At 40.3% G+C, this 121,896-nt stretch overlaps 1 protein-coding gene across 3 annotated transcripts; it reads right to left on the reverse strand.

The window, feature by feature from the left end:
* Window positions 1-2,644: 2,644 nt before the first annotated feature.
* AIG1 (androgen induced 1) lies at window positions 2,645-121,482 on the reverse strand. Of its 3 annotated transcripts, XM_051613849.1 has the most exons (6): window positions 121,132-121,471; window positions 87,955-88,110; window positions 80,169-80,270; window positions 17,482-17,597; window positions 6,464-6,627; window positions 2,645-3,320 (listed from the first exon to the last, which is right to left on the reverse strand). In XM_051613849.1, exons 1-6 carry the CDS (start codon window positions 121,270-121,272, stop codon window positions 3,283-3,285), a joined length of 717 nt encoding a protein of 238 aa, XP_051469809.1. In that variant the 5' UTR covers window positions 121,273-121,471; the 3' UTR covers window positions 2,645-3,282. The 3 variants fall into 3 exon arrangements, with proteins under 3 accessions (XP_051469809.1, XP_051469810.1, XP_051469811.1); XM_051613850.1 differs by lacking the exon at window positions 80,169-80,270 and having other exon boundaries at window positions 121,132-121,473; XM_051613851.1 differs by lacking the exons at window positions 2,645-3,320; window positions 6,464-6,627 and adding an exon at window positions 32,689-32,723 and having other exon boundaries at window positions 17,488-17,597; window positions 121,132-121,482.
* Window positions 121,483-121,896: the final 414 nt, after the last annotated feature.

The following is a 121,896-nucleotide window of genomic DNA, read 5'->3' on the forward strand; positions in this document are numbered from 1 at the left end:
AGTTGGGGTCCCCATTCTGGTGTGTGTCTTGAGTAGTCAGGCCTGGAGAACATCAGCAGATCAGGGACAGTAGGGAAAATCCTGTTCAGCCACAGTATGGATCATTCCCAGAACTGATAAACACTTTGGAAAATTACCTGTGCACTACAGGGAAGTGCAGGTATATTTTTTCTAAAACTTGGACAAATAGATTTTCCCCATAAATTCAGAAGTATTACTAACATAAACACTGTCCTTCTTCCAAAGACCCAGTTCTACAGCAACAGAGAAGTAGAGAAAAGTTTTCCAGACATTACTATTTTTTTTTCACAGACTTGCACTTTGAAATAGATGACTTGTTCTGACAAAAAGTTTTCCACCCAAAAAATACTTTCCCCAAGAGAAATACCTTTCAGGGACAATTTCAGTCAAGATGGTTGAAATTTGGCAAGCTTACAAGTGACTTTTACTTTAGTCATCATTCATCCATCATCGTTCTTAAGAATGATGGATTGTGTAATTCTAAAGGGAATGAACACAGTCTAGGAGAGCGCGCTCTGGGTACACAGGCCTGTAAGTTATTTATATCATGGTTCATACATCATAGGCTGGATTTAATGCTCTAAAATGTTTTTGACTTTAAAATCCGTGATTCAGAGCTCATAGGAGTTGAAGAACTTTTTGATATCTGAAAAGACAAACTGAGTTCAAACCTTCTTGGAATACTATAAATTTCCTCAAACCAAATTAAACTGAACACATTGTGTGTCACATATATTGCCTCTGGCCAACACTGTCAGCCTCAGAGGCTTAACTGAGATCTAAGCTTGGTGATTTTATTATTTTAAGGTGCTGAATAGTCACAAATTCACAGATATGAGGGATGTATTTTTAAGTGTCCCTAAACTCTACCTCTGAAAGGGATTATTTCACTTGGACACATATGTATGGATTCAGGCACACAATCTTCATCTCTGATGTCTCTCTTCTCTTCATATTGTTGCTAGTTTTCCAGTATCACCTAAAATGACATGATATTAGAAGAAAAACTTACCGTAAGCAGGAGCAAAACTTACTGAGAAAGAGGAATCTTTCCAGCAACATCCAGGTTTTGAGGTCTCAGCCATTCAGTGGTGCAATAAATACAGCAGAAATGTCCAGAGTGTGCTCTAGCAGAATGTACACAGCTGGGTGACATTTTGGCATTTCTTATTTTTATTTAACACATTATTTCCATCATAATTAATTATTGAATTCAGTGAAGGAAATAATCCTCATGAAATTAAAGAAAAGCAGAAATGTCCTAGTCTTACTGGCAGAGCATAAGTTGTGCAAGTTCTTAAAATGACAAGTCAACAGGGTTTGTGCTTTGGGCTTCCCACCCTAAGCTGCAGTTGATAATCTCTCACAATGTTTGTCACTGCTGCTGCTGCTGTTGCTGGAAAGTACAACCAAATTCTTTAGCATATTCATTGTCCACCAGTACTTCCATGCGCTACCAGAGCTTTCAGAAGCAGTGACTTTAAGCAGTTCCTAGTTCACTAAACGTGTTTCCTTTCCTTCCTGTACCTTGAAAGCCTGTTGCGAACAACAAACATCGTATCGGGCCCATTATCAAACACCTATCACAACAAAGCACTCGTTATCTGTGGTAGAGTAACCATGTTGCAGTATTAACTGTGCATATGTAATGTACAGCTCAGATCCAGCACACAAGGCCACTTCGCTACAGCTAATTTGCTTCCAGTTCTGCTGGTTTTGTGTGTCCTGTCCTCTTCCTCTGTGGGACCATCAGAGGAGCCCCTTCTTTATCGGCCACTTTTTTTCCAGGTACTTTCTAGTAACTTGCCTAGCTTTGAGATCTTTGCAACTCTGATCAACAAGTTATAAATTAATGAGAGGACAGTCAGTCACAAAGACAGCATAATCACAGAAGCCTTATTTTTGAAGCAAATCAACCCTAAAGCACATTGCTGAACTTGTGCAGTGTTTCCTATGACACATTAAAAAAATACTTTGGAAGTATGTGATGAATTGTAGGAGATAAGTTTCCCCCAGAACTGTTTCAGAGTAGAAACATGGTTAAGTCATAATAAAACTCTGCAGAATAAAAATTACACTTTAAATTATACATCGTTGAAGTGCTCTGCACGTGTTAAACTAAATACATATAAATACACTAATGAATAAATATGTGATGAGCATACCAAGACACTGAGATCTTAAAGTTACTTTTTTATAAATAATTTCTAGCTGAAAATTATTTCATTCCTTTTAATTCTATACGAATTTTCTGCCTACTATTGTTCCTTCTTGATTGTCTGATAATTAAACAGAATCCTGTCGAATTTAAATTATCACTAGTATTTTGCAACTGAATTCCTAATACAAACAGGCATATGTTTAATCTTAACATCTGCTTACGTGCCTTCCTGGAGTAAGGTTTAAATGCTCTCTCTGGTACAACACTAATGGCTCAGCCCATCTATCGAGAACTTACAACTTGAAAATGCAGGATCAGATCTTGTACTAGAAAATTAAGTAGAAAAATCCTCATGTAGAAATAATATCATCTGCAGTTGAGGGTGGAAAATCCAAAAATGTATCATTCAAATGCCATCAGTCTATCTAGAGTTTCAAGAATCAGCATGAAGAAACAGAAACGCAAGGATAATCAGATCTTTATTTAGGCCCGCTTAAGAAAAGTTGCATCATATTTAGATAGTCTAACACTGTAAATAAGATTTAACTGGACTGATGAAATTATTAACATCACTGACGTAAGGCAGCTGTTACACTGTGTTACATTAATATTTCAGTCAGATTGAATTCTTCAGATACATTCATGCAATTAACTCCTACTGTATTTTTATATTGTACTTTGAAATTTATTGGAATGTTTTGTTTCCCCGTATTAGTCCTACCTGGCTAAGTTTTTCCCAAACAATACAGAGAATTCACTTACTTTTCTTGGTGGAAGTGAAAAGATTTAATGACTTAATGATTTAATGACATACGATGCAAGAAATCCATGTGGACAGTGTTGTGGAGATAAATATACATATTAAATGTGTATGTCACATGCAAGCATGGAGAAATAGGAATGGAGGTTGAAACATTATTATTATTCTTAACTGAAATAATTTTCCCTCCATATAAAACCCCAAAATATCCTTGCACCGAGCAAAGGGCCCAATAAACTAACTTCCTCCTTTCCAAAACATTCCTCTTCTTGTCAGCCTCTGTTAGAGATGAGAAATCTTCCATTGAACACTAAACAATCCTCCATGTTGCCTCTATTGTTCAGTCCAGTTTTGGCTTGTCTTTTCCTTCTTCAAGACCTGAAAACATATGGAGAACAGCTTCTAAAAATCCCTGAATGATCAAAAATTAAGAGTTTACTTAGAGAGGTTCTTCTTATGCATTAATCTTTCCTTTCCCTCAATTGCTCATTTCTCCCTTGCTGCTCACATGCTCTTGAACATGTTACTTCATCTGCCGTGAACAAAAAGAGCATCTGCTCACCTGATGGCAGCGGTTGTCCAGTACTGGAATGTACAACCCCCTCTTCTTCTAGGCCATTTTCAAATCAGCCTAACCCCCTCAGCAGCCTTTGACTGCTGAACAGCTCTGGGATCAGCTAGTTCCCTCACCTCCTCTGCCCACCTACAAGCAAATTAGATATTACAACTGCTGAAGCTAAGCAGGTGACTTTATTTGAAAGTTTTTAAAATTGTGACTCAGAATTCAATAAATGTACACATCCCTCCCCATTTCAACACTGGATTTTTAAATATTTGCAAGTATGTCTCCCTTTTCTGAGAGTACAAGAACGAAGAATCGATTACTTCTGATAGTAATGGGTGATGTAGTAAGTAATGTTGATAGGGTGTCTCTCTCTACTCTTCAGTAGTATCAGGAGGGCCAAGTTGAATGTAGGGCTCCTTAAAGAACTTATCCTCGCTGCAGGATTTGTCTCTTTTCTATGCTGAGCAAAGCCTGGGCTGGGCAGCAGATTGTGTTTTTTCTGGCAATGAAAACATTCAGCTATTTCATATGCCTGTTCTTGGACAATGAATTACTAGTGGTATCCGACAAAAGTATTGTTCTTCTGACTAAGCCCTCTCTGCCAGACATCTCAAATACAAATATTTCTTTTGGAGGCTTTCAGGCCTGCTGCATGCTGGAAAATAAAGACTTCTGAGGACTGAAGGCAGAAGAGAAGCAATTTTTGAGAATGCTGAGAGGAAAACCCAGTCACAAGTAAGATCACCTGCGAATTCAATATATGCCTAGATGACAGTCACTTAAAAAAAAATGGTTAATTAATTCCAATCTGGGAAACAATAAGACCCATCTGCAGTTAGAAAGCATAACTGCAGAGCTGCTTTGCTGAAAGAAGCAACACAGAAACAAATGGGTCTGTTCATTGCCAGCTGCCCCAGTACAATGGCCCTGGGTGTTGCTGGCAAACCAATGTAATGGAAGAGCCACAGTTAAGGTTTAACAACCAAAACGAGGCTGAGTCCAAGAGATTACAGTGGGTTACAAGGCTGCTCCAGAGCCAATCTTGAGACTTCTGCTTTATGCTGGAAGGAACTTTCCCAATAGTTTTAAATGAGCTGTTTAATTTGTCTTTTTAAAAGAGCCTCTTTCCTTTCTTCTGAAGCACTGTACTGCAGATGCATCAAATAGTTTGGCAGGAATGCAGATACCCTCAAAACTGTGGACAGACACTGGCTTGTACAAAGGGCAAATTTTTCCTTGCCTACCATGTTTGTGGTTTCACTTGGAAAAACTAACTGCAAATCATTTTGTCAGTAGTGAGGTTTTATTTAATGCATGTCCAGAGGAAAAGGAAAAAACTTCCAAATCCAAACAACCCCCTCTTACCCCAGAAACCTTCTCAAGGCAGACTGCTTTCACTTGCAAACCTACTGCTCAAAGCGCCTTTTAAATGTACAGTTTTCAAATAATATTTTCCCAAGTCTTACACGGTGCCAAACTGGCATCATTTGGCATCTCTGCTGTTTGTGCCATGCCTGCCATTTGCTTCCGGTTAGGTTTACGCAAAGTGCTTCCAGCTCAGCAAAGCAGCAGGTGATTCATGGCATTTCAAGGGCTTGAGCCACAGAGCACTTTGGATCAATACTCTTTAACCAAATCAAGGAGATGATGGAGAGGTTAGTAAGGCCATGGTGAACCTTGGAAGAGCTTGAAGAATGACCCTACTGACATTAGCTCCTCTAGGCAGAGGGCCACAAGCAGCAGGGATTTTGTTACGCATATCGTAGAATAGCGAGGGAGATTTTCCACCATTTCCTTATTCATGGACTTGGTAAGAACATGTGACACTTCACCACATTATTATTCTTCATACAGGACTTAGGCCAAGTGAAATGATTCCCTGCAGCTGCCTTTTTTAGAAACTTCATTCCTGAGCAAAATAAGTTAAATAGATGTGAATGTGACATCAAACTGAGGACTGAAAACCAGACTTGAACACTCTGACCAATGATTGCTGGTTCTAGAGCAAGAACAAGAAGACACTTGATACCTGCCTGTTAATACCAGCAAATGACAAGTAAAAATATTTTGAGCTTCTGGCATTAGGTTCTACCTAGTACTGGAGGACTTGTTAAAAGAGATTTGTGTGCACAGTAAACCACCATGTGAATTAATGTTGTATTGATCAGCACAAACAAAGTTTCCCAAAAGGGGAAGAAGGCTGTTCAGTCCCAACGTGTTATAGACCCAACAACTGTAATGCCAAATTTCCATGGATCATGGATTTCACTTCACTTGTGATTTGCCACTGCAGTGATTACGAATGTTGTTTATTTCAGACAATTTGATAAATGAAAACATCTTTCCTAGATTAAAGGAACCTACTTTTAATCTTGTTTTTGTCTGAATTTCCTTTTTCCTCTACTCAGCAATGGGTGGCCTGGACAGGACAGACGATGGAAGAGTCTACCCAGTTATGTTTCCCCTGCACTAAGATGATCTTTCATACCTATTATTTTACTGGCATAAACAAATTAATTTTCCTTCAGTAAATTTATAAGCAGAAAGCACTATATCTGAACATACTAAAAGAATATGTATTTTTTTCTAAGTCTAAGCTTATTATTAACAGCATTCCCACAGAACTATACTTTATTCTAGCTGCACTGAGTGGGTTCATCAGCTAACAAGTGGGCTGAAAACTAAGTGGGTTGTAAACCTCTCAGGTAATTGCAAACAGCTTTTAAATTAGTATTGGAAGCTATAACAAAGAATGCATATTCATAGCTTATCACGCTCTTCAGCAGCTACCCTACTTATCTGGCTGCTCTTAAGAGCAAGAGAGCAAGACATTTCAGTGGAACTTCTGTCATTCTCTTTTGTTTTAGCCAGCTTAAAACCCTCTCAACTTTCAGGGGAGTATACTCAAGTCCCTGTGGTGTACTTAATGAGTTAATATTCCTAAAATAATACTCACATTTTTGGGTATCCCAGATGTAGTTGTTCAGGGCCTCTCCCACCAAGTAGAATATGTTAATTATTACAGTAGCAGCAGCAAAAAAGATTATTTTGACACCTGCGCTGAGGTGCTCAAGAAGTGGGTACACCCACACTCCTGCAACGTGGTGAATCCAGCACATCCTGAAAGAAAACAAAAACAAGTACTGACTCTTACAGCCCTGTTTTTCAAAAGTAGTTTAGGCTACAGGCTTAGCTACCGTAACCTGAAAAGCAATTATTTGAAAGGGCTGCAAGTTGCAACTGAACTGGAGTACCTGGATGACATCCACCCAGAACAGACATGCCGAACGATGAAACGATGACTGATTTCCCACACTCTTACTGCTTTGTTTTAAACTTAGTAAGAGCAGTTGTTCCATTTTCATTTCTGATGTAGGCAGGTGTTTCCTTGCTGCACCTATATTTATGAGGAACACACACTCCTGTTTTGTGCAGCGGTGTGGAACCTGCAGCACCCTCTGTTTCAAGAAGGTTCTTATCCAAAGAGCATTCACAGTTCTCCAGGCTCTTCTACACAGACAAACTCTCTGTTTTCTGCAGCATCCCTCTTTCATTTTTAACTTGTGTTTCTGCTGCTTCTTCTCACTATACCTGGCAAGTGCATCAGCTTCTGGGTTTGCCAGAAACACAGACAAGGGGTAATGAGCACAAGTTGCTCCTGGGGAGATTCCGATTGGACACAAGAGGTAACTTTTTCACCATGAGGACACTCAAACATTGGAATAGTCTCCCAGGGGAAGTGGTAGATTCCTCCACACTGGACAGTTCTAAGTGTCAGTTTGACAGGGTGCTGAGCCATCTCATATAAATTATAGTAGCACCTGGAAAGGTTGGACCAGATGATCCTTGAGGTCCCTTCCAACCTGGCATTCTATGATTCTGTGATATGGTTTGTTGGTGACAGAGAAGTTTTTAGCATTCAGCCACAGTGGAGATTGTTGGTACACTAACTCAAGAGACAGGGTACCACATTTACTGCAATGCAGTCTGAGGAAGCACTCCAGGTATGTGGTTTTGCTGTGTGTCACTGCAATGGATACCTGTACCCTCTGAAAGGATAGATTTTGTGTTGAGATCTGACATGGTGAGTGCTCAAGTCAGAGGGAGCAGAACGAGTCCATAAATTCCAGTAGGTGGAATTTGAGAAAGGAAAACATTGCCAAACTTCAACAAGGTCAATCAGGCCAAGTGCAAGATCCTGCACATGGGTCAGGGCCATCTCAAGCACAAATACCAGCTGGGCAGAGAATGGATTGAGTACAGGTCTCAGGAGAAGGACTTGGGGGTGTTGGTTGATTAGCTGGCAATATGTGCTTGCAGCCCATGTCCTGGGCTGAATCCCCAGCAGTGTGGCCAGCAGGTCAAAGGAGGTGATTGTCCCCCTCTACTCTGATGTCATGAGGCCCCACCATGAGTACTGTGTCCAGTTCTGGAGTGCCCAACATAAGAAGGACATGGAGCTGTTGGAGAGTCCAAAGAGCCACAAAGATGATCAGAGACCTGGAGCACCTCTGCTATGAAGACAGGTTGAGAGAGCTGGGGTTGTTCAGCCTGGAGAAGAGAAGGTCTCTGGGGAGACCTCATAGCAGCCTGTATCTGAAGGGGGCCTTCAGATACTCAGTAGCTGAAGGGGGCCTACAGGAAAGCTGGGGAGGGACTTTTTACAAGGGCATGGAGCAATAGGATGAGGGGGAATGGCTTTAAACTGAAAGGGCACAGATTTAGATTAGAGATTAGGAAGAAATTCTTTAGTGTGAGGGTGGTGAGACACTGAAACAGGTTTTCCAGGGAAGTTGCGGTTGCTCCATTCCTGGAATCGTTCAAGGCCAGGCTGGATGGGGCTCTGAGCAACCTGATCTAGTGGGAGGTGTCCTTGCCCATGGCAGGGAGGTTGGAACTAGATGATCTTTAAGGTCCCTTCCAATACAAACCACTCCACTATGAAACAACTGAGCAAACATCACAGAGGCTAAATGGGAAAAGTGCTCAGTGGAGACAGGCCTGTGAGCAGCTGGGCTCTCTTCAAGAAAATTAATCTCTTCTGACCTGCAATTTGAGAGAGGAGTTCACAGTGAAGCATAGCTAGAGAAGACTCAGCAGCTGCACAGACTATTATTGATGGGGATTTCCATGTCCGTATCATTTGCTTAACTTGCCAATACTTCTGTATGCTTAAGGAAGACTTTTGATCACTAGATGAACAGTCAGACTCCTGAAGGGCAGAGACACAGAAATCCACCCAAAACTGTTACCATAAATGCCTGGCACATAGAGAGTTTATAATACTTGTTTAATGAGTCTCCATCATCCTGGAAATGTACATGGTTGTCATAGCTTCCCTCCTCCTTAGCAATGTTTTTATTACAGTCAAACCCTTAACAGAAGGACACTTCATGTAGGAATTTACATGTGTCAGTAAATTAATCTGCACAATCTAAATGTAGATTAAAACCCCTTAACCCAAATCACTTTACATATGGAAAATTATCTCTGTACTTTGCAGTTACTTTCCACAACATCAATCTGTGCCAGAATCAACCTGACAAGATAAAGGTATCTGTGAAAGAATAAAGTCAAAGAAAAAGATGGGACAGTTGGGCAGAAGGTAACGGGATGTCCCTCTACTCCCAGGTTGGCTTAGCAGGGAGTGTCTATTACTGCTTGAAGCTTTCCAGTTTCATTTGCTTTTGTTTTATGATAATTCTGTGAAAAACAAGCTATAAGGAAAAAGCTTGAAAAATCAGCCAGGGTTGCTTTTTCACTTGTTTTCTTTGGTGTGATAAAACCGTTCAGCACTATAAAGCACCTCTACAGAGGGACTTTTCAAGGGACCTCCCAACTGCACACAGGTAGTCAACTTCATGAACAAAGCAAAAGTGGCACTTAATAGAATGCATTTATGCTGGAAAGAGGAAATATTTTTTAATCCAACTAATGAGTCACTGAGGAGCTCCTGGCTACAGGCGATCTCTGGTTAGCTCAGAGTCTTTGAGTACAGCTCATGCACTCTGCTCCCTGCTGCTCACCACAGGAGCCCATTCATTGCTTGGGGATGCTGCTTGTGCATTCAGTGTAGCTGCTGTACATCTGGACCTGGTGCAGTGTCACTGCAGGAACTCATGCTTTGAGCACAAGAGGTACCAAGCACCATACAATGGTCACAAACCCACCTGAGGAGCCATCCTGATCTTCCTTAAAATGAGCTGCTCACTACACTAGGAGGGAGTAATATTAGGCTTCTCTGCACTGAGCAGTGAGACACTGAGTGTCCCTGCATGGCCTATATCACAAACAGGAGCAGCAAAGGGACAACTGCTGCCATGGAAACCTCACCTGATGGCCCTTCTTAAAGAGTTTTTTCCTGCTTGAATACAAGCCACCTTGATGCCACACAATAAAGGGGTGATCAACCATAGGCATAAAGCTTCCACACAAATTTGCTGATTACTAATGTTAATGAATGCCTTCAACATTGCAATTCTAGTAGTCATTATTCCTGTCCAGCCTCATTATTAGATAAGCACAAGGGAGCAGGCATTAAGATTTACTTAGGAGTGCAAATCTAGATCCAATTTAAGATCCTGTTATTGAACAGGTGTAAAAAATGGGTCATTTATGTAAGAATAAACTGCGGAGAAAAAGTCTGAGCTAAAACTGGACTGGCTACTTTTGAGAAGATAAAATTAATTTGAACCTCCTTGTGTTTTGGTTCTGTGGCAGCCCATGTAGATATAACTGCATGGTTTCAAAGATGAATGTGTTACTTACAGGTCATCAAGCTCATTTAGTAATTTGTTTGGATCAGTAAGAAAAGAAGGAATGGAAATATTCATATACTGTATTCAAATTAAAATGTCTGTTAAAAAAGGTGGTGATTTTTTGGCAGTTTTGAACCAGCTGGTGTAGAAATCAGAAAAAGCTATTTGAAAACACACAATATTGCTTCTTTTTAACAAATCTGTAAAATTTTTACTTGTTAGCTGTTTTTCACTTCTAGTATACAGTAGATGTTGTATATCTCCCCTGTCAAAGTAATCAAGAGAAAATTAAAACTATGCAGAGAAGATACATTTACATTTATTCTTTGGCTATAGATCTTTTATTAATAAGGAAAAGTTAACTACAGAAAAATTGCTGAAACTTCTGGTTTTTGTGTGCTCTATCTGTCTCTTTGAGTAATGCAGCTGTTACAATGGTGTGTGTAAAACCTGGTCCTGGTAGAAAAAAGCTCAACACGTCCATACAACAGCAGATAACCATGACACCCAAAAGATTTTGCAACAGGAGATGTTGCAGAAAATGGTTGCTCCTTCACAATGGCTGCTGTCAGCTACCAGAGTTTGAATATATTTGCACAGACATCACAGCTTGGCAGCACACTGTGGTCTGAACTCTGAGTCTCCACCCTTTTCCTACCCAAGTTGAGTCCTTCAGTGAAGTCTGCAGCTCAACAACAATCAGTACTACTAACAGCTCTGGAAACAGAAACAGTTGGGTGAGGAGCTGTGGAACTTTTCAAGAGCAGTGAATGAGAGGACAGAGAATAATAATGCCATGAAATGGCTGAAGAGATCCTAAGACTCTTCCTCATAACAGAAGAAGCACTTCAAGTCTGATAATGGAAATATCTTTCTGAATGGTACCTAATTAACCTCTGGAATGCTCTACCCTGTCTTTCAGTGATACATCACTGCAATTAAGATATTAAAGTTTTGAAGTATTCAAGTTTGGAAGTACTGTAGTCCACTCTCCTTCCCTAGGCCATACCATGCAACTCTAGCAAGCTTCTGAGTCAGAAGACTGAACGAGCAGTAAGAACGTGTACAGTTATGCTTAAATTCAAAGAGAGTATAAGATATATAAACCATCAAGACTGAAGGATCCAAATATCTACTTTTTGACATAGGTTTTGGACGAAAACTTCTCTTACAAGCTGGTTATTCCAAAATGGCCTCCTAAAACTTCTGAAGTATCTGACATTACCTACAGCTACAGCCCGGATACATGACTTCTCTGATCTACTGTGGCTGCTCCTTTCCAGTCACTTCTTGCAGAAGCAAATCCTCTCCCACATCCTCTGTGCTCTTCAAGTTTCCAGTGACTGGCAGAAAGGAAGGCTGAATCTTTGGTTCCAAACAAATCCTAGGCCAGCTCCCATTCTGACTACTCCTTACCAATCACCAGAACACAGGCATTTTCTGTGCTTTTATTGAATGATCTTCCCTAGCATCACTCTCTTCCTTTACCACAGAAAGTGAGAACTTTATCCAGAACTATTATATCACGGAATGTCTCCCAAAGGAGGTGATAGGCTTACAACAGCTAAGTCACTCAAAACTTCAATGAACAAATCATTTGTGGTTACAGAGTAGGGACCAACCCTGTGCTTTCAGAGGCAGGAGCACAATGACCCACACTAAATCTGTTCTACTTTTGGTTTCTAATGCTGACTGATGTGAGGCACATATCAATAAATCCTTATGATGTTTTTTCCCTTTCCCCCCACCCACTCCTAATGTCATAGGACAGCTTGTTTTGCATCAATCAGAACTGTTAAGACCTCAGCCATATTAAGATGCTGGGTTTCTTACACCTGCGAGCCAGGCCTAAGTCACCTACAGCAGGAACATACGTTGTTTAGAAATTCTGTAGACTAAAAATAAGTTCAATAAACAGTCATCAGTTAGGAAATAAAAGCAATCATCCTCTCTCGTTCCAGTTTCTTATGCTGAATTCTTCTCCATTGATCTGAGTGGTGCTGAACAATTCATGGGTCGTAAGACTGTGCTACTGGTATCAAGTGGTTTACGCAGTCAGAAGACAAGTCCTGGAACACTGCAGCTGCAAATGTCACATGCAAAACATACTTAGAATGACATGGTGCTGGCATCTTCTGGGATGGACTAAGCTTAGTAGAAGTTTGTATTTATGTACAGGTAGCTAGAATGACAGAAACTCTGCAAGGTGTTGTCATCTTTGGAAGTAATCGATTTTGATAAATAATCTTTCTTTTTAAATATAGTAGCGGTTGGTATGCCTTCTTGAGCTATATTTTAAGGAGCTGCACAAAAAAGTGAGAACGTATTATCCATGCATGTCATCTGCGATGGTACTGTTACTTTGACTGAAACATTTGAGGATGTGGAGGGGAGCCAGAATGTAACAGTCCATAATGGCTATGTCAGACTTAATAGGCTCCATGAAACCTTCTCTTGGTGGAAGCACTTCTGCTCTAACACCCTCCTTCTGGGTCACATACAGGGGACATTAATCTTTTCCTGGCCTATCTATTTCTGGTGTTTCTACTTCTTCCTACTCTTTCCTGTTCTGAGCAGCTCTAGCTGTAAGTCTTTTCTCCTCCTCTGCATTGTCTCATCTATCACCCACCTCTCCATCAGCCTTCCACTCTGATTTCAAAGCCTGTATTTCTCACCTCTTGCCAGCTTTTCCCACTTCCATGATTTTAACTTTCAAGCTTGTGACCTGTGAGCTGCACATCTCCCGACCCATTTCTCTTTTAATCCATGCTTCTAGTTCCTCTCTTTGACTTGCCTCAAGGACTTTTCATTTGTTTTTTCCCCAACCACTGTCTCCTCTGATCTCTATTGAACTTCTGTCCACACTGCTCACTTCCAAAAGCATTCATGACCCACTCCCTACATACAGACTCTCAGCACACTCTAGCATGCCATGCTGTGTGTGTCCTGCTCCATTGGCACCAGCCACCTCAGAAATCCCTTAGGTTTCTCAGTCCTGCCTTTTTTTATCAATATGGCTGTCAATTCCCACCAAGCTTTATGCTCTGACTCTCCACCCCTCTGTTCTGAATGTCAAGGTTTGTCCTAGAAGTCCGCTCCCTTATCCCTTTGTCAACATCTGCTTTTTCTGATCTTCTCCTTCTATGGAGAATCACTAGTAGAAATCCTACAGCAAGGCTGACAGCATCAATCTCAAATTCATTCCAAATTCTCAGTGTACATTCCTTTCTTCAATTTGTTCAAGAACAAGAATTCAGCAAATTATCTAAACACTCTCCCTTGGCAAATCTACAGAACTCTCCTAAAGTCACTTCAAGAGAAACTCTATTTTCAACTCAAAGTTTAAAGGTACCTGAGCTCTTTAAATAGATTTATCAGAGAATGAAAGAATGGATCAAGTCCAAGCTTGGCACATGAGAAGGCAGTTCCTCATGGATTTGAGATAGCAACAAGCAATCAGATCAAGTTTTAGCTCCCAAACACGTAGCCCAGCATGACTAGAGGAGTGGAGTCAGGTTCTTAGGGTCTCTTTTTTTGGCATCCTTGAGTGCTCAAAAGCAGAGGGAACAAGAAAACCATTTAAAATAAACGTAGTTGTCTCAGTTTATTTTAGGGACATATTAGGCTCTGATATTAGTTACCATGAGGTCATTCTTATTACAAGGAGCAACACATTTCTGGCTCTTTTCTGTTCCTTGACAACCAACTCCATACACCCATTGGCAGTATTCTCTGGTAGGACTGGCAAGCTCTTGGGTTTTCTTAACACTGTCTAGATTCAACAATTCAATACAAACTGTGACCTTTTCAAGCCACACTAAATAAAGCCAATCGGCCTTTCCCATCTTATCCCATGGCCTTGATCCTGAAAGTCCATGTATGGTCTGCAACAGGCAATGCAAGTCCCTGAATGCCGTGCCTGGGCACAGTTCCTTAAGAGCAAGGGAGAGCTTCCCCTCACAGGGAGAGCATGAGCTAAGTGTGCCTACTCAAATACTCTCTGACTGAAGGGAGAGAAAGCAAAAAAAAAAAGAAGAAAAGATAGAAAAAGGCTTTACTCTTCAAGAAAGGATGTTTCACAGATAATATGTCTCTGAATAGTGATCAGGGGATATCAAGTTATTTAGCCATGTTCTTCCAACTTCAGTAATTCTATTTAGAATTGTATGCCTGTTTTCTCATTTATCAAATATATATATAATAAAAGCTTGCTATTCCACTATCTCTTTCATATGTGAGAGATTCAGTCACATATAAATGAAACAGAAGTTCTTCTCTAGTTGGAGTTGAAAAAAAATGCATTAACAGGATCAGACCTAAACCCTATCCTCCAGTACGGTCCTTTACAGTACAAAATGAGGCATGATAGATAAATTATGTAGAATGGTAAGAAAGTTTTAGCTGATGTGGGGATAGAGTTCAAAATTCAAGGGCAAAACATAAGAACATGTGATAAGCAACTGTCTTCACTTCATACTGAGAGAGTTGCGGTGAAAACACTTTTGCTGAGGGAAAAATTATGTAGGGAGAAGGACAAAGTGTCAAGCGGCAAATCTCTGACTTCTAGGTGAAAAACCATAAACCAAGAACTAAGCCCCAGCAGGGCACCATGGACAACAAAGCAATAGGGAAAGGAAGTTCCACCAGGTTGCAAGTAACTAGGTTACTTCATAGAATCACACAGAATCGTTTTGGTTGGAAAAGACCTTTAAGATAATGAATTCCAACCATTAATCTAAACCACTGCTAACTCCACCACTAAACCACGTCCCTAAGCACCACATCTACATGTCTTTAAAACACCTCCAGGGATGGTGACTCAACCACTTCCCTGGGCAGCCTGTTCCAGTGCCTGACAACCCTTTCAGTAAAGAAATCTTTCCTAATATCCAATCTAAACCTCCCCTGACACAAATTGAGCCCATTTCCCCTTATTTCTATAACTTGCTATTTGGGAGAAGAGACCAACCCCCACCTGGCTACAGCTTCCTTTCGGGTAGCTGTAGAGAGCAATAAGGTTTCCCCTCAGCCTCCTTTTTTTCTAGGCTAAACAGATCCAAAACTGAACACAGTGCTTGAGGTGTGGCCTCACCAGTGCTGAGTACAAGGGGAAAACTTTTGCAGGTGTAGTCTCATTTTAATGCACTGTGCTAACCTTGAGGTAATTAACAGTACACCAACAAGAGTAGAAAATCCAAAAGAAGTCATTCCAAACCCTCTAAGTACTCAAGGTCTCTACCTCAATCTGATCACTTAGCAGCAGGAAGACAGTGGACCTCAGCTGTGAAAGGCAGGCACGCTATGAGTGAGAGGGATGAAAAATAACTCACTTTTCATATTTTATGGTATATTTTCTCAACCTGTGAACATGAGATACATTGTATTGATATCACCAAGCCAAGATTTGATTTGCAGCCTCAATCAAATCTTGGATAGAGGCTTCAGTAACACTTGCAGGCTGAGGACATGCAGAACTTGCAGATAATACAGTCTAACTTTGTCTTCTTTCAGCCTTCACCAAAGACCTTCTTCCAAAAGAGTATGAGAAATGGGCTGTAAGACCAGAATTTAGCAGGATGTCCTATATGCTGGATAAGCAATTGTCTCAGACCATCTTAAGAGAAATCACAACTTGGAAGAAAGTGAGTCACTTGAGAGTACTGTTTTCGAAATAACGTACGTGTAGTCAAAACCAATAAACAGCAGAAGCAAAGGGAGGTGATCATAGGTTTTAACTGGGTATCCACTTAATAATTTCTTACTGTGGGATCTTCTTCCTGTGCTTTTCTTGTCCTACAATTTCTTTTTGCCTTGTACTAGTAGCTGTAGGATGTAGATGCACTGTAGCAGGCAGGATCAAGCCATAGAAATATCAGTGATACTGTAACAGATTCTTAGAAGACTTTAATACACCCCTGTTTTTATTTCCTCTGCAGAACTGGATTGTTTCAATTTTCTAATCCTATTGAATAGTATTGTATGTACCTTCTCAGATGATTTTGAGAAAACAGGAGTTGCCATAGGAGGCCAGATCACACGTGCAGTAACTCTGCTAACCTGCCTCTGGGTATTCATTAGAGAAATATCACGGCTACCCATTATTATATAGGGGTTAAAAAAAATTACTTTCTCCTGAAGGAATCATTACATTGCCTTTTTGCATGAGGCTGTTCTTTTCTTACAATTACCAATATTACTCTTTTTTAAGAAAGACATGTATGTTTATAAAAGCAAATGGCAGAATGTGGTTTTTGTCCTGGTACACAACATCCTACTTCAGCTGGATTACTAGCATTTTATGATCACTCAGTATATGTGGATGTGTATGAATAATGGCCCCCCTTTCACTGGACTGAAGAGGAAAGTTGCGTATTTGAAGCAGTGCTGCCTTGAGCCTATGTTTCTCTCTCATTAGTTTGATCTCATTTGGTGGAAAAAGTAGTACTATCCACAATTTTGGAAAATATCCTCTTAGCTGAGGGAACAGTGTTGTAAAGTGAGAAGAAAGAATAGTAAACAGGAGGTCACAAAATGTTTGCAAAAAAGGATAAAGGGCATATGGTATCAAAGATACACTGTAAATAAGACAAAAATTTAGTGAAAAATAAAATGCTACAGTGCCCAAAATAAATTAACTCTGTCATGTAAGTCAAGTCCTTGAGTAGAAACTGCTCAAAGACTTAATTTAAAGTTGTGTAAGCAAGGTTTTTTCTGTTTTAGTTTTACTTTTCACAAACAATTGCATTTTTTAAAACAAACTTAGGAGTGTTTGGATTACTGACTTATTCTGTAATCAATTTTACAGAAAGAAGTTATGAACTAGTAAAGAAAAAAAACAGTGTCCTCTCTGTTGCTGCTTAAATACTGATGCAGGAAATCATTTGCCTATTCTCAATTTTATTTGATAGGACAAAACCCTAAGCAATAAAACTAAGGTCCAAGAAAAACATTCAGCTTGAAAAAAGGTTGAAAAATGTACCCTTGGAAAGACCACTGCTTACATGGGATTGTTCAACAAATTCCTGTTGTGTGAGGTTTGGCATATACTTTCTAAAAATATAAGCATCTGGGGAAACCAGACAAAGCCCAGGTCTTGGACCAAACGAGGCATGCAGTGTGAATCTGTTAGCGATTATATCCATAATGAAATATGTGCCCAAATTTAGAGTACAAAAGCCCCAATACAATATGAAAACCCAGCGTGTACAGCTCTTACCATAAAATATAGCCAACAGCGAAGGTGGACACTGCAGCCAGTCCACAGCTCCTGCTGGGATACTGATGATGTGTTGTTCTCATCTCGATTAATACAAAGGGCAAAACTGTTGTATGCTGAAAAAAACCAAAACAACAGCGGAAAACCAGGTGATACAAATGATTGTCACGGCATTTCCATGCTAGTTCTACAATAGGAACCACAAAAACCTGAAGACAATTTCTTGATGGTTAGACAAGGTAAAATTACTCTATCAAGTTGATTAATAACCCAAACAATATTCTTGCTATAACATCCAATTGTTCGAGAAAGCAGAGGAAAACTGACTGAGCAGAATTTGCTTTCCCTTTTGTCCAGGAATCCAAGGCAGAGTGAGTTAAAAGGTGATACAGCATGAGGGCACATGGGTCCCAGTCCCAGTCTGGCCTTGCAGTTGCTCTGTGACCTTTGCCACATCACTTTGATTATTTGGATCATTCAAGTTAGGAAGCAACCCATCTGATTTTCAGAGACTCTAAGCACAAGCAATGCCAAATTAATGAATATAAATTGAGGTATTTAATGCTTCTGAGAATAAGGTTTAAGTGTGTATCAATCTGGAGACTTGAAAACAGGGGACATACTTTCAGATCCTAGCCTCAATATCTCTGTTCCTCCATCTGTAAGGCAGGAGCAATTATCTTCTTTGGAAAGGTGTTGTGAATCTTAATTTGGTAGTTGTTGTGCAAAATGGTTTTAGATTCCCAAACAAAACATATGAAAGGCAAAGCTGTAAAAACCATTTTCAGCCACTTGTCTTTATTTAGCTGTGGAACTCCTTATTTTGTCATTTTTCCATACACGTTTCCTACACTGCCCCTTCTGAGAAGGTCTGTTCAGCCAATTAACATCAGCAGCATGAAAAATTGCACCTAGTCTGCCCCCAGCACTCGGTGTCCAGATCTCAGAGTGCTGGCAGGCATGAAAATATACATAAGCAAAGCACAAATGTGCCAGGAAATAAACCCCATTTCTAAAGACACATTTCACCTAGGATCAGCATTGTGTCAACTCCAGGAACACAGCCCACCTTGCCACCAGCAGACCAAGTTATTGCTGGTATATAAAATAATTACTTCTGTTGAGAGCTTGGCTCTGGGGCTTGGCATGACTGTGACTGTGAACTCTACTGCCCAGTCCTGCCTCCACAAGGAGGTCTGCAGGTGCAAGGATTGCAAGGGCAGCCTAAGCCCTAAACTAGGTTCATTCCTTCCCCAGGCACGTGATCACCAACTGAAAAAGAAGACTGTGGATTACACTGGCCATGTTCTGCCATGAGATGCATACATGTACTTCTAGGGGCAGCAGGAGGGCTGGATTTGTAAATTTGTAATAATCTGATAACCCACACCAATTTTCACCAACAAGAAGGCAGGACAGACACGGGAGTAGAAATATCCTTGCATGGATAAGGGTCCAAAATGAGAGGAAACAGAGCAGAGTCTGAGGCTTTATCAACTGGGGAGAAGGAAGAATTGTTTGAAAGGGAAATGATAATGGAAATGCTCTGGCTCTGAGATGTAATGTAATGTGAATTGGGTTACTGCTCTGATTTTCAAGGCATTAGTAATTAACGAGCTGCATTTGGAGAAAGTCAGGTGGGTAATAAAGCAGTTAAGGGAGCTTTCAATTTCATCTTTTAACAACTCGTTCTGCCCCCATCCCTATAAACAGTATAAACCAGCATCAAGGGAATGCAAAGATGTTTTACATGTGCTCTGCAACAGAGGTGTCCACTAGTAGATTAGAGGTCTATAAACTGTGTAGGACCTTCCAAGTCCTTTAACAGGGACTGACAGCAAAGCAAGCCCTGGAGATTCACCTGTATGTCTTATATCTGTATGCAAAAGTTCTTCAGAGATCAGTACCTCACTCTGCACAGCCCCCAAAGCAGGGCAGAAGAATGTGCAAACATCTCCTGTCCTGCCTCCATAACTTCTTCAGAGAAAAAAGCAGAAGACAACAAAGAATTTTAAGTTCAAACTTCACCCTTGATATTTCTTGAATGACTTAAGCTTGTGATCCAGTCAGTCTTAACTCTTCGCTATATGGATAACTGTAACAGAGCTTGTGAGCTCCATTTCTCAATTGACATGTTTACTGCTTTAGATGCTGTGTGTTGATGTGTTCCTCATTGATGATATCAACTTAACAGCTTGCCAATTAAAAAATAGTTAAAACAATTTCAGCAATCAACCCTTCATCTCCAGTATTTTTCTTCTTTCCCACCATCTAGTTCCTGTGATTATATAAGAAAATAGGTCATTATTTTCCTAAATTCTTCCTTCTGCTCTTTTTCTAAAGGTAAGGGGGAAGAAAGAGAGGATAATGAGCTGCATCACTGAAGAGTTTATGTAAAAAATCCTGTCAAAAGTACAGTCCAATTAAAAGTGTAAGGAGAAAATCAGACGTGGATCTTTAATCTTCACCTGCTATAGCAAATGTTGATGCTACCTGCAAATGCTGCAGTTTTACAAATCCAGAGTACAAACTTTGGTTTAAAATGTTCTAGTGAAACTGCTATTCTAAAAAGCTATTTCAGATGCTTTACCCAAACTACAACCATGATAAAATTTCCCTTTCCTACATTTCAACCCCTCCAAAACCCTTAATTTAAAAAATATTAAAATGTTGTAGGCAGGGATACCTTCGGTCAAACAGTGCCAATTAAAACTCTGGAGCTATAAATACCACATTTGAATCAGACTGGCACCTGGTCTGAAGTCTGCTGAAGGTGAGCAGGGGTCATATGTGCTTAGAGTGGGATTCATCAGGGCTGGGAAAGTTGCAAGAGGCCACAAATTTAATACCCTCTAACATTTTTACCACCTGATTTTTGAATAGAATTGGGCCACTGGGAATCTGAAGCTGAGAGAGAAAATAACACTGATGCTTCCTTGACCGGTTTGTTAAAGATCATGCTGTGCCAATCAAAGATGTCCAATGGGTATCTCTAGGATTGATTCCTTTGACTTACTGGCAGGCTGGAGGACAGCACAACATTCCTTACCTTGTTTGTCGAAGTATCTTCTTGGGCTCACTTGAGAGAAGACTAAGGAATGAGGAAGTTCAAACAACAAGGAGGTTTAAATGGTGATGATGATGATTAGCTGCTGTAACCCAGTAGTTGCTAATTCACATTTTAAGAAAAGTGAAAATTTGTAATTGGACTATAATGACTGGGATAGTATTATAATAGTAGTAAACTGGACTAAGTTTTTACAAGCAAAGCTGATTTTTACCAGGTCAGCTTATTCTGCTCCCACTGAGACCAGCTGCTCCCGTGAGACAGTTTTACCTACTGTATGGCTGTGCTGACACTAGAGACCTGGGCTGCTCAATGCTGTGGGTACATCAGGGAGCACCCTCTCCATCAGCAGGAAGGCCACACTCTGCACATGCACCCTGGGGCGACCACAATCTCATGGTAGCCCCCTGGGCAGCAGTGATGGAGCTGATGAACCCCAGCCTTAGCAGGAGCTCTTAGTTTGGGCTCAGTAACTCTGTGTACACTGTTGTCTTTTCCTGCCACAAACATGGTGCTGCCTGCCAAGGTGCCCTCCTGGCTGCAAACTCCTTTTCTCTGAGTGCCGAGGCAGTGACCCTCAGACCTGTTTTTAATCCCTCTCTGAGGGGATCCATCTGCCAAGACTGCCTTGTGAGCCACACGTGATGGTAAACCCCCATTACTTGGCCAGAGCATGGTGCTGCTCAGACCCCTTGTGCCCCATCACTGCCTGTCCCTGCTGCTGGGAAGGCAGCTTTGGCAGAACTTCACGCTTGCTAGGCTTGCTAGCAAGTGCTGGTCTCCATAGAGCAACAAGCTGCCATTTCCTGCTAATTTTGTGTCCACCACATGGCACTACTTCCTGAGGTCCCATCACCTACAAATGGGGATGAAATGTAGCTTGCCACATCTTCAACTGCTGGTAATGATGCATGGAAACAGAGAAAACCAGCTCAATGCAGAGAGTCTGGGTGGAATTTGCAGTAAGGTTATCACATGGAGAATTCAATTCAGAAAAAACACTGGACACTGACTCCAAAGGAGCAACCTCTGAGAGCAACTGAATTAGCAAACACTGCAAAAAAAAAACAAAACTCCAAGAGCTGCAGGTGGATGAATTCCTAGAACCACTGCCACTGCATCCCAAGAGAAACTCTGCTCATTAATGACCCTTCAAAAGATAATACTAAAACGCATACCACTCCCATATACCAAACATGGGATATTTGTGCCCAATGACATTTGAGACTGGAAAATCACAGTACAAAGAGGTAGCACATGCATAGTGTTGGCTTGACAAGCTGAGCTTTGATAGAGGCTTGTGCTTCACCATTTTAGGTGTGTGCTGCAATGGGTAGTTGGAAAAAAATATTTTATGCAGATCAGGTACATTGAGAATGAGTTCTGTAATAGTCTCTAGGCAAACTCAGTGCTCATTCTTGAAGGCCCGATTATATACGTTATCTTCCAACCAGTATATGCTGCTTTTTTAAAGACTTTTCATCAATACCTTCCTTGGCATTTTGTCTTTCCTTCACTACGTTTGAAAAGGAATGTTAAAGTTTTTCAAAAGGGGCAAAATTGACAGGTTTATGTTTTGTTATCTTTTGCTTTTAGCACAAACATGGGCAGTGCTATCTCCCCAAGCCATAGAATCGTAAAATCATGGAATGTTAGGGCTGGACAGGACCTCTAGAGAGCACCTAGACCAACCCCCCTGCCAGAGCAGGACCACCTAGGGCAGGTCACATAGACAAGCACCCACGCAGGTTTTGGAAGTCTCGAGAGGAGACTTCATAGCCTCTCTGGGCAGCCTGTTCCAGTGCTCTGTCACCCACACAGTAAAGAAGTTTCTCCTCTTGTTGAGGTGGAACTTCCTGCATTCTAGCTTTTACTCACTGTTCCTTGTCCTATCACTGGGCACCACCGAAAAGAGACTGTCCCCTTCCTCTTGACACCCACCCCTCAGGTATTTATAGACATTAATAAGATCCCCTCTCAGCCTTGTCTTCTCAAGACTAAACAGCCCCAGGTGTCTCAGCCTTTCTTCATAGGAGGGATGTTCAAGTCCCTTAATCACCCTGGTAGCTCTCTGTGGACTCTCTCCAGTAGATCCCTGTCTCTCTTGAACTGGGAGCCCAAAACTGGATACAGTATTCCAGGTGTGGTCTTCTCAGGGCAGAGTAGAGGGGGAGGAGAACTTCCCTAGACCTGCTGGACACTTTTCTTAATGCACCCCAGGATACCACTGGCCCTTTCGGCCACAAGGGCACATTGCTGTCCCATGGATAACTTACTGTTCAGCAGAACTCCAAGCTCTTTCTCCATGGAGCTGCTTTCCAGCAGGATGACCTGTATTGGTGCCTGGTGTTATTCCTCCCCAGACACAGGACTCTACACTTATCCTTACTGAACTTCATGAGGTTCACCTTCACCCAGCTCCTAGCCTGTCTAGATCTCATTTTATGGCAGCACAGCCTTCTGGTGTGTCAGCACAATTTTTAGAGAAAGATCAGTAATAAAGCTGCCTTTTCCATATGCTCCTATCAGAGTAACAGGAAGAACCAGATCAGAAACTAGAAAAACAAGGGGCACAATTATGATTTACTTGTTGGGAAACTTCTGAAAAAGGAACAGCTGGGAAGAGAGTATTTATGTGTCATTTGAAGGATGATACCTTCCACCAAGGCAGCCTAATCTATAAAGAGAGCAGCAGGATATCAGAGCCGGGTGCATAATAAATTGCAAGCCTTGACTGATTCTGAGCCCTTCTGAGATTGAAAGTGCTGGTAGCACTTTTCATCTTACAAATGAGAAATTATGACTATTAACTGAGGCACACTGATGCACAGGATGCACTTCAAAGCAGCCACAGACAGCTTGTTAATTGTTATTGTAGGTTAGAGGGAGGAAGAAGTATTGCATGATCTAAACAAAGACCAATACTCTATAACACCACAGAACATAAGAGCCAGAGATAACCATTTTAAATCAATATAAGGGTGTAGAGTTCTTTGAAAAGAAAATTAACACTCTTTAATGTTACCCCATCTTTTCCTCTTTTCTGTAGTTAAATACATAGGACACAGCATATCTGACTTAACAGGCATTGTATCACTTTCTCCACACATACCTACTGTTGATGGATTTGTTCTTGTTTCTGACACATACAGTACATACTATATATTGAAATAGTAGCATCAATCTGGTCTCACCCCTGTATTAGTGTCAGGGAGGTTATATATAGGTGTTTATAGAATTTCCACAGTGCTGATCACTGAAGCATTTCAGCAACTCAAAAGCATTACTAAACATACCCTTGTAGCAGGCATGATCTGTAGGGTCAGGACATTCTATGCCCATTTTGCAGGAGGGCAAGATGGAGATGGCATGCCTCACTCGCAGTCACATAGGGTAGCTATGGAGGAATGGATGTATAGAGAAGTAACAAAAATGTGGTATGAAAGCAAATTTACTCCTTCAAGTTTATAGCTCTGAGACATCTTGGCTCTTCAGCATTTCTCAGTTGTTACCTTGTTTGACTCTCTGTCCTGGTTCCCTTCTGCTTTTGGAGGCTTCTTCAATTGCCTCCCTCTGAGCTGTCTGTTTCTCTCCCATCTCACCTGCTGCTGCTTCAAGCTGCTTCCTTGCAGCTCCCATCCTACCAGCCCAAGTGACCCCTCTGTGCCTTCCTGGCCCTGATTCTGCAGCTTCCAGGGTGACACATCCTCTTGGTCTTGGTCTCTTTCAGTCACCTGAGGCCTTCCCTTCACATCACCAGTACGTGCAGCAGGCACAGACAATGCCTTAACTTGATAGAAGAAAATCTTGGTCACTTGGACTTGAAACAGGACAGAAAACAACGTGGCACATCTGGTAGAGCAAAATTGTGCAAAAGAAGTGCCACCTTGCCAAACGGAACGGTACTGCTTCATGTTTAATTTTCTTTAACTTTGCATAATTCAATATAATTCTTTTAATGCATGCAGGTATCATTAAACACATGCAAAGTGCAATGCCACATAAGTCACCTCTCTCGTTTTGCTGGGATCCCTTAGCTAGGCTTTCTTCCTTCAGTGCTGTGCCCAAACTCCCCTGTCTGCTCCCAACATCAACAATGTGTGCTGCACTAATGTTGAAAGACTTTTAAAATACAAAAGAAGCAATTAAGTCCAGGCTCTGTACACTGAGCCACAGATGAGCAAACCTTGATAACTCCAATTTACTTTCATCCTCAACCTTATTCTTCCTACAAAATCAGCAGAAAAAACACACCACTAACAATTTGGAACATACACATATATATCCTGTGCAAGGATCACTCATTAATCACAATGTTATCTGAAGTAATTTTTCTATGTATTTTGTTCAGCTTATTTCCTCTTACTAGTTAAACTACTTGTCCTAGAACTTCTTAAACTATCATTTGTGACAAAAAAAGGTTTATCTAGGCAAAGAAATATATTCTTGTCTCTTACAATTACTGTTAAAATCAATGTTTATACACACACACACTTTAATGTATCATTGAGGTTTAATTTGCATGAATGATTGTTGAGTTTTCTTGCAGGTCTTGTTGAGAAAGTGCTAATAAAATCACTGAGCCTCATGTATTCCTAGCACAAATGAAGAACTAAAGAAAGCCTGGAGATGTATTTTAGCAATGGTTTAAAACAATTTTACTCATATAGAAAATAGTATTCCTCTCCCTCAATATGATGAGTCCAATTGCACAGGACTCAAAAAGAGAAAATAATTTCTGTCAATGTTTTCGAAATCTCTTTAACTGACTTGAAAAGTTTATCTGTACATAAAATGTGTCATGTTAAATTCTAGTATCTGGCAATCTCCCCTTGCTAGCACTAAGGCTTCGACAGAAGGACATTTTTGGATTAATGATAGCCAAAGTATCCTCTTTCTAACCCGAAGACACTGGACTTCGAATCTGTCACTAGTCCAGGACTGAATATTGCTTGTATTGGGCGTCAGGCCAATGTAATTTGGGGAAAGAAATTCCACATTTGGGAAAATCAAGAAACCATTATTTGGCAGGTTCTTTTTCAAATGGTGCCTCTTTGATACTCTGGAAATTTAAAATCTTGGAAGTGGTTACTGAGGAGGTGGATTTATTGGGTGTTGTGCAGGTGAGGTAGCCAAAGGTCAAATTCAGGTCTATCACATGGTGACTGCCAGTATCTGCAACTTGGCTGAAACAATTTGTCTTACACACACTGCCATTATCTTGATTCAATTATCTCTTTATATCATACACGCAAACTCCCTTAACAAATAACCCTAGAGAACATAACCTCCTAAACCTATTTGCTCTCACATTACAGAGAGCAGTAGCAGACTAACATGAAGACGGTCTCATTACTGCACCCAGGGATCTCTGCAACCACTTGTGCATGGCAAGCACTGCCCTGCATCTTCTAAACAGTGTGCAAGGCAGAAGTGCATGAGGGAAGAGCTTCTTAAGCAACAGTGCATGTGTCCCTGGCCAGAGCACTGCACTGGCATCAGCTCTGCCTTCCTGCAGCCTGTGCCAAGGCAGGGGTTGAGCTGTGCAGTGGCAGCTGGACACTGGCAGCTACTGCTGAGTGACCTGATGGCTAGTGACAAGCCATGGCCAGGCACCACTGCAGCTCTGTGCTTGGCTTGGCTGACATCACCTGGTCTTGCACTCTGTGCTGAGGATGCAGAAGCCAGGCAGGGTCCAGAGATACCAACAAAGGATTATGAAGACTAGGAGTGATGTGCTTTCACTAGGTAAGGCATTAGTATATCCTGGGATACAGGGAAGAGAGGGTATGTAGTGGGCACGCAGGAAAAGCAGGAGGCATGGCCTGGGGTCTCGCGCTTGTTGGGGGTCAGGTGGGGCAGCAGGTTTGGTTGAAAACCTTGTTGAGAGGGAAGATGAGTCTGTGCAGCAAGGAAGGGGAAGAAAGAGAGAGGTGCAGCCCTGCTCATGTGTCTCCTAAAGTTGCTTCTCCTCTGCAAAGAAGGGGGGAAACCAAAAAACACATTGATACTCCCTACTCATTTTATCTACTATATGACATACTTTGTTTAGGAGTATCATTCCACTTCAAAAGCAATTACTTCTAAATGCTATTGTTCATGTTAAAACAATAGTTATTTTGATTGATAATAAAAACCTACACACCACAGTAAAAGCAGTGATGTTGGACACAGAGACATTACAAAATCTATAACCTGACCCTTTAAAACCTGGCTCAAACCATCAGATTTGACTTATGAGACTAGTTACAATAGTGCTTCATGCAAAAAGCATCAGGTTAATGCTGGATCAGGCAAACTTGCCAAACACACCCTGGCATAATTAATCAAGAATAGTTCAGAAACAGATCGCCTCCAAGAGGTTATTGATTTCCTGTCACGACACATTTTCCTTATGAGGTGCTACAATGCTATGTATCTGAGATGTGCTGGCATGTATTTTCAGTGACTAAGCCTTGATCTATCTTCCTGGATCCCTGCCACTGGTACATTGACATCTGCAACTACTCATGTTTGACAGTCTCATGCATGAGCTATGTGGCTTCCAACTTGGATGGGATTAGAATAGGAGACTTTCTGAATACTTCAAATGTAATTGAAAGCAGATAAATACAAGGGTCTCAAGAGGGTGGCATACTTTTACATATGGTATCACATTAAATCACGTGTATACATGCTTAGACAGAGAAAGATCTCAGTATTAACCAGTATAGTTTGCAAGAAAGTGTTTGTCCTTGCTCTTAAATATGTATTAATTCTTATAATGTCACATTTTTCTAAAATCCAAATACACCGCATAGCTGAAGTCTGGTTTAGACAAGCATGAAAAGGTACATGTTTGGGGAGAAGGGTAAGGGAAGAGGAATGTATTCAGAGACTGGCAGGTGTTTTGTCTTTCATCTATGCTTGAAGTACGGCATTCATGTCTTCTGTGAACCATCCCTGCCAAGTGCTGAGAGCTGAAGACAAACTACACATCATGTAACTCAGGATTATACTGTTCTAATGTCAAATGACAGCAAACGAGAAATTATGTTTTCCTTTAGAGCAAAATCCAACCACATTCCTCACACAGAACACATCTCTATGTACCTGTTTTTCTCAGTAAATGTGGACATTGATATCGCAATCTGTAAATGTATTTCTGAACATATTTACTGAATACTGTAAAACAGAGGATGTAAATAAAACTGACGTTAACGTTGCTGTACAGAGTTTATCTTTCACATTTCCTTACTTTTTCAGACTTTGAACTCTGCAAACACAAGTAATCTTGCTTTAATGCAGATGATGCAGAGCTCAATAAATCTTTTAAAGGGAAATGGCCTGATACTTCCTGCTGTCAAATACCTATCTGAGGATTGCAGTGATGGGCAATAAATGGGCATCACAAGAGGGCTGTGATACTGAACATATGCAGTATCAAAGGGCTCCAAGGCAACCAGGTTGTAGCAAAGCTGTGATACCTGCAGTAATAAAGCTATGGGTTTCTCTAGGTTGTCTTCAAGAGTCTGGCCTGATCTTAACCTTGACATGCCTGTCTCTGTTTCCCTCACTAACAACTGTCCCCAGGCAAGCTGACCTCACTGAGCTATCAGTAACTTGTGTGGTTTTTCTATTTCATATGTGAAAAAGGAAGAATTGGAGATGAGATGTGATTCTTCTTCTTCTTATCACATGGTAGCATTTTTCCTACCGAAGAGGGGAGCAGAACTGCAGCATGTTTAAGGTCAGTGGTTCATGAGAGAGCAGCAAGTGAGCAGGAGGGTTGCAATGGGATGAGTGGTCTCATGTCTCATACTCTGGAAGAACCCTGGAGGAAGGAGGGGTTCTTACTCTGCCTGGTGTCGCATTCCTGTCATGGAATGCAGTCTTCAAGTACTTCTGCTCTAGTCTCCCAGCAACAGAAATCAGCTGAGGTAGGAAGCAGTAAATATAAGTTAGCCCTTGGTCTCCTTCCCATGACCCTGCTAAATGTGGTCTGAAAAGTTCAGCAGTTTGGTGATACTTGCAGCATCATAATACATTTTTCTGGTACTAGAAAATTTATCTGTATTCCTCTGTTGCCAGAGGGATTCAAGACAGCATCCCTTACAGCATCTGCTCACAAAGCTCTACTATCAGTTAGTTGTAAAGTTTTGCCAAGTAACTTTCAGCTGATCCGATCTCTTCTGTGCTGGTGGATGGATGCCAGTATTGGGACTGAGGTCACCCACACATAAGTGGTTCATGACAGTTTTTCTTTAAACATAGGAAATGCCTTTTTTCACTGGGAGGGTGATCAAACACTGGAAGTAGTTGCCTAGAGAGGTTCTGGAGTTTCCACTGTTGGTAATATTCAAAACCTGACTAGACACTGTCCTAGGCCACTGGCTCTGGCTGACCCTGCTTGAATAGGGGGGCTGGATAAGATGATCTCCAGAGGTGCCTCCCCACCTCGGCAGCTCTGTGATTCTATGACCCTATGTCCCTAATTGCCTGGCTGTTATAGTCACTGGCCTTTATATCCAGCCTTGTCAGTCCTCAGTCTTCTTCTTCCATTCCCCCTTCATGGCCAAGTCTGGGTCTGTACAAAGTTGCTGCACTTTGTACATGGTCTTTGATACCATCCCCTTGGTTCTCTGTGATGAGAGCAGAAAAGGAGAGCTGAACCACCCTGACCTGCAGTATTTCCGCCCTGTGCACTTCAGACGTTCTTGTTCAGACTCTCAGAGTATTTTCTAAATAACCGTGTCATTGTCACAATTTTGTAGCTGAGGATCAGAAAAACGACTGGAAAGCCCCAGTTTACTGTGCGGTTTCCTCACTGTGAATGATAGCATTGTGTGTGAATGGGTGTTTGAGGTGAAAGATTATGGAAATGCCTTTCAGGTGGGAATGGACTGGCCAGTCAATAGACACATTTCATAACGTTAGCTATAACATCGTTCTGTTACAACTGAAATACTCAAGAGTGAGTAAAAGTGCAAGAATTGCAGCATAAAGCCCTTGCAAACAAGGAAGATCACTACAGATGTGTCACTGAAGAGGAACAGCAGTGATTCTGAGCCGCCTCAGACTATCAGATTGACAGAGATCTTATACTGGAGAATAGCATCTGTTGGGAAGGGGAAATTTACATTTAATTAAGAGGACTCCAATTCCACAGCAGAGATATTTTCCACTAGGAGGGAGCAATAAGGACAACCTCATTGCTAAGAGAAAGACCAGAGAGCTGACCCAAGTGCACCTGGCTGGAGTGCAGGTGTGGGAGCCAGCATGGTGGGCTAGATGGACACAGGAAGGCAGGCAAGAGAAGGAGATGTCTTTGAAGCAGCAGGTTAGCTGAGAAAGGCTGGTTAGGGCATTCATCTCCAGAATCAGAGCTGCAGTCACCTCAGTTGTGCTGGCTGAAAGACACTTGCTCAGATTTGGGTATGCCCCAAGCCAGGACAAGAAGGTATGAGGAGCCCATGGTGGAGACAGCAAGGATGGTGGCCACTCTCCCAGGCCTGAGAAGGACAACTGAGTTAAGAGCATTACAAGGGCATGCCAGAAGGAGAAGAGACTTACCTAATAATGTTGACTTATTCACCACCATCTTCCTGATGCTACTCCTGCCTCCCCCTGCACTGATGAAGTGTCCAAGAGCAGTGGAACTACTACTACAAAAAGACTTGAACCTATATTATGGTTCTTAGATAAACCCTAAGCTTTACCAGATTATCTCTAGTATATTCTCCAGTATGTGACATTGCTTTATCATCTCAGGAATATCAGTTGCCATTTTGACATTTTACTGTAACAAAAGGGCAAACCAAAATCAAAACCCCAAACTTTTTTGCAAAGTGGGACAAAAAGCACATTAAGAGACCCTCAACAATACACAGTCACTATGGGATCAGCAGGGAGTACCAGAGTATAATTCCTTGTGATGGTGTTATATTGTTAGTAATAATTAAAATAATTTCTGACTGTTGGTATGCTTAAAAAAAAAAATCCACTTAAAACTTGTAACATTTTCGTGAGACGGGGACAAAATGAAAAGCACTTTATCAGTAAAGAAATGTATACAAAGAAAGAAAAACCATCTTGTCTAAACGAAGGCTATAAGCAATCAGTGACAGATTTTGTACTGCAATGTGGGTGTTGGTGATGCCTTTGACTGGGCTCAGCCCATGTCATCACACGACTTCCCTGTCAGGAGGTCAAAGTTGCAAGACTCCTAGGGGGAAGTCCACAGCTACTTAAGGGCTTTAATGCACTGACCTCAAACATTCATGGCAGTGGGAGAAGAAAATCACGTGGACATGACCGAGAATCACCCAATTCTAGGCACCCAATCAAAGCAGATTATTTAAAAACTTTTTTATTAAATGAGAACCCATCTGCCTCTCTAAATGTCAATGTAGACATGCTACAGGAAACACAAAATGGTCAGAAGAATACTTGGGCTGTTGCCTGTGAAATTTATTCTTGTTCTGACCCCTCTCTGCTGGTGAAAGCAGAGAGCAACTGGGGACTTAAAACTAATGGACTTCAGCTTCAGGGCAACTTTAGAAAGGGTCCATGAACGTGGGCCCAGGCTTAGCAGCATGCATTCCAGTGACTCATACAGTCAAGATTCAAGGATTCATGGCATGCCTTCAGCTAGGAGTATCTTGGGAAGCACAAAGGATGTAGTAGTAGGTTAGGGAGCCAGGGACAACCTGTTCCACTGTCTCACACCCTCACAGTGAAGAATATCTTTCTAATGTATAATCTAAATCTACCCAAATAAACAAATTGTTTACAGCTGGTTTTTTTTGAGGGGAAGAGTTAATACAAGAATCTTTTATTTTTGAGAAACAAAAGCAATGTGGTTTTAGGCTTTCCTTTTTTATCTTTAAAGAAAAAAACAATTCTAGTTTTTCCCCTTAAAAATAAAAAATAACTGAAGCATTTGATTCAATCTGAAAAGCCATTTTTCATTAAATAGAAGTCTGACTTTAATATATGACCAATTCTGGTGGTAAAAAGTGTCTCAGTGCCTACTAGAACAGATGCAACTGGTGGGACTGTAATGCAGTTGAAACAGGAGAAAATATTTGGAAGATCTTGCTAGAAGTAATTTTTCATCAAGGACATTAGCACTCTATTTGTCAAAGCATTCAGAAAGCTCATTAATACCGCTGGACTCATTGCTAATGCTGCTGCCTATGTTGGGACAGTAATAATCTCCCATTTAATAGGAAGCCACATTCTTTAATTTTGGGTGAGGATTTGCAAATGGCAGTCTATTCATTCATTTATCAATTCCAGATGCATTTCCAGACTGAAAGTAGGGAAACAAAAATTATATTAATTGTAATACGGCAACAGTCTTCAGTACATTATACCAGGCTTTCTGCTCTCTAAGGACTCCTAAATCACTTCAACTACAATTTTGGTGCCTTGGTTGTACTGTGAGGAGGGAAACCTCCAGCCCTGACTTCATTTGGGATGAATCACCATGACCTGAAGTGTTCTTTCTCTTCCTTCATCTTTCACCTGTCTTTTCTCCATAAAATTCCTCTTTCCCTTTCTGCTTCCAGCCTCACATTGCCTGGATCCTGCTCTGCTCCTCCATCCTCCCACCATTCGTGCTGCATGTGTGAACATGCATGTGGAATGGGTGTTAACAAGGGCTTCAAAATGGATGTCCCATCCAGCTTTTGGTAGCTTTCATTTTCATGCTCTATTCCAGTACCAGACACTGAGAAGCTACTGCTTCATTCATAGCCTCCACGAGAAGCAGGCTTTCTAAAGACAGTGGAGCTATGAAGTCCTCCAAGGAGGACAGCTCATGGAAGTTGGAGAAAAAGTAGTTTTGGTTAAGGATGCTCAAGTTTCAAATGTGGAGTGGGAGAAAAGTAAATTAACCACACAACTGGTATTTTTAACTCTGTGAAAGGCAGTAGTTTCCCAGTCTTGCAAGGACAGAAAAAAAAAGAAAAAGGAAGCAGTGGCATTTACCAAACCAACTGAGCACACAGAGCCCAGGAGACATAGAAGGGGGAGGCAAAGTGCAGAAGCCACTAGAGACAATACATGGTACATCACAAGTGCCACTTCTTGCTATTAATATGGCACAAAGTATTTATGTCTCCTGCTTACTTCTCAGGAAGAGATGGGCAACTTACCTTGCATCTCGAGCAGGCGTGTGCGAGGCAAAAGCCTAGAGACAGACATAACAGAGCAGATGGAGAACATATGAGTCAAAGCACACTCTGTAAACAGACGTTACTGAAGAAGATGGGTGGAAGAAGACTATTTTTTATTAAGTGCTCTAAGCATTTCCTTAGGAACTTTTTCCTTCAGCATAAGGAAACAGTTCTTCTAAGGAACTGAAAAATACCTGTTTTACTGATGGCTTTGGTAGAGATGCAAGTTTTGGGAATCCAAAATATAAGGTGAAAGCTCAGCACTGATAATGATATTTCAGTAGGATGTATGTTACCTTAGCCTGGAGGCTGAAAAAGGCTGAATATGTAACATATAAGCTATATCTTTTAAAGAGAAGATATACAGCTTTCCAGCATTTTCTCTTTTCTGTTTCAGTTATTCATTCTTTCTTAATCTCTTTTTAGAAAGAATGAAAGATGAAGAAAGTCTCTGGATATTACTGTTTGCATTTGTTGACATAAAAAGGGACAATTATGGGGAGATGAATAAAACAGGAGGAAGAAAACCCATAATGGTAAAAATTCAAACCACTTATGTTTAAGTTTTGATGAAAAACCATATTTAAACAATTATGAAAAAAGGTTCTAGCTAAAAACAAAGGTTTATTTTTTTGTTGGAAATAGCTTTTAATAATTCTGTTCAGCTTTTGATACCTTCCAACTATAAAGTGCTAATCAGTACAAAATTTTAAAATTCATCACATTATATAATACAATTTAATTGTGTTTAATATCATCCATGCACAGATACATAAGTATATCTTGTATATATAAAACTACCATTTTAAACCTAAGATATCTGCAATCTTAAAATGTTATGCACCTGCAAAATAAGACATGTTTTTCTTTTCGCCATAAGCATGTATGTATAAAGGCTACATTGATCTTCTTTGGAGCCTCATAAAGAACATCACCTCTGAAAAGAAACCTGCTGTAAGTTTTTCTAAAGCCTACATGTGACCACCCAGTAAATATATGTGTCTCCTGGCAGGTCAATTATTCTCAAGGTTTCCCCCCAGAGATGAAGTCCTCTAAGATTCACTGTCCTTTCCTTCCTCTCTCCTTGTTGTTTTTACATTCTGACGTTTGCCTGTTGAATGGATGTGTTAACTCAAGAGGCAATGTTGCTAATATTATACCTGCCTAAAGAGCGGCCAGCAAGAAGGGCCTGTTTTACCTCCCTCAAAGCTGTGTTGCTACAATATAGTATTGCATTTGATACAGTCAAATGACTCTTAAGAGACCATATTCAAATGGAAATTGTGTTCCAAATTCTGTGTCTCAAATAATCTTTTTCACAATGACTGGATTACCTAAAACCACTTAGATAACCTTGGTTCAGTTTAGATATGCAAGAGAATTTAGCATAACCAGTGTTTTTTGCCAAATGTTATTTTTTAACACTTCCTCCTATGAATCCTAAACCACTTTTTGTTTTTCATCTCGCTAACCATTCATGGATGAATGGCAATTGCTGAATGTCTTAGAAACAACACGTTGAAAATGTCATTCAAATCAATTTTTCAACAGCATGAGAAGCTAGGAGGTAATTCACACTTCTTTTTTAATAAAATTCTTTAAGAGGTACTGTAGTCATCTGCCTTCCCACCACCCCCTGAATTTATAAATTCACTCTGATTTATTGCAGCCAAATGTACCAGGGAGAGAAAAACACTGCAGACAGACTATGCTATTAAGACTGGTAAATTATGAGAAAAACCACCTCCATTATTGCCCCCAAACTAACCTGTTCCCCTCCAGCTCTGGAAAAGCAAGGGAGAAGAATTCTGCAGGTCTGAATTTTCATTCTTTGAAGAGCAATTTATCTATGGCTAGTAGCTCCAGAAGCATCCTAGTCCAGCATCTGGAACATTGCTTCTCTCTAACGAGAGGAGTCCAGAACCCCACTTGGGTTTCCTAACTATCAGCTACTAATTAAGACCCTTAGGGTCCTTCTTCCTAAAGTGGCATTTACATCATAAGAGTTTACTGAACCTCTCCTGATCCTCAGACATGAAGATAGCATTATTCCATCATATGCTCATATTCAACTCTGTCCTGACTCTAGAATCAGCAGCAACTTAAGCCCCAAAGCTGGGACAAAGGGACTAGAGAACCAACAGCTAAAATACTGTTCAACGCTTTCAAGCAGCAAGTGGTGAATGAGAAGATAGCACCTAAGAAGTTCATGCCACAAGATCCACCCCCATCTGACGCCTGAGATCAGTTTCTGGTGTTGGCATCATGTCTCCAAAGCACCCTAAATGAAAGCAACAGCAAATTTGAACCATGTCTGAGGAACGAATGAAGCAACCAAATCCAAACCATCTCTTTTCAAAGTCTTGCTGCCTTACTGACAGCATGTGTAAAAAAGCACCAGCACTGCTTTTACTAGGCTAATGTCCATGAGATACTCCATATACACTGACTAAGCTTAAGCCAAAATAATAAATACATAAAAAAAAAAAAAAAGATGGAGAATTATTGCCTCTTTCCTCTAATCAGACATGCAGACCAGGCATCTTCCTGTAAGTCAGTTCCTTTCAGACAAAATCTCTGATAAATCTTACTGCTAAGGGAGAACCCACTTTTAGAAGACATTTTAACCTAAGCTTATTGCTTCTTGGTGACTTCATATGAAGGACGATGGCAACACACAGCCAAGGACACTGTAGTTCAAACTCTCAAAGGTGGATGCTGTATAATCTCTCTCTCATTTGATGTACAGAACTGCATGTACTTGCCATGACCCTTACAGGGCTGGTGGGAAGGCTGCAAATATTCTGCCATATTTAGCTTTCCTGGTCAGAACAGTTTAATGCTGTTAGTCTGACCAGTGCCTCACATAGGGAAAGACTCCTCTACTCTTCACTCTACTCACGCATGGAAGCAACAAAGCTGGCTTGCAGGCCAAAAAAATATTCCCAACTTCTTCCAGTCCTACTGTTTTTCAATATGTTCCTGGACAATTCCCCAGTCTCCATGATGGGGCTGAGGATCTCATTTCATGCTCACCTGGTAAGACACCCTCTTTCCCACAGCTCCTCAGCAAGCACTGCTGAGCATGACTACTGCTCTGTGTAACACCTCCCACATGCTGGAAGACGTACCCTGAGAGAGAAGGGGAACTTCTACAGTACCCAGTTTCTGGGCTGCTTCAGGGTTAAACAGGTTCCTCAGGTAGGTCAGGGGAGCTTCGGAGACTGCCCATACTGTCTGCACATATGATGTATCAGGAATAATTTTTAATGCTAATTCCTCATGTTGTTTACAGGTCTAGACCTTCCTATTTTTAAAGCAGTTGAAGATTTACAACCCTCCATGGTGCTCCCTAGCAGCACTGAAGCTATTGAGCTGCTCACGCGTTGTCTGTCTGTCCCATCGGAGAACATTTCCTGTTAAAAGAATTTTTGGCATGGCTGCTTCATTCTGCACAGAGAGCAGAAAGTCAGTGTGCAGATTAGCAATCGATTTTCTAAGAAGTACCCCACAAATTAGGTCTCCTCTCTCTGTTTGCTTTCACATGTATGCTGGAGCCTCTATAATTAATTTAAACAGATACAAGCACTTCTCCTCCTCTCCTTTTTGATGCGAGCTGTTCCAACAGACTGTGCAGCGAAGCTGCAGCAATTTCAAAGGCTTCCGCTCCCTGTGCAGAAGGGAGCAGCTGCAGCAATAGCTCTTTGAAGAGGAAATGGCACCCAATGGGACTGCCAGGCAGCTCCGAGCTGAGCTCAAACAGTCCCCAAAGTCCCTGGGAGCATCTGAGGACATCAGAAGAGGAAAGATATAGGCTTGGGAGAAGCCTGAAGAATTAATTTTAAAGACTTCCCTCCCATCCCTGGAGCTTTCTTCTGTGTAAGCAGCAGGGTCTGCAAGGAAGAGTCTTCCTCATATTTGGCTGTGATGATCCTACTCATATTGACAGGATCCTGGAAATAAGGGCTGAACACAAGGGGTGGTTGAATTTCTGGTTTATGTATTAAACTGTAAGCATATAAATACATATACGAACACAAATACATCTATAAAACATTTGTATTCCTGTATATCATTAAGATGCTGTTGTACCTCTATTAATATAAACAACCATTCTGACATATTTCAAAGTGAACATCAACCACTCACAGTGTTTCATCCATGTTTAATTGGTTAATTGATGGACTCACTGACTAGTGAAGCTGGTTTTTATGATTATTGGCAAATATATTCCTCTTTTATTTACAACATAGCACACACTTTCCTACTATCCTGCTTAAAAGATTTATAGCAAATTCAATAGATGAAATAAAGAAATCTTGATTTTGTACCCTCTCTGCCCACAAAGTACGTAACATCAGCAACTTTATAATTGATGCAAATTTCTAGTGCTGATTTAACAGGCCCACAACTACAATATTAGACCGAATGCATTTCGTTCTTCTCTGAAAGCTGCGTGCTTCCTTAGTTACTTATGTATAAATAGATGCCATTTCACTACATTCTGCCACAGCACGTAACCAACTTATTGTCTGGAAAAAGAACTGACAAAACACATCCTGCAAATGCCTCTCCTTTGTCAGATTGGTCTAATTATATACCCAGCACACCAAACTTCTCTGTCTTTGTCCTCCTAACTGGCAAACTCTGCTTTTTCTCATCAATTTCACACAGCTCTTCTCTCTTCACTTATAATTTTGCTTTTGGAAGAATTTAAGTCCATGGGCATACAAGCCCAAGTTAAGGGGCTACACAGACCTACTGTGAGTCCTTATTTATGCCCACACTTCTGCACATCCACTGGCAGGGATGTGGAGAGCCTTTTTTTCTGAGACCATGCTGAGTTCGGCAGGTCAAACCCACATCCTGGCAGGAACTGCCCACAAACAGTTTTGTTCTATAAACAGTTGTGCTTTACTATTAATGTTACGTCCCGTTGTTCTAATATCCCCAACAAATTATGAAAAAACATTATATTGTGACTATTTTATTATACATTGCAATGAATGGCCTAATGAACTTCATTAAAACCACTTTACTTTTCCTAAGCATATAGGCTACATAACTGAGTTACTACATGATCTGGAAAAATGATGTAGGTAACTAAGATGAGATCAATTATATAATTCTCATTTGCACTTTTCTCTGAGGTGCAAGATTTGCTGATATTCCTTGACACTTCTATTTGATGTTGGGGTCAGCTGTTGAGAGACAAAAGCTCCACAGCCAGTCGTTTATACTTCCGGCAGCAATATTAAAATGCAGAGCAGGAAATAAGCTGAAATGGTCTCTTACTTGAATGGAATATAAACACTCTGCTTAATTAGGTCACTCAGCATATATTTGTTTACTTCAGTATTTTCTCTTTAGCAGTTCATGTCTGGGTAACACAACTCCCTTGCTGCAGATAGTGGAATTCCCATGGCAGGTAACATGAAATCAGTAATTTTGAGGCCAGAAAATTGTTTATCAGCACTATTTCAAGTATCTCATAATGAAGAGAGCTAGAGTACATGAGCAATACATGGCTCGCTGACTTCTGTGTCAGCTTGGTCTCCACACAAAGAATAGTAGAGCCGTTAGGGAGTTTATTATAGCTCTCTGAATTTCTGCCTGTCCCTGATTTACCTTCTTAGTTGATTTTAATGCAGAGAGGGGTGTAAGCGCTAGCGATGTCTATTCCATATATGTGGAAAATCTTCCCACGTTGCAAACCAAGAGGCACAAGCAATATTGCCACCTACATTCATCTCAATCACCATGTAATTTTTTTTTGGAAGGGCTGGGGAAGAGAAGCTGCAAGTCTTGTGCTGTTCCACAAAAGCTGACCAGTGAATTAGAAAACAATTACAGCTCTCTAAGGATTCAGTGCAGTTGATCTGAAGAGAAATAGCACCACCAGTCTGGAGTATTGGTCTGAGTTCAGAGTGACCATCTCCCTAAAGATGGCTGAAAGCAAATTGAGCTCTTGATTTTATTTCAGCTGAACAAACTCTGATCAGTCCACTGTACCCTGAAGGCATGAAAGCCACTCTCAGCTTCTCACTGTTGGCACACGAGCCTAGAAATCCCTTTATCAGTTGTACACAAGTTATCTAAAACAGAGCGTGTATTTTAAGAGGCGAAGAAGACCAGTTACAAAAAGAGCTGAAGAAGCACATTTACAACCACAATTCACAGCCATTTGCTACTGTTGAGGCTGAGGAAGGAAATGCTGAATCCTGGGATTCACAGAAATATCCACAGGCCCAGAAACCCTATGCTTGACCCCTTCTACCTTTCATCTTGTCCTTATTCTGTTGATAGGTTTCAATCCTTACCTCGTTTTTGGGTGTCTGTCACAGACTTCTCTATCTGCTGCCATTTTCTTCCTTGCTGTGTTCCCAGATGCCCATGCCAGCCTTTACCTCCCCAGTCAACTCACATGGGAGTCTAGATCCATCACTTAATGATCTCCTGTGCTGCAACCACATACATCTGCTTCTATGTGGTTGTTTCTTTCCTGTCCCACGCACTCACTGGGCATCACCCAGGAAAAGGTAAGGTCACAGAAGAGCAAGTTTTACAACAACTCAGGCACCATACCCGGCCACATGTCCATCTCTAGAAGTCTTATATTTTAGGTCCTATGCTTAAGTCTGGCCTTCCCAAGGTACATGGGATCAACACTCTGTCATGGCTCAGTGCCGCAAAGGCATGAAGTTATCTGAGCCCTGTCTAGGAAGGGTTGCCTTTTGCACAAGGTTCACAAGGAAGTCATTTGAGCTTGAATGTTGGTATTTCATTTGTCCTAGGCAAAGAACCTGACTGCCTGTGCAGCTGAATTTGCATGTTGCAACAAACTCGGAAATTATTTTTGTAGAATAGCAGGGTTGTTATTTTTTAAATTCTGTAGATGAATTTGATCTCTGCTGTTCTGAGATGCTACCAGGAAAACTGATAGTGGGGATAAAAAGGAAAAGAAAAGGGACCGTTAACTCAAGAATACCACTGGTCACCTTGTGAAGAAGAAAAGATGACAAATCCATGTTGCTTAATACAAGACCTTGAGGGAAATTACTGAAGGGCACGCCTGTACAGACCCATTCAATACTTGCAGTTCCTGTACGACCACAGAAATCCTGAGCAAGTCATCAAAAGTCATCCTTGCCCTTCCCGCTCCAGGCAGAAATGTGTTCAGTCCTTCCAATGCTGCAGTACACGTGCAGCTAACTAGGTCCTCACCACTAGGCTGGTGTAGCAATACCTCCATGGTACTGATGGAACCAGTTGCTCACTTCCAACAAGTCTCCACAGAGTCTGGGGCAACTTCAGAAGTTTACAGGTTAGCCAAATCTTGGTAGACTGAAAAGGAAAGAGCAGCAAAGATGCATCTCTGCACCACACTGTCTCTTTTCCAGAACTCAATCCTTTGTTCTAAGGTGTTGGAATATGATTTCTCATCATCCAGTTTTTACACATGGCTGATCTGTGGTTTCTGAAGTTCCCACCTAAAAACAAGGAGGTGGAAATGTAACTCCTCACCTGGAAAATTTCAGGCCATGCTTTTTATTTTGGCAAAGCTAGAAGTAATGAAAACTGTTAGACAAACTTAACTATAACCATTTTTACGCATAAAATCTACTTTTACAAGAAAATGCATTGAGCTGCATTTCTCTTGCATTGATTTTGCCCATATCCCATCTTCTCTAACATCTATCTATGCATATTTTTCTTGTTTGTTTTAAGAGCACAGGCTGCTTGGAACACATACATAGCCTTCATGTCTTCAGAGGTCCAAGGACACTTCTGGTAGTACATTAAAAAAACCCAACAATTTCCATTTATGTTTGCATTACAGGTCCAAACTGCAACGAAACTCCAGGAAGACCTTCTGAGATGGTCACAGTACAGAAAAGACAGCACAGACACTGTGGAGACAGCAGATGCCCTCGCCACCACAGACTCCTCCTTTTATGGGCCTGTGCTGAAAGTGGGATGCGACTTTCAGAAAACAGCGTCCGATGTTCCCCCCCAGATCCCAGTTCCAGGACACAGCTTTAAGGGCAAGCATGTTTTTCACAAATAGCTGGTATTTTCTGGACGGAGTACCTCTGCAGTTGTTCCTTTGCTATCAGTCTCATGTCATCCCCTGGGATGAGTTACTTCTGATTTCTCAATACAGATTACTTGCACCTGGATGAGAACAGGGTGTTGGCAGAGACACAGAGCAGTCGAGAGGAGAGAAACCTTGCCAGCCTTTGTGTGTGCAACTGCTGAGTCAGTCCAACAGCCTCAGATATCCCTGCCCCCACAAACACAGGTGCAGATCTCCATATAAAAGTAATCTTAATTTGGCTGCTGCCCAAATTCCACATTTCTCTTGGCTCCACTGGACCTGTTTTCCCACATGACCTCATCTCCCATGCCCCCATGGCAGATAGCCAGGCAGGCAACGCACAGTTGATTCTCCAAACATCCAGGAGTTGTTGTGGAAGTGGGAAGGAGATGGGAGTCTGATAGGGGAGAGAGGAAGAGCAAATCGGCATGCCTGGGTCTGGGCCTTTGACCCTTAGACTTCCCCCACACCCACTGATGTCTGTGAGCCAGATCCTCAGAGCTACTGGGATGCCTTTGTGTCCTTCCGCTCCAGCAATCACACTCGGGCTGCAGGAGATTCCTTCCTGCAAAGGATTCTGCTGGTACAAAGCTACTCTTCCCAGAGCCTGGCAGTCCCCAATCTGTCCCCCTCTAGGACAGATTAGAGGCTGCTTGGGCTACCAGGATGCTCCTGTAGGAGACTCAAACCTGCTGCAAGCCAGCTGCAGCTGCTGCAGGACCCAGGCAGGCCCCTGCCCTTTCCACACCCAGCTCCAGGTAGATGAGGACTGAGATGCAGCTACATGAACAACTTCAGTGATATCTTGAGGCCTGAGGGCTAATTCCTGCACCCATCTCAACACATGAGTTAATACTGAGTACAGCTACAGCATACGAAGCTCAGAGTTGTATCCAAATACAACCACTGAAGATTAAGAAAGTTAACTTTAATCTGTGCAACCCTTAACTATGCTCTTTACTACTATACAAAGTTTTCCTACAATGACTACACTCATCAGTCTACAAAATTAGAATACATCTTTTATTTTAACCTCAGAATAACAATCAGCAAATCCACACGTTCATCGTTTGCCAGGGAGACCAGTGAACCAAAAGCCAGTGGCAGTGAAATGCATGACCAAGGGCTGTTTCAATGCTGTGCTTCAGATTCCAAAATGAAGTCACTTTGCCTGCCCAGCTAATGAACCTTGTAATTTGCCTAATTTGGTTTTGGGGCACTCTTATTTTCCCCCTTTTCACAGATTTTTCAAAGAAAAGTGAAAAAAATAATTTGTTGGTTTTGATTACTGTAAAGCAGACACAAAACTCGGGGTACTTCAGATAGCAAGAGTTTCAGGAATTCACAAACAGTTTGAATCAGGAAAGTGTACTAGAAACCATGACACAGCTTCACTGTAAGGACCACTGCTTCAGCTGCTGTGATTTGCTAAAGGAAAATCAAAATCTGCTGCACTCATATTTCATGACACTTATCTAGGAACCACCCTTTCCCTTGTCTTGTGTTTAGCATATCCCACGTGTTAGGGCAAAAAATAAAAACTGGAGCAGTAGGCACAAGAATGATGGGACCCTCCTGCTGTTGGAGGCTTTATAGAGAGGAACTTTGACTTTCAGCTTGGCTGAACTTCAGATTTGCCCTAAATATGGTGCAACTGGCTGAGAAGAGCTGGAATGACAGGGTGAGAAAGCCTGCCACCAGAGAACGATCAACATAAGCATTACCTTTCTTTTTGCTGGGATCTCACACAGACTCATCATAAAGGAAATGCTAACAAATTCTACTAAGTGTTAGGTATCGTGCATGCCAAGCTCAAGCAAGGTTGCTAAAGCAGAGCAGGGGCTGTGACCTCATGGACTGGGGCAGAGGCACAGAGCAGCACACAGCTGTCTGCACAGGCACCATGGAGCTCACGGTGGGAAGGAAAAAATGAATTGCAAGAGGAATTCCATTTTTAACAAGTTGCTAAGAGGCAGTCTGTGCCTATTTAAATCTGATATGTGTAAGCAGTGAAAACAGAAAGAGAAGAGTGGGCAAGGCTAGGATTGCTCATTAAATTTCCTGGATTGGCTGGGAAGGAATCCTGTTTGGCATCCAAGTACGCTGCAGGAAGCACTCTTGACGTCGTGTCTACACCTTAACCTTCCTTTCGGGCTATGATCACATGTCAGAGACCACCATGGTTTCCAGGAAGCTGCTTTGCAATCGTTGTTGGCTCCTAGGGAGAAATGCTGAGGGGGAAGCTTTACTCTTTTTGTCAACCTGGAGCGTGGTCATCGTAGCTTCCCATGGTTCCAAACTGCATCCAAAAGTTCTACCAATGTCCTCTTGCACATGAGGTCTGTGCTAGGCTTTAGTTTGAAATCATGCTGGGAACTTGGGATATGGGAGGTGTGTGGGAAGGAAAAAACGAGAACAGAAAGGAAGAACACTGCAAGAGCCAACAGCAGGATGGAGAAACAGAGATACACTGGAAACTTGTCCTTACCAGAAATGCAGAACAGAAAGCTATTGACATGGCACCCTACGTGAAACAGAGCTACACAAAATACTATTAGCAGCTTTGGGGGTGTGCAGGATCAAAGTAGCAGGAGAGAAGAAAAATCCTGAATCTCAATCACTACCTGTCCCTGAAACAGACAGCTAAAAAATTTTTGGTTTTACAAGTTGGAAGAGATCACAGATCATTTGAGCATGTCTCAGCATGACTGAAAACAAGTAAGGAAAAACCTAGCTTACAAGTACCAGCAAGCCATGTTCGGGATGGTTTGTTTTCATTAGAATTTTTCTAGAAAGAGCATTTATAAAAATCCAAATATAGATTTGTGGCTCCATACGTACGGTAAGTAGAACATTTGGTTGCACTGTGGTTATCTCAGTGGTATTAACCTGCAGCCTCATGATTCATTATTTAGACCTTCAATTGCTTTATGAAGTACCAGGTCACAACCATCATAAATTCCAGATACTTCATGTCAGTACTAAAATTTTGATAAGTCTTTAAGAGTGAAAAAGAAGGAGAAATTAAGTCACCCAAATAGACAGGATCGTTAGATTTTGTGGGAAAACACAACAGGACAAGTAAATCATAGCAACAAAAAATTCAGCTCTAATATGTTGAAGTGCGAATAGAAGCTTTTGTGTCATGATTGACATAAGACCACAGGCAACAACTTGGCCATGTGAACAATTACACAGCCTTCTGTGAACCTGCAAACAGAAAAGTAATTCCAGAAGTAGAACTGCATTACTGATCTCAGCTAGTAACATTCAGCTTTGCTCCCACTTCTACAAGTTGTAGCAGTCCAAACTCTCTCATTAGACAGCAAGAATATGGGGCAAGGATCACCTCTGCTATGTTCTTTGTACAGTGCCAGGCACGAGGGGGTGGAGGACTTTAGCTGTCACACAATGTAAATAATAGTGACTCATTCTCCTGATGCCCCACTATTAATTTGATTACCTGGCTTGATTCCCTTGAGGTCTGTATTGGCTCCCATGGGCTGTCAGGAACTTTATTTCCTTGAGCTGTTTATATTGGTGAAAAAATACACAACACACCTGAGGATGGGTTTGAGGCAGAACACAACACAGCCTCTGCTCTCCATGCCAGCAAACACGTTTGCCTAAACTGCTCTTGAGGTGATAAGGAAGGGTAGGAATCCAGGCTCTGTATCTGCAGCCAAGAGCAGCTTATCTGTAGCTGAGGTTAGAGTCATGTTTTGGATGAAACATATGCTCCATATTGTGCTACTCCTTCCCACCCCTGCAAGGGACTGGAGGTTCCTTCGTTCTCTGAGTGCACCGGGCACGTGCAGGAATCAGGTCTTGGTGCCCTCACTCTGATCTAAACTGTGTCCTTGGCTCACTTGTTGGTGCAGCAATTATTTGGGAAGCAGATATTTATTCCTTTTAATAAAACCTTGTCTGTTAATTCATCCTGTCCACATTCTCATCAAGACCCAGACTCTCACTCTCAGACTCCAAATGTCTGGGACATTTGGAAAAGATGTAATGCCTTGTCACTCCAGCCATACTTATCTCTAATTTGTTTTTACAATGACTCGTGCCATCTCTTTGGTTTCTTTAAAAGCCCGTGTCACAGCCTCATCAACCCACTACCTATTTCTACCTGCCATCTCCTTATCTGGGTTTAGATATTGTGCTTTTACCTGTACTGGACTATGATTCAGCAATTTTCATCTTATCCAGGGCTACAGTCTTTTCAGGTTTATTCTTTTAGGCTACAGTTTATCCATGTGGTTATCCAACATGATCCCCTGCAGCTATTACTCCCAAAGGCTGATGACTGCACTGAGACCAGCACCCTTAATCTCAGAATATTGCTCTTGTCAGTGGAAAGAACAGATCGGTGAGGAAAAGCTAAAACTAACAAAAAGTAAGATTTTTTAAAAGTCTTCATGCCTGCCTCTTCTACCTAAATGCTAACAAACTCTCTATCAACTTCTGCAAGCCTAAGCTTTGAAACACTTTTTTTTCAATAACCAATCTGATTTTGCTGAACTCCTCCACCCCAAAAAGGATTCCCTTCTAATTCCTGTATCTCTTCAGTGCATGCTTTTCCCTTCATCCCTTCCTGGCACTGTCCTTCAACCATGCTTGTGAAAAAATATTTGTGGAAAAATCACACCTCTCTTTGGCCTCTGCTATTTCCGTTCTCTTCCACCCAAGACACATGAGCAAACCCCTCCTAATCATCAAGAAGGTTCAAAACGGTACAAATAACCAAAGAAAGGCAGAAGCACCTTCTCAAGTACACCACAAAATTAAATCCTGTTTTCTACAGCAGCCACAGGCACAGTATCCACCTCAACTGAACTGAGCTGTTCAATGGCTTCTTCCAAGCACCCAGCTAAAGTAGGTAAAAGTCTTCCAAATTAAACTCTTGCAATTTCTGAAAGCAATGTCACATTTCTCTTCCTTTTTGTGCAAGTAATCTCACTGGTGAAGTCTGGTCAGTCACAGCTTGAACTGCACCTACAAAGACCTGCTAAAAATTCCCAGCATGAGGCAGACAGGTTACATAGTACATTCTTGCAGAGGAAAGACCATAAATCTCTCTTGTGTAGCCAGTGAGAAGCAATTGCCTGTCACCAGACACAAAAGAGGAGATATGAAGTTAACTTTTCCCTGTGTTGCAGCAGCCTCTGAAGGCTGGAAATCTCTCCAGAGTGGCCATTACAATGATGGGTCTGCATCTTGTGCTTGAAGTGACATTTCATCATCTGCCTATTAGAGATGCTGAATCAATGGTTAAGTATTTTACAGTTTTCCAAGGGCACACAGGGCCAGCAACGCATGCTGCTACCACATCTGCTAAAGCTTTTGTGCTGCCCACTCACACATTATTAGAGATTTTCCCTGGTGCTTGTAATGGACGCATCTTGACACCTCTGCCAGACGTAACTTTGCAACCTACCCCGATGCTGCAGAACCTCTGCTCAAATAATCTTAGGTTAGCAAATGCACATCTTGGCTTCTTCCTTTCCTGGACTTGCAACAATGGTTGATACTCAGCACTCTTCTGCTTCATATTAGAAAGGAGCAAAAACCCAAAGGACAGCATTTTAGGTCATATGCAGCTAAGCAAAGGTCACCTTGGCTCAGGACTGATGTTAGCTACTGCTCTGTTCCATGGTCTCCAGAAAGATTCACTTCCTAAGTCACCAAGCATGGGATAGACTTTTCCAAAGCTATCTCTGTAACTAGAGCCCACATTCTACTTCCAAGTGAGGGAGGTGCTTATGAGCCTAAGACCCACCCATGTTTGAAAAGGTGACTGAAATTAGACAATCAAGAAGTTCACTGACGTGGGAAGGAATCTCTGGAGATTGTCCAGTCCAAACTGCTCAGAGAAGATTTAACTAAAACAGGTTGCCCAGGGCAGTGTCCAACTGCATTCTGAGTACTCCAAGGATGGGGACTCCACAGCTTCTGTGGGCAACCTGATTCAGTGTTCAGGACAAAACCATTGCAGATTCGATGTTAAAGACAGCCTGCCTCACAGCAGTTACTTTTTTTCTCCCTCTTTGCCAGCTCCCTGTTACCAATGCCGATGAAGTGTAAGGGCAGAAGAAGATTCAGCAGAGCTTTACTCTTCATTGCACTACAGGACACTGATGATGCCATCTGCCTCTGAGGTTCATGAGCAGGATTATAACAATGCCATTATTGCATCCATCCCCTCATACCTAATGTTCAATCTAAGGACCTCATACAGAACCTATGCTCGAGGAGTTACTCCTTTTTACAATAGTTAGATACCCATTATTGGCCCCAGTTATGTTTCAAATTGGGTAAAAAAACATATGAAAAAAAGAAGCGGGAAATAAATCCCTTGAAGTTATAAGGCAAAACTCCCAGGTATGTACAAGAATATTGCTGAAGAACCAACCGACATGATCTCTATACAGGTGGGGTTGTTCAGTAAGAATCCATTTCAGTTTTATCACCTGTGGTTCCAGTATTCTCTGTCCTCTAAAAAATACCTGATTACAAAACAAGCATAGGAAATGATGGGCTGACATAAACCTAACCAACTTCCAAGCTGTAATTATATTCATGCTGCAAGATAGTCTGTGGCCAAGGAGGGAATTATGGGGGTGTTTTTTGTAAAACTGAGAAGTAGATGTGTCACAGCAGGTATCCAGCACAGCAGAAATGAGACAGCTTCCAAAGTAAACACAAAGTGTAACAGATGTACTAGGTTATTGACTGCAAGCATTTGAGACATCTGGGCCAAGGCAAGCTTATTTTCCTTGAATTTTTATACTGCAAAAGAATTCAGCTGAAGTTGGCCTTGTCTGTACCACAAAATTATTGTTTATTAATACCTATAAAATAACTCAACATTAAAAGATTAGGGTAGACAAAGATAACTACATTTAAAGGACTTGATGATAAATGGAACAACAGACGATGATATGAAGTTAAGGATGACAGTGCTACATGCCACATCAAATTTAGCTCATGTAAACTAACATGATAGTTAAAGAATGTTCAAGTACAGCTTCCAGATGGAAGAGGGAAAAAGAAAGTCAGAAAAATCTTGCTTAATGATGACTTTCTTAATATAAGGACATAACCAGCCACTTGAGACTATGGTAGAAAGATAATCTAGCATCTTGCAGGAATTTCATCCCACAAAACAAGCCAATCTATCTCTACGTATACGCACAGAACTGATGGCAGATACTGTGACAGAATAAATGTGGATACAGAAAGTCACTTCACATTATTATCACTTTCAAAAATTCTGGAAAACACAACTAATAGACGAACTTAACAGAAATAAAGGAAAATTCACAAATTTCTCAATCCAAATAGCAATAGTTCTTGACTTCATGTGCTCTTTCACTGTTTACTATTGCTTTTTAGCTAAGATTATACCCCATATTGCTTTTTAGCTACAAATTCCAAAAGCTTCTGGTTGCAATAGATACATTAATATTGTAAAGCAGTAAAACCTAAATGGTATATATGAAAATAACTAGCAGTAAGATATTAAAGTACAAATTTCTGAATTAAAGCAGAATACATGTTAATAAAAAGATACACACTTTCATTATGAACAATTTATTATATTTATGTCTAAATCTTTAAGTGGAATTTATTAGACTGCTCCATCAATTGACAGACAGTAACACTGCCGTCAAACACACTATAAATTAAAATACAGATACTAGAAACAGTCTCACTGTCACAATATCAACTAGAGAATTCACTCCATAAGCAGGACAAAGTGGTCTTTAAGCACTTCAAGAACTAGTAATGGGTATTAGGTATATAATTTCTATTTTGGAGAATGGATATTAATTGCTTTTAGATCACAGCTTTCCACTGATAAATAGAAACTGTACTGCCACCCTCATTAAAAAGCAGGAACATAAAGGGAGGGCAGGACCTATATAGGACAGGAAAGCAGAAATACTGGATTGCTACATTATGATGCCTGACCTTCTCCCAGGCAGCTAGACTGAAAATGAGAGCAAGACTGCTGTACTGAATTTGCAGGCACTAGTTAACAGCTCAGTCTCCATCATGCTCCACTTCTAGTCAGCATAAACATAGAGCAGGAGCTGGCATGCAAACATACAAACCCTTCACCTTTTGCACCATGTGGTCCTAACTAGAGCCACTGGCGTCAGGCTCCCAAAATGTAACATAGACCAAGAGATGTATCTCCGCACATACTGTACTAAGCCCTAACTCTGCTTTGGGGGTTTATGTTGGCTGAAATGTCCTTGACCAAAGTACACTACAATGACAAAAATATTTTTGTAAGTATAACCACATCCACTTCAGTATAGAAAGGATGCATCATCAGACAACCTAAACCACCACTGCTACAGCAAGCTGGGGTTTCAAGGACAGCCAGCTTTCACATATGCTAGCTACCACAGCTTCTGCCACATTTCTTGTAAATCAGTCACAGACATAAACTGCAGCAAGGGGTTGGCAAATGGCAGCTGCAAGGAGAGAAAAAGCCTTTGCTACCCTCTGCCATGAGATGCTTCCTTGCTGCAGGAGGAATGCTCCAACAGCCTTGTCCACGTTCACCTTCTCTGACTATCTGGCCACTACAGCTGCAACATGAGATCAAAATGGAGAATGCAACTTACACTCTCTTCCCACTTTTTACTCAATAATCATCAGCTTGGGGCAGCAGGGAAAGCATAAGGGAAATTAACTAACACAATACACAATATACATACAGTATAAATATACAATAGTAACAGTAGCATTTTCTTTATTCAGAAGAAAGGGCAAAGAAAAAGAGCACCTGTTTTAGACTTTTCTGTTACGTTCCTTCACTGCACACTCCCAAACACAGGACAGAGCAGAACAATGAAAACAGCAAGCTCTGGTTTCCTTCCACATGCCACATGGACCCATACTGACCCACCTCAAAGTCCTGCACCTTACTGAACTGCACTGGGCCCAGGGAAGCAACATAAAGTCCTTAACTAGTAGTATAGGACATTATAAAGGCAATTGCTTTAAGCCATATATATCTATATATACACATACATGTATTTTTTTTTTCCCCAGAAGATACAGAAATGGCATATTATGATCTTTCCCTCTAGAATGCTAAATACTGATTTATTTCTCTTTTCCAGATTCTTACAGATTTTAAAAATTCACTAATGAAGTTTGTTTGAGGAAAAACTTGAAAAGTGACCTTTTTATCAATTACCAAGACAAACTGAGAGTTGCACAAAGGTTTTATTTTTTGTTCTTTTTGGGTTCTGGTTGTTTCTCTGTGCGTTTTTATTTTTAAACACAATGGAAAAGAAACCATGTGCTTCTATAACTGGCCAACGTTTCTCTATCAGATAAGAAAAGATTTTTGAAGCTTGGATAAAAAAAGAGTGACCAAATGTTTAAATACCTGTTTTTTTCCCCCCACCTCTTGGCAAAATTCCATGGATTTTTCTTAAGAAAACCTTTGTATATGCTGTTACTTTTAGAGATCTGGCAGAGGCTTGGCCACATATCTTCTATTTATATATATATATATATGTAAAAGATGTGGACAAACCTCATAATGCAATTCTCTGAAAATCTAAACCTTTGATGAAACAGAATGCTAAAATAAAGTAGTAATAATGTGGTTGACATTATCTTGAATACTTCAGTTATTTAAGCTTTATCTGACTCCATGCTTCCTGAATATGGATAGTTTGGTTTCTGGGATTATAGTAATTTGGATAGTTATTTTATTATTTCATCTCAATTGGGTTTTTGAGGAAATGTTAGTTGATTTGTGGGTATGTTGTTCTTATTTACCAATGAAATACTATATTCAAATACAGAAAACACTTTTTCCCATTTGTTTTATATAAAAATATTAGCAATTCAGTTGTATCCCTGGAGGATTTCAAGGGACAAAATCCTTCCAAGAGCTACTTTATCTTCCCTTTCTTTGTTCATGCTGCTAGTTTGTCAGCAACTGAATCAATAATTAACTTGGACTGTCATGTTTTCTGTAACATAAATAGAACATTTAAAATAACAACCCTGAAAAGCCCTATTCTCTTTAGGTTACACAACCGCTCAAAAAAAGCAGACGGCTGAAAACCACTACACAATTGATTTTAATGTTTGATTTCTGAGGGAAAGTCAGCTACAGGATACCCACATCTGTTTTTCAGAGGCTCAGGGTGAACGAAAAGTAAGCACTCCTCACAGGCTTTCTAAACAAGTGGATGACAGTGCTGTTTGCTTTTTCACTGCTTAAGAAAGGGACATGTTATTCCCCACCTTACCAACACCCTTCATCGGCATCAGTGTGGACCCACGGAAGAACCTGCTTTCTCAGGGGTTCATACCATACAAGCGTGCATTGCTTTGCAGGCAGCAGTCATCCAAGATGCCAATTCATACAACTGCTATTAGCAAAGGAAAATGGTTAATGTAAAAATTGGAAAAAAAAAAAAAAAAAGTCTCAATCATATCCCCTCCCTCCAAATCTCTCTAACTACAGTAGCTGTGTCACACTGTTTCTTGGAGAGATGGGACAGTGTATTTCTTATGATTTCAAAGCGATGGGAAAACCAGTGACATGACATGGATGGATATAAGTGCAGTTGCAACTAAGATTGTCAAAAACCTCTTGCCTTATGAAAACAGTCCTGCTTAGTTTCAAAAACATTGAATTATTATGCCTCATTACTCCCGATACATTTTTTTGGAGGGGGGGAGTAGTGCACTGAAAACAAGGAATCTGCCAGAAATACTGACTGCAGTGTAGTACATTTAAGTACGTGGTGAGGTGTGCTGTTATTTCTGGAGATATGCTGTACTATTTGGTCTAAAACCAACAATGGGCTGCTTTCAGAAAGACAATAGAATTTAATTACTGAGGAGGCTCTTTTGCAAAAGATAACAAAAAGACAATGTAAAAGCAGAAGAAAACTACTATTAGGCTTACAGCTTTGTCACTATGGACTATTCTATGCTGAAACAATTTACTATATTTTTTTCCTCCAGGATTTCTCAAAAAAGAGGGTTGAAATACTACTGAATCCATGTTTACTAGATTAAGAGATGAACAGCACACCATACTACACTTCACTAGTTCGCATACCAGTTTGGTTTTAATAGTTTAATAATCCTTTCCCCAGAGGAAAACTAACAAACACTGAAAAAGTACCAAAAAGGAAACAGCACTCTCATCAAGCTTGGGTTTAAGATTTTGGTCTTCATTTTGAACACAGGGGATCAGTTTAGGGAAAACACCTTTTATTAAGTAGCTGTTTAATAAACAGAAAGGAATGTTCCCTGCTGGAACTGCTTTTGCAAACATACACTTAAGACTTTATCATCTGCAATATGTTGTTCTCACTACTGGGGACCTGGCTGCCCTCTCCGCTCCTGCATTGTAAGCAGCAGCTAAGCAGCACAGTGATTTGATGAAGGTATTTCTCATGACATTCTGGAAAATGATTCAACTAATGGCTTGGTAGGCAAGTCCAATTTTTTTGCCTCATTGTCTATGTTCTGACTCCAACTCCCTATAATATTTTGGAGAAAGTTCGTCTTTTCTGTGCTGTGCCGAGTAAATATTTTGTCAGTTGTTAAGGATGAGCTACAGAGTAAGACCCGGCAACGTATCCAAATTCAGCAGCAAGACTTGGAACCATGTTAGAACTTTTTCCAGATTGTGATCTGTAATGTATTTCAGAAGCCAGCAGAAAACCAACCACTTGAACTATTACAGAAAGGCTGAATGAACCCTTTTCAGAGCAGTGAAAATGTTTTTCCCCACAGCTGTAAAAAAAATTAATTAAATACCATTAACGCCAGCAGAAAGGGCTGGGTGATGAAGGGGGAAGTTTACTCCCTGACCACTCCATGGTGTGGCATGTTCCCCAATGAAGAGCAGTATTTGCGCTGCATCAGAGAGAAAATCCTCACTGGGATGAGACAGAAAGACCAGTGCTAAAGCAAGGATGTGACACCAAACCACCCATTCAGAGACACATCCACATGACCTGCTGCTGAGGGGTAAGCAAAGAAAATGCAAATAGAAGCTACCCTCCACCATGTCTCCACAGTGGAGCTATAGAGAAGGAGGCACAAATGAAGACTAAACAAAGACGTTTCAGGAACATAATTATTTGATCTCTGCTGCAGCCAGGCAATTACTAGAAGTGATGATCACTAACACTGAATTCCACTACTTAAGCTAGAAAAACATTCAGCTTATAAATTACTAAATAAAGAGAATGAAAGTGAGCACAACTATGCAGTTCTGCATACATCTGTAACAATGTCATGGTAACCACTTGTTTGTACTTTTTATGTTATGTCTAACATAAAATCTCTAAAGTAATTTTCTGTGGAAAAAAGAAACAGTTAAAGCCATATATTTGCTGCTGTTGTTTGGACCAATGAAGTAAAAAAATAAAAAACACCTCCCTTTCCAATAAAATAGTATTAAAATAATGAGTACACTGAGATCAGTATGCCAGAGAGATTCTATCTTCCTTTTACTGTTATGATTGGGGACCAAAAAATAATTTTTACATTCTGCATGGCAAGGTACAAAAATTCTAAACTGCTGATGGATGAAAAGGGCCACCAGGAAAGCAGAGACAGAGAGAGAAGATAGAAACTGAAAAAATTATGCAGCTGTAGCCAGCTACTCAACAGTAATAAAAATGGCAAGCAGTTCAAGCAGTTTCATGGCATCCCCTTGCCTTGCCTTGCCTTGCCTTGCCCTGCCTGCCTTCCTGCCTGCTTTTCCTGCCTGCCTTCCTGCCTCCCTTTCTCCATTTCTTGATGTTTATTTTGAGGTGCAGGCTTTACATGAGAGATCCTAGTAGGTTTTTTCTACCAGAGGAGAGAGCATCATTTTCTCAACCAGGAAATTTTTTTGGACAGCATTTATAATCAAGCCTGGCTAATGGTTCTAGTCCTTGACTGACCTCTGCTACTTCTGGCATGCTCGAAGCACAGAAAGCCAGGCCTTGCAGGACTGCTGTGCCGAAAAGCTACGAGAGGGCCAGAAGGATTTAATTTTTGTTGCAGCTACACTTGGTTATTGGCAACAGAATCCAGAATGTCTCACTGAATCATGAGGCAATAAATTGTGGTATAAATTGATAAAACATACAAAATTCAATTTGCAAGGAGAGTAATTATTGATAAAATTTACAATTTGCACTGTGCAAAACATTTCCAGTTTTGTTTCATTAGTCTATTCATAAGCTTACCATCTTGCCCTCCCTTCAGCTTTGGGGACATCATGTCAGACAAACAAAAGCAAAGGTTACTTCTTCTCCAGACCAACATGTCATATGTACTGTTTTCCCCCAGAAGTCCTTTATGTGCCAACCACCCATCCCATCTGATTTCAGGACCTTCCTGCCACACTTCCTAGAGGGTCCTACAGTAAAATCACTCTTCCTCTCCTCTTCTGCTCGGATGGACACAGGCCCCCTTCTCAGCTCTCTCTTGCCATACCCTGATTTCTGGCTGCCCCTTCTCTGCCATTTCATAGCCCTTTCCTCCTCCTTCCCCTTCCCTGTGGCTTCCCACGCTCTTCTCCCTCCCTCTTGTTCCTTTTCTTTCCCTCTGGTGAACTGCTCATCTATCAGTCTTTTCTAATTCATTAGAAGCAAAGCAGAAGTGAGACAATCAGCTCAAGAAGCCACCGGCAAGGCATGTGGTTGTGCCCTGTGTTTCTGTTGCATCTACTGTATCAATGCCTGCCTGTGACTGGGGCTCTCCAGCATGGCCCAAGTGCAATCAGGCGACCAGAACACTGATCCAGAGCCACTGATCAGATATGGAGTCACAAGACCTACAGGTCTGTAGGTACTCATTGAGAAAACTGCTGGAGGAACAGAAAACTTTTGGGGCAAGTCTAGAGAAGAACAGTTGGGTGCTTCATCACATCGGATGGTTTCAGGTCTGAGAATGGCTCTTCAGTCACTTTTCAAAAGCAGTGAAAATTAAACATACAGAGAAAAATTTAAGATTCTGAACAGGCATTCCTGTTTTTTCCTCCTGTACTTTTCTGGCTCAGTTTTACAAGTCCACTACAGACTTACCAGAGACCAGAAAGTCAGTACTGACTGGAAGATCTGCCCAAGCTTCAGCTTGGGACACTTGCTAAATGCCACTGGGTTACTGCATGGAACAATGCAAAAAAAGAGGAAGATGAAGGGACACATTTTGGAAAATGCTAAAGCAATTAATTCCTGCATATTGAAGAAAAGGCATGAGGTGACACAAGGATTTCCAGCTGTTTTTAAAGGACTGCTGAAGTAGGTATGAAAATAAGCTCTTTTAAGATCATGATTTCTTCACATAAGCAAACACCACAACAAAGATGGCCCAAGGCATGAAATCTGCAATCTCCTTTTAACCCCATTTTCAACCCTTATAAATATCTACTGTCAACCTAACTTCGCCTACTTAGGGAGGTCCAGTCCTTCCCATGGGGCCATCTACATTCTCTCAACTGGTGGAATTTGGTACTACCACACAACAGGACGTTATTCTACAAATACAATTGACCAAAACCAGGTGGCCTTTATAATCTGTTATTTTTAACTTAGTGTTCTCTCAGGCAAATGTCAGTGTCAGTTCCTGAATGTAAAGAGAGTCTGCCCTAGGAGAAAACGGGTAAGGATCTCATTTCCATAGAATTCTGTAAAGAACGTCTTTCATACCCTGTGACTTCCTTAGTGGCCTTCTGCCAGCCTATGTAATGTCACGGCTACCAAGCTGAGCCACTGTTCAAGCGTTGTACTCGTCCGAAAACTCTACTGATAACAAGAGGCATGGCAATTTTGCAACTACTTCTTAAATTGTAAGTATGTGTTAATCTTGAGGAACCATATTAGCTCGTACATGATGAGAGAGGAAGCGACATAACACAAAAAAACCTGTCATTGATTCTTTCTGGTACACAGACAATATTTGGTGAGATTACAGGTGCATATCTTCTCAGCGTTTCAACAGCCAAAGTCCTTTTGTGTCAAAATTGTAACATCAAGAAGAAACATCACTGAGCTCCCAAGCCATTTGTGCATGTGTTTCTAATTACTTTCTTTCACCCTGTTATTAAAAATTGAAAATTACACTAGTATAAGAACACAGGTTTTCTCTGTCATGGTTTATCTTTTGATCTTCCTGCTGGATCACAGAATGAAGCAATAAGAATTCAGTTATATGTCCAGATTATAGCACACTTACCTATATTTATTTTCAGATAAAGCCAGTAACTCTCCTTAAAAACTAAGCACTGTCCAAACAAGTATTTTTATTAACAAAAAATAAAAGGTATTGCTTTCCTCAGTAGTCTTCCTCCATAAGTTGCTTCGTGCATTTACCAACTGTAAAACTTGACTGAGGTCAAATGAAGGAAGAGACAGTCAGTGACAGCAGGTAACAGATTCAGGAAATCAAGTATCAGCCAACACAAGATTCACTACAGAGGCCCAGTCCTTTGATCTGCTCCGTTTGTGAGCTGGTCCAGAAGAATGCACAGCATGTGTGCTCACTACCTATGTCCAGTTTCAGCTGTGCACATGCACTGCCTACCCCTACAGTTCTGCCACATGTCTGAAAATATGCTGCAGACATAATTTTTTGGGTACATGCACATTCAATTCACTTGCTTAGAAGAAATATACCATTTTGGGTATCTGGCAATTCAGACTGCAGCACTTTTTTAAGCCCAGTGACTGAAAGCAAGTTTCTGCAATTTTGTTTACTGCTGTGAAGAATTAACACTGTATCTTGACAGCACATAAGATGACATATGATGAGGAAAGAGTTTAATAACGAAGGCAAATATCAAAGAACAATTCAATACAACTTGAGAGAAACATTTACAAATTTTGCTTAGAAAGCTTTAATTATATGTATTTTTCAATCTGTGAATGTGCTTCTTAAAAAGCAAACCTTTGGGTAATTCCTCACTGCACTGAAAGCAATGGCCTAACTTGTACTTGAAGGGATAAGATTTCATTGTATATATATAAAAAAGACACTACACCACATTATAAAATTAAATAGTAACATGTTTAGCAGGGTTAGCAGAGTATGTTCACAGCATGGGAAGGGTAAAGACACAATATTTATTACATATCTTTCAGAGACAAGAACAAAATATGTGCATGTTTTGTGAGCTGTTCCTTATTATGTGCATTATCTAGCATTTTTAATGACTTCTATTTGGCCCCCCTGAGGAAAAAAATTAACTCAAGCTTTATTTCAAGAACAATCCAAGAGAACTAATGAAACTATCTTGGCTTCACCAAAAGGAAGACAATGTAGAAGATGTCCTTACTTGTATTTTTGTGCTTTTACACTATGCAAAAAGCAATTAAGCAGTGAAAAGGGGCTCCAGAAGCAACTGGAGAAAAGATCCCTTTGGCACAAGCTCCATGGGGACAGCTGCATGGCATCATGTACACCAAAGTAGAGATGTTTCTCACAGCATGACTGGAATGTCACATCTCACGCAGCCCAGTAGGTAGCCTATGTAATCACCGATTTAGGGAACAAAAATCACCACACAAGACTTTTCAGCCTATGGTGCAAGAAACATGTAGGAGGGCCTTAAGAGAGCCTGTCATCTCCATTGCTCCTTTGATCTCTGGGACATGAGTTGAAGATTTCAGAAGCTTAGTGTAGAAACCTGCAACAGCTCCAACATCTGTGAACTATGTATTTCTCCACATTGAAATTATAGTTAGCTTTTTCATATTGTCATGTTACCTTCCACGCAAAGACCCAGTCAAGCCATCTTCTCCTAATAATCCGGAAGGACAGGAGTGTTGTAATTCAGGCTTTAGCTACACCTCTCATTTTTATCTAGATGTGTTACTGATTTTGTTAGATTGCATTTGGGAGGGACGAGAAACCGAAATTAAGTTAACAGTGGGGTGGACTCTAAAATAATTACTTCTGTGGCTATTCTCTTGCCTTAACCTTGAAAACTGTAATGAACTATGTCTACGGAGGTAAACTTGACAATTTTTAAATCAATTTTTTCCTTTCAGAGTATAATTTATTACTGTTTCCAAAATTATCTTACACAGACTACTGCAACAACAAACACAAGTCCATGCTGATCAGAATATCATCCCACTGGCTGATCTAATCTCGCTGAGAAAAGGAGGCTTATAAAAAATGTTTCAAGACTAAACAGTACAACTAGTGCCAAGTTTCACTTGACTCACACTATATAGAAGCTGAGGTCCAAATAGCCAATGTTCTTGTCTGCCAGAGGCCCACGTTCTTAACTTCAAACACATTTTATATTTGCCAGTCATATCTCCAATAATCACCAAGTTCTACTAACGAAGACATTTAATAACTCACATGACACCATACACTATATTTAATTTTCTCTTTAAAATGCGCTAAGAAACATTTTGTAAAAAACAAATTTTTGATAAACAAAATATAATCATTATGGGTCAGAGTATCCAGATATCTGTGCGTGACAGAGATTTTGGAAAGTAAAGACTAATTCATCTTTTCTGAAAGGCCCTAGACTTTACAAGGTCAGATCAAGAACTTTCAAAGAAAGAAAAAGCTACAAATACACAGAAGGAACACACATCTATTATGCTGCAGTTGATACTGCAATCCAAAAGTAACACAAGGAAATGCATGCAAACAACATACCAGTTTTGGGGTTCTGGTGGGATTTTAGATAACCAGAAAATTTTTGGTTAAGAGCAAAGTAGAAAAAATGTGCTATGAAAACTCAGCATACTCCAGCTCTACCCTTCTGCTAGCTTATTTGCTCTGAAAAGGCTGCTGAGATTAAGACAGAAACCTCTGACATTTCTGATCCTCCTTCTAGAGGGAAGCAGAGAGTCCATCAGTCTTCCTTGTTCCAGTTCTGAGGCTGTGCAAGTGTGTATCAACATTTCAAGACAGAACGGGAACCTACCAAAGGCCAGAAAATCTCTTTCCATACATTATCGTAAACAAAGCAGAGCCATGGGACATAGGCTAGAGGAAGAAGTCTCAGGTGACAGCCAGTGGTTTGGAAATGAGCAACTGCAGTTCCCCAGAATGGTGACCATGACGATGTGGGCAGGGCAGGGCTGGGCTTTGCTCAATCTCACATAGAAGGAATCCTAGAAACTGTAATACTAGGACCTGCTGGGATTTGCAGACCTCCATAGAAAGGCATATTTGGAAGCAATGCAAGTTAGAAGGAGCCTCCTTTCTAAAAACTTTGGAAAGCCTGAAAGTAACTAGATACGATATTAGTCTCTCCTGTAAGCAGGATAAAAACCTCCTTGTTTGACTTTCAATGTCAAAGTTGAGGAGGCAGCCAGTAACTTAACCACAGCAACACCTGGGGCAGTTTCAAAATCTGTGAGCAGGGTTGTTTTGTTTTGTTTTGTTTTTCGTAATAAAAAGTGGTTTTAGTTGCTTATTTTTTATGTATCACCACTAGAGATCTGGGGAGAAATTTCTTCAGAAAGAAGCTGTATTGTTTGTTTATAAAATGATACACAAAGCCTGCAGGGAAGACTGCCCTGTAACATGCCACGAAAGCAAAGAGAGTGGTAATGGATTAAAACATTAATGCACAGTCACTGATGGAATTAATTAGGTTAATGAATGCCCTCAGCTAACTACCTACCCATCATTCAAATGTAACAGCATAGCTGCACCCCAGGTCTGGGTACAACCTTAAGAGGGATGATGAGAATCAAATACCACAAACTAGTGTGGGATGCAACACATGGGAGCACACGCAAGTTTTAACTGCATAACCCTGGGCAAGTGTACCTACACACATCTCCTGTTAGGCTGCAACACTAACACCTTGCAGATTGACTGACTTCAGGGCAGGAGAACCCTTGCCAATTGCCATTTGATCTCCCATGGGGCACAAGTTACAGAATTTTACTCTGCAATTGAAGGAAACCACTGGAGAAACAAAAGTGGAGAAATAACTGTGAAGCACCATAGGAAGATGCAGTTCAACTTCAACTAGATTAGAATGAATTATTTTACTTCCTAATTTAAAATGTTTGGAACACATACAAAAATAAGATATGCTGCTACAAAATAATTTAAAAAAATCACCACCAAAAAACCCCAGAATGAAACATAATTAATTTTTTTTTTTGCCTCCACTAGTGACATAAAGAGTAAATTGAATCTAAGGATATATGACAACCTGGTTAATAATGGCTACGCAGACTGCTGCATGTCTATATAGTAGTGGTGTGTTTGAGTCTGTCAGATGTGAGACCTTAGAAAGTCCTACCTGTGCTGCATTTATGAGTTCTATACAATGTATCTTCAGCAAGCTCGATACTTCTGTTCAAATAAGAGAGAAACAGAAACTGGCTTATTTGAGGCTGCACAGTAGATGCAAGAAGAATAAGGGATTGGGGGGGGTGGGGGCTTTAAAATGAGTCCGAGGACAGGGAACTGTAGACGGACTTAAAGAGACTTAAAGTGGCATTAACAAGTAAGGAGCTCACATCTAATAACACCATAAGTGGCTGAAGCATTACAGCAAGTCAGCTAGGTCAACCGCATGTCAGCAGTTTTTTGTATTCTGTGTATTTTTTCTGTCAGGCTTTTACTCCTGAAACAAGCAGCACTGTGTTCCAGAAAAGGTAGGTGGTGACCATCTCACCTTGTTTGTGTGCTGATTTACTAGGGATGATCAAAAATACTTGCAAGGGGATGCTGGACCATGGATTTGTGTAGATCACAGCACGTTGACAGCTCAGATGCCCCTGTTACTGGAACAGGGGCAAGAAGAGCCACTAGTGCTACTGGGAGACCACAGAACATCTCCTAAGATGACACTCTCAGGGGTTTTAACCTAAACTCAAAAACTCCAAAAGGAGACACTCACAAAATCACTCCCTGTTTGGAAAACAGTGATACAAAACAAGGAACAAAGGGCTTTTTAACGTAGCAATGGAAAGCATAACAAGCTGAAGTCAGACAAGTTAGAAAATTGGAAAAAAATTAGCAGTGACAATGAGTAATGACAGGAGCTGCTAAGAAAAACAGAATATTTTTTATCTCTTCAGATCATGATCAAATGCTGTTCTGGAAGATGAACTTCAATGAAACAAGAATTACTGTGCTCACTACAGGTGCAAATGATATGTTTTAGCCTGTGTTAAATAGGAGGTCAGAAAAAATGATCTAATATTCCTTTCAGACCTTAAATGCCATTCATGTCTGGGTTTGTCTGCATGGTATTTTGTTCGTAGGTGAACATTTACTCTATTTCTGAGTCTGGATGAATCCATGAAAACAAAGAACCAGGAGCTGTGCAGCTGTGGCTAGCACAATGCACAGTCTAACCTAGTAACTTGTTCCTGGCTTGGAGCTGGCTGCTGCCCAGCCAGCTCACAACACAGAATGAAGTTGCATCTGTCTGCAAATTACCATACAGACATAACTACCCCTACCCAACAAGTCAACCACCCTAGCACACTTTTGCAGATAAGGAGACAGGAGGCATGTCTGTGCCAAGTCCAGGAACACAGAACAGGGATTTCCCAGATAGAACCCATGGTGCTTACGCCAGAGCCAGCAGCAGTTGAGCCACCTCAGACCCATCGAAAAAGCCTGGCCAAGGGGCAAGGCCTGTTGCCTGGAACCCTGTACTAGCAAACCCAGCCATGCTGCCTTCAGGACCAAGTCAGGATGTTGGTACAAGAGCTGTACCACATGGTGCCAGGACACAGCCAGACATGATGCCTACTCCTACCACACGGTAGATGGGCATAAGATCCACTTGCTGCGTGTAGTACTCCAAGGCAAACTGTATAATGTATTGTCTTTTTCTGGAGCAAGAACTAGGGCTCAAGACATGCTCACTGGTCTTGGCTGGCAGTTAAATGCTCCAAAAGAACAACCTGCATTCCCTTCCATCAAACCTTCTGCACCTGCTCAGTAGTGATCTGTCTCTTTTTCTCAGCATACCTCTCACCAAAGCAATTCCAACTGCAAAAGGAGTGATGGGGTCACACTGTTTTCTGTGTTCACCATCTGAACAGTAGAATAATGAACAAGGTGGTAGGAACGTGCAATAGACATGAAAAGAAGGGCAAATAAAGTGCATGGTGGTAATATCATTGCCACCACATGGTTTGCCTTTACAGAAAGTAGAGTAAGCAACACACTGAAACCCTTAGTTTCTCAGAATAGAGCTCTACATGAACAAGAAAAGCACAGCTTGAGCTAAGAAGACAGAACATGGTCCCAAGAGAAGAATGTCTTGCAAAAGGGTTTATGCTACAGGATTGATTTAACGCTTAGAAATAGTATTGAAGGAAAAGTGCAATCCAAAAGCAAAATTCAGACATTTTCTCCACTTGCAACAATCTGATCCAAAATGGCATGTGCTGGGAAGGAGTTAATACGTGAGAAAGGATTAACCACTTCTCCAGAAACACAAATACAGAAGAACACTTTTGAAAGTCTCTTAAGATTCACAAGAAGTAGCAGAAATTTATAAAGATAACTCAATCAAAATAAGAAAGACTAAAAATAAACCAAGCAAAAACTCCTTCATAGCAGGCTGTACTTCCTCAGCCATCGTCTCTCTTGGAAATGGCTGACACCCTCCACCCCTTGCCCTTTTTTAAGGCATCAAATCCTCAAATTACATTATTAATTGATAATCTCAGCTTTTATTCAATAATAAAGTTGACCAATCCTTCATGATGTGAAGAAGGGCTTGAAACTGAGGCTCTAAGGATTAAACTACCAAGGCAAAACTACAAAACTTGTCTATTTCTGAGCCTGTGGTCTTTTTAATCCTGACCACTCATATATTAATGTTTGCAGGCTTACTCTCAAGACCACTGGTGAAGATCCCAAAAATACTGGCATCAGCATAGAATGTTCCGGATTTATCTCTATTTTGGAGATTATGTAAAGAAATACTCAATAAGAAGGACTGTTATAGGCCTAGCAGTAGTAGCCCACACAGCGCATTCCACAGGATAGCTCCTGAAAGTGTCCTGTGTCATTAGTTTCTGTGGGTAGATGGTTCCTTGAAATAGTAATGTCCAACTGAATGGACAGACTATTTGGGAAGTGGGATTTAAGCAGTGTTGCAGTTACTGCATATAAACTCTAAAACATGGTAAAAAATTCAAAAAAGTATATTAATTGCAAACCAGAAACATTTAGGATTATAACAATGCCCTTAAAGTTGAATTTTTATCTAATCATAAGACCTTAGATGTTGAAAATTCTTCTTCACTCCCTATTGTGAACCAGTATCATTCTTACAAACACATCACTTCAGTTGCTGTACTAGCAACAAAAACAGGATGGATATTAGACATTGGAAACTCTCCATTTGCCTTTACCACAAGGGTGGGTTTTTTTTCCCATGGATCATGAGAAGGGCAGACGGGCATTCCCTTGAGGCAGAGATGTTTTCAGAACATCATGCAACAGGAATACTCCCTGACAACATCTCTATAATAATATGTTCGAAGTACAACTTTCTGTACTGCACCTTAGGCTATCTGGTGGTGGACATATTTTTATGCCCATTCATTTTCCCTGAATTTGTGTAAGGACCAGTGCAACTAAACGTCAGCCTTTTAAAAGCAGGACATCTCATTTAGCCACACAGATGCTCCTAACAAGTCAACAGGTCCATAAGATGTTCTGAAAAAGGATCTGTGTATCATCATTACCCAGTTTCTCAATCAGCAAGGTGGAAAAGGTTATGTTGAATGATATGCACTTAGTCACGGAGTATCTGGCGAGCGCGCAGATTCCAGCCCACTCCTTCTCTCAGCATTTAGTTTCCTTACAGGGCCTCTGTGTGGCCGGAGTTTGATAAAGACATGAAAAGTGAGACAGTGACAAATGCCATCAAAGGCTTCCCTGTGAATAGACTCGCAAAAGAAAGGAAAGAAGATTCCGAGTTTGTTTCAGTCCCACGAGGTTTCACTCAACACACAGCTAATGTGTGTGTTCCCCAAGCACTAACAAGAGGTAAACATTGTTCCCTGGGTTGAGGTGTGTGCTAGAAAGCTCAGCTTGGTACTCCATGGATAGCTCACCAGCTCCTTCCCTGCACTTCTAGTAGGACACCAGGTTTGGCAAATGCCCTGCCATGAACGTAGCAGGAGGAAGAAGTTTTTTGGCTCTCTCATGGTCTCAAAGCAGCTGCCTTCTCTTTGGGTCTCTGTGAATCCCAGCTGCAGCGGCCCTCCTCACTGAGAAAAATATAATTTTTCTGTGCCGCTGATGGTCCTTTCTGTTTCACATCTGGAGATCGTTAACTGTTTCCCATGTGGTCTGAGTTTTAGCAGCAAACACACCGAACAAATTCTAGTAAAACTGATTTATATGTATTAACTGGACACTGGATACCCAGATAATACTGTATGGGGTGACTTTATTCTCCCTTCCTCTTCACATTGACATCTCACCTCGACCTATCCTCTGAAATAAATACTAGGGAAACCTCATGTTTAGTAGTTGGAAGTTCAGAACTGAAAAGGTCAAAAGCTGAAAATAATTTAAGCATGACATCTCCTCTGTTTAGGAGAGCTTAAGTATATGAGTGGTGGAAGTCTCAGCTAAAACTTAAAACTTCATGCGGTGAAGCTGCAACTTCTCCCTGGTTACCAACAGTTTACAGCAACCTCTGATTTCTGCAAAGTCATAATGTGCTGCCATGGGAAGAATTATATTAGCAGAAACCTAACACATTGATTCAAATCTTTGAGGGACAAAACACTGTAGAAGGGGAAAAGATATATATACTTGTATGTATATTTTGCACCTGCACAAAAGAAACTGGATAAATAAAGTAGGTGTGAGTGGAGCTGGGAAAATGGTTTTAAGTTGCTAACACGGAGAAAAAATTACCCATCTTGGAAAGTAAAATCCACTGCCTTTCCAAAAGGTGGCCTGTTAGGAATTTATTGATCAAAGCTGTATCTTTAGCATTCAAGCTACTATGAGGCGAAAGCAAAAAGGATAAATAAAATGTTCTTCAAAAGCAAACAACCACAAATAACTAAAGAAACCAAGATATCATAAAGATGTTTAATAAATAAAAGCCCACCACTAGCAGGGACAAGAACCAATTTAATAGTTGCAGAATGCTTTCTACTCTATTCAAGCAGAAAAAAAACCTTCCCGTGAGATCACCAGTGTGCCTAAACCATGTGGCAGAGAAATGATGTTTAAAACTGAGAATGTGAGAATGAGACATGCTGATTTACATCAGCCAAAAATTTTTCTGTTATTTTACTTTCCCAGTTTAATTTAGCTTTGAACCTACTGCTGCAAATTCACCAGCTACCAGAATTTTTTTCTGCCCATGGTGCTACATCGTGTTGCATGTAGTGGCAGAAGATGTTAACAAAGCCCAAGGCTGCAGCCTGAGGCTTGCTGCTGCTGCTGCTGCTGCTGTGTCAGAGGAGTGTGCTCTGATTCAGTGTATCTCATTTTGGGATTTATGTTCTGGATAAGGGTGGTGTAGTGCAGGATGTAGAGAAGCTGCACTTGGCCAGCTCCTACCTAATTTATGGACGGATGTATGTAGGCATGAAGTGTTGAGAGAATGCTGCAGACCACACGAGGCTCCAGCAGTGCTGAGGTGCAGCAAACTTACAGCAGCAAACAATAACTCTGTCCAAAGCAAGGACTGGCTCTTGGGGAAGGAGTTTATTGCCCAGCATTCATCATCAAGAAAATGAAAGAGAACAGGTTTTATTTCTGCTGTAAATCACACACAGCATCAAAACACTCCACTGCTGCCAGAAGAAAACCAAAGGTTTGCTGTGATCTCCTACAAAGAGGGACCATTTTTTTTTTTTTTAAACTAAGGCAAGTGGGAGCTTTTTGATAATGGAACCAAGTATAATTTTTGAGGAGTTTTGTATATAATTGTCCCTTAAACAATGTGAAAATCGTAAGATCATGGAGCAAGTTCTGTACTGTAAGAAAATATTTTTTAAGATTTTGAAAACACCACAACTGAGCCTTCCAGCTCGTAGACCAATGCAGGAAAGCTGATGCAAGAGCTCCGGCAGTGACAGGTCACTTGCCAAATTCCTACTAATTGGGGATAAGGACTGGCCTTGAGAGGAAAAATAAAAGCTTGAAACCTCAGACCAACTTCTTCAGGAACACAACTGCTTCTGAAGAGAGTAGCAGATCTGCACACATGGACAGATATAGGCGAATGCCTATAAATAGCTCCAAGCTGAGCGCTACGGCAGGAACAGAAGGCAGACTGTGGTAACAGACGGCTTTGCTATAGAAATGTTCATCTGACTGCTATCTTCCTTCTTGCTGTGGGAGATGCATTGAAAACAGGTCTGGATGGTATTATAAAACTCTAACATGCTTTCAACAAGGTTTCATAAGGTCACACCAGTGATTTTTAGATTTTATTTTAGAAATTCAGTTCAATCTTTATGCAACATCTATAAAATGCCTAGATTTCACTGTTTACATGAAAATGCCAAGGAACACAGCCTTTAAATACAAGTTTTATATTTAGTTCATGTCCTGGTTTGAGCCAGGATAGAACCAATTTTATTTTTTGTTACTTTACTTTTCAGTTAAGTCCCTTCTAAGTAGCTGCCATTGCAGAAATTAATGGCATGTTTTCCAGTTAGTGTGTGCTGCTAGGACTGATAGCGCTCAATGTTTGTAGTTACTGCTAGAGAACTGTATGTAGAACCAAGGCCACTGCTTGGTTCTGAAAAATCATCTTCACTCAGAAGAGAGTAAAGGGGTCACACCTGGGAACCTCCTTTGGGGAGGACAGGTGACCAAAACTACCAAAGTATTCCACTCCATACACATCATACTTGGTACAAATTTAAGGAGTTATGAGGGTCAAGTTCTCCTCATCCATTGCTGACATCCTGGGAGGATTCCATACATTTGTCTGTCTTTGATTCCGATCTGTGTGGTCCTGAATCCCCGTGTTTCTGTACCCAGCTCCCATCTGCTGCTGGCTCTACTAGTTGAGTCTGGGACTTTCCCATGGCCTGCCCTGCAGCCTCGGTGGTGATGTGAGCGTTACTGGAGGGGGCGGCCAATATTTTTTTTATATATATATACTTGTTTATATTTAATTATTTTCCTTTTCATTACTACTTTTTCATTAAAACTGTGTAGTTGTGTTTCCAACCTGTACATCTCTCTCTTACTTCCTTATTATAGAGAACAATCTGTCATTCAATTGCTGGCCCAGTGTTAAACTGTGACAGTCAGTAAGTTTTCTGCACAACAGTAGTAACAGCAATACAAATATTATACAGAAAGAGTTCAGATAACTGTAGCAGTTTAAAGAAGAAAATAGTCTTTATTACTTTTGCTCCTGTTGTTAATTTAAACTGAGATAGGTGATTTTATTCCTTCAGAATGAATGTCACACCTCTCAAGTAAAAAAAAGAATATATTAAACCTAGGTAAACTATATTCAATATTCTTGTAAAGTTTAATACCTTTGTTTGCAAAGTGATTTGAGGTCTCTGGAAAGATTAAGTACTATTTCCTTTTCTTAGCTAATGTTAGAATATGGCTGGGAATTCTGCTGCAGTAATGCTAAAGAGACTGATTTCCACAAATGTAACAAAAACATTAGATTCTCAAGTACATCACATCTGCTTTGAGTGCACTGAGTTATACAGAGAAAGTAAGGAGAGGAGTAAAACCATGGCACTTTTTCTATGCTTCTGACACTGTGGGGTTGCTGGGGCTCACATTTCCTGCAAAAGTAAACTAGAATAATTTGCTAATCTAACAGGTACTGACAAGAACTGCATGGTCTGTGTCACCTGTGAGGGGACCAAGCAGGAGCTAGTTCTATTTAAATGCTGTCCAGTTAAAACACTATCAGAGACTTTTTCATGCCAAGGAATTTTACATATTTCCATTTATATTTTGAAATCATAGAGTGTTCAGACTTGCCTTTCTCTGCCTATCAATGTATAGGTGGGATCTTCCATGTACAAGCCAATTTGACAGAATATGTTTTCACGTTCTCTGCAAAATATTCTTTACACTGTAAAACTCACCAAGAAGCTGCACAGTATTATATTACATGGTAATAGTATTTCCAGAAAAAAAAAAGAATTAGCCATGAAGAAGGCAATGAAAGTATGCAGGTAACCATGGCTACTGTTGTGAACTAAATAACATTTTTTATACAGCTGTGAATATTTGTATTATTGCCAGTTAAGCTGTGGAGTTCAGATTTGAGACACGGCTGGCAAACACTGAATTGTTGCCTGAAGAAAGGTACTTCCCAAAGTGGATGCAGGCCTCTCCATCGTGCCACTGCACATTCTGCTGTAATTTCATGTCTAGTAAACACATATCTTATTACCTTAACCAAAGAATCAAACTCTTTTGGGCCAGTATTTATACTATACTGTCCGTGACACGAGTTTGCACAAGCTATTTTCTGTCTTAAGGGTATTTTTATTTCCTCTTGACATGTACCTGCAACTGCAACTTTTGACATAGCTTTTGAAACAACTTTGGCTCCGTAACAGAGACTTTTGAAAGATCTTTAAAAAATTTGCAAGGAAAACCCTCAGATTTCCTGAATTTTCACTCATAACAACACCCCCTTCTTTTGTCCCAACAGCATTCCTGGATAACAAAACAAAAAACAATTCCAAATGACAGGGCAGATGAGAGGGACCTTTTCTCCTTTGACACCTTTCCAATTTTCAAGTTCATCCATCTTAAATCATCCTTCTGTTTACATGCCAGAGTCTCTCTTCTCAAATCAATCATCAGAGAAGGAATGGAAACCTAAGGGATTTTTCTCCTTACGGAGAAAAGGTACGCCCAAAATCAAATTATTGTAAGCTGACACTAGTTGCTATACTAAAAGAAAACACAAACACAAAAGCAGTTAGTGAGATGAACCTGTGCTTCCAGTAATATAAACAAAACAAAAATAATAAAACGCCTATTGTAACTAAGTGAAGCAGGACCTAGAGCAACATGTCTCTATTCAAAAATTGAGTCACTTCTTCCTTCCAATAGAGCATGAGTTTGAAACCCAAGCAAGTGCTTGTTTCTTCCCTGTGAATTTGTTGTCTTTGCCCGGTTTGGAGACAGAGGATAATTTCTTCATAAAAGCACTGGCTAATGAAGCGAACACAGATTCACTTTGTAATTCAATCTTTAACAAACTGCCTGTAGCCTCAGGCAACTACAAATTCCATGTTTTAAGACTTCTCCATAACACAAGGAAAACAGCAACTCTTCTGCCAGTCTTCACCTGTCCTGTTCATTTAGGCTGAAAGAAATTTGTGAACTAAACACTTACTACCTGAATCAACAGTTCCTGTCTTAAATAAAATTATATAAGATATTCTTTAAAATGGTACTTAGTGTGAATATAATTATTAATACATTAATAGTAAGGTACATATTATATATTAGTATATATATACTATATCTAGTTTGTATATACACACTATATATACTATACTATATGTATACACACTATACATATGCTGTATATATGCTATATATAGTAATCCTATCAAACTGAGGTCACGGAGAATAAAACTGCAGGAAGCATGGTAGCATCATGCTTGGGCAAACAACTGTGAGATCTAAAGATCCACATACTCTGGGGATATTAGAGGCAATGAGTGTACTAAGCTGGGTATTCTGACTTCTGCATACACAAAAAATACTGGAAAATCACTCTTCAAACAGTGATCCTGGACAGTGGTTACAGGAAACCAAACAAAGCCAAATTTCTGCATGTTGGCCTAGAACAGATTAAGGGTCACATTTTCAATACACAGTGGGTACTTCAAACTTCCCTTTCAAGCTTTTTCTCAGTGATGTACAGTACATGCAATTATCACTTCCATGTGCCATGGTTCTCTCCAACTGACTACTATTATCCCATTGTTACTTCAGTATTTTGTTTTGTCTACTTTGATTGCCATCTTCTCCTTAACAAGCTCTAAGGCTAACACTTTTTCTCTTAGCTTCTTATACAAGCTTTTCTTTCTCTTTCAAATTCCTTCTTTTTCATCTTTCACTCCTCTGCTTCAGGAACAAAGACCAAAATGCCATCCACCCTAGTCTCTGATCTAAGGATCATATATTTACCTCCTGAAATGATTCGCAGCTGTATGTGTTTTTAAACAATTTGCAGGCAACAAAATTCTGTTTGTGAATGGAAACATCAGTAAATCTGTTTATTAGTAAAAAGACATTGTAGTGGATGTTTCCTTTATAGAAAATGATATCATTACCCATTTTTTAGTTTTAAAGTGCTTTAAAATACAAAGTTCAGTAGACCAACACACATATTTCAACCTTCCTATAAATAGTTAGTTAGAAAATTCTACATTAAATACTGTATCTGCAAAAGAAGCATAAAACTGTGTATGGCAGTGACTCAGCAAGTTGGAACTCTGCATATATGGCTTATAGAAAGCTGGTAAAGCTCAAAGTAACAGAATAAAAAGCTAAATCTCTACTATGCAAATAAAATTGCTTCCTGTTGGAAACAAACTTACAGGTGTTATTTGAATATTACAACCATTTTTCATAAAGAAGAATTTCCTTTCTAAGTATATTTGAACTTCCTATAAGCATGCACCATGTCAGGCCAGAGTATTTTATGAAACATCAGAAGCACTAAATTTAGTATATAACCTTAAGTAATGTTATTGCTTGGAAGTGGAGGTCACTTCTGCTCTGCAGCAGAATGGACAACAATGTAATTTCTAACTTTTAGTTGCATCTGCATCCATGAACCTCAAAGAGATTTGGAAAAGGCAATTAGCCTCTTCACTGCAACTGAATGAACAGCATGCTGAGGTACATGAAAGGGAAATACCTCTGAGCACCCAGCAAGCCCCCAACACAGTGAAGAGCAGAGTGCAAGCACTGGCAGCCTGGCTTGGCACAGTAGCTGCCCTGCCTGGGGCACTTCATAACCAGAATCAGGCACAGTGTGACAAACTCAGTAAGAGCCAGCACTGGTTTTCTATCACCACAGAGCCCCACAAAATGCAGACATTAGCTAAATAAGACTTCTAAAAAATGTTTTCGATGAAACACTACATAATTTTTCTCAGATTTTTCAGTAAAATAGTGGCAGAAGTAGGAATAAAACAGATATTTAAAAACAGAATTTAAACAGCACTTTAAATATGCAGTGTTACTGGTTTTGAAGAGAAAGCAAGCTGTGAAGAGTTAAAGAATACCAGTTAATATTGCAAAAAACTATAAGAGCATATATTGGTCTGCCTTTGGCCATTCTGAGGTACCTCCACACCCTGTGATATTTCTCCATGGCTGGAGCTTTTTCCTGCTCAGGTAACTGTGGTGTCAGAGGGAGGAAAAGTGTCACTTTAGTCATCCTTATGGTCTCTCTGAGAAAAACAGACACCTCTGAAAGGTTTTCAGAGTATGGCAACAGGCTGGGCCGTTGGTGCTTTGGGTATGTGAACAAAGGTAAAAGGGATAAATGTGGCTTAGTGGTAATGGCCTGTACATCTGTCAAAAATCCGAATTTGAGTCTCTTGCATTTGAGGAGTCACTAAAAATGTACACTGTTTTTACTTATTTTTATCTAGATGTGAAAGTAAAAATATGGGGATTGAATTCAACAGCAGGACAGACAACAGGTTATGTCAATGCTCATAGCTCACCATGAGCAAAAGTAACTCCCAAGGTTGTCCCTGAATCCTTGATTTCTGCCAATCAGCATGTGTAAAATATTACTGCTGTAACTTCAACATATTCATCATCTGAGTATGAAATTATTTCTGCAGAAATGTCTGTTTCCAAATACAAAGACACATAAAAAGACAGCAATTAACAAAGAAAGAAGTTACCTTTTAAAAGTGGCAATTTGTTACAAAAACAATGTCAAAATATTTCCTTGAATTAGCAATCCTGTAGCAATAATGTTCCTGGGATACAGGGAGAAGTAATACTTTTTATTCCACCAACTTCAAGGGCTGGAAAAAACATATAAGCTTTTGGGCTCAGAGTCCCTTCACCAGGTCTGCTGATTCTCCTGGTATTGTGTCCGTGTGAAATAACCTACTTTCCGACAATGATAAATAGGTAAAAATCTGGTAACTGAGTTAGTGCATATGCCTTCAATTGAAGCAACAGCTGTCTGCCAAGCTTCAACCAAGTAGATCATAGGTCTGTGAAAAAAAAGAATCTAAAAGGATGGAATCCAGTTGCTATAGCGGCAAATTAAACAAATAAATGAGATACCATGGAATGCTGCAAAATATTTGTGGTTTGATTAAGTCATATTTGCCACGTCTGAATACTAACAGCACAGTTTAGTAAAGTGGGTACAACATAGTACAATCCCACTTTTATTGTATGTACATTCTAATTCTTATCTGAGTAACTACTAATGAATAGTAACCAGTGTGTCCAAGGGGACATAACACTCCATTTTACTGTAATTGTAAGGCAAAGCATAGACCTTTAGACACGTAAAGTTAGACAATAAGTGCTTATTAAACTATTATACCTTCAAAAAGATATCTGCATCCTTCCCTCTGTTTGCACAACCTCCTGAAGAGACAAAGTTTTCATAGTGATAGCCTCTAGGATGACTTGCATATAGAGTGCTTTAGAGTACATAACCTATTAGCTGGTTCTTCAACATAAGCAATACTCCCACCAATATATTATTTTTTTTCCAGTGAAATGTTCTCTTTTCGTAATAAAAGACACTGAATATGCTCATCATTAATCATAATAATGTATCAAGTACTGTTTGATTCTACATTCTATGTTCTCTGGGGAAAAAAACAACAAACCAACAAAAAAACCCAAACAAAAAAAACCACTCAGAACCCCCCCCCCCCAAATCTATTATGTCAAAAGATACAAGTATCTGATTTTAACTGAGAGAGAAGAGAGGAAGGCACATAGATTTTTATCAGAAACATGTGGCAGTTTTTAATGCATTTTGCACTGATTTTGAAGTTGAACATTTATTTGCATTTATAACCTGCAAACCATTTATCTGATAAATCGTGTATCAGCACCAGAGAGATGTACCAGCTTAAGCCCTACAAAAGAGTTGTGTGCAGCTCCAGCAGACACTACAGTGAGTAATGTGAGCTGCACAGAAAGTCAATGTTAAAGCAAAACCAGTGTTCCTAATATTGTGAGAATTATGGGAATGAACCAAATGTGTTTCCATCCCACACCGCAGGTTGTTTAACAAACAGACCTAGCAGTCCAGGGCCAAGTCCTGCTTCTAGGAAAACACAGCTCAGTATGTACTCCACACCCAGAGAAAGGCAGAAACTCTAAGGCTCCCTTTTAATGTAATTTTGGGGGTTTTCTTTGGCAATTTCTTTGTGCCCAGAGAAATTGCTTTACCAAACATTTGTATGAGTGACTTCAGCTGAAAATCTGGCTTTAAGGTTTCAAATCAGCATTATTATCATTAACATAATTATTACTTTCAGTGTTAGACCTTGCTTTGCCTGTTGAATCAGGGTGGTTTGAAACACAGACACTACATCTCCTTACTTCTTGTGCTTCAAATGTGTGATCTTCCAGCATGCCTGCAACCCTGAGCAAACTGCACATCTGTTTTTATATGCAATGCAAATCACACTTCACAGCTGGTAAGAAAGAATAAGGCACACTCTCAATAGGCTTGTTTTCACCAGCAGGACTGAAGTTTTGAGGGTCAAACACACAGCGGAGATCATGTATGGCATTGTCAGATTAAAAATGTAGACAGAAACACCAATGCAATTCTACAAATATCACACAGATAAAATTGACATGCACACAGGCCTCATACTGTTGCATGGTTGCAGGTGGTTACAAGCATTTGAATCTCCTGGCATGTCACTATCCCATTATTACTTCATCTACCCTGTAAACCTACATTCAACAGCAATAGAAGCAATTCCCCTCCCTTCACCACAGCATCAATAAGCCATCTCCTGGCTCTCAACTTCTCTAATGGACAGATCTCAGGCAAGTCTTCCCAGGGAAGCAATGGAAAGATATGGTAAAAAACCATACTCTTCCTCTTTCTTAATTTTCCTTATTTCCTTGCTACCCTCTTTCTCATCCTTCTCCTCCCACAGGTTCTCTTTACCATTTTGAGTCTCTTCCAACTTGTCTACATTATTGTGTGTCTCCAATATTCACGTGCCTAATCTGTTTTGGTGGGGTTTTTTGGTTTTGCTTTGGTTTCTTTTTTTTTTAGGTAGGAGTGGGAACAGCATCAGCACAAATACAGGCTGGGGGAAGAATGGCTGGAGAGCAGTCCTGAGAAGAAGGACTTGGGGGTGGTTGATGAGAAGCTCGACATGAGCCCTCATCCTCTGTGCTAACAGAATAAGGAACGTGACCTTGTCAAGAGAAGAAGGCAAAACTTAAGAACATCTCATATGGGGATTTCAGCTCTCAGGCTTTTCATTTGCAACGCTCACATCCAGAGTAGGACTCGCATGCTTAGCTGTTACTAAATACTCCAAGATATTTTAGAAAAGGTCCCTCGTTACTATGCATTGGGCTGGCTTCTGCCATGAGAAGCCTGTGTGCAAGTTTTCTCTAGATGACTGGAAACAGCAAATAATCAGAAACATTTGGCACCTGTGTTAAATTAGAAAGCCGTTTTAACCTTACCCTGACTAGCCTACTTCACAAAAATTGCTGTGCTGTTACATACTCTATTAGGTAGAGGAGTTTTTCTAATGCTCTCAGAGGATGCCATGCAGATCATTTGGTCTGCTTTACCTAGCATCCTCTACCAGTTTTCAGGTGCTGCATTATTACAGGTTTTGACACTCTACCAATTTCCAAGGCCTTCACATAAGTAACAGAAAATTAAAAAAAACAATTTTTAAGCTGCTGCTGTTTTTCCCCCCAGAGCAGCAGGATAATTGATACTACTGTATTCATGCTCCAGTGGTGGAATTGGCAGATAATGAGGAGAGATACCAGATGGAGCCATGTAACTGCAGCATGAAACTGCAAGAAGTGTACTAATCCAATAACATCATTTTCGTGGGTTTTGCAAATATTCTGAGTCCCCAGTCACCAAACTTCAATTGCTATTCTTTCCATCAAATAGATGTTTAAATAATAGCCAACCAGTCATGGGTATTCCACTGGAAACTACATTACAAACTTTCTCTGCTTTTTATCAGAAAACTTTGCATGTTATGTAACAAGTTGGAGCTCCTTCCTGGAGCACTGAAGATTTTATTCACCCTTAACACCAAAAAATATAGATAAATTTTAAAGAGCACTTGAGTTGGAATTTCCTTGAAAGCCTTAAACTGGATTTAGAAACAGATCTCAGAAAAGGGTAAGCATCTTCTAGACATAAGCACAAGGCATTACCAAGGTGCAGTACATTGTACAAAAATAGCCCATACAGGGGATGTTGCTGCATTAGGAAAGCATCCTCAGGAAGTATAATGCACTGCTTCAAGTGAGTCATTTCTGAGAAGGATTTTTAGGGCAACACATGAAATAGAAACACTTTGCTGAAAGAAAGGACATCTCCTTGTTTGTACATCAGAGCAAGCACTGTGCAGCAACTGACCCAACTAATGATGGAGAGATGGCTTTGTCTAAAACTCACCAGTTTCAGATCTTCCAGATATTTTTATGCCAGGTTATTATGAATTTTGATCTTTGCATGGCTTTTCTATTTTTCTACTTGTTGAATCATCAAGGAAAAAAGCTTTCCATCAGAAAAACAAAGAAATAAACAAGCCAAGGCCACTGGACCCAAGATAAGGCTGCCAAGAAGAACAACCATTGGAGAGACAACCAGAGACTGTTCCACTCTCCAGTGGCCTGAGCTTTTCAGCTGAGCAGCCAGCAATAAGAAAAGCAAGCCAAGCTGTGAAACAAGTAGAGGTGTGTGACTTGGATAGGCTTCTTCCTCCCCATAACTTGTCTTTTTCTGCTATTTGTCCATTTTTGTTCATTCTCTTGAACACAGGAACAGAGGGTATGTCTTTCTAGGAATGCCTCTGTTTCCTAAAAGCAGCATAAAAAGCACAGCACAGCACAGAAGTGGAAGAGATCATATAGACTGTAGTGGCACAGAACCCATACAATAATCAATCTGCAAACTCCACCAAGACAGGGCATATTCCCCTTCCCCCTTCTCTGACCTCTCCTCTAGAGGCTTCATATGAAGACAATTCTTTGTTTCTGACCTCCAAAACCATTAAAATCCTCAGTAAGTAATTTCTATCTCTGTACTTCACTTTCCTTGCCATAAACAAAAGATGATTCACATTCTTAAAAAGAATTTGGGACAGTGTCTGTGAAAAACAAAGAAGGATTCTCACTGAAATGGTATGCTAACTTGGACAGATAGTGCACACAGTCCTGCCATGTAACCTGGCCCAAAATCAGCAATGCTCAAGCTTAAATTAATTCAGTCTACAGATCTGTTTATATGGGCATCATTTAGAAGCGGGGCAACCTCTAGTTTTATAGTCTGTGCTAATATTGAAGAGAATATAACTTCTTGAAACAAAAGTTATCCATGTATTATCCCGTTCAGTCCCAACACAAAGGTACAATGAATCATCTGATAAAAGTCCTATTACTATGACACACTAGTTTTAAACCCTAAAGGTTAACTTTTAATTAAAAATTCCTAATAGTGATAGCAATCAGACAGACAACCATCAGAAAATGGGAAAGAATATTTCCCATGGAAAATATGCCTGTGGAATTAAGGGTTGATATGGTTCCAAAGTGCCGGACAGTCTCAAGAACATGAAAGACATCTCTGACGGACGAGTAAAATTGTAGCTGCAAATATAAACTCATCTGCATAACCAATAAATACAGGAAGCGAATCTGACACCTCGGAAACAGACCAAGGTTGAGGCATAGCCCTGCTCTCCAACAGATAGCTGTCTTTAGACAGGTAGTTATTTCTACTGACAGAAGCTTAGTCTCAGCTGCTCAGAAGTGCTCCTTCACATAATAAACAGGGATGAAATCCTTGTCCTGCTGAAGTCAACAACAACCCTGCCATTGATTTCCCCTCGTCATTCTCAAGTGATAGTGATACCATTGGTTATGGATGAATTGACTGACTGAGATGATGCCATATATCAGTTTTATGGTACAGTACAACTGGATTAGTGATGCCTTTCACAGGTGTATAAATCTATGTGTATGAGGTACCATCTGGTACCACAAAGCACCACCCACTAGACAGATTTTTCTGTAGACAGGAATTATATCTTTAACTATTACAGTACATATATATATATATATGTATATAGGGCTTGACACTATATGTAATTTTAGGGTAAACAGTTTGAGGCTTTTATCTTTGTGCACAATGAAGAGCCCCTCCCTGTTTTTATGAAACTTTGTAAACAATACTAAGATTGAATTGGCAATGGGATTGAATAGCTCTGAGGTTCATTTCCCTTATATTTTCCATTTCTAGAGAGAAATTTTTATATTTTTATAATTATTATTATTATTATATATTTTTATAATTAGGCATTTTTTAAGTGTTGAAAACATGTTGCTATGAAAGAGTGATATCCCTGAGTACTAGCAAGACATTACCAGGTATTCAAGAAAATAGGTTTTTTTAACTATAGACAATGTTGTAACTGCAAAGAAGTGATGGGAAAGGGGGAGAAGAGAAAGGGGAGTGAGAACTAATTACTCTAATGTAATAAAGCAGCAGACACTCCTGCCCAAACCATATCTCATTGGGCTAATGCACTAAATTGGACCAGCCCCTCAACCAAATTCTTAATGGAGCCTTCAAGACAGTCACCTTAAAATGCTTATAAAGTATGAACACTCTCAAATATTTTGATTCATGCCCACATTACTAATGGAAATATAACTGCTGTTATTACAGTCAGATTTCATGACTTTTCATTCCTTTTCTACATGTGGATTTTTCAGGCTGATGTTGACACTTAAGCAAGTTATTACAGCTGGTTATAATACATCTGTGAGAAACTTTTGAAAATTACATTTCAGTTAAATAAGGGAATATTTTTACTGTGGAAAAAGGCATTTTTTGGGTGGCTTTTTTGTTGATAAATATGTGGTTTTGAAACTGCTGTGCAAGAAACCTGGACAGAGAGTTCACAGGTAAAGTGACATTAGGGTTCAGATCCTTAGGAGCTGCACCGGGTGCTTTGGAAAAAGCTCACAGAGAGGAGGGACTCACCAGCAATGCTGCAGCAGCAAAAAGACCCACCTCTCACTGATGGAGTCAACTCTGCCAAGAGTGATGAATCTCCTGTGTAAGTTTTGTTGTACAAGGTTAGGCTCTAAAGCAGCCATCCTTGTGTTCAGAAAAATCATCACTGAATGTGTACAACTGCTGTCAAAATGTGCAGGAAAAGATGTGAATAAATGTTTATTTAATCAGAAAACAATAGCCAGTAATCTCAACTTTTCTAAAACTGTATTCCAAGAGGTTCTACCCTTTCACCAAGGGGGACTTCTATCATATTCTCTAAAATCTGCCATGTCAAAAATGTAACTACTAATCAGTGAGGAGCTAGCATTCTCAAGGTAGTTCAGGAACCCCTTCATATTATGATGGACAATGCATCAGAATTAATTAGTATGAGAGCTGGTGAGGATGAAATGATGGCTAAAACACGAGAAAGAATTAGACTGAAAGGTGGTGAAAAGCCCAACAACCATAAACTTTCTCTGTGGCTGAGCTAAAGAAACATTTGGATAAACAGACCAACAAAGCAAACAATTCCTTCACGGAACACTTTCAAAAATGCATTCTACAATATTTCAAGTTGAAAAAAGAAAGTCTAAGATGCTTGCACGCAGTTTATTTCAGCAAACTCTATTATGTGCAAAAATCTAAACAGAAGTCCTCTTAAAATATTTTCAGTAAGTATACATTTCTATGGAGCAACATGAGCTTGAATTGCCTTTTACTTATGACACAGAGGAGACTTCCTGAATACGTAGGGCCATTTGTTGTCAACTGCTTCACAATGTACATTCATGAAAAATGTTAAAGGTTAGGCACTTCCAGTGTCTGGAATGTTACCCGGAAGAAGTGTCATCAAAGCTGGCACCAGTATGGGGTGGGGAAAAAAATCAGGCTTGGCAGTGTTTGCAAGTGTTCAGATTGTAACCTCAAAACTCAAGGAGGACAGTCTGAAGAAACATAGCAGGAGTCATGAGACTCTTTCCTCAGCTCTAGATACACATAGTATCTCACTGTTCCTTTCAAAACATCATAAAACAGTACAGTATCTAGCAGAAGTTGATGCTCCACTTGTAAGTAGTAACTCTTATCTTATATTGCTCCTTTAGCACACAATTTAGGGAATAAACACACAGCAGTGCCATTTGCCCCACCCCACAAAGGACCAATTTATGAAGCTCAGCAGTTGTGGACAAATCTGGATCTGCTGTGGCAATACAGTACTCACAACACCCTGAAGGATGAGCTCTGCTGTCATCTACTGATGAACAGCAGTGCCAAATGGTTTGCCAGGCCTTGATATGGAAAATGAAGTAATAATGAAACACTTTGCACAGACGCAACTAGAGACAAACGTGACACTTTTCTGCTCCAAATGCTGCATAAGCAATAAGTACCTGATGGCTAAGTGTGGCTTTATCTTTCCCTTAGCATTTAAACATACTTGAGAGAAAGAATATCCAACTTGACACACTAGAAAGGGATGAAAAGTGAGATTCCTTTCCAAGAAACTACTTTTATGATTACCGATGCAGCAATTTTGAAAATGTGCATTGATGCATATAATTCCACATTCTTAAAAACACTCAAGATACAGGTTATGTTACACAAGCTTGGTGTACTTGAGAATGAATAGTTACTTCATTTTTTTCTAAAAAAGACACAAGTCCAAACACCATACTAGAGATTTTTTCAATGAGTATTTTAACCAAAACATTTTCAGCACAAATTACACTTTGGTAGAATGGTAGAGACCAATACAAACAAGTGTTTCTGTCATTTTCGTACAAGATTTGTCAAGGTCAGACCTTCTGCTTTGTGGAAGAGTCTCTTTTGATTAAATTGCCTCATGATCAGGGTGACATTGCTCTGGGAAAGGTACCTTAACTCAGAAAACAGCCAATCCCCACAACCAGCCTGGGATGCAGGACACACAAGTGCAAATCTCCACTATTACAACTTAACAAGGATTCAAATATGACTCAAGGAGTCAAAGATGGAAAGATGTTCCTTGATCACTGCAGAGGGGATTAACTTTAAGTGTATGCACAGTCATGCACAGGGAAATCAGTGTCCTACACTTTTTTTTATACAAGGAAGTGTTTGAAGTACTTCACTCACCATTCCATGATTTAGCCACGCTGGTATAAAATTATCGAGCAGCTTTGGGTAAACCAGTTCCCTGTCATAGATATAGATGCTCCAAAACATTGTCACAACAAACTAAGGAGAAAAAAAAGACAAGGCACTTTAAATATATGCTTCTGAACAATTAGCTACACATTTTAGATAGCAAAATGGGACATTTAGTAAATGATCTATGGACAGACACAGACATTACTATTCTTTGATCAAATCCTCCTTTAATCAACAGGGTAAATCTGGAATATTCTTTGCATTCACAGAAGTTTTAACTTTCTTCTTTTTTTTCTTGACTTTCAGACTGGAAAAAAAATATCATTTTTTGACTTATGCCTGTGGCCAAATCACAGCTGAGTACTATACTTTAGTAACAGATGTGGCAAATAATGTTTCACCACTAACAGGATAAAAAACAAATGGAATATCAGGTAAAATATCATTTGGAATTCATAGAACATATGAAACATTCACTCCTGAACAGAAGGGGAGCACTTTTTCATATCAGCCATCAAAACAGCACTGTTAAAAAAAATAATTAACCTTTAACTACTCTGCACACAATTAATGGACTGGGATTCACAGAAAAGAGGTCTGGTATGCTGCTCATTTATCAATATGAAATTTGGCTTGGTCCTTGTCAGAGACTATTTACCAGGAGCCAAGAAAAGGACCATTATTTCCTTTAGACTGAGAACAGGACAGATGGCTTAGATAAAGTTTTCACTAGGCTAAATTTTTGCCCAAGTGTGCACAAATTTTTAACGGATACTCTGAAAAGCCAAGACAATATAAAACTGAAAATTTACAGAAATAATAGTTTTAGCTTACTTTATCTGGGGAGAGAACAAAGTAATTAATATTTAATTTAAACACAATTGCTTTCTTATTTTAAAGTTGAGTAACAGTTTTTTAGTAATAAAAGGCTTATTGTTTACAGTAGCAAAACCCAATACCTGGGCCAGGAGCTTTTCAATGACCATTTTTATGGACACAGTAGCGACAAGTTCAAGTTTAAAGTTTGAGAGGCAACAGATAGGACTTTCATTGAGATCTGCAGGAAACTATTCAGTTACATCCAAAGTGATGTGGCCCATGATTTTACAGCAAATCTGGAGGGTCAGTAAAAGGAAGTGCAAGAAGTATGGGGTGAGCCCAGCAAGGTAAGAAAATGACTAGTGTGTGTGACAGCGTAGGCGTAAGTTGTTTCATAAGCTTCTGACTTTGGAAAGTTAAAACTGATGTTGCAGTTTATCAATGGCACCTTGTTCTAACCACAGACACTGGCCAGCCAGTTATGTGAATGACGTGAACCAGGACACTGTTCCCTCAGTGTGCATACAGTACATAGCTTCTTGGTTTCCAACACACTTGTCCATCTGTTACGATAGATATTGGTGCCTGCTCAGAATAAGCTTGGCCTATTCAACTAGTGCACTGAGGCCAAGAAGAAAAAAAAAAAAAAAAAAAAAAAAAAGAGGTTATGATGGACAGCTTGAAAAACATTGCAAGTGTAAAGTATCCCATAAGAAGTCTCTCTTCTGGGCCAGTCTTGGCATTGGCACAGCCTCGCTCTTTACGCACCTGCCGACACGTAAGTGCCAAGATATGAATAGCTGAACAGCAGGAAAAATGGAAGCAAAGTATCCTCTTCTCTACAGGCTTCCTAGAAGTCATGTATTATCACAGTGGGTCTCTGGGAACCTGCTAAGACCAACTGGGACATAGAAATATATTCTCAGGCACGTGAAGACCAAGTCTTTATAGCAAGAAAAATCACCCATGATTGAGCTGAACCTTATTACACACAATACAACAAAGCTGGCATGCTTTGACCCGTGATTTTTGTGTGGAGCAGAATGAAACAATAGACTTTGCCAAGGAGGTAAAGATAAGAAAGGAGGGGACATGCCATCTGTCTCTTAACCAAAGTCAGCCAGTGGATGGAACAGGATCAGCCTAGCTGGTTGCAGCCATCTGGAGCCACAGACGGCAAATGCTGCTTAGCAAACACTATCGCAAGGCAGACATAAGGTGAAGGAAGCGTGCAAAACCTAAGGTGTTGCAGAACTCACCTATCCTGGAGGACGACCCCACAGGAGACCAACACAACACCCTGGGGAAGATCCCTTCCAGCATCTGAATGGTTCACCTTACCTTTCCTTACAATTAGTCCATTTGGCTAAAACGAACTACAGAAGTGAGCTATCGCACTGTGAACTAAAATGAACTATAAAAAATGAACCATTTGGATAAAAAGAATAATAATGAAGGCTTGGTATTTGGCTGCTTCTGAATTTACTTTGATTGATGAGCAACTGTTGGTCTGGTACTTTTAAATCACCTCTATAATGCTTACACTTTGGTACTGGTACACTTTTATTTGGACCGGGCTTTGTCAGGATCACACTTGGTCATGCAGTGCCAGATCATCACACAACTGAGCTGCTTCTTTACACTGCCTATGCAAGGCTCCATCAGAACTGCAATTCTTATGCTCATGCTGCCTTCCTTCTGGCACAACTCCTCACTATTGCGGAGACAGTACTGGTACTACCCTCACATTCCCAGCTGAATGGGCTGCTCATATGCAGCAGACATCTTTCAGGGAGCCAAATAACTACCCTTTGTTCCCAAGGCAAAATGGCACAAATGTCACCCTTCCACTTCTTCTTTAGATAAACTCGAGGCCTGGAATTCAATGAAGAAAACAGGCACCAGCTTTTACACTTCTTTGCACAGGACCTCCTAAGTCTACCAGCTTTCTTAAAACAGTGATTACTTGGCTAAACATAAGGCTAAGCAACATATAAAAGAATAGAGGAGTCCTGCATTTGCTACTCATTCTATCTAGGCTCACTATAGGCCAAAGGGAACCCCAAATTTGTAGACCTTGGAAACTCTTTGAAAATATGGAGTACCTCACTTGCCACAGGAATCTGAAGTATTGCTAAACAAGTGAGAGCACCAGCAGGAAAAAAATAAGGCTGAAAACTAAACTGCTTTCCCACTTTAACAGATATTCCTTGAGTTTTTTTCCTCTATCTCTGAAGCTGTAGAGGAAACGAGAAGAGCCTATGGCACTGCCAAGGGAAAAACTTTTAAGGACAGGTTGGGAAGCAGTTGGCAGAAGTGTCTTTATCAAAATACCACAAATGGGAGCAAAGAGAAACTAAGAGAGGAAAGCCAGTGAAAATAATTGCACTATTTGCTGTTTTACATGAGCCCAACCAAGAAATGTTATGCAAACGAAGAATGAACCCAGTGGAACTTTATTTTCCTGAACTATGTGTTTGTGTTTTTGGCTGGGCTGCACTGTTCAGTTCACTCATTTCCTGCATGGCCTCACCACAAACTAAAAAAAACCCAACCCTTTGACCTTGACAAAATGTCTTCTAAATACAGTTAAAGGTAAGCTTTCTGACTATCTCCCAAGACATCTGTGGTTAACTGTGAGTATAAACACATTGTTTGTGAGCCTCTTTGAGGGTTAAAGGCATTAGACATAGAAGGAAAGTGTTACTAAAGGCAGACCACAGGAAACACAAATTGGCCTGGAACTGGCTTAAGGTGGGATCTAGGGCTAGCACAGCATCACACCTAAGTAATTTGAAAAGGGCCAGTGAAGAAAATCACAAGTTGTGGGAACTGAAAATCAGGAGAATAGGGTACAGGACCACTGCTCGCTCATGTTCCCATCATCTGCCACCATGTCACCACAGATGAGGGCAAAATCCAGAAGAGAGAGATTCAAGCATGGTTGAGTCAGTTATGCAAATATAAGTATTTCGTAGTCTGGTCAAATAATGAGGTAAGGAGCAGACTGCAGCAAATCTTTTCTTGGGATAAGATCTCAGATCAGCATTATTGATGCTGCAAGGAAGAAAGATCAGCTTTCCTTTTGACAGTACCAGTGCAGAGAAACAAGAGATAAAGCATGCTTGGCTTTCTCTCTTTTGCATCACAGGTTTTTAAAAGCATAAAAGTCTAATTTAAAGAATAGGAAATCTCTCTAGCCAGTTTAGACTCAGACCCAAACAGAGCTATTAAAGCTACAGGATATAAAATATCAATGGTAGAGTTCATGATTTTCTAGGCAGAAATCTCTCTTCTAATATGCAACAATATAAATTTTCTTTCTTCTTCCCATTTCTATCAGACACAGTCTGTAACAACTAGAAATGCCTGTTCTATCTCTTCTTCATCTTGTTTGGTACAAATTACAAGAAACATATTGATAAAACCATATACAGTTTACACAAAACACTAATTAACCACAGAAACTTGGCAACTTCATGATCTATGTCAAACAAATAGAAAAAAGTTGGGATAGTTAAACTACTGGTGTAGTCTTTGACTTTAAGCATGTCTCACACTTCCCTAGAAGTGCAAACTATTCCCATTGCAAATCTCCTTTACACTGATAAAGGGGTGTAAGTGCAGTATAGATGAGAATTGATAATGAACTTCTAAAATATCTGTGCAAGCATGGTTCTTCAGTGGATGCTTCCAGATCTTGTAGGCATTTGAATAGTACCGCAGGCTTATCATAAACTAAAAAAGGGCTAATAAGTGTTGCCCACAGATTTTTCGTGGATTAAGGTTTTATTGCATAGAAAATTGGTCTGTTGATTTCTAATTTCATTCTTTTAGGAGTTGTATTAAAAAGAGCAACATAAGGTCAACGTTAGTCATTAAGCCTTTCAAAGAATTTATTTCTTGATGGTCCTAAACAAAACGGTAGGTTGGCAATTCAGTTTTATCTTAGTCCCCAAAGATACACAATGCACAACACAACACTGGAGAGACGTGATTTGCTGCAAAGATTTTGCAAGGTTTGATTTGCTGCAAAGCCACCCAAGGAGACTGTTTGCCCTTGGGCTGGTTCTTTCCCCTCCTTTGGAAGGTGGGAGGAGATTGGTGGTCAGACTTCCCAGGTGGTTTGTATGTAATACTTTTTTAGGAAGTGGTAAAAATGAAATACTTTGTTACTTTGTTTTCACACATCATTGTTTGACTTGGGAGTGGAAACCCCTTTTCTCGTATGTTTTTCAGAACAAGTCATCTCAAGGGCTGTAGTAAGCAGGAAATACAGAAAAAATTGTGTTGAATTGCTCTCAAAAAAACACAGCTAGTGGGCTTTAAAATGTTCCCCTAGTATTTGCATTATTCCCTAAACACAGTCTGTGTAAAATGCTGAGCAATAAAAATAATTTAGATGTTAAGGTAACTGACAAGTACTTAAGCATGACCACTGCTGTTACATTAAAAACCCAACAAGGATTTTATTCACATCTGTCCGATTTTTATGTGTGACAGTTCCCTTGTGTCGCTACTGGAAAGCACTGAGAAGCTCCATGAAGAGCTAGGTAGGTGAGTCTCCAAGAAAGAAAGTTTGCATTTGAACCTCTTTTGTTCTTTTTTGAGTAAGGAAACTGTTAGAGAATATGGGAAAAGAGGGAACTATAACTTTTTCTTTCTGCAGACACTCTGGTGTTTAATAACTTCCTCCCAACAAACACCTCTGGCATACCAGAATTTCACTGGTTATTTTCTTACACATAAATAGCTCTTTAGGGAGCACAACCAGTATTAGACACTTGCTACCTTTGGGCCCTGAACTTTTCCTTCCTGTAATCCCAACAAGTAGAGCCTCCAGTGGCTGGCAGTCCCTCAGGCACTGGCCAAGACTTTAACAAGGGGCAGTTGCGGTGTGGTGGGCTCTGCTGGAGATCAGTGTCATAAAGTGCTGCTGGTACTCCCAGTAGCCAGGAGCAGAAACAACAATGAAAACTTTTTAGATTTGCTTTGTAAGAAGTAAAGTGAAACAATATGTGGTAATTAATTGCTCCCCCTCACCACAGAAAGGTCACCTTTGGAAATGGAGAACATCTGTCCAATGAGCATAGCCATTTCTTACTATTTTCTGGATTTTTGTTTGTTTGTTTAAGACATAAGTTGCTTCTGTATGAAACTCTTGGGAAAGCAGCCAGCTCCAGGTACGCAACACATCCCTGGGGAACTGCTAACTTGTAAATGTTGCAACAGTAATTTAGTGCAGGCAATGGTTAGCTGGGATTCCTAGCTTACTGGTGGAAAAAGAAACAAGCCCTGAAAGAAATGGGCAGAATTGCCAAGACAAAGTGATGCTGAAAATCTCCAAGATCTTGAGAAGTTTCAAGGTCAGGAACGCTGGATGGGTGAAGGAGCACACAGACAACAGTATGGAGCTATAAAAAGCAGCAGGAGAGAATACCTGAATCTTGAGTAGTGTGAGAGAGAGCCAAAAAGGGTGTGCTTTGATGCATGTAAAGGCTTGCTCTTACACTTCTACATTGAAAAAGGCACTTCAATCTTTAAACAAACACAAATAACGCGATATTGTTATCCTTCTTCACTCTACTACCAACACAGTAGGAAAAGCATCTGTTGCAAATCACCACCACAACTACTTCTAATTCTCAATCTCCCTTAAAATACAAATGTAACATATAAATCTCTGCACCCACAAAATTCATACTTGCAAGCCTGTTTATGCACAGATTTTTTTAAAACTGTATCAGCTGATCCAGTTTCTTCTACTGTGGCTGCAGAACTGCAGTTTGTTCCCCCAACATGAATCACAGCAGCTCCCAAGAGGCAAGCCAGTAAATATAGTAAGGGAAGGCTACCAACTGGGTTTTTATTAAATACCTGCACAGTGTTTCACATATAATTTGCCTTTTCTAACTTTGCAAAAACATTCTTTATTTCTTCGAGTATTGTGAAATTCCACATAAGTGTGAAATCACATTTTAATGAAGCATCTCTGAATACATCAAATTATAAATGATCAATTGATATGTTGCGTTAACTGCTGTTAATTGACAGTAAGTGACCAGCTTTTGTGCAACAGCACAACTTTAGAAACTTCATACAGTTTTCTACTAGTCCTACCGTAAAAAAAACCTGCTTCTAATGAATTTAAATTACTTTACACTGAAATAAAAAATTAGAATTAGAGACTGACCCTGAATTACAATAAAAGGAATACTTTAATGAAAGGTTCACACATTTTTATTTAATGTAACCCAAACTTAGAACTAGACTGACACAGGTCACACTACTATGTAAAACTCGTGGAATTCTGGATTTTCAGCTCCTTTCAGTGTGTGGTATGAGACACATGAAGACACCCAGGACCTTTTGCCACTGAAAGCAATCTGCAATGTCCAAGTGGAACAGGAGCTGATCCAAAAAACTGTCTTCTTTTCAAAAAGACATGTAAACTCCAGATTTTTCCACACCTTCTGTGTGCTTTTTTATGTTACTGACAAACCTCTTTTTTCCGTATCCTGTTTCTTCTGTCAGCTCTGAATACCCCATGAGATTAACAGAGAACAACCTGGACTTTCACTTCCCTTCTTGCCGGTGAAAAAACAGCTTAACAGCCCTAACTCGGGTCAGGTCACTACAGTGTGAAACATGCCAGTCAGCACTCTCACTGTTCTTAATTATGACACACAGTGTAGAAAAAGTACAAATGGCCTCTCAAGATGCTGCTTGTACAATTTACATTTGAAATTACTCGCACTATTAAGTTCCTATTGTAAATTACATGTTTTTTTTAATAATCAAAGATAATTTTAGCAACAAAGCTAGCTCTGTTTTTTCTCTTTCCACTTAGTCTGCTGTGTAGAGGTGGGAAGCCTTTCAGCCAGAAAACAATCAGTAAATAACACTGCTCACACAGTCTGTAAGGACATGTGCAGATCAACACTGTACTTACCACTCCGACAGGGAAAGCCAGAACAGCCATCATCCAGTCACGGAGGGAAATCAGCTTTTTCAGCTGCCTCTCTTGTTCTTGATTGTCATTTCCTTTAGTGAGAAGACTGGACAGGTCAGTCAAGACGCAGATCCCAAAGAATACAGCCTGGATAACCTGCACAGACAAGGGGACACACTCTTGAACACAGACAAGACCAGTCCAGACAGCAGATTGGATGAGTGGGAAACCATCAGTCCCATAAATACGGGTAGAGCTGGTTCACATAGAAGCCACTTGGGCTTCTAGGCTGCCCTGCATGCAGCATGTGTCCCAGGCTCCCACAAATCTATTACTACTTCATCTCAAGTAGCAAATGACAGAACAAACAAGCTGCAGAAGTTACTCAAGCCTTCTTCTGGTGATGGTGGACTGTCATTTACCCACCTGTTCCTTCATGTGTTTATGCATTTGTGTGCAATATCATAAGATTATGTGTTGTATTACACTGGTAATCACATGAGCACAATGATTTGGTTCAAACTTGAGTTGATCATAGTTAGATCACTGCATTTTTCTTCCTTAAGTACCTGAGTAAAATTGCAATAAGCTAGCTCAGGAATGCTATTGCCTGAGGACCTGCACATCCTTTCTAGCACAGTTCAGAGAAGGTGCATGCAGGTTGTTTACTGCCCGAGCTGGAAGCCCAGGTCACAAACCCACACACACCAGGTAATCTCAGGTAAGAAAGTAACCTACTACATGTTTCTCAAAGCAAGCATGGAGTAACAGTCTAGAAGTATTATCTGTACAACTAAGTGTTCCTCTGACTAGGAAACTAAGCATCCATAAGCAGTGCAATAAACCACCCTAGGCTAGGGGACACTGATCTGGAATACGGTGGGAAGGAGGAAAAGGATAGGGAGGAAGGCAGGAAAAGGAGGAAGGGCAGGGCTGAGCAGGGCAGGGAAGGGAAGAAGGGAAGAAAAGAAAGGAAGAAGGAAAGAAAGAAGGCAATAGATTATGGCTACTAGAAAGAAATACAGAAATGTGTAATGGTTAGATGGATTTATGTGCATTCTTCCTTCATATACCGAAATACTTGTAAACTGGCTGTAAAGCTGTGAATAACAGACGTTCAAATGGCCTCTGGATCTGGTTGCAATTCTTCTGCCATCACTCTCTCCTCTGAAGTTACACCCAATTTTCTTGATAAACAGATGAAGCAACATTATAGAACAGTCCCTGAAGCCATGAAACATGACAGACTTCTAGTGCTAGAGCTCTATATTGTGCTAGAAAAAGGTATTACTACTTCAAATGACTGCCTCGAAAAGTTACCTTCTCCTACACAATTTCTGTAAAAACATTTTACATAAAAGCTGTGGCTACTTGGAGCTATATCATCACACGAACTCCTAACGCACTTTTTTTATATTACTTGGTTGAAACAAGCACTTAGTTGGAAAAATTTTTTTCCCCATAGTCGGTCCCATTTTCCACCAAACAGATGGCCTATTTGGAGAGAAGGAATAGAAGAACTAATTATGCATTTGCTTGACTTAATAGGACATAATATACCATCTACTAGTGATTCAAAAGAATGCCAAAGAAGGAAAAAGATTTAAGACAGGATTGGGAAAAAAAGTATACCTAACAGTAATGAAATCAATCTGGGTGTTAAAGAGTTTAGGCTGAGTACCAGGAAATATTTCCTAACAGTGAACTCTGTCAGACCATGAAATAGTTTCTCAGAGGAAGTGGTGGAAGCCTCATGGCTTGAGTCACTCAAACCGATATTGGACAAAGCATTTCAATGTACTGCAGGGAACAGTATTACACTGCCAGGGCTTGGATGAGTGACTAATAGATTGTTTGCAGCTCTAACTACAGTTCCCTGAAATGGTTGCTCTCCAAAGAAACACAGACTCAAAACAATCACACACCCACTTTCCAAGGGAATTGAGATTGTACATTCACTAATCAATCACAACCTGAATAGCTTCTATCCCCATTATCTTGTTATGAACACACTGCTTCAAGGGAAAAGATAATGATATCATCGGGAATAACTGAAAACTCCTAAAGGGAAAGGAAGTACCCAAATATTTCAGAGAGTTGGTATGAAGTAAACTATTCTACAAAATTATTTACAAATAAAAATACACATAGGAGAGACAAAATTATATCTTTATTGAGAACATTCAGACCCAATGAAAAAATTATGTAGTGTTTGGGGAGGAATAGTTCCAGCATATTCCTTTCCTTTCTAGAATGTGCAAGAAAACTCTTCTGACACCTCTCAACATTTAGGATTTCACTGAAGACCTCCAGAGCTGCATGACTCTCAGTAGCATAAACTGAACAGCCACAGTCAGTAACAATTTATGTCTTTTGTGGGTCTGGCATAGGAAAAGCATAGCATGCAGCTATTGGTGGTTTATGGTATGAAATGAATTTTCAAAGTCCATGCTCCTTGGTGTGAATGCTGTCTAACAGATGTGAAAAGTTCACAGCAAGGGAGTAGAAACTCCCTGTAAAAAATAGTCTCCAAGGTGCTCTGGTGTTACCTCAATTTTAGGATCACATTTGCAAAATGAGGACCTTATTTTGAAAATCTGCAGGTGGTGTATCTATACTTGAAACATCTCCAAGAAGTTAAACAAACAGTTGACTTTTTTTTTTTTCCCCTTGGAAATGTAAGCAATAACACTTCAGAGGAAGTATCTTCCAATTTTGCCTCAAACCACAGTTTGAAGGAAAACAGTGAGTTAGAAAATGACATATAAATTTGACAGAAAATGGCCATACGTCCCGTATAACATGTAAGAGAGACAAGAGTCAGAAACTTGCAAGCAGAGTATGCAAAACCAACTTACTGCTGATCCCATTTTCTTCAGTGAAGCCTCAAGGGGGCCACTGCTACTCTAGTTGATATTACAGTACCCTTAAAATGTGATAACATGATGACAATTAATGGAAACAGCTACCCACAAGTATTTTAGGGATACAAAACTCTGAGCAAAAAAAAAACTTGTTAAGTTGCTGCAGGAGAAAACAACTATGAACAAAAGATGAACCAAGCAGACCAGAAACCTCAAACACTGAGATTTATCAGATTAAATAGCAGAAAATACAGTTTTTATTGTTCCTCACAAACAATTAGAATAAAGCAAACTAAAGTCTGTCTCCTACAAGAAAACTAAGACTTGCTTCAGTAGGACAGTTCTTCCACAATGTGCTCACTGCAGGGATAGTAGCTAATGTCTTCCTCGTACTCCCCCTTACTTGTCTTCTAAGAGTCTGACAGAAAATATACCCTTGCAAAACTTTCTTTAGGGTATGGAGACTCCTTTCTTCCCTCTACTTTGGGGCTCCACAGTGCAAACAAAGTATCTGCACAAATGAGGTCAATGGAAATTCTGTCACTATTCTTACCAAGGCATAAAACACCTATTAAATTCACTGACAACTACCTGAAAGGAGGTTGTACCGAGGTGGGAGCTGGTCTCTTCTCCCTAATAATAAGCAACAGGACAAGAGGAAATGGTTTCAAGTTGCATCAGGGGAGGTTTAGATGAGATAGTACTAGAAACTTCTTCACTGAAAGGGTTATCAAACACTGGAACAGACTGCCCAGGGAGCTAGTTGAGTCACCACCATCCCTGAAAGTGTTTAGAGACATGTAGATGTGGTGCTTAGGGACATAGCATCTGAGCAGGCTGACAAATAAACAATGCTTCCAGAACAAAACCTGGAGGTAACACTCACAAAATCAGCAAGTAATAACAAAAGACCATGGAAAATTAAGTAACTTTTACACATTTCAAAATGCCATGTTTGTTCATGAAGTGCATGAGTGTGTGTGTTTGTGAATACGTGCATGTGCCAGGTACTTGTACCTCATTCACCAGGTAAGCTTCCACTGTTTAAAGGTAAGACTGCATTTAAGAAAGAGACTTCAGAGACTTCAAATATAACCCATATTACAGAAAGACTAATTCACACTAGGGGGTCAGGGAGGCCAGACTGGTCCCCAGGAACTGGGAGTGGCAGGGCCAGCCAGGGCCCATCCCAGCCCCCGGCCAGGACAGCCAGGGGTACCATGGAGACCCAGCCCCAGGAATCAGGCATCTCTTCACGGTCACCAGGCCAAGGCTGGGAGGCACACATGACCTGTCTCATCAAAGCAACAATCTTGCTTAAAACAACCCATGACTTTCCACAGCAAGATGAACGTTTAGCTCTACCAGCAAAATCAAATTGCTGAAAATTGACATTTCTCATGTATTTCAGATTTTACAATCTGCCATTTACAAAATGTGATCTGATTTTCCTTTTCAAACAACAGGAATATGATTTATAACCTCAGAGTATCTGTTACTAGTCCTTGTCAATTTATGCCACTTCAGCTTTCATTCCTTCAGCCTCTAGACATTATTGATATACAGATGTACTATACCTCAGCAATTAAGAGTACTGTATTTCAAGAAACCCTGAAGTAACTTAAGACAGACTTTTAACTCTTTGCTCATTGTAAACACAACTGATTGGACTCTGCTTTGGGACCATGCCTGGTTGTAGCATAGCCTGCTACACTGCAACCCACAAGCAGGTATGTGTGGACAGTCTGTGTCCTGTAACAAGAGTTCAGTTATCTTCAGTTTCAATATACAGAGCAAGTCCAGGTTAAGCTAAGGATAACAAGGTATTTTTGATAGAAAATGCAGTGTGTTTACAGAATGAAGCCATGGGCTGTAGCAGGTTATTCAATCTGTTACTGCTCTTGAATGCATGAAGCTACTGATTCTTCTTGTCCATCACCATCCCTGTGTTACTCACAGGCACACTGCTTGTATTCTTGTCGCTTCTCCTCTTGCTGTATCTTTCCTAGTTACAAACACAAGCAGAAGCTGTGCAACACATAGTTAAGTGGTAAATCTTTGTACCAGAGAGGCTACTGACTTCAGATAAGGAAAAGGCAAATTTCTGTCTCTACAGACAAATGAAAGACTGACATAAAGAAATAAAAGCAAGAAGCAACCACATTTTAAATGCAAAAATACAAGTCAGTGTAATGTGTCTAACCACTAAATCCACAATTAATTCGAGTTGAAGTGCAAACACTGTGAAAAAGTACTGTGTGCTACTCAGAATCATCACTTTCATTCCAGGAATGGGGAAGAAGACTTGTATATTAAAGGCCAGAGGTAAAAGAGCAACATCAGCCCAGAAGATTAATCGATTGACATTAATTTGGGGCATGTAGTCAGAACCGTCATCACACCTCCCACACCAGCTGCAGTGCTACAGCTGTTTTAGTTTATTTGTTGAAGCAGGTTTCAACAACATCATAGGCTACTTCAACACAGAAAAGGAACAAAGCCACTGCCCATCACAAGCCAGTATAGCCTGAGAAACCAAATATACAACATACAGAAGAAAAGTTAAAGAATCGGGGAACAAAAATAAAGTCCAAAGAACACTTGATGAAAATTACATCTATTTTACTTTGCATTGCTTGTTGGGTAGGAATCTCCAGTTCCTCCTTTCTCTTTCACTTACACAAATTAGAACTTAAACTCCACTAGTAAAACGTGACATTTCTATCAGAAAAGCCATCAGAAATTCAGTAAGTGCCCAGATGCCTTATAAATATCTAGTACTCCCTTCATCCAAAACAATTACTCCTGTCTCCCTTTACAGCCTTCAGTGGAGGGATGGCTCCAGTAATCAGGATGTTACACATGAAGACTAATTCTTACTAGGAAATTTAACTTCATTTTCATGATTTAGTCATACAATATGAATCATCTTATAAAACACACCTAATCCCCTGCAATATGATGTAAGTTCAGAGACTCCTTTAAATATTGTCCTTTACTTTCTACATAATCTCCTGTAGTCTTTTGCTTTTTAAGCACACCAGTATTGTCCAAATGTAGCAAAGATGGGGTTTTTAATCAATGAGATTTTATAGATACACAAAAGAATAAAGTCTACTATGAAATTATTATGTATGGGAAAGAAATCCGTTTGACTTTTGAGTCTAGTTTTTGCAGGTCCTTTGCACATTGCTTAAGTCCACGTGCTTAAGCACCTACTATGGAGCTGTGAAAAGTGGACAAAGCTGTCTAAGCTCATGAGATCTTGTGTTTCTGAGAGGAGAGATGCATTTCAAAATTCTGCCTGTTGGAACGTAAGATGTGTTTTTATCTGGACAGACAGAAAAGCAGCTTTTGTGCAAACTAAGTAACTTCAGTACGAAATCAGAAAACTGAAACAGATGTGGGCCCCTAAAATGTAATGTTTATAGCACTGCTTTTCAGCATCTATTTCAAGTTATTATTTCCAGCACATGGAATAAAAAAATCTGATAAATAATATAACCATACTGTTAGCAACACTTGTTCTATCTCTCCATCTTTCCTCCAGTTAAACCAGGAAAATCCCTTACTATGTTACACTTACTAGAGAGGTTAAGTCTCATATTGTTCTGTCTTAACACGATTCTTGACTGTCTTGTAATGGTTTTCAAAAATATGCAACATAGTTCTTGGAAAGGTAACGTGGTTGTGCTAACACAGTTTTAAAAGCAGTTTTCTTAATATTTTTAGTACTTCTGTAAGGGAGAATAAATTATTTCCTACTACAACAAGCCATGCTAAAATTTGGTAAACAATCAAAAATATTTGGAAATGCTTTAACATGGAAAGGCAAAAAAAAGTATATTTATTTATTCGTTTTACATGAATAAAATATCCCCCCCGAAAAAAAAAAAACAAACAAAACAAAAAAGGGGGGAAATAAATCAATAAAATAAAATAAAAAACCAACACCAATAAAAAACAAGCAAACAAACAAACAAAAAACCAAACCAAACTGCTGAAGTGGACAACAATTTAGAAATTAAAGTGCTACTTTATCTCAACTGTGTTGCACAGATGACATTTCCAACATGATCTCAGCATTACAGAGTGCATGCCATCTGGGTCAGAAGTACTAACAGTATGGAATCCACTACCATATATCAGATGAAGAGATGGAAGGGACAAATACAGAATATACTAAAGCAATATGAACCAAAAATTGACCAGATGCTGAATAAGTGCAGCATTTTCTCAAATCTTTTGCACTCTTTTTAGCTGTGTCATTCCTCTACAATACCATGTCAACCCAGACTCCCATCTTCCTCTAAAAACTACAGGTATTTTCTGGACACTTTTGAGTTATAGCTGTCTGGATATCATACTTTTATCTTAGCTAATACACTTGAAGAAGCATTAAGCTCATTGTTGCAATATTTAAGAAATTATTATTCTATTTTTAGCTCTATATTTTTTATTTTAAATTGTTTTGACTAAAGTAATTTTCTAATAATCCCCATCTTCTTCCTTACTCTCTTGCACTGTGCATAAAAAAGCTGCCATTACTACTTACTGTATCCTGCTTGTAAGACAGTGTAATTTCATTAAACTTATATAATCCATTCAGAAAACATGTATAATACAGTTTATTCAGAATAGATTATTATTTTATTAGGTTATATCTTTTATGTTTTTCTTCACTAAAGCTTAATCTTATTAGGATTATACACAGCACAGAAGGTTATGTCATTATTTTGGCTTAAATGCTAATTTTACACATTTCAGCATGACTGGTATGCTCTCTGCAGCAGTGGCCTTGCAGTCAACCAGGCAGGAATGGCAGCTCTGTAGACAATATTTGGGATAGCTAGCTAAGAAGCTAAGACTTGTTCTGCAGCTGTCTGTGCTAAACTGAGCTTTAGGATAGGGTTTCTGATGGCTGGAAAGTCCCTAGCACTTTGTAAGATAATTACACCCAAAAGACATTACATATTATTAACTACAGAACTTTCTCAAATAAATGTCTTCCCTAAAACTTCAGAAACTTATGCACTGCCCCAGCTTTTCATGTTTAGAAATAAAGTTTGAAAACCACTAGAGGGAAGCAATTTTGACAAATCAAAATTGGAAAAAACCCAAATCTACATTGAAGTTTTTTGAAGTTAAGAGTTGCTGGCTTTGCTTTTTATTTCTTCCCTTTTTGATTATTAAGGTAACAGCTGCCTTCTAAACTGCTGGATTTAGAAAAGGCCGTGATTGTTACATCTCAGCAACATGGTGACAGAGCTGGAGAGGTATTAAAATCTTCTCAGACATAGCAACCTCTGTGCTGCCCTACCATGGCTGTAGGAAATAAAAGGTTTAAATTCCTGTTTCCTGAGCACTGTGAAAACAATAATTAGTAACTCCTCACACCAGTCCAACAAGGCAAACTATTAAGTGATATTGTCTTGATTATTGACAAGTGAATTGGGCAATTCTTCCTCTCTCCAGGGAAGGTAAAGGAAGCAAACAGAGCTTTGTCCCACCGCTTCTCCAGCCAGCCAGCCTACAAACAACACACAAACTACACCATGTGCAAACCCACACTGTTAAAAGTAGTTCAAGTTTCCAATCAGCGTCATCTTCAGCTTTTCCTTCAAGAAACTTCTCTTCCCTTGCTCACTGCTGCAGCAGCTGAAGGATAAGTTATGAGGGGCAAGTAAAGTATATTAAGAAATAAAATTATTACTAAAACAAGGATGTTCTGTAATTAGACCTCAGCCAAGGATGCTGATATTCAAGCTCTGCTTGAAAAAAAGGAGATAATTTTGTACATTAATTATAAAGCACGTAGTTTCAATGAAAGGTGATCTAAGATGTTCTGGTGTCCTTATAAACAAGACTATTCTTTACACAACATTTCAAGCAAAGTACTGTGTCTTGCAAAGAGTTGTATTTAGGAGAAAAAAAACAACATAAGTTTTCTCATTATCTTACATCTCTAAAGAAAACATGGGGAAAACCCTGATACAAGCTAAGTGCATTTAAATTAAATAATACACGGCGGGGTTAAGTGTTCACTAGGTGTGTGGCATTTCAACCCCAGATGATAATGCCTCTCCGCTTTCATCGTCTTTCTCATTAATACATCTCAGAGGAAATTAAAGATTTATTTCCTGACTGTTCTTGGTGAAAGCAAGGCAGGGAGAAGTGAGCTGGCCAAGGTCTGGCAGCAAGTCAGCAAGGGGACCCAGGGAATTAATTCAGGCACCCTGATCCCTAGGTGGTTCTCTAGGCATTAGATCAGGTTGTTTTTCAAGCATCTGCACTTGCTCTCACAGTGACAGCCATTTCCAGTGCTTACTAGTGAAACACTCCTGGCTTTCTCAAAGAGCATGGACCTTTTCACTCCCTCCAAATGCAGCCATACTACTGTTAGCATAAATCCAAATACTTTTCCTCTTATGCAGCCCATATTGATCAGAGTTTTCAAAGACCTTGACTGCTTTACTGTGTCTTTCAAAGTTTTCTAAGTTAGATACCGATACTGTCATTCTGACTAGCTTATCTATTTGTGCCAACCAAGTAGTCACCAAGGTCTCATATACAGTAACTTTGAAGAGCTTGTCCATTACACCATTCCCACCTTCATAGTTTTAAACCTTAGTTCATAACAGCAAATTATTATTTTGAGCAATACTAGCACTAAATAAATATTTTTATTTTTTCCATCACTTGTTCTGCTCTGTATGGGTGTAAGTTTGATGAGCTGCAGTTTCAGTGTGGTGCTCACTTGGCTTCCCAGCATCCGCACCGGACAGGGTGGAAGAAGCACAACTATCGATCCCATCATGTAATGTACAACCCAGAGGCTGTATTCAGAGGGAGTGTCCTGAAAAAGAAATGGCACAGAGCCCTGTCTTGCCTTATGTGCTCATGAAGGCACACACAGCTCAAACCTCTCTCACTTTCTTCCTCTAACATGTAACCTTTTCTTAAGTTTCCAAAGTTTTCAGATTCATCTTTTAGACATGACTGTTCACTTTATTTCTGTTCTGCTCACTACTTTTCACTTAACTCGCAAAAGGAAGAAAGAGATTAACTACTTATGATGGGAAACCACTTTATGTCAACTACCTGACATCACATCAGGTTCCAAACCTATCAGTTTTTGATGCTCTCCATCAGGCCATTGCACACTGACCAACAGTAAATATATTTTTGTAATCAGTAAATAGCACAAATTCAATAATAACCTGTCCTTTCTTCTCAAGCGACAAGAGGTTCAAACACCACCTGTTGTAGCAGTTAAGAATGCAGCATATGATTCCAGAAAAACAGACCTTTGCTACACTGTGGTACTGGTGACCAGTACTACTGACAGCGGTGTTTTGGATTCTCCATGGCAGGAAAAGCACTACAGAAGCAGTAGCTTGTAGATGTGGCAGCCCAGGACAAAAAAAACAGCAAACATCCGTGCCTATCAAGGGGCATAGCCCAGTGGGCAGCTGGTCAGATCACATCAGGAAACACCCAAGTATCAGCTGTCCTCTGCTAAACCTCGGTACTCCAACACTAACGTCTCCGTGCACCAAGTAGGTGCACGCACCTGCACTCTGAATTAACACTGCAGCTGTAATTGTGATACAAGGGCTGTGCCTCTGCACATGCTGGGCGAGCTGAGTCACCCCTAGGAACTCCCTGGGCAGTCCCGGGAACTCCCCAGATAGTTTCTGTCGAGATAATTGACTGATAGCTACAGGAACCCGCCCCGGGCAGTCCCGGCTCCACCAGAGGAGGGAGGGAGGGATCGATGAGAGAACTCCCCAGGCAGTTCCAGCCGTGTTAACGAGATAACCGGCTGCGTGAGGGGCCCGGGCAGGCAGGAGCTCCCTGCGAACACCCGGGCGGCTCCTGCTCCGCGCACGAAGTGAGCGCTGAACGACAGACACGGTCTGCTTAGATATGCCTATCAACGGACAGGGCAGGTTTTCCACATTGTTGAGATTATTTTAATTAGAAATTCATCATGCGTGCACCGGAGTGCTGACGCGGGACTGCAGGCTAGCTGGATTCTAAGAATTTACCAAATCACATCTGGGGAATCAGATCCCGACCACCTCAAAAGGCTGTTATGAGGATGTTTGAGATGGAATCTCCTGTCACCACCTGGCCAGAAACTGGCTGTACTGTCACAACTGTAACAAGAGAAACACAAGAGTGTCATCTCACGCAGAACCTCCAGATAAATCAATTTCTTTAGCTAACATTTGAACCAGTTAGTGTGTGTGTGTAACACGGACCAGAATGGTTTCTAAGAAAATGAGAGCCTACCACCACGTAAGGTGGCCATAACAAAACCACACTCAGATTTAAAACATTGCCCAAGTGTAAGGGCATTGGTGCATGTAAGTATATCTGATGATTGTCAGATTTTATATGAAGTACCTCTAATTCTGACTTGCAGAATACATACTCTTTTCCCAAAATACTTACTAAGTACATTCCAGTATTCTGGTTTGCTCCTCACAACACAAAAATGCTGGCTACACAAACATTGTTCATAAATGCTGGTGGCTTCTGGGCCGTGGCCATTTATTTATAATCTGGCTATAGTCCACTGCAGCACTAGGCACAGACACCACTGCACTGCAACAGGGATCTCTTCTGTCCAGACCATCTGTAACCATGCAACGTGAAACTTCACACCTGAGTCCTGGAGCAGAGCTGCTGATCAGCTCTGTTGGCATGCCTGTCCTGAGACATTCAGTTCTGGCTAAGAGTCAGAGCAGGTCGCATTCAACCTCTAGCTTTGGATCATCCAGAATCCTGGCTCAGAGATGTGTTACAAACTTGAAGTGACACAGCCTGAGCAGGGGTCTGGACACCTCTGTCCCCTTGTCATGAGAGCAGGGCCAAATACTCGACACGGAACTGAGAGGAGTCCAACCTGGATGCTACCTGGGACCACCAAATGTGGCTGTTCCTCATGCGTTCAGGAAAGCTTGATTTGGATTAGGCCTCTATCTACCAGGAGGTTGAGGTGTGACACTGCACAGTGTTTTTAGGCACTTGGTTCCCAAAGTGGAAGTCACAGTTCCCACAGAACAGGCAATTTCCAAGAAGCTGACCATAAACTAGAGTGATATTTAAGGAAAAAGTAACTGGGTATAGTAAACAAAGAAGTATGTCTGGAATCCCACCCCTCTCCTGCAAGGCTCATACATGCAGCACTGAAGTCACTTCAGTCAGTTCCTTGTGTGAGACTACTGGTGCTCACAGCATGAAGCTCTAAGAGGGGCTAGGTGCTTAGAAAGTCAGCCCTTACCTCTCAGGACTGCTTACTGTAACACACGGTGGAAGGAAAAGACAAATCCTTGGTATCAACTTTTATGTGATAGCAAAGTAAGTATATTACTTGCTGAAGGATTCACCATTTCAACCCAAAAGGAGCCTGAAGAATCATTCCTGTTTTCAAGGAGACATGTATTACTACTGACATTGCCAAAGGTTACGATGTCTACCACTCTAAAGTTGTGCTAGTGTAGGAGAGAGCCTCCTGATGTCTTTGGAAGCTTGTACTGAGGTTCCAGCCCTTTAACTAAATTTCACAAGGAAAGAGTACTTGCTAAAATACGTTATTTGAAGCAAGAAATAGGAACCAGAAACCAAGGCTACTTCCTTCTGACCCATTCTCCTTCACACAACATGCAAACCGGACAGCCATTCTCTTAATTACAGCTCTTTATAAATACTTGGTCTAATATTTTGCTTTTGAAAGACATTTTTTTTCTTGGTCAGAAAACCAATATATTTCACAGCTCTCACTGCAGAGCTCAGGTATATTACATTTCATCATGTATTATGAAACCTGAAGGTAAACACATGCCAGAGGTGTTTTCAAGTTCCACTTGACTCAATCAGTTTAGCGTTTTCTTCCCACTCCATCGGGAAGAGACACGTGTGAGCTCTGGGCGTATCTAAAGCTCTGTATTATGCTGCTGTCAAGATCAGACCATTTGACTTCTTCATTTCTATTTATAAATACAGTTAGGTATTACAAGAGCCAGACTATTTAACCATGAAGACTGTCAAAATAGATAATGTATTGTGTCTCACTGAATTACGAACTGGCTGGGTGCCTAGCCTTTTCACTGCAAAGGTCCACTCCATCATAACTCAAGCAATGTCTTCCATTTACTTCAAAAAAGTTCTGAAAACAGACAACTGTGAAATTATTACATATATAATGCAAATTATAGTAATTCTTCTATTGGTTAACTGCATTTAGTTACTAGATCTGATGTCAATTTAGAAAGAATAACACTTTAGTGGAAAATGTAGCCGATGACTTTCATTCTAATGAGACACCGCTCAGAAGTGACCTCTCATGGTATCCACACAGATGTGTGCTCAGATAAGTTAGGGTCTTAACTTACTCCCCTGGAACTAGTTCTCTGATAAATTGTTTTCCTTATCTAAGTAGGGAGCACATGTGCATCCACAGTATGATCAAAATTAGTATCACATTTCAAAGAACCAAGTACTTAGTGTGGTAGCAGTTACAAGACAGTAACTGTTTTTATGACGACCATGAAATTTTATTTGATTCAGTGAAAGCATTGCTTGTATCTGCTTCCAACATATCCAAGTTAAAAAAATAATAGCATTTAAGTGGCTTAATATTGGTTAATAAATACATTAAAGACCTGTAATAAAACATACAACCAGTATGGCAAGTCTAATACGAGTAGCAAAATATCCTATTTTGAGAGAACACTGAAACAAAACAATAAACCAGAAAATGCACAATGGCTCCAAGTTAAAATATCACCGCTTGTCTTTATATTAAATTGTATTAGCTAATCTTTTAGAGGAAAATACAAATTAAAAACTGCTTTGATTTACAAAATGCTTAATGTTCAATCATTAACCTGCACACATGGACTGATTAAAGTGTAAGCACATTCTGCTGTCCTAAGAAGGGACTTCTTTTAAGGAGGCAGCATTTATCCAGCTACGGATGTAGCCAAAACATAGATTTCATTTAAAAGCAAAATATGATACACTATCACAATACAGTATCATGAATATAAATCTATACATTTCAGGAATTTCCTGTCTATGGTTACATTTGAATCCATGCCAAGATAAGGTCAGAACATCAATACACAGTCCATTTGAAAAACAAGTGCAAAAAATCTACTGCAGAAATGAAGGTCACATATTTCAACCAAGCATTTACCAATCCCATATGCTAAAAGGTAGTATCATACCCTGATTTTCATAATCTAAGTGTCTTTAGCTTAGAAAAATCAATCAATCTGCCTCTCACAGTATTATTATAGCATTATAATTGTCTCCCTACAGACATTTTCCCACCCTTATTTTGTTTTTTGCTGTTCCTACTTCCCAGGTTTTCATACTGAATACGGAGAGAGTACTGGAGGGACCCCAACTCCCTAAACTACTCAAGAAATATCTCAGAAAATCAGAACAGGAATCCGAAAGGATCCCACATATTTCATTCTAGATTTACCTTCACTTTAGACAATTTTCATTTATTTTCCCAGTAGACGCAAAGACAGTCAGCTTCAGATGGCAAAATTCTCTTTTATATTATCATTATACAGAAGGTATTATTTGCCATCTTTTAGAGAAACCTGAAGCTGATAAGGGATGAAAGAGATTATCTGCTTGTTTCTTACCCATCTCTTATTTATATGATTCTAAATGTCACACAGGGAGTTTTACACAGAACTGTCATAAACCAGCATATTTAATGGTACTCTTGCTCATGACTTGGCAGTATAAATTGCTTGTATTCTGTAATATTTCTATCAAACTATATGGGTTTTTTTAACCAACAGAAAATAGTAATGCAGAGACTAATTGCTGACTATATTTAATAAAATCCAGCTCAGTACTCAAAAACAATCTGGTGTACTTCCCTGGTCTTAATTTTTTTATCCTTCTTAATGGTAACCTTTTTTAAAGCACTAATAAAAGAGATTTTCCTTATAGGCAAACATATTTATTCACATCAAAGAGAGGAGTAAGATTCACAACAGAGATGTTCCCTGTCAGTGCCCATTTCATAAGAAAGCAGAAAGCACATCTGTTAACTTTACTGTTGCATAATAGCACAGGAAGAGCAACCAAGAGCAAAGCAGGAAAATCCACAGCAATATACTGCTTTGTAACTCAAACCAGTGTTTCAAATTCAGCCTGAGAACAATACAGGAAATGCTACTGTAGCTGGACAGAAAAAAAAACAACAAACTATAATCTCTTTGTGGGAAGATATACTTAGTAAGAAGACTGCTATATTCTGCATGACTTCCCATTTTTGGATGAAGCCTCTGCTGAAGGAAACTGCAGAGAAATAAGGCCTAAGGCATTGCTGCCATGTGAGCACTGCAAAAACGTCACTCTGAATGCAACTGCCTAGTCAACCACAAACAGAAAAAAGTACTCTGTAGAATTCTGGAATGTAACCAGACTTGTAGGGGCCAAAACCCAGTAACAGAATGGCAAACACTTCCCATAAAGAAATGCATGGGTTTGGTTGTTGGGGTTTTTTGCTATACTCCTTATTTTTTCTTATACTAGAAAATATGAATAAAATGGTGCATTTATTTCTGATATATAATTATCATGGCTGGTGACAGGCTGAAATATGCTAAAACTTCTCCTAGTAGAATTTTGAACTGTTTTATCTAAACAAATGAACTTACTTTAAATCTGTGGCACATGTAGAAAGCTTAAAACAACACATAATGTATTTAAAACTGACACAGTGAACAAATGAAATGTTTTCTGTAGTAAGTAAAACCAGATTTATTGTTTCTTTTCACCATGCCCTACAAGATTTTAGAGGTAGTAGATCTTATCCTCCCTCACCTCATTTTTATTCACAGGTGAGGAGGAGGAAAACCAGCTTTCCTACTTTTTAACTCCCAGTGGTTTCTCAGTGATTTGATTTCTCTTCATTATGTGTGAATGAAATGGTTATTGAACTAATGAATAACAGGAAGAAATACTTTCTCTGCATCTGCAGAGACTAGTGTTGCCAAAAAAACAATTAATACTGAAGCAAACTCTAGCTCTGCTGTTTAACCACTACCTTCAGTAGCTCTGTGATGTGGCGCCTCTCAAAAATGTCAGTAACACATGCTCTAACTAGATGTAACAACAAGAACTACTGAAAAACCTGGATACATAGTCCATGCTGATAAAAGAATCACAAAATACACTGTATCTGGATATGGGATAGATTTTGACTGTTTTATATTGTCCCACATCCAGCAACAGGATTATCATCAGTGTGGTCCTTAGCAGACAATGAAATTGAGCACTCCTATAAAACAACAGAAAAAGACGGTGTAACAGTAGAAGAGTATTAACATGACAAAGACTAGAGCTTTTCAATCTATTAGTCAGGACATAGATGGACAAAGTCCTATGAAAACCAGACCAGTGCTGAACACGGTCTGAGCAAGGGGTTGGACTAAATGACCTCCTGAGTTACCCTCCAACCTGAGTGATCACAAGAAGTCTGGGGCTTCATGTAAGAGAAAGTGTTCAGTTTTGTCAAGGATAGTGACATTTCCTCCTGGTTCGCAAAACACAGATATGTCTAGAATTACTGATCACAAAATCTTAAAACACTTCTGAACTGTTTTCACAATTCACTGAAAGACTTTTCCTATAGTTGTTACAGGTTTAAGCTTCAAACAAGTATACTGGAGCAACAGTACTTGGGAACCCTGCTGGTGAGACTTCAAACATGTTGCTCAATGGGGGAAAAAAAGGAGTCAGGACAGACTAACTGAAGATTTGAACTTTGTAGAATAGACTGTCACTAATTAATATGTACTTGATAGCATCCGATTGCTATTTTGTATGTTTATATAGAAACAACAACAAAAAAACCCTATTTAGTTGTGTAATCCCTCTAAAACTGGAGATCATTCTTTGATTGCAATCTCTGCAAAGACTAGCTAGGCTCTACTCACCCATGGGAGTAAAGACAAGCTACTTGTGCACGTTTAGGCATGTATCTGGTACTGACTGAAAGAGTGAAGACAAGTAGCTGGTTATTTCATTGCCATTTGCTGCCTAAACAGGTCAGGAGGTTTAAACGTACACCCTTACATTCCAGTACTGCCTTTTAAAGCTGCTGTTTGATTTTTCAAATGTAATCACAGATTGGTCTTTCACCTCTCTAGTGACTGTTCAAAATCTGTTTCTATCTCCATGAAACCAAAAGACACTGAAACCAATAGTTTTGTCTTTTACATGAAAGTTTACAGTTCACTGTTTCCCAGTCATATAAAGAATTCTTACTCACATCCTCTGTTCTTGGTTCACATTAAAGTGATGCTATGCATTCTTTGGTGAGGTTCTCATAATTATCTTTTTTCCTGGATCTTTCCAAGTCCTGGTGTCAGCAGCAATTCAGCTTTTAACCAAGAGGCAAAATGTTGGTTAAAAACTGTCATGTATAAGGCATGTGATGTATTTTCTTGAAAAGGATTATTCAAGTTTTGCAGGTAGTCTTTTCAATGGCTAATAGTACATTATTAAAGGCCTTATCAACTGGGGGAGTATTTTAAGGACTTTAATTTCCATAGGTTATTGTTGGCATCTGTACAATGTAGAAAAGACACAAACTAGGATGATAATGTTTCATTTTAATATTGTGGAGCCTTCTGTCATTTAAAATGTAAGAGGCGAGACAGGGATGTAGATGCATAGTTGTTTTCTCCGTTGCTAGAAGAGGCTGCAATGAGAGCATCAATCTGTCTTGGGCTACTGGAAGTCTTCCAGTTTAACACCTTAGACATGAACAATTCAAAAACTGGCCCACCTCAAAAGGACTATACCATTCCTCCCCATTGTTCCTTAAAACTAGAAAAAAATCCCTGAATCTTAAAGCCCATTTATGGTACCATAATCACATCTACTGTGGTCTGCAGACATACATTCAGCTGGAAGAGAGAACAAGGAGACTGTGGTAGGAGGGACTGTTGCTACCCCTCCCCTTACAATAAATGCATGCCCTACATATCCTACACATGCTCCACAAAGAAAATTCAGCCATTCTCATTCCATGTCCTGTTATTTTTATTCTTTTGTTCGACCCTGCAGTACATTCTGGGTGGGATGCAAAGTTCTTCAAGCTTTTTTCTCCACTGATGCTGGTGGCTGCATAACTTTAACTGCAGCAAAATTTTTGAAAAATCTCACATTTTCCAACAATATGTGGCATGAAATGAATATGCAAAACCTATATGAAGGACTCTCAGATAAGTCATGCTGAAGGTCCATAACCAAGTCTTATATGCACTGTCAGGCTAAATTAGGGGGCTGTTGTTTTGGGTTTTTTTTATTTTTCCTTGACGGTCAGAACATTTGATAAATTATGTGGATGCTAGCTTCATATCCTACATACTAAGATGTGAAATATTCTCTAGTGCAGTTACAAAATATTGTATTACTGGTTTATTTGAAGTAACTGAGAAGAAAAGTTAAAGCTAGTAAGTATTACAGCAAAGTCTGTACAACACTTACGGCTAGGACTTAAAAAGAAACTGAAAAAGAAACCTACTTGAATTCATAGCCCCAGGTACAAAGCACCTGAAAATCCTATTTTATTATACCTCATTACATCATTCAGAGAAGCAATAGCTAATTTTATTGTCACATTGTATAGACAGATTGAAACACAGAGTTTACTAACTCCCCTGTGATGACATATTAAAGCTCAGGACATTCTGGAACAAGAAGACAGTCAAAACTCCTGACTGAATGAGAGTCACTAAAAATCCTTTTGCCCTTGATAGAAGACAGTTGGCAGAAATTCTTCAAGATTTGAATACCTCGCTCCCTTATAGACATCTTTGAAAGGTCATACTTAAATATAGATGTACACACTTCTAAATAAACACCATTTGCGTCTTCCTCTGCTGATATAGCTATGCCCATATGACAAGTCTATCATGGAAAAAAATAATTTTCAGTTGAGGACCCTAGCAACAAGGGAAGAAGTTGCACTATAAATGTAAGAGAGCGTTCACTGTACTTCAGTATTCCTATTTACCAGATTAAACATGTATTTCTAATTGGCATCTGCTATATGGCAGAAAGCCTTCATCCAGCCTTGGTATAATTTTCTAAGCCTGGAACCTTCAATCCCATCTACATGTACATACAAAGTGAAGATAAGAGGCTAGCAACATTAAACGGTATTGATGTGCCTTCATAATACCAAGATGTAAATGGCAACACAGGGTGCAAGCTAGAGGCCTTAAAACTGGATGAAGAAGCACAGAATTTCAAGCACTAACAAAACTCAATCTTCATTTGGAAGAGAGTAGAACAGCAATAAAACTAGCAAAATTTTCAAAGTAAAATTGTCAGAAGCAAATTTGGACTATGATTAATCAAGAATAAAAACACCTAAAATTCTTTTGCTGCCATGATTGTTTACTACTAATTAAGCAGATAATTTTTTCACACTCCATTTGCAGCAACATCTTCTGTTTGAAGTGTTGTAAAGATGTTGTGTTTGTCCAACACAGAAACAAACAGTTGTAAATTTCCCTTTTTGATGGTTATACACTTTGATCAATTCAGTTCATTCTATAACTTCAGGAAAACTGGCTTTTAGATATTTTTTCAATTGCCTGAGAACAAGCCATATGAAACGTCTGATGACCTCTGCCTTTGGCCCTTAACATTGTTCTGTGTCACAGCTAGACTGAGATAAAAATAAAGCTGTGGAAAAGTCCAATTAAGCATGAGTATCAATATTGCTTCCTTTGTTGCTGCAGTTCTTTATAAAATACTTGGATGTACTTGGCGAATGGAAAAGGTCCAAGTCATGGTTTCCTCACAGACACGCCAAAAAATGAAGAGGAAAGGAAGATAATGTTTATAATGGAAGTAGGTATGGCTATTGCAAACCCAAAGCTCAAATCAGATAAAACACTTAGGATGCAGATTATCAAATGATAGAAATTTGGAAGTTGCTGTCATGTGATTGCAGATTAAAATGGCAACTACTTTCAAAATTTGGTGTATCTGGAAGCTATCTATTACTACATTTAACTGGCGTTCTGTGGAAGCAGATACACAACCTTATCTGAATGCAAAAATCAAAGGCAGTCTTCCAGCGCTGGGCCCAGCGCAGGAAGAACCAAGCAGTACCACAGATTACAACAGCTGACACCAAAATGGACTCTCTGACTCTTAAGTTTGGTATTAGGGTTCACTCATGCCTTTTTCATGTTCTTCTAATAGATTACATCTTCAGACTTGCTTTTTAGACCAGTTTAATTAAGTAAAAGACCTTTTTTAGGCCGCATAGTTGAGAAAGATACTAGGAAAATATTCAGAAAATATTAATTTCATGCTCTGGCATGGGAACGTGAAAAATGTACTAATTATAAAATATGCTTGGAAAACAGTCCTGTGAGAAAACGAGTAAGCCATAAACCTTTATTCTCCCCACAAAAAAGTGTTAATTAATGAGATGACTGAAAACTGTAAATATAAAACATCTGTAAAAAAATATATAAAACCCAAAATAGCTTGTGATTTTACTTGACACGTTCCATTCTGTTGTCTCCCCTGTGACCTCCATTATTTATAATCAAAAGTACCTATATACATACACTCTTATCTATCTCAATACCTTTGGGCTAGGGTGGGCATTGCTTTTTTCCCTGAAAGATGGTGATGACGAATGAGATCTGCAGATATGACAGCTGGACCACCTTACGGGCTGGCCCAGCTGGGTGACCGCAGGCTGCGGTGACAAGTGAGTAGAGGAAGGTGGGCAACAGCCCAACCCCACTCTCCTGTGCCAAGGTGGGCACTTGGGAGCCCTGGGGTGGGCTGCCTGTAGGCAGAGCTGGCTGGGAGGCCTCACCCATCTGCCCTCAAGTGCCTGCATCCCCTCTGGGAGGAAGAGGGTGAGCTGCGTGCAGGCTGCCCCTTGAGCACTGCTGCCAACCAGTAGCACCAACAGCAATGAAACAGGGCCCGGAAAGACTGATGCCAGTGGTACACAGGCTTAAGCATTTACATAACCACAAACTACAAAATACACTAATAAAGAAAGGCGCACACACAATTCAGGATCGGGAAGGTTGCCAGAACAACATGTTCCTCTTTGAAATGTGCACACAGCAACCTCAGTCCAGCTTTTGAGAAGGGTCCTTCAGGCAGAAAGGCCCAGCTTAGGAAAACAGGGACTTGATCCACGAGGACTTGGGACTGGCACAATTCTGAAGATACTTCTTTGCAATCTCCTTCACTGCAACTCACTGATCCTTTGAATTTTCAAACAAATAATGAATATTGGAGAAAAAACTGTTCAGCACAGTGAAGCAATAATCCACAGACAAGAAACGCATTCCTCGTTTCTCTCCCCATTCAACTCCACAGCTACATGAAGACAGTCGCACAGTAAACAAGCTTCCTCCTCCTCAACACACTTCAAGTCATCCTTCCCACACACAGCTGCCACTACCATGCATATTTCAACGCCTCCATCTGGGCTTGACAACTGTACCTTCCTTTCTTTCAGCCAACAGAAATACACATCCTACTCAAACAGGAATGGACGATATCACACTGTTTATTTCAGAAAAGAAGCTGTTTTACAAGTAGGTCAGGTGGGTGGAAGCCCCCATGCTAACCTACATGTTCACGTGTAGGTTAGAGCTACCCTACATCATTTTTCCCTGTTTCCAGCTAGAAACTGTCACCAGGCAGCATGTGAGGATTTGTGGGACTTGTCCAGGTTGCTGAATGCCTGCTTCTTCTGGATAAACATCTACTGCTCATACAAGGATTAACTTCACAGTATACACCCAGCAGGTTCAACATCTCCCAGAAATTCTTCATTTATTCCGCGTGTGCTACACAGAGCAGGTACAGCTCCATATGTCCAGAAATATGGAAATAATCTGCATGGCTGTTGCAGGCTGAGGACACCCTTAGCTCAGCATATGCAGAGGACATATCTGCAGTCTGAGGCCTCTTTTTCTCCTGAAGGTCAGCAACTGCTGCAGTTACCTCTCTTGATGCTCTGCTGCAACAACCACCCCATTCTGCATCAGTGGCAGCAGCTTACATTCTATCATTTAAATAGATGTGTGTCTTCCTTTCTCCCTCAGGAACAGCCTGGACTCAGCTCACCCCTCCTATACCATCAACTGCACCTTCCTACATCCACCATGCACATAAGCATCTTACATCTCCCTGTCTCCTGCTCTGCAGCAGCTGGGTAGGCACAGGTTTAGGACAGTGTCTGTTGTAACACTGGGAAGGGCTGGGGCCACGACAGGATAGGCCACGACAGGATATGGCTTTTATCTTTGAGAGCAGAAGATGGGGACAAAAGAGGAGCCACTGGAGTCCAGTTGCTCCTGCTACAAGGGGTAGCACGTGCCTTCATTCACAGCTGATGGCAATGTCCACATACTTGCCATCTCTCTGCAGATAGCAGGAGCAGCGAGTGAGTCATCAGGCGAGACAGGTTAGACTGGAGGTGATGTCTGATTACCTGGACAGTGCTGCTTGCACAGCCAGTCTCAACTCCAGCTCCACCACACCCTGCAAAAAAACCCAAAGACTGAATAACAGTAATCTATAGGCAACCTCTGTCCCACGAATGACCTCCTGGACCACTTGAGTTTAACTATGTTTTAGCATATAGATTACATAACAAAGATAAGTCCTTCATGATTTTAATTACTGTATGTTCAGCCAATTTCAGTGTCTTATGTGCTGGACTTGCATTTTGTTTAAATCATGCCCCTCTGCAGAGAGATGTTGTGAGGCTTAATTAGCTAGTATTTTGTAAGAGCTTTGAGATCTTGTAATAACAGCACAATGGCACTACAAAGCTGTTTTACTCTTAGTAAGATACTTGCTACCAAAGATACATGCTCTAAAGAAAATCCAAAGACCTACATGTGCATTGCTTCTTTCTTGGAAGATGGGTAACAAAAGAGATGGTGTAAAAAGAAGTATCCATAAAGAGGACAGACAAGATTGTCTATTTTGAATAGGCATTCTTCAGTTGCTTATACTATTAACCTATGCTTTCATTTGGGAAGATGACCAAGGAGGAAAATTGCAAAGCAAACTCCAGTGGAAAGATACCTTCTGCTGAGAGTATTCATTCATTTTAGGTCTTATGGAAAGAGATGTGGCCTACATCTTCTGCTACTCTGCAGTCACTACCTGTCTTCCTACTTTTACATTTACACCAAACTGAGATATGGCCTTAATTTTCCTTAAGCTGATCTTACAGGTTTTAAAATTTCTCTTTGATATTTGTCATAGTGCTTTGGAGGTCGCCCAGGTATTTTATGCAGACTGCTGGTACACTTAATCTTTCAGTGGCTTCCTGCAGTAAATCAGGAGACATTATATTAATAAAAGATGGGGCTGTTCCAGGTCTGATTCATAAAGCTGAATCCCCATCTACCTGGCTGAAAAAGAGTCCTTTAAAAAGGTCAGTTTAGTCTATGGAATTCTGAATATCAAGGATATATCTTCTCTCACAGAAGATATATACACTTAAGGCCACCAACCTGAAAGTTACAGAAGATACTGGAGTGATTCAGAACAAGGCCTCACAGTTGTCTCCACCACAATCTAGCCAGAGACCCTCTCTGAAAACACACCACTGAGATGCAGGCACACCACACAAGTAAGCACCTCATAAAACAGGTTGATCTCCATCACGGCACTTCTTCGTCTGGCAAACACTGTTGAGGGACATCTGTTGAGCACAAGACCCAAGACAGGCAAAATTCTAAGTCTAATAGGGAAAGACTAGTCAAAAGTGGCCTTCATACCGTATTATTATTTGGTTATTTCTTCAAAATACTTATTAATCCCCACAAACAGAATGTACCTAATAAAAAAAAAACAAAACCAAAAACCAACAAAACAAACAAACACAAACAAACAAAAACCCCCAGTTGCTTTCTGGATTTGACTTGTTATCAAACCCGCTCCTGAATTTCACTTTTTTATTTCAAATTCAAGTTTGCTATCACTATCTCACATAGCACAGGTACAATGCCTATGAAATAAAGGCAACACTTACGAGTAAGTCACAACTTTCAGCATTATGTTGCTCTTGTTACATTGGTGCTGCCCTTGCTAAAGGGAAAAAAAAAAAGTTTTCAATTAATACAGCTGGCAAAATATTTCTGAGTAACAATTTATCACCACAACGGCTGATTCCTTTTTAATGTAATTTTGTCCAAGTATCTTAATGCAGACAATAAAATGTTTTGTTTTCACTTGGTCAGTTCAACAGCACTGAAGTGATGAATTTGAAAATTTTCTCCCAAACTTTTTTCCCCCACAAGATTACAAGATTGACTTTTTTCTTCGCACCTGGAAAAAAATTATAGTTTCTGAATTTGCAATCACACCAGAAAAGACATTAAAAAAAACACCAAACCACAGCTGTCCCCTCTTCAATACTTTATGGTCTTATCTTGCAACTTGCTGAAAATTCTCATACTTTTAACTGACATTGAGCACAGTGTTGATGCCAAATAGCACCCAGGACTGGAAGTCTGATCTCAACTCCCAGGCAAACTAGGCAGAACAAATGTGGATAATACAGAGAGACTACCTTCCCACTGCCTGCCAGAAGTAATGCCAAAATACCTCTGCAGATCAAGAGCATTGCAAGACCCACAGACCTTATTGTGATATTTTAACACAAGGCAGTTGTGAGCATTGGTTTCAATGACACACCACACAGATCAAACCCCATTATAGGGCCAGACTCCCTGCAAGACGTGGCACTGAGGTCACAGTGCTGCCATCAGAACACTGCCCCCAGCCCACAGCCCACCCCTGTGCTGGGCACAGAAAGGCTAATCAGGTAGGCTACAGACCCTAGGTGGGTCATATGTAGAGCACTTCTTGTTCCAGCCATCACTTGACTCTTTGACACTCAAAAACTTAACAGCAGCTGGTACCTCAAACCACTGTAATCTTCTGTCCACGGTTGATTAATTGGCCACCTAAACTGACTTCAGCAGTAGCAGGCCAAATTACTCTTGGACATGCATAGAGTATAGAGAGATGATAGAAGAGAGTAGCTTTTATGAACACTTTTATATTTTAAAATTATGTGCAGTGTAAGCAAATATCCACCTCCAAATACTTCAAACCCCTTCCAGCCTCCTGGACATTCAGTTTAAAAGCACAGAGCTGTGCAGCAGGTCCACACAGTAGAGGTTTCCTTTGACTCACGCATCCTTAGGACTCACTTTCTGGCACCTACAGGAATGCAGGCAATAGTGTGTAATGACAAGTTCACAGTTCTCACAACACAGCTATAACCAGGAAACAGGTCAAGAAACTTTTCACAGCATGGAGTTTCAATTTGTTTTTAAGCTTAAGTGAACAGCAAATGGGGACCTCTGCATCTGTCAGTGCATATGGCTTCTAATGAAGGACAAAGTTTTGCAGACACCTGCTGCTGAGCAGGATCATGCTGAGGCAAGCAAGTTATGTGCAGGGAAGTGGTGCTGTGCCACCAGTGTGTGGGGGTTGTGTGGGGAGACTGTGGGAGTGTGTGGGAGGAAGAGATGAGGGACAAGACAGGGAAGTGGAGGAAGTTGAGGGAGCAAACACATGCTGTTCTAGCTGAGGAACGGCAGTCACTTTTTAACCCCATCCCTTTTTTTCCCTCAATTTGTCCTCATACCCAGCAGTCAAATCTAAATACCAGTTTGCCACAACACAAGGCTGATCAGCATGGTGCACTCGCTCACCTACACATCCCAGGCACAAAGTGCTGTCATCTATTGGATCTTCCTTTTCTCTCCCATCTTCTCTACTTGCATTCTTTACAGAGCTGATACCACTGTCCATAAACAACTTGGCATCTTCTCCAGGGTCAAGAGTCCTATTTCGGTGCCTCAGGATCACACAAAAAATGCTACCCTGAACATTAGTTGTATGAAAAGCTTCCACCATTTCAGCCACAAGCTTGCTAAGCATCTCACAGAAAAAAACATCTATTTTGCATTCATGCATTTTATCAATTTATATAGCAGCATTTAAAGTCATCAGTTTTGTTTTCTTCCTTTTGCATCTGATAAGTAGTTAGGAATGTATGCCACCTGTGCCATGCATGTGGAACTCACACACCTACTGAATTCTAGTAATTCTAGCAACAATAATAAATAACAATTTGTTAATTATGTGCTGCTGGGGCCAGAAGGTTTCAAGACACTGGATAAAATATATGCAACCTGGGAGGAGGGAAGGTACATTTACCCTCAGGTAAATAAAATAAAAAAGTAGGTTTAAAAAAATATACAGCTGCAGACAACACTGCCCAAAATAAAAAATTAACCAATCAGTACCTAGCAGAGTAAAATTGAAATTCTCTTCCAAGTCCCTGCACAACCAACTCAAACAGTCTGAAGTGCCTAGCAGCATTTGTGTGTAAGATTCAGCCTCTTAAATTCTTTCACTTGAACTGAATTGCAAAAGAGCCGTCACCCCTTGTGCTTAGCTTTAGAAGTTAGCAAGGAATTAGTAAAGAATTTCACATTCAGTTCATATGCACCTTCTACTACAGTTTATTTTTACCAGGACAAGCGATACTCAGCTAGTAAAAATCCTGTAGTACTAGTTTTAAACTAGACTGCAGAGTTCTCAAGTACTTTGAAACAATTGATGTGACAGACAATGGCAAAAATACCTGAGCTGTGTCAGCTGCACACAGCTGGAAGAGTAAATTATTATATAATTGCACCCTTTGGCAAGTATTTGGAAATTATACTGTAAACAGGATGCTTGCAAGGGCAGTGGCAAGACAAGATGTTCAGGGAATGCAACCAGAGGCATTCGAATGTTACTTTCAGACTCTCGAGGGAAAATCACATGGACTTAGCTGTTGTCAGAAGGAGCCTTGACATGAATGAGAATCAGGTTCTGAATTTTTCGTAGCATTTCACATGAGCCTAACCTGTTTCCTACCAACAAAATCTCTAATTTTGCAGTATACTGCAAAAAAACCCCACCCAACAAGCAACACAAACTGTATGTCAAGAGAGTGTAAAATACCCTGAGGTAACTGGCAAAATGCTGATGCATATCGTCTAAATGCTTAATCACAGTCCTAATTGGGAGAAGGACCAATCTTCAAGTCTTACCAAAACATGTTCATAAATTTCAATTTACTTTACTTTCTTCCTCTCTGAAAAGGCTCTAAGTTTTACTTCAGCTTCCAAGTGATATTAATTTTTCTTCAGATGTCAGTTAACTTTTCCATCCACTAAAGTTAAACACAGCTTATTCAGATGTAGCAAATTTAACAGTGTCAAGTTGAAAAAATCTTGCATCATACATCATATTAACAGAATAAAAGCCATAAGGCTTTGAAGACTAATAACAAATTCAGAGCTTTGGAAAACATGGTATGGGGAAAACTTAGTTATGGAAATAAATGCAGGCAAATAAGGCAAAACTTGAAAAAGGAAGGTTTTTTTTTTTTTAAATAAAAATTAGAAGAAAGAAAGCTTTCCATATTCACCTATTCAAAGACTTAACAAGGAGTCTGTGCTTCACTATGGTCTCCAAAATACGGCAAGGCTTTGTCGATTTTGTTTCTATCTCATATGCCATGCATACAGCTGGACATGCACAGTGAGAATACCAGGCCTCAGACTCAGACACTTAAAAGAAAAAAACCTACACTGAGAAGAATTTAATGTTTTTAATATCTGTACTGCAAGCAGTAACATTATTTTTATTTCAAATACAGAAAAGTCCATTATGAACTTATCACACACCAGTATTTGTCTCACTCTTCAATTCTACCGAGAAGAAACCTGTTACTGGTATTGATCTTTTTAACACTTACTGATTGGAGTTGTATTAGCAATTAAAACTCCAATGACAAGGAATTCTCCATCCATGCTGAGCTCCTCTCAATACCAGAGTCTATATTAAAGTAGCGCAATTAGAAAAATGTTTTCTAAATATTGCATTAGGGTGGGCAGGCACTGACAACTCCAATTATTAGATATGGAAAATTGCAGCACAGAAGAGACCATATGTACGGGAAGGAATATGAGATATTTTTCTTCTACTGCTTTGTTCAGGTAAATACACACTTGGCATAACCTCCTGTAATGAATTTACATTACATCATGTTTAATACACTGCAGAATTGCCTGGTTTTTAATTAATTCAAGCTGAATTAGATTTTTTATTTAAAATATTTTAAAGTTTAAATTTAAATTAAAATATTTTAAATTAAATTTGCAATTTTCTGTATTAGTTAAATATATTATTTGATAGGTTATATAGATCTTTGCTACAACTTAAGAAGGTCCATCTCTCAAATTTTATTTCTTGTATAAGCTTACATGACCTCATTAAGAAAACACAAATATAAAGTAAAAAATACATTTATTAAATATTTTGGTTTATACTTATATTCACAACAAATTAGGACAGCTCAGAACCACAACTCTGACTTCAGCATAGAATGCTAACATAGAATACTAGATGTGTCCTTCTTTAAACTGTTTAAAATATTTAACAATTTGCTATACGGAGCCATATAAGATTATTTGAGTCATCCTCACCACTATAATAAAATTGTAAAGAAAATTATTCAACTGAAATACAACATAAATCAAATTTTTTTCTAGGGGGAACAGAAAGACCACCAAACCAACTTCTTGAAGTTGTCATAATTTGAAACAGTTCTGGCAAAATTCTACAGACTTTACACTGGTTTAAAACATAGCACTGTTACCTACCACTTATATATGCCAAGCTAGAAAATAATATTACTGATGTTAGTAAAATCCATCATCACAGTAAGCGATCCCAATTTGTCATCTCTTCCAGTCTCCTCTTCTTGCCTGACAACCCTACTGTCAACACAAGTATTTCAAGACAGCCATAACTTTCCTAAGAATTCCCAAATTAATTCCGAAGTCCAATTGCAAAATAAAGACATGTAATGCAGTGTGAAAACGGAACTCTTTAATGCAGTGTTTAAATTTGAAATAGCACTACCAAAAGGGAATGGAAAGTATGGGTCCATGAATAAGAAACGGTGATACTATTACGTTTTTATTACTGCATCAATGGCACTATACGTAACTGTTCTCTGACATGTTTACAGCCTGAGGGAAAAAGAAAGCTCTAAAGCACACACTTATTAAAAGGTTCCCTAACATGTATCCTTGCCATTTCTCTCAAATACATTAAGCACCATTAAGAAACCTCACCTTGTTATTCCTCAAAAAGCAATCACCTTCTTCCTCTGCAAACTGATAAACACTGAGTTGACTGTTCCCTGATAGAGTAAGAACACTGGGGGTATATTTACCTCTAGGAATAATACATAAAAGTATTTTATATTTCTGTAATCTTTCACCCAAAAGCCATAAAACACTTGAATATCAAGGTAACTTTACAGATGACAAAAGCAAGCAGAAGGTGAAAGAAACGTTACTAAAGGAAATCCTGGAAGAGTCACAGTTATATTCCACAGAGTATGGAACTTGTTTTCACTTTTGCCATCTGGGTTGTGGTAAATTAACTCATACACTTAGCAATGAAACTTTCTCAACTTCAGAAACTGCAGCAATGGCACAGTTTGCTATTCCTTAATTCTGAATCTTTTGGCCTCTGATATTTTCTGGTCATCTTACTCCCTATCAGCATGAGTAAATCCAAATCGGTACAAATCAATTATAACTGTTAGCCATGCTTTGTTAAACTGACTTTTTGTTGTTGTGTAGTAACTGTATTTCATATAATTTAATAACTAATTAAAAACCCTACAATAAGTAAATGACAAATCTACCAACTCTAGTTTCCAGTCTTGTTAACATGCCCCTTTGAAATCTTCCAAAGACAAAAAACAAACCAAGTTCTGATGATTTATTTAAGCTTAATTAAACAAAACCTAAAAATACTTTCTGCAAAACAAATGCAACATGGACCAGCAAAAAATATGCTGGGAACACAGCTTATACCTGTTTTTTGTAGAACTCAATCTAACAGACAGTTATCCTTAATTCAGCTACTTCAAGTACTTACAGAACTGAACAAACAGCAGTACAAGTAGGGAAAATTCTGGAGGCACTTACATAGCTGACAAACTTCTTGTGAAGAATCTTTTTATACTGGCATCATTTTCACCCTAACTTAACTTTCAACCATAAAGCTCAACAATGAAGTTATGGTTTGTTGTGCAGGATAGTGCAGGAGCCCACTACTGAAGTACAAAACGATGAATCTGAGTCTAACAAAGGCAGCTACACAAGAAATTTTAGGGACATCTCTTGAAATATCCTATCTGAATCCAGTTCTCTGCTGTCTTCACAGGAAATAGTGTTGGGGCTTACCTTGTGTTGTGAGGCTAAACACAAGCAACGTGTTGCAGTTTGAAATTCAAATGTTCAGTTCAATAATTTGATCTGCTGGGCCCACCAACTTATCTTGGAGGGCCTCTTGTACCTCAGTTTCCCTCTCTATAAATGACAAAAAGGATACTGCTCTCTTTTCTGAAATGTTCTGAAATCCACAAGTAATAGGCAGTTATCTTTACTATCTTTTGAATAAGAGAGGTAAGTATCTTGCCTCTTCTACATACCAGACAGAAAGTCTGCAATGGAAAAATTTTTAGTAGCAACAGTGAGGACCATCACCAGTGTAATGGCAAAACATACTGCCACTACATTGCTTCATAAACCAGAAACATATTCCATTGACATGGGTGTTTTAGGGAATGTTGCCATCGCAGTCGCAGCTGCGAAAAAACTGAGTCAGTCATCAAAATGACACCAATTAAAATAAGTAATCAGTTGCACTTATTTTCTTTGTTAATTCATGGACAGGACAGATTAAGCATGAATGCTGGTATCCTAGAAAACTTTACTTAGGTATGAACATCCAAAATATTATGGATGGACAGGGACATTACAGGCTTTAGCTTTGTATTAAACAACTTCCTCATATATCTCGACTGCTGTAAACAGTGTCAAGGCTGCAAGTCTACTGTTCAGAGTAATGCATACCTTTAGAATGCCATCCTGTGTTTTAAGAGTCCAAACCACTAGTTTTTCGTAATTCAATTCAAGATTATATTACCTGCAGATAACCATAAATCATTTCACACAGCACCTCTGGAATGCCAGCTACCTAAATCTCCAAGACATTTATTGATGCTGAAACTGGAAAGTCCCTTTAAAAATGGACAGGTGAAAAAAAAAATCCAAATTACTTTTCAGATCCAAGTCATAAAACTTTTCTCAAAGGCTTGTAGCAGTTTTTGGAAACAGAAAGAACTTCTACTAGCTCCTGTGGTGTCAAAGATAAAATCTCTACTTGTGGAGGTACAATTTGTAGCAAGAACACACTTCTGCGAGACTCTGGCACTGATGACATTTTGTCTAGACAGCCTTTGAATGTGACTGACACTGGAACACTGCACATGGTTGAGGAAATGGAAAGATATAGAAGAGCTTTTCAAGACTCAGTCAACATACAGTGGAAATGTGCCTAACATACTCCAACCATGCCTCCTGATATCCTCCTAGGGACAGATAGGTAGATCTGTTTAGATAAGATGCTACCAGGGCCATTTGGACGTAAGTAAATATTGTTATTGGAGAGGTCTATGTGCTGGCTAGTCACTAAGAAAGGCATTGAAATCATTGAACTGTGTGTTAGCTGGAAGGATTAAAGGCTGTTAAGGAATTGCTAACCTTTTCTCAACTATTGGACTTGACTCTAAGAAACACAAAACAACTACCAGCTAAAGGACAGAAATAACAAGTTCCAGTTGGTAACTGTTCTAGACATTTTAGAAATCACTACATATTGACCTTAACCTTTTGGGTCATGACAGAAGTAGCCTGAACCACATGCATGATTTGATGGAAAAGTCCACATGAACTTGCCACACGCTGTAATTTTTGGGAAACGAGGAATATCATGTATTGTCAAATGTTATTTTCACTGTATGACAGCCTTAATTCACTTAGTCATCAAACAACTGTCAGGGTTAGAAGAACAGAGAGAAACGTAGAGACTCAAATACTAGATCATCGTCTTTTAGGTTTAGTGGATTCACTTCCAGTTCCACAGCCACTAAAGTCAACAACTTTCCCCTAACTCGGACTTGATGATAACTTCTATCGATTACTACTGGCAGCACCCAAAGGGAAAAAAAAATAGATTCTAGTTTGCCTTCCAGAAAACCATCAGGCCTTAATATAACCTTTTACAATCGTAGCAAAAGCACTAACTATGGCTGTGGATACTCAGACATCTAGCAAATTTCTGTCAAACTTAACCTACTGTCTGGATATTTAGTGCACAGGTAATAGTAGCAGTACTCATGAATTTGCAGTGAGGTTCTGAGAGAGGTTTTATGACTGGGAAGCACTGAAATACTTGCATTTTGCGACTTTTCTGTAATTCAGAAGGAAATGTAAAATGTCTCTCCAGTAGATTCCAAGAAGAAAACCTATTCTGACCTAGGTGCTAAGTGCAAGTTGGTTGGAGATCCTGTTTCTGAACCAGAAACCAAATTTCTCCTCCCATCTTCTCGCCCTGCTCTCTCTTTCCACCTGCCCTGGCAAAAGGCTGCTGTGGAGGCAGCAAAGCAAAAGGGTTTTGCTCAGGGCAGAAACGTCCCCTGGGCAGTGCCTGGTGTTTTCCAGCAAACCAGTATGCTTGTGACAGTTCCAGATATGGACCCTCATGAAGAAAAGTGAAAGGAAACCTCTTTCGTTTTGTAGGCTCGCTTATGGATTTGCAACCCAAACTAACCGGGTCCGGCAAGTTGTGTTGCCCAGTGTTTTGTTTGTGTCACGCACTTGCACCTGTGGGAAATGGGTTTCTCTGATGGGCCAAAGGCAGCAAGACGTGTTCTCACAGGAGCCAAACGCTGGGAGCAGCAGGTTCTCGTGTTTACTGTCAGCCATTAAAAAAGGCGAAACCCGGCAGAAGACCGCGGTGTCCGGGCGCCAGGCGCCCCTTCCCCGCTGCCGCCTGCCAGCAGCAGCCCCGCGCCTTCGTCCGTGTCGTTCTCCGTTCCGACCAGCCGGCCTCCGCCGCCGCCCTGCCCGGACGGCTGCTCTCACGGCCGGCCCTGGACTCACAACATGTCGCCGTCCCCGCTTTCAGGTCACCTCATGGCGCTTCCGTCGAGCGGCGCCGCCGCTTGCGGGGCTGCCGCGCGGGGCCGCGGCCGTTCCGAGGGCAGCCTGCGGGAGGGGGCAGGGCCACGGCCGCCGGGGACACTTACCAGGTCTATGAAGGTCAGAAATTTCCAGCTGCCTCCATAGGTTTGATGCGCGGGCATGTCAATGGCCTTGTAATTGCACAGGATGGAGCAATAGGACAGGAGGATGGCGGCGTGCAGCACCTGGCAGGGAACCAGCGCCATGTTGCACGCTGCGCCGGGGCGGCCGGGGCGGCGGGCTGCGAGCCGGCTCGGGGTGCACTTCCGCGTGCGCCCGTGTCGGAGCGTGCGGGTGTCTGCGGGTGCCTGCGCGCCTGGCTCTGCGCGCCCGGGCGGGCGGGACTCCGAGCGCCCCGCGCCGCGTTCGGCCGGGCCGGGCCGGGCCGGGGGGGGGGCGGAGCGGAGCGGAGGGGCCGCGCGGTGCCGCGGGGCAGGCGGGGCGGGCAGGGCGGGTGGCGGTGCCGGCGCTGCGGCCGGGCGGCGCGGGAAGGGCCGTGACGTGCCCAGCGGGGCAGAGGGGCGCGCTCTGCCCCTCCCGCCGCGCTCTGCCGCTCGGGTCGGTCCTGCCAGGCCGCTGCGGCCGCCGTGTCCGCGGGCTGGCAGGTGCGGGGGCGGGGCGGGGGCCGCGGTCCTGCCCGAAGGAGCCGCGTCCTTCGGGCGCGCTGACCCCGGCGGGGCGGGCGTGTGAGCACGGGCAGCGAAGGCACCTACGGGACCCGGCTGCCCGCATTTGCAAGCAGAAAAGAAAAGACGCTGCATCAGCAGCTGCGGCTTTTAGCGGGGGTATCGCGCGACGCGGCCGCGCAGTCCCGCTCCGCGGCAGCCCGG

Source organism: Apus apus, chromosome 3 (genome assembly GCF_020740795.1).
Source record: "Apus apus isolate bApuApu2 chromosome 3, bApuApu2.pri.cur, whole genome shotgun sequence".
NCBI classification, from domain to species: domain Eukaryota; kingdom Metazoa; phylum Chordata; class Aves; order Apodiformes; family Apodidae; genus Apus; species Apus apus.

Excerpts from the sequence above, each read along its gene's own strand:
- AIG1 (XM_051613849.1), bottom strand. The coding sequence starts at position 121,272 with ATGGCGCTGGTTCCCTGCCAGGTGCTGCACGCCGCCATCCTCCTGTCC. Across the intron at positions 17,598-80,168 it reads CGTGGCTAAATCATGGAATG|CATACAACAGTTTTGCCCTT; the intron begins GTGAGTGAAGTA and ends GGTTTTTTTCAG. Across the intron at positions 6,628-17,481 it reads GCTGTTGGCTATATTTTATG|GATGTGCTGGATTCACCACG; the intron begins GTAAGAGCTGTA and ends GTTTTCTTTCAG.